This window comes from Saccostrea echinata, unplaced genomic scaffold, assembly GCF_033153115.1.
Source record: "Saccostrea echinata isolate AGI-Se365-2 ecotype Australia unplaced genomic scaffold, CSIRO_AGI_Sech_v1 ptg000054l, whole genome shotgun sequence".
Classification (NCBI taxonomy): domain Eukaryota; kingdom Metazoa; phylum Mollusca; class Bivalvia; order Ostreida; family Ostreidae; genus Saccostrea; species Saccostrea echinata.
Window position 1 is genome coordinate 27,526,000 of NW_026889803.1, and position 144,179 is coordinate 27,670,178.

Genomic DNA, 144,179 nt, shown 5'->3' on the forward strand with positions numbered 1-144,179 from the left:
CGGACCTGCTTGAATATATGTATTTGAACATAATTAAGATCATCTATTCATCTTTCTATGTGGCATCAGCTTACCTGACACCTAATCTTTTCATTTTTCGATGCGATGAAATGTACATAAAATTATATTCTTAAACAATAATTAAGTTATTGTTTCAAAAATAAAAATTTGTCAGAATCTTGAAATTAAAGAGCATGACTCTTATTTTTGCCTGTTACGTCGACACGACTGATATAGAAACTTTTTCTTTCTTTAAAATCAGAAAGATGTGTGTGCTTGTTTAATATTTTTCCTTCAGTATCCCTACATCAACGGAACTTTCAAAAAATGTCGAGATGAGCTGAGACTCGACGTTCAAGATTTCAACACGAAACGTGACTAATTTATTACGTACAGATGTACATGAATACATCAGTCCACAGGCACTTGACGTTTTTAACCTTTCTTTTCCTAAATAAAAAATTCTCCATACTATTATAGTATGGAGAATTTTTTATTTTTGAAAAGAAAGGTTAAAAAACGTCAAGTGCCTGTGCAACAGTCAGTCAAAAAAGCCTTTTAAAACATATTTTATGGTTATCAGAGTTTTGCCTTGACCTCCGTTTTTCCGCTCGAAACATCAGCAGTGTAAATTTTTTTTCATTATTATCAAAATATAGATTTCTTCACTGTCTTTGTTGTCTTACGACTGGTGTGGTTGATGTTTTTGAAAGTTTTCTTAACATTTAAATTTGACACCCATAACCACTTGTTGCTAGTTCTTATTCCCCTACCAGTGATTTATTCTCAAAAGCTTAAGATGTCGCCTTATCGAAATTTATAAGAAGTTTATAATTTCTTAACAACTTAATCTATTGTTTAACTTGTTGTTTCTTCTATTTCATAAATATTTTTAATCCTAATATCATCGTCGATGTAATTGTTATTTTCTTCAACATTGATCATAATGCTTTTGGAAAAAGTCCACTTTAGCTGTATCTATATCCTAAATGTACTGCAATTCAATTTCAAGTCAGCTTTTATTGGAACAATCTAAGAAAATTGATACAATAGTCATTTTTATCAGAAACTATTTTTTGTGTATTTATTTGATCATTTCAAAATGTTTTCATAATTTATTTTTTGCAAAATTTCCGTGTTTCCGTTTTTCCCCTTAGCATAATCTCTTGCAGTTAACTTAACAAAGAAATATCTATATCGTGGCCGTTTACCCCCCTGCCCCTCTCTCTCTCATTCGTTGCTGTAGTAGGAGGTTCGAATCTCCCATAATATCAGATACCAGTACTATACCCCCCCCCCCCCCAAAAAAAAAAAAAGAGAAAAAAAAGATAGGTTCTCTTTTTTAGACTGAACTTTTACATTAGGTGTTTTTTAGAACTAAATAGGTATAAATGTACGTGTATTGCTCTCCCTCTCTCTCTGAAAAAAAAATATACGTGTATGCAGAATACCATTTAATATTAAGACTTAGTCTACTTAATATGAGTCAAATTTAAACATTTGCAAATTGCTCAGAAAAACTTAAGCCATGCATCATATATACACATCGCTATAAATCGTCGTAATTGACAATGAGTTCAATGTCGCGCTTAGCGTAATTATATGATATCAATTAAATACCTTAACAGAATAATTAATAAATGCATGTACTAGTGTGTAATTATATTATTTATTAAAATGTCCGCATCAAATTTCATATGATTTAATGTTTTCTTGTAACACCTGGAAATCCAATTTTATTTTTTGTTCACAAAACGCAGTTGGCAAAAATTACTTCCGTGTTTACAATACCGCGACTTTGACGTCGTTTTCTGCGCATTGTGACGTCAAAAGATAAGGGCCCTTTTCTCATGACGACGATGATATTAGGATTAAAAATATTTATGAAATAGAAGAAACAACAAGTTAAACAATAGATTAAGTTGTTAAGAAATTATAAACTTCTTATAAATTTCGATAAGGCGACATCTTAAGCTTTTGAGAATAAATCACTGGTAGGGGAATAAGAACTAGCAACAAGTGGTTATGGGTGTCAAATTTAAATGTTAAGAAAACTTTCAAAAACATCAACCACACCAGTCGTAAGACAACAAAGACAGTGAAGAAATCTATATTTTGATAATAATGAAATGCAGTCGTCACTGAGAAATCAATTTACTTTTAAGTCCCAATCATTCTGTAGGCCTAAACCATATCACAGCAAAACAACCCAGTATTCCTGAGAAATTGCTATATATGAATTCTAAGAAATTCCGATTGGGATCAGTTTTATTTCAACCAAGATTGGTTCATATTTAAAAATTAGGAAAATATTCTTAAATTTTGATACATGTACTTAGAAGGCACATCATCTTGAATATAAGATGATCTACCTTGAAAAACATGAATCAAAAGTGTGAACAGCAACGTTTGGAATATACTTGTACATGTACTCATAAATCACAAGCTCATGATTATCAGTCACAAGTTTTTACAAATAAATTAAAAGTTGTAACATATACTATATACTATTTCTAAAGTATTGCAACGTTTAACAATCATACTGGAGCTTAATTTCTTTTTCTCTCTATCTCGTTGTTCAGAAATCCTCACTCTAGGATAATTTTTTGAAACAGTAGCTTTAATTTCATACAATACTACATGTAATATATTTTTCAAAACAAGGATTATTTAATATATATGTAAAACGGGTTCGTATTGAAATGTGCATAAATATGATCCTCATATCAAAAGTGTATAGATATCAAAAAGTGTCAAATAAATAATTTTGAAGTGAGGAAATTTAAACACGAACTGATTACTGTTTTTTCCCATGGAATCAGTGCCAGGGTTATTTTCCAAGAATTCTGACAATTTGCAAAATTGTCTCTCATTAAAATTGAAATGATTTGCATGTATTCTTTACTTTGCTACTCTACTTTTCACTGACCTCTAATTTTGCACACCCTTCCTATATCTACGGCAATTTGCCATATATATCTCAATGTAATGTTTTCTTGATTTGATCGTTTTGTATGATGTAATGTTTAATAAAATATCTTTGCTCCTTTTAGTTTTGGAAGGAGAAAAGTTTATTTTTCATGAATTCCAACAATTCGTGAAAATATTTAGGGTCTTCCGTCTTTAGCGGAAGACCCTTCTATTATTCTTCGGTTTCTTTTTTACCTTTATTATTATTAAGTCTTCCGTTCACAACGGAAGACTTATAGTGATTGTATTGTTTCTTTTTATTATTATTATTATTATTATTATTATTATTCCTCCCAAATTTTGTGAGCGCGATTACTCAGAGATGGTTGGATAGATTTTCACAATTTTTCACATGATAGTAGGCTGATATATGAAGTTTATATAAAATTCCGTTTTTTGAAAAATTCACTTCCGGTCCGAAGTTACGGCCGAATTTCCAATTTTTAAATAGACTTTTGTCCGGAATTTTTTTTCGGAAACGGTTTGAGATAAAGATGTGAAATTTACAGGGGTATTAGATCATGACATTCTCTTTGTTTCGAAGTTGTTTTCGTGTGTTTCCGGTACTTCCTGTCCGAACCGGAAGTGAACTTGTGTTTGGTCAATTTTCAACTTTTTTGTTTTTTAATATTTTTTCAAGATATTATTATGTATAACAGAGGTTATTCTACAAATACTAAATATATAATTTGTTTTGAAATCAGATTCCACATTTTGCAGATTTTCGGTACCCTCATTTTCCCTATTTACCTAGTGTGTAGACAATGGGCAAAGAAAGATAACTCTGACTTGTAAGTGAGAATAGAATTTTCGAGATAAAGGCGGAAATAGTATCGATGACGTTAGAGACATATACACTCTCCATATCAAAATATTTAGGCGTTCTATATTCACTCTTCAAAATTTAAGAGTACGTTGGTTACCGCTTCCAGTGCATGTAAAGTTTGAAGTTGCCAGTGTAGTGTAAGTCTGTATTGACAGTTAGTTAATTTACACATGAATATATCTAAAAAAAAATTAATATATATATATATGCTAGGTAGCTAATTCAAGTAAATATATTATAAGCACTGAATATACATTTATAGTGATGGACAGGCATGCAGTTTTATCTATCTCGTATAGTAAGTTCAGAATACGATAGTTATAAGCCTTCTATAATGCAGACGATTTATTATTCTCTATGATCTGAATGCGAAATTATCCCGATTTCCGAGTTTTACTTTCGATATTAAAAAATATTACATACACTCAAAAAAGGAATTAAGCGATAGAAAATTGTAATACAGTACTGTTTTAAAGCCTTTATAAATAAATTGATATCTGCCACTGAAAAGAAAGAAAATCAATCTATAGATTAGATTTGGTTATTACATATATATTTGATAAAAGGTTAAATTATTTATGACACATGATCTATACTCTATATACCCAAGGAATTATAAAAGATGTGAAAAGGCGATTCTTGGATTCTTGTGAAATACTCAAAGAGTTAAAGAGTGTGTGAAATAATGGTACGCTATATGTTTCTTTTGAAAAAAAAAACATGATAAAAAAATTGTACAGGTCTGTTGATATGTGGGATAAGTATATCTGAATGAACACAATTTTATGCAATGATATATAATCATGTACATGCAACTGACGTCCGTACTTTTCCTTGTAATTCATAAAATTATCTAATTCCTTTGAAGCCCCCCCCCCCCGTCTTGAATTTGAATTATATATTCGTTTTAGATTTAAATCTGGAACATGTGAATAACATTACCATTTACATGTATACAGAATTTCATATTTTATAATTATGAAATGTTCAATTTACATGTCTGAGAGAGAGAGAGAGAGAGAGAGAGAGAGGAGAGATTCCCTCTTAATCCCGATCCAGACCAAAAATTAGTTCTTTATCGGTCACACCCATTCTTTATTAAATGTTTTCTGATTTCATAGTCAGTCATGGTCACATCCTGTATTTTTTTCAGCTTAAAAAGTATCACACGAAGTGCTCGTGTGTTGACCTGTCAATCAAAATCACTTGACGCTGTATGCACCGCAGTTAAGTAGCCTGAGTTCGAAATGATCTTGAAGTATGATCTTTAAGTAAATCTGCTGCAACAAACTTGTGAAAAAAATAGAATAAAATAAAATATCTCGGTATTATGAACTTCGACTGTGGGACGTGGAGACCGGTCCTTTGGATGAGATCGTATAAATCGAGGTCCCTTGTCGCAGAAGATGCTGGCATAAAAAAGATTCCCCACTGCTCAATTGCGATAAATGCCAAAGTATAGGACAAAAATTTACAGTCTCCACCGGCGAGTGGTGGCGTCTCCATGTGAGTGAAAAATTCTGGAGAGGGACGTTAAACAACATACGTATAATCAATCAATCAATCAATCGATTGCTGAAGAATTACTGTAATTGAATAATTTGTCTTATAGGTATGTTGTCAAATCTTGATATTATAACTTTACAAACCTCAGTGACTTTACGTTTAATGTGATACTAAATTAATTCATTATATTTTTTTATAACACCATCACAATTATGCCAAAACATACACACAGTGAAGTTTATGATAGTACGGTGTTCGTTCGTCTGTTTGTTTGTCTTAGAAATGATTGCAAACATTTTTTTTTTTAAATTGCTAATGATATACGTATATCTCTTATAGGTGCCAAATGTATTATACAAGATTGATAATGAAAATCAAAGTACCTTAAGTACTGAAAGGACTTTTCTCCAGTTATTTTTTTCTTTCACAGTAAATATGATATGTATGTTTTTTACACAGAAAAAAGCAAATTCTTACAGATTTAGAAGAACGGAAGACTTTTTTGTTGCCATGGCAACAAGAGTCTAGTTTTTATTCTTTTTTCTTCTTACAAAATTTGTGCAGACGATTCCTCGGAGATGGCTCGTTCGATTTTATTCAAATTTTCGTGAAAGATGCGTTGATATCTGAAGTTAATTCTGGCAAGTCCGGTAAGGGATATTTTCTTCCGGTCGGAAGTAATCGCCCTTTTATAAAAATTCAGAGGACCTCCTTGTCTGCGATGGAACTCAAAAACGGCTTAAGCTAGAGCGCTGAAATTTTCAGTGATGATAGAGGACATGTTGCCATAATGCACCTGGGTTTAGATATTTTCCGGAAGTGCCTAGTATGGAAGCTCGGTAGGGGTCGAAATTTAGGACACGAATTATGAGTGAATTTTTGAGACATTTTGTATCATATCTTTTAAAGTATAATTATTTTGTTAAAACATACTGAACAATATTTGTGCAGAATGACAAGATCTTTAAAACGATATCAAGAAAAAAGGGCTGACTTATCATATTAGGGGCTGAGAGGGGCCAAAAGTATTAAATCAATAACTCTTTAACGATCAATATTTTGGTATACATTACTGAAGCAAACTTATTTATCTTAACAAACTACAACTATATATTATGATTTTTACGTTATATGTTACATAAATAAGGGCCACAAGGGGCCAGAATGCTTAATCTTTGAAGCTTTATATCTCAAAAAGGGGAAACATTTTGAAAAGCAATATTGAACAAAAGTTGTTTAGAATGATGATCTGAACAATGTACATCCTTTGAATTTTTCCTAAACAGCCCCTATAAGGACTTAAAGGGACGGCCCTTAAATATTTCAAGTCTACATATCTCGAAAACGAAACGAAACTTCTGAATAGTTGTTGAACAGAAAGTCTTCAAAATTACAAGACCTTTCATGTGATATCAAGAGAAAGGGGCTGACCCCTCAAATTAGGGGCTCAGAGGGGCCAAAAATCTTTCATCTATAACTCCTTAACGTTAAATATTTTGATATTAATTATTGAGGCAAAAATGTTCATCTTCACAATTTGCAACTATATATCTTAAAATTCTCTTCAAATATTACGTAATTAGGGGCCATAAGGGGCCAGAATGCTTAATCTTTGACGCTTTATATCTCGAAAAGGGGAAACATTTTGAAAAGCAATATTGAACAAAAGTTGTTTAGAATGATGATTTGAACAATGTGCATCCTTTGAATTTTTCCTAAACAGCCCCTATAAGGACTTAAAGGGACGGCCCTTAAATATTTCAAGTCTTCATATCTCGAAAATGAAACGAAACTTCTGAATAGTTGTTGAACAAAAAGTCTTCAGAATTACAAGACCTTTCATGTGATATCAAGAGAAAGGGGCTGACCCCTCAAATTAGGGGCTCAGAGGGGCCAAAAGTTTTTCATCTATAACTCCTTAACGTTAAATATTTTGATATTAAATATTGAAGCAAAAATGTTCATCTTCACAATCTGCAACTACATATCTTAAAATTTTCTTCAAATATTACGTAATTAGGGGCCATAAGGGGCCAGAATGCTTTATCTTTGAAGCTCTATATCTCAAAAAGGGGAAACATTTTGAAAAGCAATATTGAACAAAAGTTGTTTAGAATGATGATCTGAACAATGTACATCCTTTGAATTTTTCCTAAACAGCCCCTATAAGGACTTAAAGGGACGTCCCCTAAATATTTCAAGTCTACATATCTCGAAAATGAAACGAAACTTCTGAATAGTCGTTGAACAAAAAGTCTTCAGAATTACAAGACCTTTCAAGTGATATCAAGAAAAAGGGGCTGACCCCTCAAATTAGGGGCTCAGAGGGGCCAAAAGTCTTTCATCTATAACTCCTTAACGTTAAATATTTTGATATTAATTATTGAAGCAAAAATGTTCATCTTCCCAATCTGCATCTATATATCTTAAAATTTTATAAAAAATTTCTTAATTAGGGGCCATAAGGGGCCAGAATGCTAAATCTTTGACGCAAGCTCGTCTAGTAATTATTAATTTCTTTAACCTTTCTGAGCAGAAATCTCTTGAAATGACTCTGTTTATTGGATTTTTCCACCTATCTGTATGACCTTGACCTTTGACCTTGATATATGACCTTGACATTAAGGTCAGAATGTTTACTGAGGAAATGGAGAGTTGATTACAACTCCCAGTGTGTAACAGGCTAAGGATTATTATATAAACCCCCCCTTTTTTTCGTGGAAAAAAAATGACAGCAGTTGCAACATGCAATATCTCTCTAGAATTAAATTCACACATCGGATCGACACGAAACTTTAGAGAACTGTAGCTGAGACTCCAAAGTAACTTCCTGTAGAGTTTTATGGTCTTTCTCTGAAAAATGTAGAAATTACATTTTTTTTCCGGAAAAACTTCAAAGAAAAAAATCATCCCGAGAGCAATGTGAAATCTTTCTCTTAGTTTCAAATCCCACTTCAGATAGATATAAGATTTCAGGGAGTTGTAGCTAAGAACCTACTGGAACTTTCTTAAGTTTTATTGTCCTTCTCTCCCTCTCTCCAAAAAAAAAAAAAAAGAATAATGAAAATTATCGGCAAACATGACTTTGGGTTAAATTTGAAACTAAGGACATGCATCCAGCTACAGTAGCAGGTTAAAACATAGAACGTAAAGAATTTTTTTTTTAAATGACCTTGACCTTTGACCTTGACCCAAAGGTCACAATCAAGCTTAAGGATGTGGAAGTAGTTACAATTGTTAGTTAAAAAGAAACATAAAATAAATAACTCACCCCTCCCCCCCCCCTTTCTTAAAAAAAAAAATCACATCAACAACAACGTAGAATATTTCTGTAAAATTCAAACCAGACCTCGGATCGACACCAAATTTGGTACAAATGTAGTATAGACCTCGGAGAAACTTTCTGGAAAGTTTTACGGTGAGTCTTATAAGTATATAGAAGTCATGAAGTTTTACATCAAAAACTACAAGTTCTGTTGTGTTTGAAATTAAAGTGCAGGTGAACGAAGAAATGATCTTAACCTTTTATTGGCTATTTCTTCAGATGTCGTTAATAGCATTCGATTCTCCTGATATGATATGACATTTCAATAACGAGCATTCTCTCTTTCTTTTACATGTGGAATTTATTTGATTTTTATTTGGAATTAATCAGTTTCCAGAAATAGCGATTTTCGATATATTAAAAACAATTCTCGCTTTCATTGTCGTGTTTCCCTCATAAAAATGCATGTTGGGAGTTTAATTTGTGCTACATATATTTAATATAACCCAAAGAAATGCTTATTTAAATGTTTCATATTTATTTCAGGATATTCAGTCAGAAATGCTAAAATCCGAACCCGATCTTTAAAGCTTTCAACAAAGCTACATGTATTTACAAAAAAATAAGCATGCTCACAATATCGATGAATCGGGCCAGAGTCCACTAATACATTTTCATTAGGGAACAGTGTTAACGTTTTCTCACGCAGCCCGTCCCTTCTTATTTTATATACTGCTTGCAAGTTCAGGAACTATTTCCTTTTACGGAACTTCTTTCTTCCCCTACCGATTCTAAAAATACGCTTGCATCTATTCTATAGTCCTAAACATTTTAACTTACTACTGTTGTCGGAATGCGTGGCCTGATGGTTAGCGCACCTGCCTTTCAACCCAAGGGTTTTGAGTTCGATCCCTGCATGAAGAGCAATTTTTTTTTTAAATAGACTTTTACGGAAACATCCAACGGAAGACCTTATTGTTTTCGTTCGGTTTCTTTTTCCCTATTATTAAGGTCTTCAGTTTCCAACGGAAGACCTTATTGTTTTCGTTCTGTTTCTTTTTCCCTATTATTATTATTTTTCTTATTATTATTCTTACCGATTTTGTGCACGCGAGTTCTCGTAAACAACTTGGCCGATTTTCATGAAACTTTTAGATCTGATAGGTATTGATCTGAACCTTATTGGAAATTTTTTTCATTGATGACGTCACTTCCTATCTTGAGATATTAAGGATTTTCTGATTTTCAGAGGGTCGACTTGTCCTGGAAACTCCTCCTAAACGACTTAAGATATTGAGTTAAGATTTTCAGTGAAGATAGAGGAAAGATTATAGATGTGCCATTTGGCATCTGTATTTTTCCAGCTTAAAAGGCGTCGAAGCTCGCCTGGGCTCGAAAAATAAGCTCACAAGCATCTCGCAAAATTTGTCACTTTTTCCTTTATATCTTTTTACCTGCAAATATTTTGTGTAAACATGTATAACAAAAGACATGCAAAATAATAAGACCTTTCATTTGATATCAAGAGAAAGGGACTGACCCCTCAAATTAGGGGCTCAGAGGGGCCCAAAGTCTTTCAAATATAACTCTTGAACGATCAATATTTTGTTATAAGTTACTGAAACAAAAATGTTTATCTTAACGATTTGGAAATATATGTTATAAAATTTTGATCCTATATTGCATAATAAGGGGCCAAAAGGGGCCAGAATACCAAATCTTTGACGCTTTATATCTCAAAAAGGGGGAATATTTGGATAAGCGATACTGAACAAAAGATGTTAAGAAAAATGTTCTAAACAATATGCACCCTTTCAATTTTTGTCAAACGGCCCCATTAAGGACTTGGAAGGATGGCCCCTAAATGTTTCCATTCGGCATATCTCCACAACGAAAAGAAATCTCTGAACAGGTATTGAACAAAAAGTATTCAAAATTACAAGACCTTTCATTTGAAATCAAAAAAAAGGGGCTGACCCCTCAAATTAGGGAGTCAGAGGGGCCAAAAGTCTTTCAAGTATAACTCTTGAACGATCAATATTTTGTTATAAATTACTGAAACAAAAATGTTTATCTTAACGATTTGGAAACATATGTTATAAAATTTTGATCCTATATTGCATAATAAGAGGCCAAAAGGGGCCAGAATACCAAATCTTTGACGCTTTATATCTCAAAAAGGGGGAATATTTTGATAAGCAATACTGAACAAAAGATGTTTAGAAAAATGTTCTAAACAATATGCACCCTTTCAATTTTTGTCAAACGGCCCCATTAAGGACTTGGAGGGGTGGCCCCTAAATGTTTCCATTCGGCATATCTCCACAACGAAAAGAAATCTCTGAATAGGTATTGAACAAAAAGTCTTCAAAATCACAAGACCTTTCATTTGATATCAAGAAAAAGGGGCTGACCCTACAAATTAGGGAGTCAGAGGGGCCAAAAGTCTTTCATCTATAACTCGTTAACTATCAATATTTTATTATCAATTACTGAAGCAAAAATGCTCCTCTTAACGATTTGCCACTATATATTATACAATTAAGATCATATATTATGTGATAAGGGGCCAAAAGGGGCCAGAATGCTAAATCTTTGACGCTTTATACCTCAAAAAGGGGAGATATTTTGATAAGCAATATTGAACAAAAGATGTTCAGAATAATGTTCTGAACAATATATATCTTTTCAATATTTGCAAAACGGACCCATTAAGGACTTGAAGGGTTGGCCCCTAAATATTTCTATTCTACATATCTCGAAAACGAGAAGAAACTTCTGAATAGTTGTTGAAAAATGTTTAAAATCACAAGTCGTTTTATTTAATATCAAATAAAAGGGGCTAACCCTTCAAATTGGGGGCTCAGAGGGGCCAAAAGACTAATATGTAATTCTTCAATATGCAACAATATGTTGTAAAACTTTGATTCTCTATTGCGTAAGTAGGGGCCATAGCTGGTCAGAATGTTAAATCCTTTACGCTTCATATCTCGAAAAGGGGACCGTTCACGGTAGCTCAGTCGGTAGAGCGCTCGCTCCGTAATCGGGAGGTCGTGAGTTCGAATCTCGGCCGCGACAGACCTAAGTCGATAAAAAATAGGTAGCAACTGTTCCTTCGCCATGCGCTCGGCACTTTGAAGTGAAAGTTGCGGGTCCTTCGGATGAGACCTTAAAAACCGAGGCCCCGTGTGTCGGCAGGCGTTGGCACGATAAAGATCCCTCACTGCTCAATGGCCCTAAGTGCCGAGTAAAAGGTCAAAATTTGAAGCCCATCACCGGTATATGGTGACGTCTCTATATGAGTGAAAAATTCTCGAATGGGACGTAAAACAATATACAATCAATCAATCGAAAAGGGGAAACATTTTGAAAAGTAATATTGAACGAAAGATGTTGAAGATTATATTATATAAATCAAAAGAATGAAATCTAAGGAGGGAAATCTTTATATCATTATCTTTTAATGAAAACTTAATTAAAATCACATCTCATCGAAAAATCGAACGGAAGACCTACTCGTTGCTCGCAACGAGATCTCATCTAGTTATTATTCTTTTTTCTCTTTACAAAATTTGTGCAGAGGATTTCTCGGAGATGGCTCCTTCGATTTTTTTCAAATTTTCAAGGAAGATGCGTTGACATCTGAAGTTAATTCCGGCAATTCCGTTAAGCGATATTTACTTCCGGTCGGAAGTTATCGCCCTTTTATCAAAATTTAGAGGACCTCCTTGTCTGCGATGGAACTCAAAAACGGCTTAAGCTAGAGCGCTGAAATTTTCAGTGATGATAGAGGACATGTTGACATTTTGCACCTGGGTTTGGATATTTTCCGTAAGTGCCTAGTACGGAAGCTCGGTAGGGTCGAAATTTAGGACACGAATCATGAGTGAATTTTTGGGTCATTTTGTATAATATCTTTTAAAGTATAATTATTTTGTTAAAACATACTGAACAATATTTGTGCAGAATGACAAGATCTTTAATATGATATCAAGAAAAAAGGGCTGATTTATCATATTATGGGCCGAGAAGGGCCGAAACTATTAAATCAATAACTCTTTAACGATCAATATTTTGGTATACATTACTGAAGCAAAAATGTTTATCTTAACAATTTACAACTATATATTATAATATTTATGTCATATGTTACATAATTAGGGGCCATAAGGGACCAGAAGGCCAAATCTTTGGCACTCTATATCTTGAAAGTTTGAAATATTTTGATAAGCAATATTGAATAAAAGATGTTCAAAATAATGTTCTAAACAATATTTAACCTTTCAATTTTTGCTAAACGTCCCCATTAAGGAGTTGAAGGGCTGGCCCCTAAATATATCTTTTGCATATAGCTCGGAAACGAAAAAGAATTTCTGAATAGTTGTTGAATAAAAAGTGTTCAAAATTATAAGAGCTTTAAAGTGGTATGAAGAAAAAGGGGCTGGCCCCTCAAAATAGGGACCGAGAGGGGCCGAAAGTCTTTAATCATTAACTCTTTAACGATCAATATTTTGCAATTCATTACTGAAGCAAAAATGTTTATCTCAACAATTTCCAACTATATATTATGATATTCACACCACATGTTACATAATTAGGGGCCAGAAGGGGCCAGAAGGCCAAATCTTTGGCACTCTATATCTCGAAAGTGCGAAATGTTTTGGTAAGCAATATTGAATAAAAGATGTTTAAAATAATGTTCTACACAATATCTAACCTTTTGTTTTTTCCTAAACATCCCCATTAAGGAGTTGAAGGGCTGGCCCCTAAATATATCTTTTGCATATAGCTCGGAAACGAAAAAGAATTTCTGAATAGTTGTTGAACAAAAAGTGTTCAAAATCATAAGAGCTTTAAAGTGGAATGAAGAAAAAGGGGCTGGCCCCTCAAAATTGGGGCTGAGAGGGGCCAAAAGTCTTTAATCAATAACTCTCTAATGATCAATATACTGTAATACATTACTGAAGCAAAGCTGTTTGCCTTAACAATCCACAACTATATATTATGATATTGACGTCATATGTTAAGTAATTAGGGGCCATAAGGGGCCAGACTGCTCAATCTTTGACACTTTATATCTCGAAAGTGGAAAATGTTTTCATAAGCAATATTGAATAAAAGATGTTTAAAATAATGTGCTTCACAATATGCAACCTTTCAATTTTTGCTTAACGTCCCTATTAAGGAGTTGAAGGGCTGGCCCCTAAATATATCTTTTGCATATAGCTCGGAAACGAAAAAGAATTTCTGAATAGTTGTTGAACAAAAAGTATTCAAAATCCTGAGAGCTTTAAGATGATATCAAGAAAAAGGGGCTGATCACTCATATAAGGGGCGAAGACGGGCCGGAAGTGTTTAATCTATAACTTTTTAATGATCAATATTTTGTTACACATTACTGAAGGAAAATTGTTTGTCTTAACAATTTATTTAAATAACTATTTTTTAACGAAAATCTCAGTCAAATTCTTATCTCATCTTATCGAAAATCGGACGGAAGACCCACTCGTTGCTCGCAACGAGATCTCATCTAGTTTCTCACTACAATTGAAATCAAGAACATTCAATAGACGAACATAAACACTGTCTTTATCCACTATTGGTTTTGCTGATAAAAATAAATCATGAGTATTCCCTGAAAGGAATATGCAGAATGTAAATGTAATTTTAAGGACATATGATACTAAAAAAATATGTGAACACTAGCGTAAGAATGTGTTTGAAACTTTTTTTACAGCCTTTATTGTTGAAGCATACTTTTTAAAAATTGATATATTCATTACCTTTAAAACTATGGTAATTCTTGAATTCATTTTAAAATATATGCTTTCACCATATCTATATTGAAATTCAAAGCAAACATATGAAAAAAAAACCCCATGAAAACATTGAAATCTCACAAAATATCTTTATCGATTTTCAGTATTGATGTAATAACAAATTCATATTGTGATATTGGGATCGAATGATAGGAAAACCAGTTAAAAGTGAGAATTTTCCACTTCATTTGATTTTTCAAATATATTGGTATCTTCTACATATTTTTTTTTAATAGAATAAGGTTGACGTTAAAGGAAAAAATCTTGATAAATATGTTTTAGAAATAATAAAACCGTTTTGCATTTTCCCCTGATACAGTATAAATCTTTTTGCGCGTTGGTTTGATTTAAAGCTATGTACGCAGTCACAAATTTTCCTATGTAAAACACAGTGTACTTAAAGTGCATTGAAAACATAGAATACCATCAAAGATTGTATCCGTAGATTAAAGAGAAATTGTGATTACGAGGAAATAAGACTTCGTCGAAAGAAATACGTTTACAGTAGATTGCATGGTCAATTGTGAACAGAAATTGCGATTCCGCGGAAATAAGACCCCATCGTAAAAATACATTTACAGTATATGGTAAGATTTATTTCTTTCCTGCCGTATGTGTATTATCCAGTCTGATTAAAATCAAACCTTCCAACAGCTCCTTTATTTTGATGGTCGCGTGGAAGTCATTAAAATAAAGGAGCTAATGGAAGGTTTTATTTTAATCAGACTGTGTATTATATAATGTACAAAGCAAGTGTTTATAAATGTGACTTTTTGCCGTTTATTACATAATGTGTAAAGCAAGTGTTTATAAATGTGACTATTTTAGCAAGGTCAAACTCTGCTATTGTTATGTATGAAATTGTTGCATTGGGTATTATTTTACTTTGACAGAGAATTAAAAGTTCTATTAAAAAAAATGAAAGACATGAACATGAATACGATTTTGAGATAATTTACTATCAAAGAAGACTGGCGAACAAGGCGAGCGAAATGCCTATAGTGCAACATACACGAAGGTGAAAAATTATAACCCAATTTTATTTTATAGTTCATCTAACATTAAAGTATACTTTAATTGCTAGCTATTGCTAGGGTTCGAACTCCAAGATAACCACATTAGTTTTTAATATCCGAATAATTTTTGCCAAGAAAATTTTCCTCAGAAAAGTTTTGTTTATCATAATTTCATAAATATCAATAATGAGAACTTTGCTAAATTCACAGATTGTATACGAATTTTATATATCTGAAGCTATAGACAATCTGCGCGCCTTTGTCACCCATGTCATCTCCTTCCTATTTATTACTTTTCTAATAAGCAATAAATTTGTTCATTAGTGTTTACATAGTCTACAAAACACGTGTATATAAATGTGGATATTCTAACGAGAAAAATTTTGACACAGGACTGTTCAAATAGAGGTTATACTAGTAACAACTAATGAAATAATTTGTTACTTTATGGGGCAGAGGTATGAAGCAATATAAATTTTTTTTCCGAAAAAAAAAGATTTATGAGAAGTACAGATCCGAAAAGTTATTTGAAAATGATAGAGAAAAGGCCGAACAAAAAACCAATGCAAAATTGATATTTTAAGAATACTTTAAAAATATTCACATTAATGAAGTAATGAATTTATATAAATGTCCGGTAAGTATTAAGAAATAACTTTACATAAATAACAGAAATCAAACTTTAGGAAGTATTAAAAAGAACCGAAAAAAAATTCTTCAAAAGATGAGACAGGCTTAAAATTTATTCACCAGTTTTAAGAACTATTCTCTGCAATCACTTAAACTTTCTTGGCACGCATGGTCACCGATTTTGATAAAACTTTGCCCATTATTACATCATGACACCAAAAACATATAAATGTATGTATGATTTTTTTGTTGTTGAAATTTTGAAGAATAGAGATTTTCAGCTAATTTGAATCTTTAGTGAGCCCTAATAAAGAATATATATATAAAAAAATCAAACTACTCTAAAAAAAATTAAACATTGTTGCCACTTAAGCTTAAGCTCTGAAGAAACTATGTAAAATATATCTCTAAGTAAGTAGTAACTATAGGTGCATATGGAATTCATTTAAAATTCTGATAAATGCCGAAAAACGCTCAAAATTCACTTATGACATTAATTTATTCACCTGCAAGATTATTTGCTACATTGTAGTGTAACTATGGAAACAACATACCAGTGGTTTAAAGTGATAATTTTTTGCTCCTTTAGGAATTTGGTTACCATTTAATCAAGAAATAAAATTTGACCATCCTTGAATTTGTACTTCCCTGATGAAACTAAAGATGAATATTATATATTGATAAAGTTTGATGAAGAAAATAACACTGTTACTATGGTTACCGAGAAGGAAACATGTTTAATTTTGTAAACTCCATAGCAATATTAACGCTATGTGCTAACTTTTTGCATCCAGTTAGAAATTGTTTGCTAGTAAGAATTTATAATGTCGTGTAGGCTGTTTGTAAATATCAAAAAGTTTTGGGAATCTATGTATCTATGTAATAAAGCAACATATTCCTCAGAATAACATTTGAATTTTTTTTTGGAAGTGTTTAAACTGGGACAACACCATTGCTTTTAAAATTGATATAGAAATGTGCTATATGAAAAAAAATATATATATATAAGATTATAGCTTTCAGAGAATAAATTTGAAATCCCTCGCGGTGTTAAAACCATAGCAACCATTGTCAATCAGTAAAAAATATTATATTTCTTCGTTGGAATATGTTACAAGGGTCTTTCTCTTTTATTTGATTGTATTTTAACCTACAATTGTTTTTATTTTGCGGTGTTTTACTTTATAAATAGTCGCCCGCGTGGCGCAGTGGTTAAAGCGTTTGCTCTAGAGTCGCGGAGTAAGGAGTTGATTTGATCTTTACGTCACGGGTTCGAATCCCACTGCGAGACGTGGAAACCGGTCCTTCGGGTGAGACCGTATAAATCAAGGTATTGCTGGCACGAAAAAGATTCCTCACTGCTCAATGACCTCCAGTGCCGAGTATAGGTCAAAATTTGCAGCTCTCCGCCGGCAAGTGGTGGCATCTCCATATGAGTGAAAAATTCTCGAGAGGCACGTTAAACAAAAACAAAAAACACTTTATAGATATGAATGAACAAAATTTTAACTTTTGAATACTTTGTTTTCCTATTAACGTTAGTAATAGATGATTTTCCAAATATGTTTTATCATGTATTTAAGACATGAAGAATTCAACTTTTGAAAAAAAGTCATTGGACATCACTTTTCTGCATTGCTGCAAGCATTAACCATGGTGCTCTGAACATGCTCGAAAATGCCATTTTTCAAACACTAGGGCATGTTGCCATGGTAACCTTGACATATAGCAATGAATTTTTGTCTGATTTGAGTTTACCATATCCAAGACTTTAAACATAGAGAGTTTTGAGAAATTCTAAGACTATGCATGTCACAGCTCCTATACATAAAAGTTCAAGTCATTACAGAAAATGACTCTTAATTTTGGATGTCAATTTATTTAAGTAATCATACAGAAAGAAGTTTTAGCTAGATACGAACCTTAAAGCATAAGTTGGCAAATGAAACTGGAAAATAAAGTCGTAATGACAGAGGTAGTAAAATATGCGATGTGTAAATAATTATATTAGAGATGAACGATACCATACTTAATGCTGCAGTATGTTTGAAAAAGTATAAATAGATTTCTTAAATATCGTAAGATTAAATGGCCGAAACATGCTTAGTGAATTACTCAATTTTGATCCCATTTTCTCAGATTTTAAGTTATTTTTGATAAATATCCTGTCATATTCAATTTTTTTTTTAAATTCAAATTATTTGATTTGATTTGCTAAATTATGACTACCAAATTTTGTTTAATATAAAAAAGCTATGAAAAAAGTCTACGTCTATTTTGAATAACCCTCGTTATGTACTTCACGAAAATAGATTTATAAAACATTAATCCACTCTCCAAACCGTGACTATATTTTACTGTAATACCTGTAAACCAAATCAATTCATTATAATAAAGTTGCCTTGAAAATGCTATTCAATTTACCAAGGGACGCCTTTGTTCACATTGTTACATTTTAAAGTATTACAATATCAATATTCACATAAGATACCAATAATCCTGCCATAATGTACATTATTGCATACTTTATAAAAAATTAAAAGTGTCAAATAAACAGAGACAAACTAACAATAACATACAACAAAATAATTTCTGTTTCAAGAATTGCTAGATAGAATTAACACTACGGGGATACATAGACAAAAACGAGAAGCAAAACAGTTTCACTGTTATTATGAATTCTTTAATTAACATACAGGTATTTTTTGTTTAATTGTCCATTATACAACTGAACAGATAGATAATGATTGGAATGTCCACCTTCCCTCTAAATACAGACTCATAGGAACCACACTCAGTTTTTTTGGATCTCGAGGGGAAGGTCCGTACAAGCCAAAAAAAGACTATTATTACTGTGAATTGATTTCCTATTGTATCATTTAAACTTGCAAAATTATGCCCCCTCCTTATGATGTGCTAATTACTAACTAATACATAGATAATCTAAGTTACAATAAAGAAGAGTTAATGATGTCATTAGATAGTATTGACGCGCGACGTTTGACCAGTGAAGCTGATGGAGTTTCAGACAAAACAACTAAGTGTATTTTTAAAGTACTATTTAGCATCGAGTTATATAAAGAAAATGTACATTTTTTTTTAGGAACGTTTGCATTTAAAAATGATCACACCATATTCCGGTTCGTACGGATTTCCCATCTGTTAACACCGAAATAATGACGAGAGCAGACCTACATGTGTATGTGCCATCTTAAAGAAATTATAGCGGTTTTTATAGCAGTCCCAGAATCAATGCCTAAATCTCTTTAGAGTTAGGAGAGAGTAAAGTATATTCGCTAAAAAATTCACGAAATATTTTATCATTTCAATTAAAGGATATTTAATAGACAAATTTTAATACTCTGTGGATTCTTTTCTCATTAATATCTTCAATGAAATGAAGATTGTTGACCTTATCATTTAGATAATATACAAAAACTGTGCATATAAACGTGATAATTTTAACGACGACAAATTCTGTTATTTTTATCTTCCAGAATGGTCGAATAGGGGTTATTTTATTTTGACAGGGAATTTTTAAAAAAGCTGAATGACCAGAAAGCAACATAAGATTTTTTTATAATTTAATACCAATTTTGCTTTTTATTTCTTGGTTATGTTAGTATTTACGTAATGTACAACTCAGGTGTTTAAAATATGAATATTTTAGCAAGGTCATACTTTGCCATTGTTGTGTATCAAACTCTGCGTGGGTGGGGGGTGGGGGGGGGGTATTTTACTTTGATATAATTTAAAAAGAAAAATAATTCTAATTGATGCAGAAAAAAGACCAGTGAGGAACATAAATCAGATTCTAAGATAATTTAACATCAAATTGCACTTTTGTTCTACATTATTTTTTATATATGTAATGAATGTTGCCAATATAATTTATATAATCTACAAAACACGTGTAAATAAATGTGGATATAACGGGGAAATGTTTTTGCATAGAACTGTTCGAATGGAGTTTATATAAGTTGTTACTTCGTGTAAAGTAACTTGGTATGGGGGATGTTTGCTGACTTTTCATTTTACAACCCTGGGAATATTTGCAATCCTACTATATAAATAACAAATGTTGCAAGGGGACTTTCCGTTAGATTAATTCAACAACATAATTAACTTATTCACGACTTTTCAGGGAAATGATTATTAAAAAAAAGAAATAAATACCGATATACATGTACTTTAAAACATAAAATATTACATAATTTTTACAGATACCTTATTCTTTTTATTGAGTTTTACTCTTTCTTCTAAATATTTGACACTTTCAAAGGCACAATTAAACAATGTTTATAGTATCGAATGCCTCTTTTTGTAACCCGCTTTCACTAAAAGTGGAGGATACTAATTTGGGTCTGTCTGTCCGTCCGTCCGTTCATATTTCTGTCTGTGCTTAACACTTTCGTTACCGGTCGATATCTCGAGAAGACTTTGAACTTTTGCAATGAAAATTATATCACTACTTCCTATGGGCTAAAGATGATCCCTATTGATTTTGAGGTCAAAGGTAATGAATTCATACATTCTGTCTATGTGTAACACTTTCGTTTCTGGGCGTTATCTCGAGAAGTCTTTGAGCTTTTGCAATGAAATTTATATCACAATTCCCTATGGCCTAAAGAAGACCTATAGATTTTGAAGTCAAAAAGGTCAAGGTCATTAATTCATACATTCATGCAAATTAATTATCAAAAATTCATACAAATTCATGCATTCTGTCTGTGTGTAATATTTCGTTTCCGGACGATATCTTAAGAAGCTTTTGAGCAATGAAATTTAATACCAGAGCTTCCTAAAGCCCCGCCTGTCTCTTTCAAAGTGTCCCGCCCCGTTGTATTTTTCAAAAAATATTTTTGTGAAGTTTTTTTTCCCCAAAAGTCAATTGGAAGTTCGTTGGCACCGATCACTGTTTTAGAGTTACTTGTATTAAAAGTCGCTTGGCACTATTTTTAGCACAGGAGCATGAGCAAAGAGAGTTTATTACATAATAAAGATTGTCAGCGGACGTTACATGGTATATCTATGAGAACTGATTAGTAAAGGTTAAATTAGACACTATGTGTTGTGTAAAATGTAAAATTTTGACAATATCGAATGTGTCAAGAACGAAAATATAGTCGATCAGTTTTCAGACAAAGCACAAGTATTTGTTGGTCAAACAAAAAAAATATATTTAGAACAAGAGGCCCAAGGGCCTTAACGGTCACCTGAGTATGATACAACAATTTAAAGGATGCATAGAGTATAAAATGAACTGAAAGGTGAAACTTTGTTGCCAAAAAGCAAGAAATATAGGGTGATCAGGATCAACAAAATAATTGGTCTTAATATTCATTAACAGTTTATAAATTATGTTCTATAAATCTGATCCCCATTTATCACTATCACCATACAGTATATTAACAAATTATCAATGCTTCTGTACTATTTTAATCCTTTGTTGAAATTTCTTACATTGGCGTCTCTTGGTCCTTGATGAACATTTAATAAGACAAGTTATTTTTGTCTCATTTTTATATATCTACTACTTACAAGTCTATCTGATCATTAAAACTATGAAAGTACTTTTTGTATTTTACAATAAAAGTTTTTGCATAATTATCTTATTCTATTTACCTTTCAAGTACATTATTTACAGTGATAAATTATCAAAAGTAAATGGCAAAGGGGAATAACTCTTCTCAGTAGAAAACAAAATAATAGAGCCCTGGCCAGGACCAGAACACTTGACCAAATGGTACAGATGTTCAAAAATCTGGTAAAAATAATGTTCCTTATTAAAACTTTTACTCTTTTTGCCTCTGATATGCCCAGGTGCAGAGAAGATTTTTAAAGAAATAATGCATTTTTACTACAGATTCACTATATTATCAATAGAGCCCCCCCCCCCCAACACCAGAGTTTCTGACCCTGGGACCATAAGTTTGCTCATCATATCTAATCACTTTGTTTATCTGCTTAACACCAAGGAGCAAACAGGATTATTTAATAGAATTAATGCATTTTTACTATATTATCAAGAGCCCCACCCTCACACCAGCACATCTGACCCAGGGGTCATGAAATTCACTACTCTGGAAGAAGCACTCTTGCTCATCATAACTATACACTTAGCTTCATTGCTTTTTTAACCAGAAGCAGAAAGGAATATTTTCAAATAAATTTTGCTTTTTCACTTTATAATCAATAGAAGCCCCCCCCCCCCTCACCAGAACCCTTAAATCTGGGGTCATAAAATTCACAATTTTGGAAGAGGCATCCTTGCCTATCATAACAATGTACTTAGTTTGTTTAAACAATACCCAGGGGCAGAGAAGAAGTTTTTCAAAGAAATAATTCACCTTCACTACAGGATCTATATAGCCCCGCCCTAGCACCAGAACTCCTGTCCCCGGGGCCATGAATTTCACAATTTTGGAAGAGGCATCATTGCTTATCATAACAATGTACTTAGTTTGTTTGAATAATACCCAGGGGCAGAGAAAAAGATTCTTAAAGAATTAAAACATTTTCACATTAAATCAATAGAGCCCCGCTCTAACACCAGAACCCCTGATCCAGGAGCCACGAATTTCACAATTTTGGAAGAGGCATCCTTGCTTATCAAAACTATGTATTTAATTTGTTTCAATAATACCCAGGAGCAGAGAAGTAGATTTTCAAAGAAGTAATGCATTTTCACTATATAATCAATAGAGCCCCACCCTTACACCAGAACCCCTGCCCCTGGGGCCATGAAATTCACAATTCTGAAAGAGGCACTCTTCCTCATCATAACTATGTACTTAGTTACTGTATTTAATACCCAGGAGCAGAGAAGAAGATTTTCAAAGAACTAATGCATTTTCACTATATAATCAATAGAGCCCCGCCCTAACACCAGAACCCCTGACCCTCGGGCCATGAATTTCACAATTTTGGAAGAGGCACTCTTACTCATCATAACTATATACTTAGTTAGTTTATTTAATACCCAGGAGCAGAGAAGAAGATTTTCAAAGAAATAATGCACTTTCACTATATAATCTATATAACCCCTCCCTAGCACCAGAACCCCTGACCCTGGGGCCATGAATTTCACAATTTTGGTAGAGGGCTCAATGCTTATTACAATCATGCCAACAGTTTGACTGCTTGATGTCCAGGAGTAAAGAAGAAGATTTTTAAAGATTGCATTAATTTTGGTGGTTTTAGCCCCACCCCTCAGGCCCCAGGGGAGCAGGGATCATGGAATTCACAATTTTTGTTCCCCTTGACCCATAGATGCTATATGCCAAATTTGGTTGAAATTGGTTGAGAAGTTTCAGAGAAGAAGCTAAAAATGTTCAAATGTTAACGCACATCGCACGACGCACGTCGCACGACGCACGCCGACGGACAAAAACGGATAGCAATAGGTCACCTGAGTGACTCAGGTGACCTAAAAAGCCAACGAGAAGTGGGTCGCCCGCGTGGCGCAGTGGTTAGAGCATCCGCTCTAGAGTCGTGGAGGAAGGAGCTGATCCTTACGTCGCTGGTTCGAATCCACTGCGGGACGTGGAGGCCGATCCTTCGGATGAGACAGTATAAACCGGATCCCATGTCGCAGTAGGTGTTGGCACGAAAAAGTTCCCTCACTGCTCAATGGCCCTCAGTGCCGAACATAGGTATAAATTTGCAGCCCTCCACCGGCAAGTGATGGCGTCTCCATATGGGTGAAAAATTCTCGAGAGGGACGCTAAACAACAAACAAACGAGAAGTGTTGAATAACACGTAAAGGATCAAAAGCCGCGAAAAAATACGAAGATATTTTGAAACACTCCCAATTTCATACAAACGTTCTCATAAATCAATATTACAGTGTGATAAATATTTTATATAAATGAATTTTCTTTACATATTTTCAAGAATAAGCAATCAAATCTACATATGTATATATCCGTATTTGCATTTACAATGTAAAAATTGTGTATAAGAAGATCGTTATGTGGATGTTTACAGTAATAGAAAATAAAAAAAATAAAATCTGACCCAATTTTCAAGTAAGTTAGGATGAAAATCTTAACTCTGAATTTATGTAAAAATATGAAAGGTGAAAGCTACTTCTTTGACATTTCTTTCTCCATCTGCAAATTTTTTCCATTTCTTCCACCCCCTTCTTTTTTCCTATAGCGGGGGATGCAAATTCTCTGAATAAGCTATAGTTTGCTTTTATTGAATTGTTGTTTTTAAATAAATTGTATTTAACCTTAAAAATTATAATCATTATTATAATTCTTATTTACTGCATAATCCCCTTAATTTTCATAATACTGGGTTGAAAAATTGCCTATATTAAATCTGTAAATGAACCTTTACAACTAATTCTGAATTTGCGAGTGTTTTTGACAAAAGACTACAAATAGATAAATAAACACTTCATTGTGACACTGCTAAAGTAACTGAAGTTTCAATTTACATTCTTATGAAACTGTTCTTTATATATATATATATATATATATATATATATATATATATATATATATATATATATATATATATATATATATATATATATATATATATATATATATATATATATATGATAATTATTAGGGATGTCAATTTTGTCAATAATTCATATTCGAATATTCAATGAAAGTATTCGAATATATTCGAATATTCGATAAAATCTGGTTTATTTTAAATATGCATCATCCTACTTTCATGAAAGGTTTAGCGTAGGTATTCTAATATAGGAAGTAAAATTGTATGAAGACTTTTGTAGGTGTACAATAATGTAGAAATGTATAATTTAACAAATGATACATATACATGTGTATTTATAGTAGCTCCAACTGAGGAACCAGTCGTCCTACCAAAGGCAGGATAGTCGTATACTTTTTTCAGATTTCAATGCATGTAATTAATTACAATTATCAGCCTAATAAGAGATATGATTTAATGTTTGATACAATGTTTTTAAAATATAAACAATTTTTTTCATAGACAATTTTCCCAGGTAATTAACTAATTTCCCGATAATAAAATATAAAATTCAAGATTATGTACAACCCGAGATAATCAAGTAATTAACACATTTATTCTGAAATTGAGCCCTTTACAATATTAATTACAGACTAATTCTATCGGACATTCATTCAATGATCAATTAAATTTATTTTGATAAGTATACTCTTCACGTCTTTTAGACATTCTAAGAAGGTTTTCATTTTGTCCCCGATTTTAGATCCGATGGTATTTAACTAATAAAAACTAGGAAAGTACGTTTTGTATTATATATAAAGCATTAATGTACAGTGTATAATTCTTTTACACCTTACTCAAAACAAAATAATTTAGTAGATCTATAAGAAAGTAGTGAAGAAAGTCAGCCGATCGAAATTGATCGCGAGTAAATTAAACGGGGATGATTCCATCAATGTTCTAATCAAAATTTATTAATTACAGTACCTTTTTTATGAAATCTGAAAAAAACACCGAATATTCGAATCTTAAATTCATATTCGAATATCAGCTCATCGAATGAATATTCGAATATTCATTGACATCCCTAATATTTATTTAACAAATTAGCGAAATATAGGGATTTGGGTTTAGCATATACATATGCAAGTCACAAGTTTTTATCCACAGGCATTTGACGTCATATTTTTTACATATCACAAAAATACTACTCTAAAAGATTTATAATATAGATTTACAGAAGGAAAAATGTACGACGTCAAGTTCCTGCGAGTCAGTCGACTTACTTTCACAATGATTCTAAATATCTGGTTTAAAATGCTTAACTCTAGTACTGGTCAATGTTCTTGAATAATTCAGATGATTTCATTTTAGGAATTGTTAAAATACATTTTACCTTTCAGAACTTCTGTACATGTATATAGTTTAAAAGGGAAAAGGGAAGCTTTTGAAGAAAATGAATTCATATTTTTGTAATCAAAGTGTTTTTTTTCTGAAAAGATAATATTATTTAATTGAATGAGATTTCAAATATAAAGTATGACCTAGACGACCCAATTCTAGAGTATCTATCAAATGTTTTTGAATTACAAAATATAGATTTACTTATGAACAGAAACACCTAGATAATACCCCCCCCCCCCCCAAAGGAAACAATTTATTAAATTTTTAACAATGAAATATATAGAGATATGTTTTTCGTGAATGAAAGATATGACAAGACATGACGATGTTTTGATAAAATTCACCACAGGAAAATCAAATGCATTTGAGTTATGCATAGGTAGTGTTTAATTTGTGAAATCAGACATTATTTTTGTCTTTGCTAGATTTAAGTAAAGTATATCTCATAGACATATGCCCCATTTGTATAAATTATATGTGAGTATGGAATTTTAAATGACATTAATACTTGCAGTAATTTAGGTAAAAAAATAAAGATATATAATGAAAGAACAGTGATCGGACCCTTGAGAATTCCAGAGGTGGGATCAGGTGCCTAGGGGGAGTAAGCACCCTCTGTCGACCGACCACACCCACCGTGAGCCCTGTTTTGATCACCTAGCCGGATTAATCCGTAGTAAAATTTAGCATAAACATTTAATTCAGATAATTTGTGTCCCCTGCTTAAGGAAAAAAGAGCATGCACGGATCTAGAGCGGGGGGGGGGGGGGACCCCCCCCCCCAGAATTTTCAGATTTATTAAATGTATATATTGAAGCAAATAAAACCAGAAGTCTCTGATGAGACTGTAGCTCTACTGGTTGTACTTATAAAGGAAGATAAAAGTAGCACTTGGACTTGAAACTTTAATTTGCAACAGCAATAAATAGTATAATGATCCTTGGTTTAGTCTGTTGTTTTTTTTTGGCAAGATTTATTGCAATCAGAATAAAACTGTAGGAGGAGTAGCCCTTCAAAATAATTTTACAGAAATTTTGATTTAAGTATCCATGGTAACATCATTCAACAAAATCAAAAAGCAATAATGACAATTATGTATCTCAGTGTAGTCTACTTGCATGCCGTTATACTGAAATCAGACAAAACATGTAGGAGGAGTAGCGTTTTGAAAGTATTTCAAAAAATTCCTATTTTTAGTAATCATAACAACACCGTTCATCAAAATCCAAAACTGGTACAGAGAATTATGTATCTTAGTGTTGTCTACTTGTGTGTCAAAGTATACTAAAATCAGACCAAAACTGTAGGAGGAGTAGCATTTTGAAAGTATTTCAAGGAAATTTCTATTTTTAGTAACCATGGCAACACCGTTCGTCAAAATCCAAAACGGATAAACAGAATTATGTATCTTAGTGTAGTCTACTTGTGTGCCAAGTTATATTGAAAAGTGATCAAAACTGTAGGCGGAGTAGCGTTTTGAATGTATTTCACAGAAATTTCTATTTTTAGTAACCATGGCAACACCGTTCATTGAAATCAAAAACCAATAAACAGAATTATGTATCTTAGTATAGTCTACTTGTGTGCCAAGTTATAATGAAATCAGATCAAAACTGTAGGAAGAGTAGGGTTTTGAAAGTTTTTCACCGAAACTTCTATTTTTAGTAACCATGGTAACACTGTTCATTGAATTCAAAAACCGATACACAGAATTATGTATCCTAGTATAGTCTACTTTTGTGCCAAGTTATATTGAAATCAGACTAAAACTGTCGGAGAAGTAGCGTTTTGAAAAATTGTTTACAGACGGACAGACAGTCAGACAGCTAGACGGACGGACACCTAACTATCGCATAATCTCTTCAGGTCTCTGACCAGTACGGCTAAAAATGACTTAACCCCCCCCCCCCTTAGAAAACGTGGACCCCTGTTAAGAAATGTTGGGAAAAGAGGTGTTTTTTTTTGTTTTGTTTTGTTTTTTTGTAAAGAAATTTCCGAGTTGAAATTAGGAAATTATTTAGATTTGGTTGCTTGTTCTTTTAATTATGTACAGAAGACTCCTTTTATATACTAGTAAAATATTCATCACACTGTAATAATGATTTTATGAGAACGTTTGCATATGCCACACATAAATGCTTGAATGAAGTTGTATGTTATTCACCACTTCTCATTGGCCTTCTTCTAAATATATGTTTTTCGTTTTACCAACAAATACCTGTGCTTTGTTCTAAAATATCACAGATTTCCACTGTCCTTGTAACGTCCAATTTTTCGTTCTTGACACGTTCGATATTGTTAAAATTTTACACAACACACTGTGTCTAAATATTTAGCCTTTTCTAAACAGTTCTAACAAATTTACCATGTAAAGTCCGCCAACAACCTGTATTGTATGTAATAACTCTTTAACAATTTAAGAAGGTTTTATCCTCTCTGTTCATAAGGTTATTTATCGTTCACAGTTATGCTCGAGTAGTTACGATTGAACTCTCCACAGCCCCTTTGCTAAAAATAGTACCAAGCGACTTTTAATGCTCTAAACTTTGACCGTAATCGATGCCAAGAAATTTCCAATTGTCTTTTGAAAAAAAAAATACCCCTCCCATTGTCTTTACTGTGATTGTCTATAATATTCGAAGAAAATATTCATTATTTTTTTAAATCTGCTGATTTGTTTGTTCTTGGCGTTGGCTTAAAGATACATTAAGTTTGCATGGTCACTTTGTACCTGTTTGGATGATATGATCAATCTTAATATAACATTTCTTGAGTTTGCATTGTGGTAAGTTTCTCGATTATAAAACATATGACTTCACATACACATTATCTAAACCTGTCATCAAACAATTTAAGATATTTAATAATATGGTTCGAAAATCGTTGATTGGGAAACTGGTTACACTTGAAGACAAATCATCATCTGAATTACAGCAAAAATATGAAATATTCGTATAATTATTATTAATGATATCAATATATTATTATATTTATTAATAATTTGTTCTCAACTGAAAGCCCTTTCCCTTGATTTCATAGAAATTCTTTGAAATCATGAAAGAGTTTTTGCAAAGACATATAAACAGGTGTAAAAATAAATGCAAGTTTATTGGTTGTGTTGACAAGAACAATTGCTATCTGCGAAAGACACGTTTCATTCTGGATTGAAAAATGTCGATCACTCGCTGGAAACATTTCATATTTGTTCGAACTGAAGTTTCTTCAATTTGCACAAGGACTTCTTTACATAGTTCTTCTGTGTTGTGATTCATAGTTAACGATGTTTCAAAGAACAGGCACTTGTGAATGTCGGCAACTTTAATGGCATCTGAAAGAACAAAAAATGAAGGGATACAAATGAACTTAACACTGAAAGAAGGTTAAAAAATGATAATCAGGAAACAAACTTTAAAAATTATTCCAATGTGTTAAACTTACCATTCGTAGACACCTTCCGGTATCGAATTAAGTCAGATTTGTTTGCTACAAGAAATATAGGCACATCTTCTCGATGACTTCGACGAATATTTTGCACACAAAGTTTGGCAAACTGGAACGATGCTTTGTCGGACACAGAAAACATGACAACACATGCGTCCGCGTCATCTATGTCCTGTGAAATCTAAATGAAAAATAAAACTTATTATCAAAACTCTCATTTATTTCTGTAACTAAAGAAAATGTTTGCAAAATCAGGTAATACATGGTATATAACCACAAGGACTCTCACCGTTTCTGGACATATCTCCTTATTTTCGATTGTTAAGCACATGTCGGAGTTAGTATTTTCACACAAAACACTGCTGCTTTGCTGCCCTAAAAATATGTATGTGTTAAAATTTCAAATATATAAATGCCGAATAGTGAAAGTAAATGACTCATAATAGTTTGTAAAAAATATTTTGAACAAGTTCGTTAAAAAGAAAGATCTGTGATAAAAATCTTAAATAAAAAAAAAAAATATACCGAATTTTGAAAGTAAATTACTGATTAAAGTCTGCAAAATTACCTTGAACAAATTCTTTTAGCGATTTAAATAAATGCAAAAATGTCGTCTTTCCAACATTCTTCTTCCCATAAACTTCAATAAGTTTTGTTCTTTCTTTTCTCTCCTCGTAAGAAGTATCCCTCCATTTCAAGAATTTGTCTTCTTTGGGCAAGGTTGTTGTTTCCTTACTTTTACTAGGTCTTTTCTGTCTTCGAACTGCTATGCTGCTTTTGAGAAGAAGACCTCTCGATCTGTTATGGGTAAAACTTCTTTTATTGTGGGCATTTAATGCATCTGAACAGCTGAATCTCCGATTTTTAAGATTGGGCCTAATATCTCCAGCTTCAGGTATTTTGGAATTGTGCATAGATATTGATCGCGATTTGCTCTCATCCCCGTTGCATTTTTGTTGATGCACAAAACTACAAGACTTCAAATTGTCTCCATCTTCTAGCGTTAAATTGTCTATAGCTGAACATAACACACCTTTCCGTAAGGAAGAAATGCGTCTGTGATTCTTTGTGATCGGCATGTTGATGCAATACCATCTTGACTGTAACTTCTATCTTTTATAGGTAAGCTGATAACGTAGGCACGTCAGAAAAACAATTAAGGTGATTATATATTTGATGAGATATTTAAAAGACGATAGTAAACAATTACCATCACATTAGTTTATTCACTGGTGTAAATATACAATGCATGGCAATTGGATATAATTTGTTTTTCTTGTGTTTGTTTTCAAAATTTCAAACAAGAAACACACACAAGCAGAAAATATTATTATGGCGTAACTTTTGGCATTTTTACCAAAACAAATGAACCGTGAATAAAGCATGTATCAATATATGTTGTGTAGCTAGCTTTAAAACAAAGGGTGTGCAACAGATGTGTAACATAAAGATTAAAGTCGCTGACATAAATAAAAAGCTTGATTTAGTACACTAAAAATACTTCACACCCTTCTAATTCAATAAATGTAGTCATACAGAGATCATGATGCCACTTTACACATTTTGTATTGTATCACTTACATACCAAACATCATAATGATCATATGGATAACAGACAAAAAAAACTTTTACATGTACAATTATTCTGGTAAAAAAAAAGAAGAAACACTTAAACTCAAGGAATCAAAGGTCTCAGGGACATATGTGTATAATCACACATCATCCAATGATGAAACAGTCACAAGCAAAATATCATAATTCTAGACTGAAAACATTCTTTTTCTGACAGACGTACTTGTTCAAATTCATTATCAATTTGCATTATTTGGAGGTCGAAACACATTGTTGATTTATGATGTAGCAAATACCTCTGTATGCCAAATATTTTATAAAGCACTGCCAGAAAGAAAGAAAACCAGTTCTTTCTTGGACATGCTTTCTATCAAATCTACAAGCAATCTTTGAGTTCAAAGGCCAAGGTAATATGTAGGTCATGTTGGTACATAAGACATCCTTTTACAGCGACACACAGATTCCAAACACATGAAGCCTTGACTGAAAGACAACACAAACTTTCTGCTGAACATATTTTCATAGTGACAAATTGAGAAATTGAGAAAAAAAAGCGATAATTTTAATTTGGAGAAAATGGGCAGGGTCAAATGTAGTTTATTTTGCTTCGTCTTATCATAAACGTGCCAAAGAGTGCAACTGTTTTGCCATAAAGGTCAACCATCACTTTATATCAATGATTTAATTTAATAGTATTAATGGATTTAAAACATATGCTTCTTTTTAAATCTTTTTTACCGTACGATTTCAAAGAATTGAAGTAAAAGTAAGCTTACAGATAAAGATTGATCTGCTATGATGTCCGGGCATCCTGTCCATGCCTGATTTAGTCCGCCACAATCTCTGCCTGGTAACTTAGTCTTCAGATGGTCGCCCACCTTCCCCGCATGTTTCGACCCTAAACCCTGACATCCTCCAGTTGTTGGGTCGACAGCAGTGGCCAAACTACTTCTCGTTGGTTCCAGACATTCAGATCAGCTCCTATCGTCTGTGCCATACCCAGCACAACGATTCTTTTGCTGCATCTGCTAGTTGTTGCACAGCAATTCTCCACAATGATGACACCATCCAACACTGATTTAGAAAACTCCTAAACCCGACAGAATTGCCTTCCAACCCATAAAAGCCCCAGCTTATTGAGCTCTGCCGCCAGCATATTCTTCCGGCATATTCAACCTCTCTTCTCACCTCCCCTGAACCATCCTCCTTCTCTTGGTCTTGTTAGCATTTGATTGTGGAAATGGTAGTATGTGACACAACCAACCCTTTCTCTGCCTTTACATGTGTTGCCAATAACCTTTTGGTCTTTAATGAAGTTCGTGTAAAGTTTAATTGATAAATAGGATTAAACAATTTCAAGATTTTGTGTTGCTTATGGGGTTATAAAAAAAAACTTGGAAACATAGGAGAATATACATGAGGGGCTTTGACGATTTTTTTTTTTAACAATTAACACAACTTTTTAATATCTCCTTTTATCTTTATGTGTATATAATAAAGAAAAGAAACAAGTAAGTACTAGACGATGAAGCACATGTTGTATTTACAAAATGAATTATTGCGTATATTAAACCCGATAGCAAACAAAGGATAACTGCACTTAAGACTGGGTTTTGGGTCTTTTTCCGCCGCTTCTGCTGCTTTTATATCTTAACCTTCTTTCACTTTTGTATATTCACTATGGAATTCTATCAATTTGGCACCAAATTTAAATGTAAAAAATGATTTTAGACTGTGATACAATAGAATAATTCTCTGATTTTTGTCCCTACTCTTTGTCAAATATAGAGATTTTACACTTACCTGCCCTTGATTAAACATTAGGTATGCATGAGAGGTGGAGCTAACATTTTAAGAATGGCTCTAAAATTAGACTAGATAAATAACAATGACATGTGTTAAAATACGTGATCACTCTTTCCCATCTCTCTCTTTATCCTGTATGGCACAAGTACACTACTAAAGTATTTACAAATTTTCCAAAACGAAATTAACAATATGAGCACGTACATGTAAGTAAAGAATATTTTGAATCGATGCCTGACAATTCAACGTGTTCGAGAAGAGTGTCCTAGTTAGCACAAAACATGCTATCGTACAGGTCACGTGACGGAATTCAGTATTCACAGAGTTACCTAAGGTAGGACATCACGTGGTGAATTATAATATTCAACATGCATGCCGTAGCCCTTGGTTACAACAGTGAGAGCGAATGTAAGAAGAAGCAGTTTTTTCTCTTTTAAACCATGAGCGCATGTTTGTCTATTAATCTCCTTTTGACACAATATTATTAATGCAAATATACAACTACTGTTAAACGGAGAACAATAGACAAACATGCGCTGACTATGTACAAAGTCAGTGAATAAGTGGGCGTCCTCATTATCGTACGGAGATTCACGATATTGTGATGACCCCACCTTTGAAAATAGCTTCGTACTTCGTAAATACATACTTTTATTTAATGTAATTACGTAAAGTTTTAGATTACATGTTGACCATTCCTGCAATTAAAAGAAAAATGCTTGTTTTGAAAGTTTATTTTTTCGCAATTTTCGCATGTCCTTAAGTGCAGTCATCCTTGGTGATAATGATAACTGACAGTTAGTATGATGTATTGTGAGGTGCTTGGATGAACGAGGATTTTTTTCACATTGTTGCACAAAAAGGTCGCACAGTACTACATTCGTAATGGAGTGCCGCGCAATTCAGAAGTGAAATATCTATAGCAGTACGTGATATTCGCTTTTGGAATAAATAATTGATTAGTTTATTTGAATATCATTTATTTTAAATACTTAATGCTCCTGTTAATATTTACATATCCGACTGTTTTACCTTTCCATTGATAACTAAAGTAAGGTGTGATAATTTCTCGATATTAACAACTAAATGTAAATTTCGCCAAATATAAAAGGTCAAGTGCCTAATATGCATGTCAATCTCCCGGGGTGTCAATGTTTCTGAAGTCAGTTGGCAGGGACTATGGAAATTAACATGGAATGCACCGTGTATTTCTATTCTATTAGACAACATTTTTGAAAATTTATAATATTATTCATAATTAAAAATTACTTAAAATATATTGTACGATTTTTCCATTTGTATTGTATATTTCTATCTGGAAAATTATATAATACAATTGGAAAAAATGATACAAATTGAAAATTATATAATACAAATGGAAAATTTTAACATACAATTGGAAAATTATAGAATAGAAATAAAAAATAATGGAATACAAATGGAAATTTATATAATACAAATGAAAACTATACAATTCAAATGGACAATAATGGAATATAAAAAGAAAAGTATAGAATATAAATCAAAATTATACAATACAAATGAAAAACTGTACAAGTACAAGTGAAAAATTTTACTAATTCAAATAGAAATTTATGGAAAATAAATGGAAAATTATAGAATATATCAAAAGTATACAAAACAAATGAAAAATACAATTCGAACGGATATTTATGGAATATAAATGGAAAATTATAGAATACAAATAAAAATTATAGAAATGGAAATTATATAATGAAATTGGAAAATAGTACAATAACAAGAGGCCCATGGGCCACATCGCTCACCTGAGCACATTGGCTAGACACAAATCAGTTCAGTATTGAAAAGATTACGGGGGGGGGGGGGGGGGGTGAATTTTAAACTACCTGGTGATGCTTTCATGTCAATATAACAAATGGCTTTGTTGTACTTCAGAAGATTTTAAATTTTTTTTTCCCATACATTCCTTTGTAAAAATTTGATCCCGCATTGTGGCTCCTCCCTATCCCAGAGGTCATCATTTGAACAAACTTGAATCTACACTACCCGAGGATGCTTCCATGTCAATATGACTAAACATAGCTTTTCTGTTCTTGAGAAGAAATATTTTTTCTATGTGTTCCTATGTAAAACTTTCGATCCCCAATGGACCCCACCCTACCCCTGGGGGTTATCATTTGAACAAAAATTGAATTTACACTACTTAAGGATGCTTCCATATCAAAATGACTAAACATGATTTTCATTTCTTGAGAAGAAGATATTTTCCAATATGTTCCTATGTAAAATTTTTGATCCCCCATTGTGGCCCATCCCTATCCCCGGGGGTCATCATTTTAACAAACTTGAATCTACACTACCTGAGGATGCTTCCATATTAAAATGACTAATCATGGCTTCGCAGTTCTTCATCAGAAGATACCTTTCTATATATTTCTATTTCAGACATTGATCCTCCATTGTGGCCCCGCCCTACCCCAGGGGGTCATGATTTGAACAAACTTAAATCTACACTACCTGAGGATACTTCCATATAAATATGATCAATCAGGGCTTTGCTGTTCCTGAGAAGAGAATTTTTAAAGATTTTTCCTATATATTTCTATGTAAAACTTTGATCCTCCATTGTGGCCCCGCCCTACCCCCGGGGGTCATGATTTGAACAAACTTGAATCTACACTACCTGAGGATGCTTCCATATAAATATGACCAATTAGGGTTTTGTTGTTCTTGAGAAGATTTTTAAAGATTTTTTCTATATATTTCTATGTAAAACTTTGATCCTCCATTGTGGCCCCACCCTACCCCCGGGGGTCATGATTTGAACAAACTTGAATCTACACTATCTGAGGATGCTTCCATATAAACATGACTCATCATGGCTTTGCTGTTCTTAAGAAGAAGATTTTTAAAGGTTTTTCCTATATATTTCTATGTTAAACTTGTTAAACTTTGATCCTCCATTGTGGCCCCGCCCTACCCCCGGGGGTCATGATTTGAAGAAATTTGAATCTACACTACCTGAGGATGCTTCCACATGAGTTTCATCTTCCCTGGCTTTGTGGTTCTTGAGAAGAAAAGATTTTTGAAAGATGCTATTAATTTTTCACTAATTCTTTATTATCTCCCCTTGAAAGAGGGCGTGGCCCTTCATTTGAAGAAACTTGAATCCCCTTCACCCAAGGATACTTTGTGGCAAGTTTGGTTGAAATTGGCCCAGTGGTTCTTGAGAAGAAGTTGAAAATGTGAATAGTTTACAGACGGACGGACGGACGGACAGACAGACGGACTACAGACAAAATGTGATCAGAAAGCTCACTTGAGCCTTCGGATAAGGTGAGGTGAAAATGGAAAAGATCTAGTATTGCAATGGTTGACAAGCCATACATATAAAGCTTCAAGATACTGATGATAATCAGACGGCTAAGCTAAAATTGATTGGTCAAAAATATGTACGTGTATGTGAAGTATATATATTTATAGCAACTTTCAGTTATCGTTCTTGGCCCTCCTTATATGGAAATCGTCCAGACCTGTGAATGCTCTGGCATACCCTGGTCGTCATTAACTTCGTCTTTGCTTTCCTTGCTTTTTGTCAGTGAATTTTCGAGGTTATTTCACTCTGCTGGAGTTTCACACATGCAAGGTTCAACGTCCACACCCCAAAGAAAACCGTAAATGTCATAGTTTCCTCCATCCAAGAGCTGAAGAGGACTTATCGCATGTTTCTAAATTATTTGAAATTAAAAGTGTAAAACGTTCATTGTGACTACAGTTTATAAATTTTGTGTTTTTACTGCGGATAAACCGCGGTAATTAATCAATTATTGACTCAAATGAAAACCCCTGATTTAAAAATCTAAGTTAATTAGATAGCGATCACGTGACCCTGTGACGTCAAAGGCGACAATGGCTGATCAGCTCTTCACGTTAATCTTACGAAAATATACGCGATACAACCTGAATTTTCTTCGTTTTGGACGAGCAAATCACTTATTTTATCGATAAGAAGTTGAATATCCAACCTTATATGTTACAATTGTCAGCAAGAAAAAATCTGAAAAATCTGTTAACATTGTAAAAATAGCAGCGACGATAGCGAGGGAGACGCGGCGAAGACGAAGAAACTCGCCATCAGAATACGATTTGATTTGTCATCTTATCACATTAATTTACGTATTTGATTCACAAATTTAACATTATATAATTTGTTGTTCTTCGTTTTTAACATAATATTAATTTATGTAAGTCTTCATATGTATTTTAAAGGATGGCGATCTTGAAAAATAATTTCCCGATCACGAAACATTGCCGTAATCAGAGCTACAGATTCTAAATGTTTGGAATAAAAAAAGAAAATATCTCAAAAACCTTATACCTCAGAACTAGTTAATGTTTCTATAGTAATTGAAAAGCACGTTAGAAATTAATTTTTTCAGCATTTTTCGTAATTAAGCTGCATTTGTCGTTGATAACTCCGTAAATAGTGTGTATATTCTCATCTCTCTATCACTGAATTGTCGCCTATGACGTCAGAGCAGTATTTCGCCGAAATCCGACTGAAATATGCATATTGCCGTATTTGAATTTCAACTCCCAATATCTCTTAAAATATGCTTTCAACAAAGTTTATTGTATTCAGTATTTTAATAAACAAGGTTGTAGATAATATTTTTCATAAAATTACGATTTTTGAAAAATCATGCGATAAGTCCTTTAACGTCATAATCTTTTCGATCTATTTGTCCATACGATTAGCTATTCAAGAATTGACACCTTTATGATATCACAGTATCCCGCTTTTTAATTAGTGAAGAATTTTACTGACGTGGGGGATTTTATCACTTAACTACGACTGTTTTTGAATGAATTAAATAGTAAATATGTAAATAGCTTATAATTGCGTTTTATTTACAAGGGAGTAAGTAACGTGAAAAAAGACTGAGTTTGAGTTTTGGAAATATCAAGGAATTAAGAAAATCAAATTATATAATATTCTGTTAAAAAGAGACTATTTCAAAAACTTCTTTTAGAGACTGGGTGATCAAAAAATTACCCAACAGATCCATCTAAAAATATAAAATATGGAATTTTTTTCTATCCAGAAACTACATGTATAAGTATTTAAATAAAGAAAAAAAACATGTTGTAGCTATAATATTTAATGCAGTTTCCTATATTTTAACACAGAACTCTTCTTTTTCAGAGAGCTTTAAAAATAGTCGGAAATTTGCATTTAAGCACATTATTTTTCGATAAAAACACGTTGTCCAAAATAGTACCGGATATCCTCGTAAAAATATAGAATAGTGGAAAGAATAGAATAATATTCATTACAAAATCAGGGCCCAAATGGGTATTATACATATAACATACATAATTATAGATAAAGTATATATACATTGAAGAGTAATTCTTTCAGTTAGTACATTGGTGCTGTTTCATATGAAGACATATGTAGGTATAATTAATCTAAGATACATATGCATATTCAATCTATACCTAATGAATGTGTTGAACTACATGTGTAAATCAAATTTAACTGCAATGGACAGCAAGAGTCAGTGCTGAAGGATAGTACATGTATATTATTTTAGGAATGACTCTAATTTTTGGCCAAATTATTCGAGTATAACCTGGTTTGGGTCAGTTTACGCTTTATAATCCGCGAAGCGGATTATAAAACAGCGTAAACTGACCCAAACCAGGTTATACTCGAATAATTTGGCCAAGAATTAGTCATTCCTTATAATTTAATTTTAAAATCATTAAATAACTATGGGTGTAAAATTTCGTTGCTTTTTATTAGTTCAAATTTGTTGCTCAATAATAGTAACGGAAGTGATGGGAAGCGAGGGGAGGTAAAAACTGATACATAGGCCTAGCAGCCTTGTTGTTTGTTTACATGTGGTAAGATCGAATTATTGTTTGAAGTTAAAGGTACATTTATTAAATCTGGAATTTTCCATGAATCCCGAGGACTGGAAATGAGACTGAGGATTGTATGGACACGGATGATTCAGCTGGTTGTCAGGGGTGTGTGTCCCCATACCAAACCAGGTTATACAGATTTGTGTTCCTTTTTGGACATTAACCAATCAGAGGCTAGAATACAAATGAAATTAAATAATTAATTATATTAATTCATCCATTTCTGCCCAATGCAGAGTATATGTTACAGTAATATGATAAATTAATACAGCTGCTATAAATATAAAACATAAAACCATTTAATGGAAATTCAGAGGAACTTTCTACAAAGTCGTGCATAAATTTCAAAATATTTGACACTTCATTTTTCCTATGGTTATGAAGATGGAATATTTTAAGGACAATTCAGCGAAAAAAAGAGTGTTCAGATGGGTGTTTTTGCGTTTTAACTAATTTTAATCAGTTATCCATTATATTCTGTGGCAAAAACAAATCTTTTATGAATCAGAAGACTACCTCATAATTATTGCTGTTTTTTTTTTTTTTAGATTAATGCGATGATTTACATGTTGCAACTCGAGGAGATTATTCACCGAGCCCGAATAAAGGGATGAATATTGTTCTCCGAGGGTTGCTAAATCATCGTATGGACTAAAAAATAACCATCAATAATTGTTTCATTCTTATTCAGTGATAAAATCTTGCCATCTTTCTTGATTGTTAACAGTGTTTGAAGTCCTAGCAAGTGAAAGATCGGGTGCAGGTGAAATAACAACAGAACAATAATATAATTTAGAAGTTTGGTTCCGTGCAGAAAAAAAAGTTATGTTTACCTTTAAGGTCAGGTGCAGGTGAATATAACTTGGTGGTTTATGACTCATCCTTTTCATAAATTATCGTATCAATTTGCAAGTTCTCGATCTATTTTTTGTCCAATGTAGAAAAAAATTAGCTATATTCACCTGGATGGTCTTGTGCAGGTGAGCATATCTTAATATGATTAAAGTTTGCAAATGCAAATTGTTGGGGGGTGGGGGATCAGACATATACATGTATATACGTATATGGTAGAAATAACTAATGAGCACTGATATTAAAATGTGACATTTTTTCCGGAAAATTGTTTCGCCTTTAAGTCAATTCTTTTGAATTTTGCATTAGCGGTTACGTACTGCAGTGATGTACAGGATGTAGAACTGGCTCATATCAAGTATACGTTGGTGTTGTTGAGATTTTAAATTATGCATACATTTGTTGTTATCGAACATATTAATTAAATAACTGTTAAATAAATTGTAATATCAGTAAGTAAATATTGTTTACTACCTGTAGACAGTTCTTGCCTTATATGGTAAATAATTATAAACAAGATGTGTTGTTTATTACAGAATCGCATAGTTTTATTTTCCCTATTCTAGTGCCTGTTTTTGAAATAAAAACAAACTGCAAAAAACAATGCTACAATGTAATAAACCAACAACAACCGAATACATACGCAAAGTGATAATTATTTCCAACTCTGGTTTAGCATCTTTATACAATACCTCTTTCATTATTTTTTTGTCAAGCATTTTTAAGAGAAACAGGTCAAACCCGATAAACATGTGAGTGAAGAGTTGTTTTTTTTTTTTTAAAAATTAATTCAAATAAGAAAAAGCCCCGGTTATTCATCTGCAACTGTTATAGAGATAAAACCATCTGATAGATATAGGAACGGTAGAACGTTTAAATTATATCATGCAAAGATTTTCAAAACATCTGTCACTAAGGAATACTAAATTTTTATGTGATTAGGACATAAAGTATATTATGAATCAAAAGCCTTGTGCCTTTAGTTATGCATATCAAATGTAAAAGGTCAATGCATATATTTGTACAAAATGAAAGTTCAAATGTAAACAAAATTGAAAAAAAATATTTAGAAGATCTGTAGCACCTAGAATATTTTATACATTAGGGGGAGAACTTAATTTTTTTTTTTCAACTTGAAATGTATAAAGTGCCACTTTATAGAAATGTTAATCACGTATTTTCGTAGAGTCATTTTTTTCGCGGTTTGAGGAAATTCGTGGTTGAAAATATTTAATTGGAATAGTATAGCTCCATTTTAACATTTCTTGAGGGTCATGAATTCGTGGGTTTCTTCATTACTATAAAACAACGAAAATTACCCCCATCCCTGCAAAAATCAGTAATTCCAAAGTAAAACAATAGGTTTAATATAGTTCAATATTTAGGACTATTGGTATTTTACATTTTATAGCCATTTTTTTTTAAATAGAGAAAATACTTTTATTTAAATCAAAGTATTCCTATATCAAATTTGGATGTACATGGTCTATAAATGAACTATCATATAACCACTATTGATTAATAATACTGATAAAAAGTCCACGATTACACACAATATTACATTTATAGATATCAATTACTGAAATTGTATTTGGTATATGTAAACTCTTCCGCTAATGTTTAAAATGATACAAATATATCAATATGTGTAAAGTCAGCATTATATATGTATCATAATGGTTAAAATTGATACATAGACCTGGCTGATATCGTGCTTGTGTAAATGCCACTGACATTTTAAATAGTAAAACCCATGCATTTGCTATCCAACATTATTATAAAAATTTCTGTTAAAATGTATTCCAAGTAAATACATGTAAATATTGTTTACAACTTCATGAAGTAGACAGTTCTTGTCTTATATGGTAAATGATTATAAACAAGATGCATTGTTTCTCACAGAGTGCAATATTTCTATTTCCCATATCAAAGTGCCTGTTTTTCAACTGCATTTCATAAAATGTTTATTGCAGTATACGTACGTAGTGATTTGTACGATGAACTTTAACACAAATCAAATTGCAGCAACAACTAATAAATCTGCAGGCCAAGAGCAACAACCAACAAATATACCGTCACTGCATATATTGTTCAATTAACAGCACATATTGTCGTCGGCAAAAAAAATGCAATGTATGTGTAAATATTGTGTACGTGTAAACACAATGTGTGCCCACCCTCACTGCCCAGTATCGCCCCCCAGTTAGGGCTACTCATTTGTTTAGTTTTGTAAATGTTGTTGATGTGTAAATCAAATAGACAGGCATATTATATGAAACACTTTATATATCACAATAGTTCGCGTTTTACCGTTGTATAATTATGAATGTGTAGATTAATATTGTACAAGGAATCTGTAAAAATGCAAAGAGTGAAAATGACATGAAAAAATTGAATTAAATTTAAACGAGGACACGACTATCGTTCGACTAAAATCCCTATTCGACTAAGTTGTCCGAGTAAAATTGACACTCGTTTAAACTCCAACGAAGCAGCTGCAATAAAATGGTATATTTAAACAAGAGATGTTTGTGAAACACTGTCTTATCCACCCCCCCCCAAAAAAAAATCCAAATCCAAGGGGCATAACTCGTCAAAAATTGCTCGATCGTACCCAAAACAGAACTTGACCTAGATATTATGATAAAACTGTATACCAAATTTCATTTCAGTATGTTCAACCTCTGTGAAGAAAATGACAGACAGCAGCAAAGCAATATACCCTCCCTTCTCCGAAGGGGGCACAATTACGAGTTCTTTCTCCTTGTGACGGCACATTTTGTCGTTCTATACATACTGTCGCCGGCGATAATTTGAATCGATCCTCAGTGTACAAACTGTCGTCCATCCATACATTGACGCCGGCGACAATATGTGCCGAGACGAGCCTTTTCCCCATGTACCTCATGAAATATGAAGATAACGAACAATATTCAAACTCAGAGTCCATTAAAACAATACAAATCGGGAGCAGAGCAAACACGGACCTCCAAAAACATCAGAGATGGGATCATGTGCCATGGAGGAATGAGCATCCCCTACCGACCGATCACACCCGCCGTGTGCTCCTTGTCATGGTCGGTAAATAACGGAAAAATCCGTCGACAATTCTATGTGTAGATAATGACCTAACAATTAGTATGAAAAACGTCTGTTAGCATATGTCTTAGTGATAGATTGTATTTGCTGACAAGGTCATTGTATTGACCATAGAACTTACGAAATTATGATTTAAACGAGACGGTTGATATTCTTGTTTCATCAACTTGTTTATCAATAACTTACCTCGTTTTAGAAATTGTTCACACGTAGAGCATGTTCTTGGGTATCGAATCGACCGAGAGATGTACACCCCGTATGCAATTGATAAGGGTATATTCTGCAAACGTCAGGGAAGTTGACAATTGAAAAGTTAAAGTCATCACGTTTATCATAAAGCTTTGTTGTTAGATTACCATTAACGTCTTTTTCTAGTAAAATATCCAAATATAAAACAGTTGTGTCAGACTCTGTGGTATCTTTTATTTCAAGCTCACTGGGATTTATCATGTCGACATATGAATGGAAATAACTATTGTTAATTGATAATTATTATCAATTAACAATAGTTGTGCCGTCGATATATTTAAATGTCAAGTTGAAGGCCACAGCAAGAGATTTCTTTTTCTCATGTATAAGATTTTGAATGAATTCTGCTTAATATGAATACAAAATAGCTCTGCTAACAACGGGGCACAATTTGTAGCTATGGGAATTCCAACAGATTGTTAGAAGACCTGGTCTCCGAAAACCACATAGATATTGTCAGTAAGAAACCCAAGCATCTTTTTTAATATCAACTTCAGAGTACTTGTGTGTACAATCAGAATGTTTTTCAACAAAATAATTTTGCAAATGACCATTGACAAGGTAAGTAAATTAACGAGTTCCATATACCTTATACATCCTTATACATCGATTCACATTGTCGTCTAAGACGCTTTGGATTGAGAACATTCGCACACTTCATCGCCATTTCTAATTATTGCAAAGAATAATTTACTGGGGTCACGTAGAGAGAGTGGGGGTCTCAGAGAGAGAGAGAGAGAGAGTTTCGGTTAGATGTATATGAAATATAAAATTTCATGGAGTTTCTTTTGAGTTTAAAATGACAATTGTATATACAGAGAAGCATTTGATTTTTCTTTTCGTGAACATGCCATCTCACAAATACTGTAGATATGATTTTTTGATATCATCGTCTTCATCGCCCTGAAGGTGAGGATACAATATGTGCATTGAGTGGAGCCACACATTGTCGCCGGCTACAATTGTATAATTTTGCAGCGGATGACAATATGTGCCGATAGACGACAATATGTGCAGTAAGGATAGGTGCATATTGTTGCCGACATATGTACATAATGACAAACTATACCGCCACACCCCCTTACCCCAGTAACACATTCTGAAAACGGTACTTTTGCCCACAAAATGCGCTCACAATGCATATTGTCGTTGACGGTATGTAAGGTGCATTTTGTCGCTCGTTCTGCAGAGACGAAAAAAAAGGTTCATCTCGACCCATACTGTCGCTAGTTTCAACTCCAAAAATTTGAAAAGAACTTGAACATGAAAAATTTAGTCATGACGTGAAAAAAAGAAAAGCATACATTACAAATGCCATCTCTTTAGAAATAAAAATTCTGAAGGGGTTTGATGGGGTGTTCCGGGCATCTCGAAACTTCCCCCTCGGCTAATGTTTTTCTACCATAGTGTTTATTCTTCTCAAATTTGAAGCATATGCTATAATTAAAAAAAAACATATTATCTAAAAGGAAGGGGAGGGAATTTGGTTAAGTTTCATTTGTTCTATTTTTCCAGCAAAACATATTTGTTAATGCAAATAATGAAACAAAACACATTACTACACAAATAGAGGATTGCCATTTAGTTGTTTGCGATCTTCAGAAACCAATTGGTTAATAGCTCCCCTGCTTCCCTGACGTCATTTAGAATAATTATTTGCCATTTATTGATTATTATTTCTTATCTTAGAGGACTTAATCTTTCATGTCCACTTTAATTTGACACTTTTTTTCTCAAAATTTCAGGGTTTTCCGCTCTTCGTAAAGCACAGGAGTTAAATTTCCATAAAAATTTGTAAAAACAAAGCAGAAAGTTTAATAAATTAAAATACAATGAATAAAAAGAAACTAAATTAAGGCACGATATATGCCATTGGGATTTTTTCAGTGTTACATGCCAGTTTTCCAGGGGAAAGGCTACTATACAACAAAATTTAATTTTATTCTTTCATATTTTATAACTTAGGACATCTGCATTGTCACCCTCCAGCGTTTATAAGCTTTGAATTTGTTTAACTAAGTCTAATTCCACAATTAGGAGTTAATATGCAATGTTCGAGTACTATAATTTCAAAAACAATCGATGTTTAAAAATGTAAAAGCATTTTGTCTACTACTTATTATAACCGTTCACGGTAGATCAGTCGGTAGAACGCTCGCTCCGTGATCGGGAGGTCATGAGTTCGAATCTCGGCCGCGACTGACCTAAGTCGATAAACCAGAAGTCTCTGATGAGACTGTGCCTCTACTAGTCTGTTCATATAAGAAAGTAGCACTTGGATTTGAAACTTTGCAACATGCAACAACTAATGCTCTAAATTATTCATCGAAATCTAAAAAAAAAAAACACGATGCACTAAATTATTTATCAAATTGAAGTCCACTTGTGTGCCAAGTTATATTGAAATCAGACCAAAACTGTAGGAGGAGTAGCGTTTTAAAGGAATTTCACAGAAATTTCTATTTTTAGTTACCATGGCAACACTGTTCATCGAAATCAAAAACCGATGCACTAAATTATGTATGCTAGTGAAGTCTACTTGTGTGCCAACTTATATTGAAATCAGACCAAAACTGTAGGAAGAGTGGCGTTTTAAAGGAATTTCACAGAAATTTCTATTTTTAGTAACCAAGGCAACACCTTTCATTGAAATAAAAAACCAAGCACTAAATTATGTACCTTTGTGTAGTCTACTTGTGTGCCAAGTTATATTGAAATCAGACCAAAACTGTAGGAGGAGGAGAGTTTTAAAGGAATTTCACAGAAATTTCTATTTTTAGAAACCATGGCAACACCGTTCATCGAAATCAAAAACCGATGCACTAAATTATGTATCTTAGTGTAGTCTACTTGTGTGCCAAGTTATATTGAAATCAGATCAAAACTGTAGGAGGAGTAGCGTTTTGAAAAAAATTGTTTACAGACAGACGGACAGCTAGACAGACGGACGGACACCATACTTCCGCATAAGCTCTTCTGCTCTCTGACCAGTAGAGCTAAAAATGGGTAGCAACTGTCCCTTCGCCATGCGCTCGGCTATTTGAAGTGAAAGTTGTGGGTCCTTCGGATGAGACCTTAAAAACCGAGGCCCCGTATCACGGCAGGCGTTGGCACGGAAAATATCCCTCCCTGCTTAATGGCCCTGAGTGCCGAGTAAAGATCAAAATTTGAAGCCCTTTACGGGTATATGGTGACCTCTCTATATGAGTGAAAGATTCTCGAATGGGACGATAAATGACATACAATCAATCTACTACTTATTAATGAATTGATTTTGTGGAGCTCAACTGTAAATACGTCAAAACTCAGAAATTCATTGTTCGTATTAAGTAGAAGCACAGTTGTAAAGATTCAAAATTACATGGCAATTGCATGCATGTTTACAAAGCTATCTTAGGATTAAGAAACGTCCTAAGATATACTTAGGCTTCATTTCACTTCTTAGCGCGGTTTTAGGCATCTTTGTCTAGGACGACCCTAAGTCAGCTTTGACTTACCTACCTACGTTTGTCTTATGATCATTCTAAAATTTTCCTATGATTATTCTTAAGAACTTATGACAATTCTTAGGAAAGTTTCATAAACATGCGTGCAGAACCCTTGAATTTCAGAAGCCTCTCTGTCCTGCTAGGGACCTTCAGGTGGCCAGACCACAGGGACCTGTTTCTGTAATATCTTTTAACTAGTATAATAAAAACACAAAGTATTTAACTCCGAATTACATTGAGTACCCCCTCCCAAGAATCGCACTTATTTACACTTTCAGAGAAAATGCACTGGCAAACTGTTTATTATCTACGATAATTTATCTTCACAACCATATATGGCATGCTCATCTTTAATTCCTTTTATCTCCATACTCTGCTCGCCCACGGGAAAATTTGTCTCAACCACAATAGATACCTTGTGTATACTAGGGTTTAAAAGATTATTACAGAAATAAGTGTCTGTGGGCCGGACCTCTAGCTAGCTCGTTAGTATTTTGAAAATTCTGCTATCTTCTCTACTGAAAGTTAGTAATTAAATGTTATATTTTGTTAGTTTTCAATACGTTTCTGGATCATCTTTCCTTCGGAATACCTTTTACTTTTCACATTTCATTGTTCTCAATATGTATCATTATAATTGGTGGTCCCTTTACCAATAAATTTCATAAGTTCTTTTCTGAGAAAAAATTAATAATTAAGGAAATGCTCATTCAAGATTCAAGGTTATCTGAGCTCAAATGCATAGTTTCTACACAACCTAAATGAGGTTACCATAATTAAAGACAAATAATGCAACAATATACTCATCATTTATTTAAATGCATTTTGAAAATTTTTGGGAAAAAATCTACCAAACAAAAACAAAATAGTTGGCATCTAGTATATATTTGTCTTTTTTTTTTTCAACATGCTCTTATCATATTGGGATAGGATGAGGCATGGATCTGTAAAATAAACTCATTTCATAAATGCATGTACATTGAAAACTTATCTACATCAGATCATGACAACATTGTTAAAAGACTGATAAGGTCTTTTCAACAAATTAAATTTTCATCTCCCAAAGATGTTTTGGTCCAGTGGTTCTAGAGAACAAATCAAAATTTTGAACTGGACAAAAAGCACATTGCAGTACATCACTTGAGTGACCCAGGTGACTTAAAAATATTTACCATCATGCACTAAGCTAGCTGTCTTAATGCATATATTTAAATCAAAATTTTAAAGATAGAAGTTGACTGTACAATATTAGCATTTGTGACCTCAACCTTGTCTAAATGATTTTGACTCTGGGTAATGTGATGATTTACACCAGTACTTGTAAACTAACAAGATATTATACTTCAAGAGCCTATAACCTTGACTTTTAATTTGCAATATAGCCTTCAATTAAACCATCAAGATAAAAAGCTATCAGTAACAGTAGCAACATTTCTGGGCATGAAATTTACTTAGTAAAAATATCACAAAGTACATTTTTTTTAATTACAAAGTAACATTTCTGAAAAGAAATTTACAATTTACATGGTTCCTCTAAAACAAATCTTGGAAGGCAGGATTACAGTAGAAGCACAAATTTTCGTGTGGATAAAATTTCACTGAATTGTCATCTATAAAGGTTTTCGTGGGCATTAAATTTCGTTGTTTTGAGTGTAACTCTATTCATTACATATAGTCATATAAAATTTTCATGAGGGATTTAATTTCGTTGATAACTGTTAACAACGACATAAACGAAATTTAATCCCAAACGAATATTTCTGCTTTTACAGTATATAAACAGCATTTTTACCTGTGTGCTTTCAGCTGAGCTGGTGGTGAAACCAGTTTTTCTGGAAAAGAAAAATTAAATAGATGTGTAGGTGATCTATGGGGTACATGTACATCACTCACATAAGAGCAAGAAAGGGAATTTGTGATTTTAAGGATAATAAACACAGAACCTGGGAAAATAAGGCATGAGTGTCTATGATTTTGATATAAATAAAATAATGATTCTTTCCCTGGTTTAGTGTCTTTCTAAGTCAAGTTTAATTGCAATTGGATGAAACTGTAGCAGGAGTTGCATTTTGAAGAATTTCACAGAATTTTTTATTTTTAGTAACCATGGTAACACTGTTATGTACCTGATTGTAGTTTTCTTGTGTATCAAGTTATATTGTGATCGGACTAAAACTGTAGTACTAGTGTTTTGAAAGAATTTCACAGAAATTTTTATGTTTAGTAACCATGGCAACAAAGTTCACCAGAATCAAAAACTGATAAAAAAAAAAGTTATGTATCTTAGTGTAGTCAACTGTGCCCAGTTATATCGATTGATTGTATGTTGTTTTACTTCCTGTTCGAGAATTTTTCACTCAAATAGAGATGTCACCATATATCAGTGAAGCCAAAGGGACTTGAGACAATTTTAGCAATATCGGGTATACAGTATAATATATTATTATATACTATTATATGATATACCTGATTTTGCTAAGATTGTCTCAAGTCCCTATGAGTGAAGCTAGGGCTTCAAATTCAGACCTTTACTCAACACTCAGGGCCATTGAGAAGTGAGGGTTCTTTATCTTGCCAACGCCTACCGTGAGATGGGGCCTCGGTTTTAGGGTCTCATCCGAGGGTCATGATTGGAACAAACTTGAATCTACCTAAACTTCCTGAGGATGCTTCCATATCAATATGACACATCAAAGCTTTAAGAAGAAGATTTTTCCTATATATTCCTATGTAAAACTTTGATCCCCCATTGTGGCCCCAACCTACCCCCAGGGTCATGATTTGAAAAAATTGAAGCTACACTATGTAATGAAAGTTTCACATAAGTTTCAACTTTCCTGGCTTAATGGTTCTTGAGAAGAAGATTTTTGAAAGATGACACCAAATTTTCACTATTTCTTAATTATCTCCCTTTAAAAGAGGGTGTGGCTCTTCATTTGAACAAAATCGAATCCCCCTTAAACCAAGCATGTTTTGTGGCAAGTTTGGTTGAAATAAGTACAGTAGTTCTTGGGATGAAATAGAAAATGTGAAAAGTTTACGAACAGACAGACAGACAGATGAATGCCAGACAAAATGTGATCAGAAAAGCTTTCATTAATAGAGTTAATTGGGAGCAGAGCGGAAAGAAAACCCTTAGCTAGCGAAGTTGGTCAAAATTTGACATAGTACAAAGGAAAAATGTCAGAAAAGCTCACTTCACCACACGGCTCCAGTTAACTAATAGTTCTTTCTGCAATTTTCAAAAAAATTTAACACAGTTTTTGCATCATCTAACATTTATGGTATAAAATAAGTTATTGTATAGAAATGCTATCAAAACAAATTGTAAAACCCATCCACACTCATGTATTATCTTAAATTATTTTTCAAATTATATAAGGGCTTTTCACATTAATCATACTAAATAACAAACATTTTACCTTGAATGTCCTTATAAGGTGATGTTTGTGCCTAAAATGTATGATATATTCATTAATCAAGCTCTTCCAATGTCTCTTATTTTAAAGTAGATTTTGTTAAAATATTTTTTATTCGAAAGAAAATGCAACATGTTTTCCAATGTTTGACAACACCTCTGTATTTTCCACTTTTGTTTTACACACATGTACCTGATTCCTTGGATAACTTTGGTTTTCCGAATGTTCCATTGGAGAATGTCTAAAAATGAAAATCACAGAAAATACACCTTTAATAACTTATATACAATGATTTCTAATCCATTGAAAAGAAAATCAATAAGGATTTAGCCAGACACATGCATCAAACACCTGTTGTTTTGTGGACATGAGAATACAAGTACATGTATTTAGAAAATTCTCAAAGATGAAAAAAATTACTTCGATCATTTTTTGTCCCCCGCTTTTACTGAAAGTTGGGGATATTAATTTGGGTCTGTCTGTCCGTCCGTCTGTCTGTCCGTCTGTATTTCTGTCTGTAACACTTTTGTTTCCACGCGATATCTCGAGAACCCTTTGAGCTTTTGCAATGAAATTTTACATAACAACTCCCTGTGGCCTAAGGAAGACTCCTATTGATTCTGAGGTCAAAAGGTCAAAGTTCAAGGTCGAAAATTTATAAATTCCGTCTGTGTGTAACACTTTCGTTTCCAGGCGATATCTCAAGAAGCTTTTGAGCTTTTGTAATGAAATTTTATACCATATCTCCCTATGGCCTCTCTTGCCCCTCGCCAAGTGTCCCGCCCCGTTTTTTTTCATTTATTTATTTATTGTATTAAAAGTCGCTTGGCACTACTTTTAGCACAGGGGCATGTCGAGATTTATTATGTATAATATAGGTTGTCAGCGGACTTTATATTCTAATTACATCTATTAGAACTGTTTAGTAAAGACTAAATTAAACAACATTTATTGTGTAAAATTTTGACAATATCAAATGTGAACATAAACATTATATGTGACTTAATGTTTGCATTTAATTCCCTGTATAATCAAGTGCCTCCGTGGTCTAGTGGTATGTTGCTCGCTTTGCAAGCGAAAGGTCCTGGTTCAAACCTGGATGATTCTTTTTTTAAATGTTTTTTTTTTGATTTACTAAATGATACTATTCAACATGTGGAATGAAAAAAGTTATGATGTCTGGCGTGTACAAACTCATAAAATCATTATTACAGTGTGATAAATATTCTGTATATAGTATATTTAAAAAGAATCTTCTATACACATATTAAAGAATAAGCAATCAAATCTTTATATCCATACTGGCTTTTTTTTGCTTCAATATACATGTATACATTTAATAATTCTACAAATACAGGGGGGCAGTGTGACCCCTCCTCCCCCGAACTGCGCATGCTCTTCTTTTTTCCCTAAGCAGGGGACACCAATTCTCTGAATTAGCTTGTTCTGGAAATGTTTTGCTGAAATGTATAACTATTTATGTGAAACCTATAGTCCCCTCGGATTTCACCGGTAGGGGACTGATAAATAAATATTTTGAATAACATAAAATATCTGATGAAAATTACAATTTAAATAAACTTCATACATAATAAAGATCCGAGGTACTCGAAATGAAAAGTACAGAGATGTTCCGGAAAGGTGAAATAAAGGATGTGATAAAAGGTGAAACATTTACACAAAAAATGAACTGAAAAAATTCAGTTAAACCTTTCAACTGGAGTTTAGTATCAGAAATGTTTTAATGTGTTAAGAAAGTAGATGTGGATTTTGTATTTCTAGAAATGATAAACTGCATAATTTGCATTATTATATATTTGTTACATAATACATGATTTATGCATCCCTGATATGAACACGGGCACGCGCTCTGCAGTACACTCCCTGTATCAGCATCCTTTATTTCACCCTTTATCACATCCTTTATTTCACCTTTCCGGAACATCTCTGTACTTTTCATTTCGAGTACCTCGGATCTTTATTATGTATGAAGTTTATTTAAATTGTAATTTTCATCAGATATTTTATGTTATTCAAAATATTTATTTATCAGTCCCCTACCGGTGAAACCCGAGGGGACTATAGGTTTCCTCCGAGTCTGTCCATCAGTCTGTCTAGCTGTCTGTTTGTCAATCTGTCTGTCCCTCTGTCTGTCTGTCCCACTTGGTTTTCCAAACTTTTTTTCTAAATGCTTGCAGATATTGAGCTGACGTTTGGTATATGAGTGTATCTTGATGAGTAACAGATCAAGTTTGCATTTCGTTCCGCTTTTATGATTTTTGAAATTTTACGACCTTTTCAATTTTTCAGGGTTTACTGCAATTTTTTTCTAAACGCTTGCAGATATTGAGCTGATTTTTGGTATGTGACTTAACCTTGATGAGTTATAGATCAAGTTTGCATTTCATCCTGCTTCACTGATTTTTGACGGAATTATGGCATTTTCAATTTTTAGCGGGAACCAGATTACACTTGCCCGTAGGGGACTAGTATTGCTAATGCAATACTCTTAGAATGTTTAATTTTTAATTATTTCATTTCTTATCGCTGAATGCATTGCCTTTGAAAAAAAATACCGGTAATATTAGAAACGGAAATTCAACAAAAAACAGAGGGCATTCAGTCATTTTAAAAAAAAATTCCGGGATAAATTTACAATTTTACATATGATTTTTCAAATATATAATAAAAACAACAATACATGACAAAACCTGTATCACACCCCATATCAACCCTTGACCAATATCAGCCCTCTGGCCTTTGGCCCTCAGGCTGATATTGGAGTCTCGGGTTGATATGAGGTCTGATACAGATTTTGCCATGTATTAATTTCTCTATTTTTTGTTTTCACTGACCCTTCAACTTCAGTTAGGATATCAAAAAATTGAAGAGGTGACTAACAGACTGTACAGGTACCTATAGGGAGGGAAATTAATACAGCATAATGTGTTTATTCCCATTCAGATCCAAGTCCTGTTATATAGATCAATAGATAGTTTTCCATCGAAGCAATGTAAGCAAAAGTTATTTCCCCATGACCACCATATTCCATAGGTCAACATGCTCAGATTCCAGCCTTCATTATTCAACCAAAGTGAATGTGTTATTTAGGGCACTGAGATGAAGATAACTGTTTTTCCTATGAAGATACATTTGTTAAAGTATCTTTTAATTCCTGATTTTAATATTGTAAAATTTTTTCCCATATATTTCTGCCATACATGTTTAAAACTGGATGCTCAAAGAGGAAAATTCACTATTTTGACCTACTAAATGAGGACCAAGGGGATTAACTCCGAGGCAGAATACATCATAGGAAAACCATCTTTATATTGAAATAAACTTGAATCTGAATAGAAAACACCTTAATTGTGCTGTGTCAATTTTCCCTCCTAAGACAAAAAGCCTATTAAATGTTAAAAGAAGAACACTGATGTCCATATTGCATATTTTAAAACATATTTGAACTTGCCACCTGAGTATTTCTTTTTGTTTGAATAATGGAATAACTTTTGAATAACAATTTACGCTATTGAAAGATTGAAAACAATTAACTCTGTGTTTGTTTAGGCATTGGTGGTTTTATTAGACCAGGCAAATGACTTAAATTGATTTTAAATAGCTGTCCAGACAGTCTGGGATAAATTATGTCATTATCATCAAATATAAATCAAAAGTTAATTAATAATAGAAAATTGAAAAAAAATAAAAATAAAAATATCTTATAACAATACAAAAGATATTTAAAGAAAAGAAGCCCATGGGCCTTGACAGTCACCTGAGTATCATGAGTTTCTCAGGCAATATGACAACTTTGGGCCCTCCTGGAACTGGTCTTACGTGACAAAAATTTTACCATTTAGTGAGGACTAAAGACTCCATTATTATTATCACATTTATGCAGCTTATCTGCTAGAAGTCCAGGAGTAAAAAGATAAGGAACACTGTATAATACATTCCAATACCAAAGATTCCTTTTTTATGCAAGTACTTCATATTTACTCAGTGAAATTTATGCAGCTTATCTGCTAGAAGTCCAGGAGTAAAAAGATAATTTTTGCCCTCTTTGCCAAATCTAAAATGGGATGAATTTAAAGAAAACAGTACTATCACTTACACACAACTGTTTCTGGACAAATTTAAATTGGGGCAAAATTGCAATTGTGAAAGGGTAAAATAATATGGGGCAAAAATAACCCTGTATACAGTATTTTCAATACATAACCAACTATGCCAAACCCTAAGCCCTAAACCAAAGACCCTGGGGCCAGGAGTTTCACAATTTTGATACAAGATTGTGTACTCATTACAATTATGTAAACGGTTTGCCTGAAAGATTCCATGAGAAAAGAGGTTTTAGAGGACATAATGAATTTTTAATATAAGAGCAGTTTAGCCTCATCCTGGAGCCTGAGCCCTTACCCCAGGGACCATGAATATCAAAATTCTGGTAAAGGGCTTATTGCTTATTATAGTCCTGCCAATATTTTGACTGCTTGATGTCCAGGAGAAGACTATTTTTGAAGACAGCTAGTACATCTATTAATTTTGATGGTTTTAATGCCATCCTTTGGGCCTTAGGGAGGCAGAGACCAAGAAATTCATAATTTTTATTCCCAAAATTGGTTGCAATTGGGTCAGTCATTCCAAAAAAGCTGAAAATGTTCAAATGTTAAAATACAAAAACAGCAATACATTACCTAGAACCCACCAAAATGGTATCTGATTACATACATAAAATTTCTGGCTTAAGAAGGGGTTCTCTCCTACATCTTTCCTCTACTTTGCCCTTATCTAAACAATGAAGTTCATGCTTTTCCCCTCCAATGACCACAAAACACCATTATTTTTGCCATTCCAATAAACACATATTGCTGTAACAATTTTTTTTTGCAAAATTATTGCTGCCCCCTGCTTTGATGCCCTTGAGGTGTGGGTTTTGACTTTGTTTAATATTTATTGACCTTTAAAATGTCAAGGAAGATTATTTTTGAAAATCATAAAACAATTTTAAAAAGTAATCAGAAAATAATGATGATTAAAGTAAAAATTTAGTTACAGCTGATTACCACATGTTTGATGATCCAAAGTCTCACAGTGTGAAAGATGTATATGATGCACTCACACTGACACAAAAAAGCTATCAGACCAGCAGACATTATTATGAATGGACAGGAAAGTTAACATAGTCCATGATACACTGGCTCAAAAAATGGGCATATAAAACCTGACATATCAAATTGTGTATCTTTGTTTAATCTAGTTGTACACCATATTTTCATTGAAATTTGTCCAAAACTTTAAGAGTGGTAGCATTTTGAAAAGAAAAAATACAGACACACAGACAAATGGATGCACCACCTCATAAGCTCTTCTGGTCTTTGACCAATGACCAGTGCAAAATAAAAATAAAAGTATAGTTCATTTTTTCTCAAAAAAATTATCCCTTAAATTTTGACATTTTTATCAAAATCATTCAATATACAAGCCTGTTGTTACACAATATTATTTTGTCATCAAAAGACCTTGAATATCCACACATGACACTATTTACAAGAATGGGTGACCCCTGCTAGCTATAGGTGACCACCCTTTCGTGTGACATGGATCCTGTTTTTAGCCCTATTCATACCAGTATTTTTATGTAAATGGTGTTTTTCTGATGCTCACCATTGTTTTGCTTCCATTCATGGTTACAACTGTCAAGGTCACTAAACTGCATTTCAACTAACCCTATTTGCTTTTTATTTAATTTCATTTTTAGCAATGATACCTGAGTATCAGATTTTTGTTTTCAGAATAGTCATAACCTAGCTTGACTTAGAAGAAAAAATATACTTGTATGTCAAATATTTTACTCTCACAAAGAACATGTACATGTATTTGCAGTAAAGGGACCATATCACTTTAATAAATAAAATATTATTAACCAAAAAAATGGGGGGGGGGAGGGGGGGATGTATGCCATGAAATTGTGAGACAGCTAAATCAAAATAATATTAAAGCAAGACATTAAAAGAATTTAGTATACCTTTAGCTTGTACAGTATACAAGAATCAAATTATCAAGTTAACCCACCTGATTGACTCCACTCTCACTTGGCCAGAACTTTATGAAACCAAAAAATATCAAAAATACATAATAGCTAAAAGAGATAGAATTATCAAAATGAAACATTACCAAATAGACAAACTTCATAACTATACATAAGTATAAAAATAAATTTTATCATTGACTAGGATTAAAAAAATCAGAATGTTGATGTTTGCATTGAGTGTTAATTACCTTCTTTGCAACTCTGTTGCACTTCTGCTTTGAGATGGTGGAGTTCTGGACGCTTCTGTGATAACAAGTGTTTTTATTTGAAATTCTCTCAACACAGATAAATGGGAATTTGGATTACTTGGGAATACAAAATATTCATGAACTTAGGAAAGATATGAATATTAAGTACCTCTGGGGTCCATTGAGGGTGAAATCCTGCTTGCTCCACGGCCCTGCCTAACACCAACCTACACAGCATTGCAATTTTAAAGTAAACCTGCATGTGTACAATAACTAGTATTTAACAACAAATGCTCAAAATTTACAAGAAAAACCCTTAGGCTATCTGAGAATTAAGAAACTGAGGTTAAAAACTTAAAAAATACATTGTTGTTCAAGATATGGAAGTTCAATTATATATATAACAATACAAGCATCACGGAAACCTAAGCTCCGGCCTTTACAATAAGTTAATATATTTTCCTATCAGAAAATTGGTTCAAAAATATTAAATATTTAAAGTTTAAATCCAGATGCATTAACCTTGGATGTACACTTTATGTCCAAGCAGGCATGATATGGTCATTCTTGGCCAATCTTGGAAAGAAAGCATGAGTGGTGCAAAATATGTTCCACAGGACATCACATCATTAAAAGGACTTACCTGTGCATAACTCTCAAAGCAGTCCTGTACCTTTGGGGAGTCTCTGAAAGTGGACAGTATAAATAAAACATTTGTTAAAATAGAAAAAAAAAACAAAAACAAAAAAAAAATCAAGATGAAAAAGCATCAAGAAGAAAAAAATATGCTAGTAAATATGCCAAAATTAACATATATCATAGACATATAAATATAAATAACTTTTTTTTATATTAGGCTTGCATAGCTATATATATGTATACTTAACTGCATAAAATCCTTAATTTTATAAATTAGATATTTGTGAAATATGCTGAATTTATGTGCTTTCTTGAAAACATCAAATTGGTAATGTATAAGAAAACTGCATCTTGTCTTTGAAATAATCATACCAGTGAAATTTCATATGTAATTTTGCCAACTTCTTGCAGTGACCTGCACATGTACATTTGTATAATCTTTCTAATACAGCAAACAGTTTTTATACCTTTTAGCATAAGGGGTTTGTGCTAAGGATATTGGATGAGGAACACTTCTACAACAAAAAATATTTGATTATATTATGATTATATAGCAAAAAATCAACATACCTGGTAATTCTTTTATACATGCAATACAAGTTGAAACTGAAATATCCAAAAACAAGGTAGAAAGCTAGCTATGAAAACTTCCTGATTAAAATTCTGACCTTGGTGACACCCTCTTTAATTCCTGACTTGGTGGTGTCTTACTCTTGACACCAAATGGTGGTGTGTTGCCTACTAGTAAAAGAAAAAAGGTACTTGTTGATTTAGATTTGTATTGAAATAATGCAACTCTGAAATATTTAAAAACTTTAGCACAATGGGTGGGGGGAGGGGAAGGGGGATGTATGTTACAAAAAAAATGATAAGTTGGTTTGAACATATTTTATTGTAATTTATGAATACAATGGGATTGGGCACAAGTTCTGAAAACTTATTAAGCCCTCTCCCTAAGTTCATTGATTTATGCAGTTCTATGCTATATAAGAGTAACTTTTATGCCAGATCAAAAGACAGTTGTGATTTTCTTACATTTTTGACGGTCAAGGTAGGGTGGGGTGGTTCTCATTCCATACTTTGGATTTACCTGTTTAATAAAGAAAGAACATGAATATATAATAATTTGTTGGTGTATTGAGACATTTTTAGACAAAAAATTAAAAGTGTATGTTCTCTTAAACTTACATAATTGGGACCAATAACTGCTGTACCATTTCTTGGAGCTGTTTGAGGGGAATTTCTGCAAAAAGCCTTTCAGAGTGTAAATCTTGTACTTCCATCAAAGCACGATCATTAATTATTTCATTTTTTTCAAAGAGCAATTTTTTGGTCAATTTAAGAAATGCACACTTTACAGTAAATTAAATATTTCAGACACAAATTAATACAGATAACATTTTATATACGGTAATAATATTCTATTTCTTCAGCTGGATTGAATTGAGTGCTACTGTCTACAAAAACATTAATTAATATTTTATAACAAAAAGCAATAATCAAAAAATAAGTTAAAAAAATACAACAATACAACTGGGAAAAAAAAAGAAAACAATATACATAATTGAAAACAATTCAAAAAACATGTACAGTACGTATGTCTTACTTGTTTGAGTTGACCTCCACGGGGTTATAATGTTGCTGAGAATTCTTTTAATAAATGGAATCATTTAAAAGCAAAGAAATTGGAAAAGAAGGAATTAAAAACTATACTCTGAAAAATGCTGGTACTTTTAGGCACCTAATGCACATTACCTAATGGGCTTTTTAATTTAATAGTATATTCTTTTACTGATTTTGTTATCAACATGGTATGTACTTCATAAGATGTGTTAGATAATTCAGACGTTTAGGACAATTTTATTTGTTGAATGGTTCCACTATTGTAAAAAGTGTAGAACAGGTAATTTGATCAATTCCCATGCATTACTCCAGACATTGGCACAAGTTATCATGAAAAGGAGGTCAAAATTGGTGTCATTTAAAAAATTAAAATCATCAGACTGCCTTTATTACTCAGTCGGCTCTTGGGATTTTTCCCTCTATACAACTATAAAGTCTACTTCCTGTCTTTGGTGTATCCATGGTAACAATAGCTGTTAACAAATCTGCCCTTGTGATACAGTGTTATAACCCTTACTTACTAGTTCTTTCAGAGCTCTCTTTAAGTAAGCAATTTCTTCTTTTGAATTTGTAAGTTCTCTAAAAAAAAATATGAAACAAAATAAAACAATTAATACATGTTTAGATATGGTGAAGAATAAACAGCTTTGGATTTTCTTAAATGATACAAATTTGGCTATCTGGTACATTAGTTAGCTTAATAGTTGGCTAGTTAAGCATGTTTCTCTTCCCTTTTTCAGAGACTTGGGGATCATATTTGCTATAGGACTTGGCAAGCCTCATCCTAGAAAGTGTATAAATATATACACACACATGTACTTACACCCACCCCTTATAGGTACATCAAAATGTACAAGTAGTGGATCTAATACCCCCCCCCCCCCTTTTTTTTCTTATTGTTCCAAGTACCACTGGTGCTTGTTGGAAAACCCAAACTTGGTTTATAGTGTTCTGAAACCTTTTTACTTTTGAAAATTACTTTAGAGGTTTGGCATTATGAAGTTGTATTTTTTTTAAAAAGATACTGAATTAAAAAGCATTATTTTAATAAAATTAATTCATCTCTACTTTGATTTTATTACTCCTGAAATCAATTCTTACTTTTCAAGTTCTTGGGTGTATTTGTACATTTTCTGAGCTTTCTCCATAAATTCTTTCTGCTTACTCATCTAAAGGAAACATTTTATGTAAAATTTTAGTTATGATTCAGACTTTTACAAATGATTTCTAAATGTATGCCAGAAATTTATTATCACATAATTTTGCTAGAAGCATCAATTGCAAAATAAAATTACTTACTTTTATCACATGTATACTCCTTTATACAGTGGATATAGCTCATAGGATATTGTTTTCCTATTTACAGTTGTGACATCACAATTATGGTTTTTTTGCATGAATTTTGTGAAGTCAAATATTGTTGATTTACTTACATAAAACAGTGTAAAACATATCAAGTCTTTTTTGAAGTCATCATTTTGCAAGTTTTATGACCTTGTCAACAAATACAACCTATCATTAAGTCAAATGCTGACTGACATTTTTCATACTAATTGTTAGGCAATTATTTACATGCTGAATTGTCTATGGATTTTTCATTTTTCCCAGATCATGACAAGGAACACACGGCTGGTGTGAATGGTCGGCAGGGGATGCTCACTCCTCCATGGCACCTGATCCAACCCCTGATGTTTTTGGGGGTCCGTGTTTGCTCTGCTCCCAATTTGTATTGTTTAAATGGACTTTGAGCTTGAAAACTGTTCATTATCTCCATATTTCATGAAATAGCTATGTGTAAAACATGTGATGTGATAAAAAGAATCTCCCATGGTTTTTGGTAGATAGGATTTTTTTATCCAACTCTTTGTGTGTTTTTATCCCCTCACCAAGGCTTGGTGTCGTTGGATAAAAAATCATATCCAACCACAAACCATGGGAGATCCTACATTTATTTAGTGTTGCTGATACACATGCTAAACTCTTCAATTCAACAGTCCACTTTCTAATTTTCTTGCAACTTGCGATGCCTAAGAGTCATTTTGCAAAACAAAGTACTTGCGTGAAGGAACTAGTCAATCTACAGTACCTATAAGATCTAATCACATACATATGCACTAATGAAATCAAATGAAGATGGGTAGATATTTCCTTTGTATATAATTATTGATGAATCACCTGAGCAGCAAGATATGAAAGGTATCTTCTTCTGTGACTGTGTTGAAATTCCATCACCTAAAATCATTTTGTATGGGAAAATCTACAATGTGTTTTATGTGGTATGTTCATCAACCAACTCATGAATTGCAAAATTTACTCACTCCTGTTGTAATATTCTTCATGGATGATCCCTTATACATTATTATTTTATTCATTGTATTTTCAGATGTCTCATAAGTGTGAACAACATCAAAAGATATTACCGCAAGTTTTTAAAAGTAACAATTTTTTTCATGACAAGAACACCTACTAATTGTCACCTAGAACATTAATAATAATTTACCTGAATCAGTTGCTGGGTGTTTTTCTTTGCTAGTTCTACAACATTGGTAAAAAAGATCTGAACATCTGGTCCCATCTGTGAGAATTGTAATATATAATGTAAAAGAACCCTCATTTTGCAGGAAAGCATTGTAACAATCATTTTAAAAATATAATTGAAAATCACCTTTGCTGACAGAGGAATGGCATTGACATTGGTTGAGCCACACATTTGACATTTTGGTTTTGTTGCTGCAATATTAAAATTTCCTTATTTCATTAATTTGTTCACCAAACTATACTAAATTTAAAATTAAACCTACATGAAAATATTGTTTCAACACATTCAACAAATATTTGTAAACATGGTAAAGGACATTGTATCCAAAATGAATACTTCTGCAATGGATGTACATAAACATTTTTTTTTACCATTGTTTATACAGTTGTCACAGTAAATATGCCCACATGTAGTCAGTCTAAACTGAAGGAGTGCATTCACTGGTCGAAGAAAACAATTGTTGCAATGGATCCAATCTCCCATCTTTTAAAAAGACAAACAAAAATTATTCATCAGTATATTATATTTAGAATACTTGTAGGCCAATAAATAGTATATCGTGGACACTCAAGCCACCACCAGTAAGTATATATAATCTATATAGGATAAACACATCTAATTACTAATATTTTATAACTTAATGTTACGATTTATAATCGTAATAATGGTTTACTTATTACCGAATAAAAGAAAAAACAGCTTACCTTTAAAATTTTGGTTTATAGATTTGTAGGCTACATCATCTTTTTCGAAACTTCCCGCGCCTGCGCTTTTGTGAGGATAAGTTGAGTTTCGTAGGACTATTATATAAATTTTTATTCTCTTAAATTCTCATGAAAGTTTTGAAATAAATGTATATTTCCGAAAAATAAACCAGGGAAAGAAGACTTCAAATATCGTGATAGTAATGTAAAACAAATATTCCCGGAATTTTCCTTTTTGCACAAAAAGTTTAAAATTACCGTTCGTTCTTTATTTCCTACATGTATTATTTACAATAGCTTTTTAGAATATTCATTTTATAGGGTACGTATTGTTTTGTATTAAACTGTTCTTGTTGTACTAATCTTTTTGTTAAGAACATGTAAAAATAGATATATAAACACGCATTATGATATGCATTCACTCTCAAGATATCTGTTAATTACTCCAAATTTGCAATTAACTACGTTGGGGTCGTTTTTTGGCACAGCATAGAGGACAGTATTCAGGACAGTTATAACCAGCAGACATCAGGTGCATGATATTCATTACTTTTAAATAAGCAGATCAATTTATTTTGTGAAAAAGTTTGGAGTTAAATTGAAATATTAGCTTTGCGCACATTGTGTTAATCTGTATACCAGAAATATGCTGTCATTTCCTCTTAAATTGTGTTCGTGGCAACGTTCTCTGCAACTCATGTTTGATTGTAGGCAATTTAAATATGGTGTACTTTCAAATTATTAATATGGTTTTTCCCTTTGCTCAGAGAATGTATTTCTGCAAACCTTATTTGGTTTCTGGCCATAAATTTATTAATATCCTTTTCTATGTATTTTTAATGACAGAAAGGCAGTTCATTATTTATACACTTATGCACTGCATATGGTTGAGATTAAGAAAATTCATAATGAATTTTGTTTGTTTGTTTGTTTTTCAGGTACAATGACAGGAAAATTCCAGTTTGCAATAGACAGAGGAGGAACATTTACGGACATCTGGGCCAGGTGCCCAGGAGGTGAAATTAAAGTAATGAAACTTCTGTCCGAGGATCCACAGAATTACAAAGATGCTCCAAGGGAAGGAATAAGAAGACTTTTAGAACAGGTACTATACATCATATAAATTCTTAATTGATTTTAAATGTACAAATGTAGTATGTATAGCAAGTTTAAATTTTAATCCTGTAGTTTAAATCTTCCTTTCTTTAAATTTCAACAATTTGACCCTGTGCTACTAAAACTCTCATTTCTTCACATACAGAAGACAGGTATCAAAATGAGTGCAGATAAACCAATCGATACATCTTACATTGATTGGATACGAATGGGCACCACTGTAGCCACCAATGCACTGCTAGAGCGAAAAGGTGAACCTATGGCACTGGCTATCACCAAGGGCTTCAAGGATTTGTTGTACATAGGAAACCAAGCTAGACCTCAGATATTTGATCTTGTATGTACATGTATATACTTGACTTAGAACTGTAAACCAGCTATTATTGGCGACAACTTTTATTTGCAATTTGTCAGTTTGAAATCAATCCACAATGGTTAATTTTCATGAATGAGGAAACACATAAAACTTAATGGAATCAATGGTTTGCAGGGAGAAATATTCGCGAGTAAAAGAAGGTCACAAATCTCACGGAAATTTCTTGCACAAGAATAGAAGTTGGTTTACAATATCTGCTTGCTTTCCGTTTCTTTCTTAGTTAATTTGAGAAAAATGACAAGTGCATGAATTCTATATTATACAAAACATTAAACAATTATCATCTTTGATATACATGATATAAAATATTTTTCAAAGGAAATATCTGCTCCTGATCAGCTATACAGTGACATTATAGAAGTGGAAGAGAGAGCAGTATTCCAGCAAGATAAATGCCAAATCAATAAGTCATGTGACAGGGTTACAGGGGTCACAGGGGAAAAGGTAAAGCCTTAGTAATTTAGAAGAAGCTCAAAAATATTGAAACAGATGTATAATTTTATTTTGGTTACTATAATTTATAAGAAAAATGTATAAAAACCTTTTTTTAGTTGGAGATATGGCAGAAAGTGGACACAGAGAAACTAAAAAGAGATTTGCAGGCCCTACTGGACAAGGGAATTCGAAGTCTTGCTGTGGTTTTACTTCACTCATACACGTAAAGATTTCCTTAACTTAAACACAATATTACACTTAGAAATCTTAAAACATGAAAGATTTTTGAAAAATAACAAAACAAATGCCTGTTTTATCTTTGTCAGAAGCAGAGCTTCTATAAATTATCTCATAATATATGTCAAAAGCAGAGCTTCTAAAAAATCATCTCAAAAATTTTGTTGAAGGCAAAAAAGTTCTTCTTAAGTGATGCATATAATTTTATCATAGGTGTCAAATTGTTTCAGGTTCACGGAGCATGAGAAGGAAGTGGGCAGAATTGCACAAGAAATGGGGTTCCACCAGGTGTCTCTGTCCTCTGATGTTATGTCCATGGTGAGAGTGGTTCCAAGAGGTTACACAGGTAAATATCTTTAAATTCCCAAACATACATAATGAACAGTAAATACTAATTGAATACTGTGGAATCATTAGATTTCGTGGTGGCTCATTTTTCGAGGAATTTGTGGGTTCCTCTCATCCACAAATTAACATCCTCCTTGAATGAATAAACTATGGTTACAAAGTCATATTTCCTTTTGTAGGTATAGGAGAGTACAGAAAATTACATCCCCAAGAACCTGTAAAATTTAAGAAATCCACAAAATTTGCCCCTGCTCCATCCTGCACCCCCACAAATTTTAATGATTCCACAGTATTTGGGAGTAGATAGTAGTTGAGGCATTTAATTTGATCATATTTATGAAATGAACCAAGGTTTTTTATTTACATTCCAGCCTGTGCAGATGCCTATTTGACACCTCATATTAAGAAATATGTAGCAGGATTTGCATCTGGTTTTAAAGACAACATTCAGGTTTGACTTAAGATAAGAGTTCTGATAGAAATTATATTTTAATTATGTTTACTTGTAGTTAGGTTTGGAATCTGTTTTTGTTGCATTGGATGTTTATATTCTTTTTAGAACACATCAGTTCTTTTCATGCAGTCAGATGGAGGTCTAACTCCAGTTGATAAGTATGAAATAATTTGAAGACTGTAATATTTTGTTCATTTCAGACTCTCTCTCTCTCTCTCTCTCTCTAGTCACAAAGTCATCTTTGTTCCAGATTTAATGGATCCAGAGCAATATTGTCTGGCCCAGCTGGGGGAGTTGTTGGTTATGCCTTAACAACTTACAACCAAGAAACTAAACAAGCTGTCATAGGCTTTGACATGGGAGGTATGTTATTTTGACAAGGGAGGTATGTTATTTTGACATGGGAGGTAGGTTATTTTGACATGGGAAGTATATTATTTTGACTTAAGAGGTATGTTATTTCGAAGTGTGAGAGGTACATATATGTTAATTTGACATGGGGGGTAAGTTGATTTGACATGGAAGGGAAGTTGTTTTGATATAGAAGGTATATTACAACATGAGCTACATGTACGTAACATGGAGGTTTCTTACTTACACATAGAAATTTGTTACTTTGACATGGAAAATTTTTATACGTGTATAAAAATGTACATGACTTTAATATAGGATATGTTTTAATTTCTTACTTAAATATATAAGGTGTGGTACTTGTGATAATATGATGATATACATTGATGATGTTGTAGGGACCTCAACAGATGTCAGCAGGTATGCTGGTCAGTATGAACATGTGTTTGAAACCACAACGGCTGGAGTCACCATTCAGGCCCCTCAGGTTTACATTAACACTGAACTAGTGTTCATTTTATTATCAGCTCTATTTTATCTGAAATATGATTAAGATTCAAAGCATTATTTTTTGTTTTGAGTTTACCATATATATTTGAAAACAATTTGAAGAGTTAAATTTAATATTGTTCATACATGTACTGTAATCTATTACACAGAATGTAAGTGTTTTTACTCTTTTCTCTATAGCCCTCAGTGGCCTTCATTGATGAATTTAAAATTTGAGAGTAGCAAAATAAGATTTCTTTATATTTACAAGTGATCAAAATCTTTTTATTTATTTATTTTTTTTTTTGTTGTTGTGGGGGGGGGGGGGGGAGGGGATAACACTACTGGTCAGTATGACAAGAAAACAGTTTGAATACTACTGTACATGTACATAAATTGGCACATTCAAAATTTAGCGCAATCACTGGGTATGGAGTTGTTGGTGAAATCATGAATTAGCGCTATACATTTCCATGCCGTATGTTGTATTTATAAATGATTTCTTAGCGGTATTTATGAATTAGCACATTGTTGTCTGCACCAAAGCCGCTAAAATATGAAGCCCACTTTTTGAAGTACACATCCAGTATTTCATCTGATTCAGATCCAAACATGTTAATGAAATCTGAAAGGAACTTGAATAGAAATTAGGATCATCACTGTTACATTTCAGCTGGATATAAACACGGTGGCAGCAGGTGGTGGATCCATGCTTTTCTTCCGAGCGGGAATGTTTGTTGTTGGACCTGAGTCAGCGGGAGCAGATCCAGGCCCAGCATGCTACAAGAAGGGTAAACTTGAAAAATCTTACACAAACAAAATTTTACAATAAAATATACCAAGGTTATGTACAGTTGAATTTTGTTTTCAGAACTTTGATATCTCAAATACCATGCTATGTTGATGAAACCACTTTTTAGCTCACCTGAGCCAAAGGCTCAAGTGAGCTTTTCTGATTGAAATTTGTCCGTTGTCTGTCGTCGTTGTCGTAGTTGTCGTCAGGGCTCGAGCTGTGATTCGCCATTTGCGCCAATTGCGAATTTTTTCCAAAAGTGGCAAAAAGAAATTCAAAAGTGGCGAAAATGAATTTTTTTTTAGATATACCACACAAAAGTGTGTGTACTCCTGGTTATCTCCTTTGTTTATTCAATGTATACAGATTAGCCCTTTTGTTTATTTAATGCAAGCAGATGTGTGAATTCTGGGTGTGAAAACTCTATGAAACTTACAAAACAATGTACATGTAGGAAATCACGTCTCGCTTGAACGCACACAGCTGACTAGGTAACTTTAGCTAAGAGCAGTGAGGGGATACAAAATTACTTGAAATTATATAAGATGGATTAAACAAGGAAAGACAGAGTGTTTTGGGGAGATGAAGTTAGTTACTAAAAGATTTTAATCAATAAAATCTGGATCTATGTAGATTGTTTTTTAAAACCGAAAGTAGGAAAATATGACGAAAATTGCAGAGCATGGTTGCTAATTTTACCTGATTAAAGTCAAAATAGTATGTTCATTATACCATAAACTGATGAAGAGTGAAAAAGATACTGGCTTGGAAACAAAACAATACTTTGTCAATTACACTGAATTATTTTCAATTATATGAATTTATATGCATACACCCAGTGTCCAAGTTGTTAAATTAAGCCAAGTTTTAAACCTGACTTCTTTTCACAATAAATTGTTGATAAGATTAAAATTTTCACTTATTATATTATTTTTTTCATTTTTAAAAAAATGTCATATATCTTTACTAAGTCTGTAACCCCTCTTCCAGGGCTAAAAAAAATCTTATGAACAGGAGGATCGACATATACTGTCAAGAGTTAAATTGAGTATCAAATTAATTGTAAATGTATAAATAATTCCTATATTAGTTTTGTAAGTGGATATAACTTTAGATTTTACAATTTTAAAACAATGCCTGTGATATAAACAAATTGAAATAGTGCTATTAGTGTAGTGTTAAGCATATACACTTGTCGAGACGAGATGTAAGAATGCGATTCCTTTCATCGCGAAAAGTGGCGAAAAATATTTTTGCTCCAGTGGGAGCGCTGGTTGTCGTCGTCGTTGTCTTAAACTTTTCACATTTTCATCTTCTTCTAAGAACCACTGGGCCAATTTCAACCAAACTTGCCACAAAGTATCCTTGGGTAAAGGGGAATCAAGTTTGTTCAAATGAAGGGCCACGCCTTCTTCCAAGGGGAGATAATTATGAATTCATGAAAAATTAATGGCATCATTTAAAAATCTTCTTCTCAAAAACCACTGTGCTTGAAAATATAAAACTTATATGGAAGCATCCTCAGGTAATGTAGATTCAAATTTGTTCAAATCATGACCCCCGGGGGTAGGGTGAGGCCACAATGGGGGATCAAAGTTTTACACAGGAATACATAGGAAAAATCTTTAAAAATCTTCTTCTCAAGAACAGCAAAGCCATGATGGGTCATATTTATATGGAAGCATCCTCAGGTAGTGTAGATTCAAGTTTGTTCCAGTCATGACCCCCGGGGGTAGGGTGGGGCCACAATGGGGGATGAAAGTTTTACATAAGAAAACATAGGACAAATCTTTAAAAATCTTCTTCTCAAGAACAGCAAAGCCATGATTGGTCATATTTATATGGAAGCATCCTCAGGTAGTGTAGATTCAAGTTTGTTCAAATCATGATCCCCGGGTGAAGGGTGGGGCCACAATTAGCGATCAAAGTTTTACATAGGAATACATAGGAAAAATCTTTAAAAATCTTCTTCTCAAGAACAGCAAAGCCATGATGGGTCATATTTATATGGAAGCATCCTCAGGTAGTGTAGATTTAAGTTTGTTCCAGTCATGACCCCCGGGGGTAGGGTGGGGCCACAATGGGGGATGAAAGTTTTACATAAGAAAACATAGGACAAATCTTTAAAAATCTTCTTCTCAAGAACAGCAAAGCCATGATTGGTCATATTTATATGGAAGCATCCTCAGGTAGTGTAGATTCAAGTTTGTTCAAATCAGGACCCCCGGGTGAAGGGTGGGGCCACAATTAGCGATCAAAGTTTTACATAGGAATACATAGGAAAAATCTTTAAAAATCTTCTTCTCAAGAACAGCAAAGCCATGATGGGTCATATTTTTATGTGGAAGCATCCTCAGGTAGTGTAGATTCAAGTTTGTTCAAATCATGACCCCCGGGTGAAGGGTGGGGCCACAATTAGCGATCAAAGTTTTACATAGGAATACATAGGAAAAATCTTTAAAAATCTTCTTCTCAAGAACAGCAAAGCCATGATGGGTCATATTTATATGGAAGCATCCTCAGGTAGTGTAGATTTAAGTTTGTTCCAGTCATGACCCCCGGGGGTAGGGTGGGGCCACAATGGGGGATGAAAGTTTTACATAGGAATACATAGGAAAAATCTTTAAAAATCTTCTTCTCAAGAACAGCAAAGCCATGATGGGTCATATTTTTATGTGGAAGCATCCTCAGGTAGTGTAGATTCAAGTTTGTTCAAATCAGGACCCCCGGGTGAAGGGTGGGGCCACAATTAGCGATCAAAGTTTTACATAGGAATACATAGGAAAAATCTTTAAAAATCTTCTTCTCAAGAACAGCAAAGCCATGATGGGTCATATTTTTATGTGGAAGCATCCTCAGGTAGTGTAGATTTAAGTTTGTTCCAGTCATGACCCCCGGGGGTAGGGTGGGGCCACAATGGGGGATGAAAGTTTTACATAAGAAAACATAGGACAAATCTTTAAAAATCTTCTTCTCAAGAACAGCAAAGCCATGATTGGTATATTTATATGGAAGCATCCTCAGGTAATGTAGATTCAAGTTTGTTCAAATCATGACCCACGGGTGAAGGGTGGGGCCATAATTAGCGATCAAAGTTTTACATAGGTATACATAGGAAAAATCTTTAAAAATCTTCTTCTCAAGAACAGCAAAGCCATAATGGGTCATATTTATATGGAAGCATCCTCAGGTAGTGTAGATTCAAGTTTGTTCAAATCATGACCTCTGGGGGTAGGGTGGGGCCACAATGGGTGATCAAAGTTTTACATAGGAATATATAGGGAACATCTTTAAAAATCTTCTTCTCAGGAACAGCAAAACCATTAGTCATATTCAAATGGAAGCATCATCAGGTGATGTAGATTCAAACTTGTACTAATCATGATCCCCTGGAGAATAGAGGGGCCATAACAGGGGATTATACAAAGGAATATAAAGGATATATCAACCAAAATTTTCTTCTTAAGAACAGCAAAGCCATTATTTGTCATATTAATTCAAAAATCCCTATGAAGTTTAGATTCAAGTTAGTTAAATACCCCCCCCCCCCCCCAAACCAGTTTTATATTTAAACTTTTCAAGACTGAACTGATTACTGCTTTTTCCTAGCCAGAGTGCTCAGGTGAGTGATGTGGCCCCTGGGCCTCTTGTTCTTAATGTATTTTAACCCCAATATCTCGAATCATCAGATATCTTGGAATTATTTCTCAGTTTCATTAGGTTCAAGATAATGAGGTTACTGTATATTTCTTTTAAAAATTGTATCTTGTATATGCAGGAGAAATCGTCCATTTCTGGTCCTTTTGGAGTATAACCATTAGAAATAGTAGTTATCAGTATTAATTATACACAAGTTAAAATAAACAGCTTATTTAAAAACTAAGGAACATAATCAAAACTGAAAGAGGAACTATTTATTACATTTATGTAACAAGTGTCATTAAATTTATCAATTCATTGTATATATATGGCAGAACATTTTTTTATTTGAAATTTTAACTCCATTTACAGGAGGCCCTTTGACTATAACCGATGCTAACCTATGTCTTGGACGACTTCTGCCAGAATACTTTCCTAAAATATTTGGTAAAAATCAGAAATGTCCCCTAGACAAGGCAGCTACTGACAGGGCATTTAAGAAACTTACAAAAGAGGTAGGCACAATTGTGTGGGCAACATTTCATTTTAATTGCCAGTCTGTGTTTTAATATACAATGGTAGGTTTCTATCAAATGATTATGAAATTCTAGCGTGGTTGTCACTAATTGGACAAGGCAATTTTCTGCATCATTTCAGTCTATAAAGCTCTAAATGGGTAAAGGTGTAAGCTAGCTTAATCTGCATAAACTTGGAAGGGGGGTTGTTTATGACTTTCACCTCTTAAGCACTACAGAAAACTACATGTAAGTCTCATGGAGTGGTTTTTTTTTATTTTAACTGGTAGGGATGGTTTTAAAATTGATGACCTTATCCACACCCACAAACGTTCCTGTACAAGCAAGAAGTACAGTAAAATAAAGTGAACATGCTTAGAGTAAATTCATACTTACAGCGAAGTGATTTTCAGTCACTGTGGTTTCAAAATGTATTGTAATCTTAACGAATTATGTTATTAATGAATTCAAATTGCTTGTTCCTGGGCACTTCACTATAGAAATGTTTTACTGTATTTGTGAAAGTGAGTAAATTTTGTTTATTCCAATGGAAAGTGTGTGAGTATATTGATTGACACTAATTGCAGGTTAATGAATTCCTGTCTACACAAGATGACTCACCTAAAAAGAAGATGACCACTGAAGAGGTAGCAATGGGATTCATCCAAGTAGCTAATGAGACCATGTGTCGACCAATCAGAGCTCTTACGCAGGTCAAATTCTATTCTATAAATACCAATTACTGACGTAAAATAGAAATACTACTTTCAAAATAAAAATTCCATTTCTACTACAACATCATTACTTTGAAATCATTGCAACTTCTGTATCTACATATATTTAGAAGGGAAAAAAAAATCTTTTATTCAGGCAAAAGGATATGACACATCTAAACATGTGCTGGCATGCTTTGGTGGAGCGGGGGGACAACATGCATGTGCTATAGCACGGTCTTTAGGAATGTCTCAAGTCTTTGTGCATAGGTAATTTTTATGGATATCAAGAAACAGGATTTCAAATAGCTTTCCAATTTTAATAACTAAATAAGACGTACTGTAAACCAACTTTTATTGATGAGCCCGAAATTTCCACAAGTTTTTCAAGCTTCTTTTACATGCACATATTTCTTGTCACACACCATTTATTGAATTTCGAAATGTAGAATGTTTCCTTAGTCCACTCGTCCATCAGCCAAGTTCAAACAAATGTTACTTGTCCGACTCTGAACAGTTATAAAGAAATTTGTAGAACTTTATTTTTAAAAAATGAAGTATGTTTAGATAACATTATCTGATAGAGGTTTGTAAATTGTAAAGATAAAATACAGTAACTCTATCTGTAACCTAATCTCAGTCACCCTCAGCAGCTAACAATATCCCGTGAAATGAGACTGTACCCTAAGGATTGCAACTTATGTGATTTTAAAACAATGCAAACAATTTAAAACAACAAAAACAAAAAATAACACGCTTCATGAAAAATGCCAGTGTGAAGCATTGTAGTTCATGTCCTCATGAATTATCAAAAATTAAATTCATTTCTTAAATGAACTGATATCAAACACATACATGTTTATTGCACATGGGGATGTCAGTTCATGGGAAAGTGCCACCCATGTAATCTGTGATCATTGGTACTCCACGAACAATAATTATTATAAATTAATTTTAATGTATTCCCTGTAATTTTGTAGGTATGCAGGTATCCTGTCGGCCTATGGTATGGCTCTGGCTGATGTGGTGTATGAGGCTCAGGAACCTTGTGCCAAGGAATACAAGCCTGGTAAGGGCAACTACTCTGTAATGGCTTTTTGTTTTTGCTTTAAATATAATTTCAGCCCATCTTAACAATTCTCTAAAAGCCATTAAGCTGCTTGAGAACTGTTTGTTTCTTAAATTAACCCATTTTAAAATTATTAAAAAAAAACAATGGATAAGAATTTTTTTATGTGTGTTTTAGAATATTTATATATAGACTTTCTATTTGGAAGTATCAATAGAATGCTATGATAAAGTTAAATTAACCAGTTATCTTACTCTGTCATTGACATACATGTATTATGTATTTTGAATTTATTTTTTAGAGTTCTTTCATTATTTTGAGCAACATATTTCTGAGTTGCAAGATAAATGTTGCAAAGAGCTTCTGGATCAAGGATTTAAAAGGTATAGTGTTGTACAATTTGGATTATTTGCAAGGAAAAGATTTATTATTGTTTATTGATCTGTAAATGTTTAAAATCAAGATGAATTTTTACTGCACTATTTCATCATAAAGCATTTCAATTTCTGATGAAAAAAATTGTATTCAAAATTAAATTTGGTTGTGATAATAGAGAAGAGATAGATACGCAGCCATTCCTACACATGAGATACGACAGAACTGACTGTGCATTAATGATTTCTGCAGACAACTTCCCAGCCAATCAGAACTCCTGTAAAGCTGGTGATTTCAAATCAGCATTTCAAGAGAGGTAATTTTAGCAAGAAAGGTTATTTTTAATGTAATATTTTGAGTCGGTAAAAAAAAAATGCTCCCTAGAAAGTTTTCTTCACAGAACAGTTTACCAGTTTAAATTTGATTTGAAAAGTTGAGTTGAAGGGTTTTTACATGCATGTAGATGAACTGTTTTTAGATACCAGACAGAGTTTGGATTCACCATTCCTGATCGTCCAATCATTGTAGATGACATCAGAGTTCGAGGAGTGGGGAAGGCTCTGACCTGTGATGAAAAGGATAATCCTTCTGTTACTTCCACCCCTGTAGAAGACACGGTAGGTAGACAATGGAAATATTGTTATAAATTTCTGTTATAGGAATATTTTAAAAAGCATTTTGATTCAAAGGAAACTAAAGGAGTTGGAGGCTTGGGGTGGGGGAGGGGGATTTCAGATGTATGAAAACCATTTGAACAAGTATCTGGAAAATCCCTTTTGTGAATATCCATGCATACCAAAGGGGTTTGGGTAAAAAGAGATACATGTAATTTTCTTTGACAAAAAGTTAAACTTTTTTTCTTATCCATTACAGACAACCAAGTGCTATTTTGAACATGGATACCAGGAAACAAAAGTCTACATTTTGGAGAATTTGTCATATGGTCATTCCATTGAAGGTCCAGCAATTATCATGAATGGCAACAGGTAAAATACTGGTAAAATTCAAACTCTGGAAACATTCTTAACGAGGTTGGATCCGCCTGATATTTAAAGTCTTAAACTTTTTTTGCGAAGTATATTTTTAGTTTCTACACACATAGCTTTATTAAAAATCAAAACAAAAAATGAGGGTCAATATGCTTCTTTTGGCGCTACAGTACATTTAATATGACCTTTTTGCACTGAAATTTGTGTCTAAATCAAAAATCACATCTTCGACATTTTCCCTCCAAAGTTTTTATCCAAATAAATCATGGGACAAAATAAAATATAAGTCTATTTAAAAAAAGACACATTAAAGTTGTGACTAAGAAAAAGTTTCAAATTGCTTCGCAAAATCAATTATTTGACCTTTCTGCACTCAGAAAATGTGATTTTTCTGGCATTAAAAATTTAACCAGCAAGAACATTATTTAAAAGTCTTAAACTTTTGCTGAATTTAAGCAGATTGATCAAAGTTATCTTATATATTCAGAAAAGAAAAACAAAAGTGGGGGTCTATGATCTAAATTTTTAGATATTACTAAAAATGTTAATTTTACGTTAAAATTGGCTCAATTTTTTCCTGGACTTTCAGAATATATTTACTATATTTGTCACAATATAATGAAAGAATTCATAAGAAATAATGTAATAGATATTTAAGAACCAGCATAAAACATTTCACTGCAAAAAACAGCTCTGTTTGCAACCAGCATGGAAAAATAGGAATCTAAACTTAACAGTACTGTATATATTTCAATAGGGAAAAATTGATCATTTTCTTCTAAAAAACCTTCCGCCACAAAATATAGTTCCTGGCTTAATCATATTTGAATGAAATTTAAACGCGGTTTTTTCTTTGGATATAGTTTAATTTACATTGTAGAATCCAGATTTAATGTTATAACTTATAAATGATGCAGAATTTTAGAAATAAAGGTCAAGACCAAAATCTGTTCAAAAGCTCAGGATCGAACCTCCTTAAACATAGATACATGTACACTTCATCAGACCATACCAACCATGCAGCAGTTTCCTCCAAGCACATAATGTATTTACATGTCAAAGAGTTCATTAACCTCACTACTCTCTTAACTGGCCATGAATTGTGTATTCATTTTTATGTTTCATGTTGTTGTTTGTTTAGTTTGTTTGTTTGGTTGTGTGTTCTTTGTTTATTTGTTTTTTATTCTGGTTTGCAAAACTCAAGTTTTCAGTTACTTGTAACTTTTGGTTCATTATGAAGAAGTCCAGGGAATATCATTATATCTCATAGAATGTACTTGAATCTACTGATTTTCTAAATTTTGACATGCATCAGTAACTTCTTTGAGATCTATATCAGGTCTGTAGGACATCTATACTTAAATATATTTTGATTATTTATATTTATCGTAATGTTTTGTTTTATTTGTTTTAGTACAATTTTGATTGAGCTAAACTGCACAGCAGCAATAACAAAGCAAGGAGATGTTAAAATAAAGGTATTAATAACTGAACATTACAAATTGTGCAAATTGTGATCTTTATTATTCACCTTTGAAAATTTTTAATATTTGTACTCTAAAAAGTTTGACCTTAATTCGTTAAATAAATTTGATTATGATGTCACTATAATTTGCTGAATGTAGTATACAGGTTCATATATTAATGCTATTGACACAACATTTCATCAACTGTGTCTCATCTAATTAAGGAAAATGAGTTGCATCAATGATCTCTGATTTCTGAAAACAGAACAAGGGAAAAGTCCATAGATCTAAACTGGGTAAATACATGTACCTAGAATCAAAATTAAGTCATGTGGATATAAAACATCACAACATGATTGACCATTGACCATTAAAGTTTTGCACTCGCATACACTTGAAAGTAGGTAAAAGCCTTGTTCTGCAACTTGACTAACATTTAAGTCAGCTGTTGTTGATGAAAGAAATATGTTGGTTACATGAATACAGGTTGCTGATGCTACATTCAGTAGATCATAAAATGGCTACAACATTAGTTATACCTTAGTGTGGTTGTATTATGAATTTAAAAACAAAGGAATGGGCACAAAATGTGCTACAATTGACTTCTGAATGCCATTACATGTAACATATATGTCATTTATATTTTAAGAATGAATTGATATGTCTACTAATGTGGAACAGTGCTATTTTCTGTGTCTACAGTGTACGATATCGGCCAATACTGTAAACCAACAATTATTCGCATCATCTTTTATTTGTGATTTGTCAGAAATCAACCCGCAATGATCACTTTTCGCAATTGAGGAAACATTCTGTACAAATACCGGGTACAATGCAAGTATCCTATTTTGATATCCCAAAATAAGTGGTATGCGATGATTAATATTTGTGAGTTAAAGTAGGTCCCGAAACTTGTGGATATTTCTCACATGCAAATAAAAGTTGGTTTACAGTGTATATACATGTACTGTCAAGCTTCAATAATCTTGATGCTGATGCTATAAATGTAAATTCTTTTTCCAGAAGGTGAAGCATCAGGATTTACAAGGATCAACTGTATAGGCCTATATATTGTGTATGTATTACAGGTAGGGAGTGGTGTGGTGCAGCGAGTAGGACCAGATCTGGATGCCATCCAGCTGTCCATATTCTCCAACAGGTTTATGAGTATTGCTGAGCAGATGGGAAGGTAGGGAATAAGATGAAACCATTCTATTCAAGAGGTTACTGGGGTGCAACATACATGTATGTACTGTTCATCTCCAGTATCTCAAACATTGATATCTTGAATACCATGGATATACTGTATAAAAGTGAGTTTGAAGTCCCAACCACATTTTCTTTATGTTTTTACTGAAAATCTTCTCCATCGAGTTTGAGATAGCAAAGTTTGATTGTACATGTATATATATAAAATATATAATTAAGCTAAGTTTTGTATGAGCATGCCTTTTTCACGTCTTTGCTCAGAAATGATTCAATGAATTACATATATTTTGCAACTGCCTTTCTTTTTTTATTTTTATTTTTTCTTTGAAAATGATATGACTTTTTTGTAGAGTGCTACAAAGAACAGCTATTTCAACAAACATCAAAGTAAGGAATTTTATTCTTAAAAAAATTGACAAATAGGAGTGAAAAATATTAAAACCTTATCAAAGCTTCTCCATTATTAATGATATTTAATTATTATTTACATTAGAGGAGAAAATAGTCATAAAAAGTGGGTGAAGATTTTTTTGAGAATTCTGCACACATTTATCAGCTTAAAATTGCTTGATTATTTTCATAATATGAAATTAATTTTTTTTTTTTAGGAACGTCTAGATTTTTCTTGTGCAATGTTTGGTCCTGATGGAGGATTAGTAGCCAATGCTCCTCACATCCCTGTACACCTGGGAGCCATGCAAGAAACTGTCCAATACCAGGTATAGTCAAAATAAGGGTAATTAATCTCTGACAAGGAAATCCTCACACATGATCAGAATTGATAAAAATTATGATGATTTTGTAGATGAAACACTGCGGGGACAACCTGAAGGAAGGAGATGTTATTTTAGCTAACCACCCCCAGGCTGGAGGGAGTCACCTCCCGGACCTTACAGCAATTACCCCGGTCAGGATAATTCTTCTTGTTTTATGCATATTCTCCATAATGCTTTATGATTATTGCAATACATTCAAAATTGTGCTGTGTAATTTGATTATAAAAATGGATTCAAAATAGCATACAGTGTAGTTTCAAGTTTAAGCAAGAATCATCTCTCAGAGCAGAATGAATACATGTAAATGTGTACACATGATCAAATAAACATTTCTTACCTAACATAACAAAAAAAATTGTAACTGATTAATTAGTTACTCAGTTGGAAAGATGGTAATCAGTTAGAAAATCTGTAATTATAGTAAAAAAAAAAAAAAGAAATATGTGTAAATTTGAATGTAATTTCCTTGAAATTCAATTTGAAAAATACAAAATGTTCCTGAGTTGGCTGTTATCTATATAAGCTGATTTCGAGGTAATTCTCTGGATTGACATAATGGGGGTAACTGGTCAGTTTACTGTTTAAATATGTACATGTAACCATATCATTAACCAGCCTGCCTTGTATTCATTCTTTAATAATATTAATTCACTGTTTTGCACTATGAATTGAATATAATGTGTATCCTACCCCGTCTATCCTTTGCAGTTATATGTCAAGTTATATTATTAAACAAACATGGTAAATTAAGCGATAGGTCAGACTAATATCTATGATATCTTCAGCAGATTTTATGATTTTTTAAATTTATTCTTGTACATTGAAATTTAAGTACATGTATAGTGTTCTGATCAAACAGAATAATACTTGCATCTTTTTAGTCTGAGTATATTAATAGAGCTTACTTGTAATAATGTAATGTTATGGTACGGAAATGTGTATTTTGATATGATAATCTGGATAATTGGTCTGAACATCTTTTCGGTAACTGATTAGCAATTGTTTATTTGATTGCCATCCCTAAGCTAAATCAAATATTTGATTAATAAGATGAAACTTACGTGAAAGCTTTCTGAGATAGTATAGATTTAAAATTATTTAAATCAAAGTCTCTTTACCTAAAACTTTTGTCTATTTTTAGGTTTTCTGGCCTGGGGAGCAAAAACCTGTATTTTTTGTAGCCAGTAGGGGTCACCATGCTGATATAGGGGGAATAACTCCTGGTTCCATGCCACCTCATTCCAAGTGCATCCAAGAAGAAGGGGCTGTATTTAAATCGTTTAAGTTAGTGGATCAAGGAAAATTTCAAGAGGAAGGTAGAGACATTCCAATATTAAGAAGGAATTAATTCCTTGAATCAAGAAAACTAATGATAAAGTGATTTAATTAGATAGTTTGCCAATTATGAAAATGTACATAAATATAAAAAAACCCACAGGATTTTCATTAACACCATGTAGAAAGTCCAAATAGATGGAAAAACCCATCAGCGACTGAAGATGTGTTACTATAAATAACATGTATTTGGCATTTATTCTATTTTCATCAATTAATTCAATTCACGTAAGAGACATTCACACCTAATTGACATTTTGTTGTCATCAGTGGCATTTATTCTAAATTTGATTCAAGCTGTTACTAAAGCTCTCATGGAACCTGGAAATTACCCAGGAAGTAGTGGAACTCGTAACCTTGGAGATAACCTCAGTGACCTTAAAGCTCAGGTTGCAGCCAATCAAAAAGTAGGCCACTTGAAATATCACACTGGCAAATCATGTTGGTACTGAGTGATTTTAGGAAATATACTTATTCATGTACTTGTATGTATTTTTCTACCATAAAATGTATCACCCAACAGGGCATTAAGCTGATCAAGGAGCTGATAGAGGAATATGGACTAGATGTCGTCATAGCATACATGGCTCATATTCAGGTATACTTTTAAGAAAAAATCAAAATTTAAAATGCTTTTACCATGGGAAGTTTAAAATCATATGCATCCTCAGCAATTAGTGGGGGGATGTTGTGGTGCAATGGGATGCAATTGCACCCCCTGTTTGAAAAAAGAGAATTGAAAAATCTCATACTGAAACAAAATAAATTCATTATTTATGTGTTTAAAGTAATGCTATTAGATTTTGTTTATTTAATATATGTACCGGTATGTGAAAGAATGACTTCAAGAATGCACAAGATCCCAACAATATACACATGTAGTACCCAATTATAAAAAAAATTCTAGCAAGGGGGAGGGAGTATCTCTCCCAGACCCTCTTCCACTTTTCAGAAACCAGGTGACAGCCCTGATTTGCATGCTGTTAACTATAGGATATAAGTAATGTTCTTCCTGAACCAAAATCAGAAAAATCAGGACATGATAAATGTCTTGAAATTCAAGAACAACTGATCATGAAATGAGCAACCAATCACTGGGCTTCTGTGAAAGGTCTAGATTGTATTGAAACAATTAATTGTAAACTTTTGATACTGCACTTGACCTTTGGCATTTTGACCCTGAAATCAATAGGCTTCTTCTGGTGGCTATGCATCTCTCTGTTTCAAACTGAAAGGCCAGGTTGTGATCTGTTTATTCTGTCCACAACACTGAGAAGCATTAATACTCAGAATCATATAAATATATACAAGCAAGTTACTATAAAAATGTGAGGAAATTTGACATTTTCTTGTAATATATTCTGTTGTGATCAATAGAACAATGCAGAGATAGCTGTACAAGAAATGTTAAAAGAACTCGCCAGACGAACAAGGGAGAGAACTGGTACCACGAAACTGTCTGCCGAGGATTACATGGATGACGGCGCCAAACTCTGTCTGAGTGTAGATATTAATGAAGAAAAGGTGAGGCTTCAGACAGACACTGGTACAGTAAAACCTGTCTAATCAGACATGCACTGGTAGACAAATTTTGTGTTGGAATAGACAGGGTGTCGGATTGCAAAGTGTAAATAACATAGAAAACAGTAAATAGACAGGGTGTTGGATTGCCAGCATAGAGAACATAGAAAACTGTAAAATGGGAATTTAAAAAGGGTCAGAATTCACAGTGAAATGGATTGCACAGGTGTCAGATTAGACAGTTTTCACTGTACTTGCATTTATCACATGTTTACTTCTTTATACAGTGGATATTGGTCATAAGATATTGTTTTTATATCCTCAGTTGTGAGGTTGTAAAACGTGAAAGTTATGAAGTCATATGAAGTGGATTCATTCATAAAACAGTGTACAACATATGATAGCTATGTTTAAAAATATGTGATAAAAAATCTTCCAGGGTTTGTAGCTGGATATAATTTTTATTAAACTTGTGTTTTTTTTTTTATCCCCTTGGCAAGACTTGAGGATAAGAAAACACATAACTTATGGGATAAAAATCATACTCAACTACAAACCATGGGAGATCCTATGTTTATACACTGCATAGAACTGGTTGCATTGTTAAGTATGAAACTTTGTCTAATTTACTTAAAAGGGTACTGCAGTGGTAGATTTTACTGGATCTACTTGTGAAGTTTATGGAAACTGTAATGCACCAAGGGCAGTAACTCTGTCAGCACTGATCTACTGTCTGCGATGTATGGTTGGACATGATGTTCCACTGAACCAGGTAAATATAGAAAATGGTAAGATAAATAATATGTTGCTAGAATTAATGAATGTTTGGATGCAAAGTAAAGGTCATTAAACTATGGTTTATAATTATAATGGTCATTATTTACTTAGATTTAGGTTAAAACTTTGAAACCCTTGACTTGAAGAAATTCAGATCTAGTATTTTATGCTTTTGACCAAGAGATGTGTCATAGTTTTGATTATAAAGTTCCTGATGGATCAGATGAGAAGAACTGTCATATGTATTTAAGAAGCACAGGAATATAACAGAAAATTCTTATATTGAAAGGATGTTAAGGGGAAAATGATAATTCACAAGAGCCCAGTGTGGATTCATGATTTTTCTTAGTAATGTTGAAAACTAGGATTTATATGGGGGATGAATAGCTTTTAATTCAAATTAAGAATTTATTCATCTGGATACAGTATTTATCTTGGTGCAAGTTATGTCCATAAGGCCCAGATCATAGAACTCTGAGTAATTAAAATCATGTCATACTAAGTAAATCTATTCTTAGCAACTTTGTGTGTAGAATTTTTGCATGTGTTGAAATTGACATTAATTTTGCCATGGTCTGGATTTGTGTTGTGTTTTGAAGGGTTAGTCATCTATTTTTGTGTTAAGAAAATGACAATAGCATATAATTATAAAAAGCCTTTTAACTGTCAATTTTTGCAGTTTCAAAATTTGTTGGGAATTTTGTTTTCATTCAAAATTACAAAAGTATTTATTCACCACATCAAGACTCAGAAGTTTCAAACCAGAGAAATCATATATTTTTGCTTTGTTATGTTAATACCTTGATCATAACTTTACTGTTATATAGGGATGTTTGAAGCCTGTGACTGCCATTATACCAAAGGGAAGTATGCTCGACCCCTCAGAAAATGCAGCGGTGGTAGGTGGAAATGTCCTGACCTCCCAGAGAATTGTGGACGTAATCCTAAAGGCCTTCCAAGTCTGTGCAGCTTCTCAGGTATCTAAATATCAGGCAATATGTTACAGATTGAATATTCAGCTTATAAATATAGTCTTTGATTTTCATCAAGAAAGCTGAAAAAAATACACACTGCTGAGCAGTAAGCTAGACCAGCTTGTTAAATAGCTCTGCATTTAGTAATGATACTGTATTAGAGGGATTTTTTTTTATTGGGGTGCTAAATTTGGCTTATTTTAGCTTTTTCATACTAGCCCACTAAATGCAAGAAAGATAACTTTGATCAGTTTCAAAAACTTACCAGTATATGAATCTGCATTGAACTCATTACGAATATAATTCATGTTTTGATTTATTTTTATATTAAATTATTGTTTTTAGTGTTCATTTACATATCTAAGGTACCTGAGATAACATACCTCTCCCTTCAAGTGGCACTGGTTTGCAACATTCTGACCACCAAAGGAAGTTCCACCAAAATTATTAGCATATTTTTGAGCAAGCAAAATGCCAAATTTTACCGTTCAAGAAACCTGTTTTACAGTGTATGCACATGTGTAACATTATTAATAGAATGTAATCATCATCATCTTCTTTAGTTAGTTTCTTTTCTTTTCTTTTAATATTTGCATGTTGCTGCTATCAATTTTGAATTTCTTCTTGTGTATATTACTCTTTACTTGTATGCCCTGAGGAGCCCCAAATTGGTATCAATAAATCTTATCTTAAAAAAAAATCTTATCTTATCTTATATCAAATAAATTGTCTGCACACATACTTGTCATAATAGTACTCATTTAATGAAAATGTCGATTATCGACATTGAAGCTGCTTAGGAAGTCCATAAATAAAAAACATGAAAAAAATGTGGAAAATGTGTGTCTGCAAGTTTTATTAAAGTAGGGGGTGAATATCAGAATTTTTCTTTCTATAATGATAAATATATATTTGTTAAATCCTGATTTCCAAATACAAGTACTTTAAATAAAAACACAAACTTTTGAGCACTTTGATTGAGGACTAGCTTAGGATGACTTTTTCTATGAGCTCTCTTTTATATGGATGCACTATTGCCACACCTTGTTTTACTATCCCTAAAAATTTGAATATGTTCAAATCATACAATGTTTTTCCACTATTCTTCAAAATGTAGGAAAAAACGTTTGAAACTCATTGTGTAATACAACATCTGAGAAAGTTCAAGGTCATATGCAAAGTCACTGCCTGTGATAAATATTATTTGAACACTTTGGTTGTTGTAATCTTAAATTGTTATTAAATGTATTCTGTAAAGCTATTTTTTTTCCTTGGGGGCATAATTCCATGGAATCACAATTTTGGTTGAATCTGCGAGTAGAAAATTACATGGACTTCTTGGATTGGCATTAAATGTCCATAATGAATTTTAAGTACGCTGTGACAAATTAATCCCACTCTACAGTATTCATATTATTATTTTTTTTCCCAGGGCTGTATGAACAACATCACATTTGGGGACGATGCCTTCGGACATTATGAGACAGTAGCTGGAGGAGCGGGAGCTGTGAGTACTGGAGATTCCTAAATATACGCGAGGAATTTTGTTAGAAATATCACTCAAAAAAATAAAAATACTCGCTTTTAAAGTCAAACCTTGTTAAGTCAAACCCTGAGGGGACCAAGAAAGATCTTTGAGATATCCAATGATTCGAGATATCAAGGTTAAAATACATATAGAAAAAGTCGTTGGGACTTTTAACTCACTTTGAGATATTCATGGTATTTCAGATATCGAAGTTCAAGATAATGAAGTTCAACTGTATTTTTATATTGCTGAAATACATATAAAATCTCAACAGTCCACTCATGAATTCATGTTCTCACAATTTGATGTCTACAAGTCATTTTACAATATTATGTACTTGCATTAAATAAGAAATCTGAAATATATGTACCTATAGCATGGCTGATCATATTTTGGTTGTCTGAAATTCTTTTAATACTAAGTAACCACACTTACCACAGACTGGGGAAATACTGTATTGTTTAACAGTGCTATTACATTGACAGGGACCAACATGGAATGGAAGAAGTGGAGTGCACAGTCACATGACCAACACTCGTATCACAGACCCTGAAATCTTAGAAAGAAGGTCATAACAATTTAGTTTTATTTTTGATTTATTTAATTTTCTTCTTAAGATAAATGTATGACAATTTACCTAATTTCATTAATTATTTCATTTATTCCTTTATTATATTGATCTTGTATTTCTTGAATCTTAAAAAAAAGGAGATTTTAAAAAAAAAATTAAATTTAGGTATCCAATTATTCTGAAGCAGTTTCACCTTAACCCTGGAACAGGGGGCCAAGGTCAACACAAAGGAGGAGATGGCATCATAAGGGAGTATCTGTTTCGCAAAGATCTCACCCTCTCTATTCTCACAGAAAGAAGAGTCTTCTCCCCTTATGGATTAAATGGTCAGCATCAATTTCTTAAATTCAGTCATAGAATATATAAGTTTTCATACCCATCAATAATAGTCCCATATGGAAGGTTCTAGTTCTGGTCACTATGAAATTATATTGACTGGTCAATATGAAATTATATTGACAACTGTTCAAGTAGAGGATTCTTTTTAAGTTATTTTTGTGCCCTGTCATATACTTATTAATCTCAAACATCGCCATCTCGAATACCATGAATATGTCCAAGTGAGTTAGATGTACCAATTGAAAAATTTGTCTTTATGTAATTTAATCTGGATATCTGGAATCCTCAGATATAGCAGGTTTCTCTCAGTCCCATTGAGGTCAAGAAACTGTATATGGCAGGAACATATAGTGTTTGACATGTTCATCTTCCATCTTTCCAACCTTCTGTCTGTTGGTTCATCACACTTTGCATTTAGCTCAGTTTCAAAGAAACTTGTTTTTATCAAGCTTCATACAAAGATACATACAAGCATTGGCAAGAGCAATTCAACAGTGTCATTATTTTTTCCTATGACCAAGACCTCACAACTTCTCATTCTGAGTTTACCTTAGCTTGAAAGAAATTTTCAAAGAAATTTCCATGAAACTTCATACACTGATAAAAAGCATTCTGACTTTGACCTTCCCTATAATGTTTAACTTCACTTCTTCCTCATTTTGCTCCTAGTTCATCTTTGTTTGTCAACATTTCAAATTTAAATGTGCCTGTGTTTCCCAAGTATTATTAACTTTGAAAAACTTGTCTGTGAAGATGATACGTACCTAAGAGATCATAAATAAATTTGCTATGTATAGAGAGAATGGACTTGAAACAATGAGTCTTCATTAGTTAAATAGATAGAATGAATTAACACTATTAAAACTATTTTTTCTTTCATCTTATTTTACATGTTCTATTAGCACAGACCAAAAAAATAAGATACAATTCTTTTCAAAATGCAATACTAATGTACTTTTTGGTGGGGCAAGTACAATCATGTATTTATAGATCTCAGTTACTAAAAATGCTTTTTAGGTTGTAACTTATATATGCAGGCAAACAATTGTGCTATGAGTTACAGATGTCAGCAGATAGCTTATATATCTCTTAATCTTCAATGCTTTTTATGTGGAACTTGTGGAGCTAATGGAGTTAATCTAATCTTGAATGCTTTTTAGGTGGATCTTGTGGAGCAAAGGGAGTAAATCTAATCTTGAATGCATTGTAGGTGGAGATTGTGGAGCTAAGGGAGTTAATCTTATTTACTACAAAGATGGAAGAATTGTGTATTTGGGATCAAAAACTTCTATCAAATGTCAGGCAGGGGTATGTTTCTGTACTTATTAGTAAAAATACACTGGACAAAATAAGTTAAGGATCATGATTTATAAATTATTTATTTTACAACAAATAACAATATATTCCATTATAACTATATAATATAAATCTTTAACAAGTAAACAAACAATTTTTATTGTGTTTATCACAAATCAATGAAGCGTTAACGTGCATTGGGATTAATTGTCACACAACCCCCAAAAACAGAATGAAAAACAGCCTTGTTAAAGGATGGAAAATTCAGACGTAACCGTTTGCGCAGTGATTTGATGTGTTCAATATGCTGTATGACCACCCCGTGCCTGAATAACCGTGCGACAACGCCTCTGCATACTGCGGATAAGTCTCCGGAAGAAGATTTGCGGCAATCTAGCCCATTCCTCGATGAGTGCTGCAGAAAGCTCCTCACGGTTCCTAGGGAGTACTGGGCACGCTGAAATGGCTTGCTGTAGTTTGTCCCAAGCATGTTCTATGGGATTCAAATCAGGCGAAAGACTCGGCCAGTCCATTCGCTCAATGGTTTCATTTTCCAGGTAGTCTGTTACGACGCGAGCCCTGTGAGGTCTAGCATTATCGTCCATTAAAATAAAATCATCACCGATAGCACCTGCATACAGCCTGACAATAGGGTGCAGTATCTCATCTCGGTATCTTATCCCTGTAAGATTTCCTGCGATAACGTGCAAGTCAGTCTTTCCGGTTATACTGATACCACCCCAAACCATCACAGAACCACCTCCGAAACGATCATGCTCAGCAACACAGCAATCTGCATAACGTTCACCGGTCGTATGCCAAACTTGTCTACGACCGTCATGAAAGTCTACACAAAAGCGCGACTCATCTGTAAAAAGAACAGGGGTCCAGTGACGCAGTTGCCAATTGACATGGTATCTTGCCCATTGGAGTCTGGCTGTTCTGTGTCTTGGGGTCAGTTTGGGCCGGACTGCTGGTCGGAATGCTCGGATATTAGCTGCATGGAATCTGTTTCGAACTGTCTGTGGTGTTACTCGCACTCTTGTTGCTGTTTGAAAGTCTGTATTTAGCCTAACAGCACTCTGGAACCTCTGCCGTTTTGCCATATTGACCAGATAGCGGTCCTGACGAGCCATGGTTGACCTCGGATGAGCAGAACGTGGTCTCTCAGCAACGGTACCAGTATGTTGGAATCGATTCCATAATCGTGAAATGACACTTTGGGACACATTAAAGTGTGCAGCAACAGTTCTTTGAGTATTGCCAGATTGAAGCATACCTATAGCTTGGGCTGCCTCAAACCCGGTTAAGTGACGTCTCATGGCTTGAAATGTCACAGGGTCATCAAAAAATATCCACAACTTCAAACACGTATTCAAATAAACAATTTCGTTAACTTTGTGTATACCCTGAATCACTTTGTTTTTCACCCTGTGTCGGCATTCAGTAAAGCATGAATTGGGCATGAATTGCACGACCCTACAGGTAGCATTTTCTTATCAATAACATGTTAAAGAAAGTATGGTTGAACCATAATGTAAAAAATATATTATAATGGTTTTGGGAAAACAATTCAAAATCATGATCCCTAACTTTTTTTGTCCAGTATATTAGAAATACATGTATAAGGTATTATTATGAGTTTTGAATATAAGCTACATTTACTAGAAGACATTAAAATCATTGTTACTGTTCATGTAAAAGTTAATCTCAATCAACATATAATTTTTTCCCAGGATGTATTTTATCTCCAGACTCCAGGTGGAGGAGGTTATGGATCTGAACAGGAACAGGAAACAGACACCAGAAAAAGGAAGCGGAAGTCAAGTGACGAAGGGTCAAAGGCCAAAAAAGGTCACTCCCTGGTTGGCAGAGGAAGTGTATTTGAGTACAAAAAAGCTCAGGAATCAGCATAGATTTTTTAAATAAAATTCTGTGTTAGGCAACAAAATAATCTTAGTTTCTTAGGCACTACCGATCTTGATACAAGTTTTAATAAAACCGTTTTTATTACAAAAAGGTTTTTGAAAAACTTTATTCAGGTATAAAGTTTATCGAGTCTCAAATGTAATTATTAGTAATTGCAGGCAGGCCACATTTCATTTTGAAATTTTGGCTTGAAAAACTACCGGTTAATTTTTTTTCCTTAGTTATGTTGGAATGATATGCTAAGTACTCGTATATCCTATATCCCAAGACATCTAGATAAGTCATTAATAATTGTTCTCTTTCAATTAAATTTATACCAATAAACACGTGCTCGTGATAACTCATCATAACTATGATTGCACCAGAAATATTTATTTTTTTAAAACACTATTGTCTAAGGAAAATTATCCAGTGCTTTGCATGAGTAATGTTTTTGTGATAAAACAGTATTATTATCATCAGTATTTTATTGAAAAAAAAAAATCCATATTTTTTTGTTTCATATTGCACACAATCACTTATGTCTTAGTCACATTTAAATCAATGGTTGTGTGACTAGATTTTTTATTTTGTCTGCCGAAATACACTCGGTCGACAAAAAAATCGAGCTACATTAATTTTCTATAGCACCTAGAACCTCTGGCAAAGTTTAACGTTTGCAAGTCAGCTGATCGTTGTCCAAAATTAATTATTTTTTAAACCCCCCCCCCCCCTTTAAACAACAAAACTGCGTGCCTGATTCCTTCACCACTTGCGTTTGTTTTCTCGATGGTTCCACTCGGAGGAAGCTCAAGAAAAAGAAGAGATGATGTGAATAAGGTACATAACAAGAAGAACCATCCCAGCAGGAAGTTAGGGACAAACCTTCCACTTCCTCTTGTAAAATGGACGGAAAGGAAAAATCTGGAGGCGTTCCTGCAAATGCCATCATTAGAATGTTTTCAAGAAAAAATGTTGTTGTCGATTTTTCGGGAGCTCCAATCATTTAAAACTCTGTGATGTTTATCGATTGTCGTGCAATGTTCGATTGTCAGACGACATGCTATACATGTATAACGAATGTCACAGCTAAGAAATGCAAACACCTACGGAAGAAAATTTAACTTGCCTCGATCAGTCTAGACGAACTCCAAAAACAGCGTTTCCAGAAGTAAGAAATTGAGACTGAAAAAGACTCCAAAAATAAAGTCCGCGCATGCGCACACACACAAAAAATGGCGATTTTTCGGCAAAAATGATGGGTCTACAAAAACTGTCCGTGCAAAGTTTTGGAAAGTATGGCAATTATACCAGTACTCAGAAATGCTAAATAAAAAACTTTGGAAGAGATCGTATTTGTCAGATTTTTGATTTTATTTGCAAAAAAGGAGGTATTTACTTTCAAAGTTAACGTTTCAAGTCAGATCAATTACAGAGAAAATGATACGTATGCATAATAGAAGGGATATATATGCAAAATGTGACAATTATATATTGTAACTGTTAAAACCTTGACTGAATTTTAACATAAATTAGCAATCCGGTTTTTTATTTGTGTACGACATCTGAATTGAACTCGTAAGTTTTTACCAGCGTTATTTACCGATTTTTTATCAATACGAACAGATATTATTATGAAAACATTTTTAAAACTATTATCTATCAATATGAAAACTTTAAAAACCAATCTTCTAGATATTAAGGACACAACATGTCCTCTAAAAATTAACCCGTTAATATCTCTCCTCCGTGGTGAAAAATGCGCATTTTCTGATTAAAATAAATACAAGTTGGGTGTCTTCAAAAACAAATAAAAGCACATTTATTGTAGGAACGACATAAAATTTAAATCAAGGAGACAATAAATTAAATAAGAAAATATTTCTTACCGGTGGTATTAAATTCGATGTCGTATATCCAATTCACTATATATGCAAGAGTTTGAAGCGATAAATAAGTCAATATCCATAAAATAATTTAATAAATGCAATTATCCATTCAACAAAAAATAAAATGAAGTATTAATGCACTAAATACAGCCATTATGCAGCCGTATATTTGGAGACAGCGAACGACAATCCATCGTTTGTTTACATCGGACGCCATTTTGCCGCAATGCATGATGGAGCCAAAGACTTCGTTTTCGGAGTTCACGCCGTTTTTGGAGTTCGTCTAGACTGTCGATGGACCAGGAGAAAAAAAATAAAATAATCAGTCGAACGAGAACAAAAAACCCAGCCAATATCGACATTGCCGTCAGCCATTAATGTGACAGAGGCATTAATAGAGTTGTGTTTCTTTGTCCTATATTGTTTCTGACTTTCAGACAATGTAGAAGGGAAAAGGGAATTAATCCAAAGAAAAGCAGTAGCCTAGTACATGTATTTAAAAAACAAAACAAACAAACAAAACAAAACAAAAACAAACAAACAAGACACGTTGATAGCAGATTTTAATAAAATTCCATTCATAAGGAGACCCAGATATATGTACATTTTGTTCAAGAGCACGAAAGTTCAACTAGCGCATGTTTTAGGGGTATATTTTCCTTTTAGCTACACATGTATACTATTGACAAGTATCATTTGACATTGAAGATGATACGTATCTTATAAAATGGGACTCTGTAATTTTGTCTTAATTGGTGTCGTAACAAAATGTCACTACATTCATTGCAGAGACATAAATTGAAATAACAGGGATTCGCAACTCCGTCTTTAAGAGGTTTTACTAGTCCTACTGTTTCCTAAATGAGTGACGGTCTCAGTATTATTCTTGAAATAACTCTTGGTTTTATTTATGTGATATTATGTTATTTTTATATAACTTTTGTATTTATTTATGTCTCTGATTCTTTGCTATGGAGAAATAAAACCGTAAAAAATTTAATTGTGTAATTCCTTATATTAGCGATAATCAATGTACAAATTAATTTTAAGAAAGAAATAAATGTTTTACGAAATAGGATAATTTTGCACGTAATTTTGACTCCCTCTGTCGGCCATTTTAGCCCCATCCTTATACATATTCATGATGGAAAATAACTAGGGCTGGGATGATATATAGACTCTATGTGAGGGCGATACGCATATCGATACGTATGTAGAAATATCTCCACCCCCCCCCCCCCAAAAAAAAAAAGATTCCGACTTATTTTTCTTTGTTTACTTAAAATTTTGGTTTATTATATAAAATAAATATGTTAAATATAAATATGAAATTCATAATAATTGAAATAATTTTTTTTACAACAGATATACAGCTTCTACGAATAAATTATACTTATTTGATTTGTGAAGAAATGTTTTGTTCATTTCATAACAAAAAGAAAGTTTTATAACTAATTCAAAATATCGTGATTTATATCGTGTCGTGGCTCGAATATCGTGATATAGAAAAAGATATATCGTCCCAGCCCAAAAAATAACAGAGGAACACTTCGTTATAAATGTAGCGCCGACCTATAGGGCGGGGATTGGTTTCAGTCTTTACAAAAAGCTTTTCGATTACCGTTCTGGTCAATGACTTTATGCTTCATACATTTACTAATTCGTTGCTCATACATCATTTTATTTCTAGTCGATGCATGTTGTATCTAGAGATAGGAAGAAGCCTTTCATATATATTAGCTACATATATAGCATGATATCGTCAACGCAATTTGAGTTTGTTATCTCGAAATATACAATAAACAAAGCTGCAGATGGGCATTTGTTAAGCTCTAACAGATACTGGCGTTAAATGGTAAGAATATTTACCCAGATTAAGACTTTTTTAATATTCTGACACTCGAAAGTCCAGAGGTGGCTGATGAAAGAGATAAAGTTAACAGGAAAAATTCGTGAAATTTTAAGTAAAAACCTTTTTCTCGTTCATAGTAATAAGAGAAAAACCAGAAGTCTCTGACGAGACTGTAGTTCTACTGGTTTTTACTTATAACGAGGGAAGAGAAAAGTACCACTTGGACTTGAAATTTTGCAACAACCATAAAAAGAATAATAATCCTTGGTTTAGTCTCTTTTTGTTTCAAGATTTATTGCAATCAGATTAAAACTGTAGGAGGAGTATCCTTTTAAAGGGATTTTACAGAAATTTCTTTATTTAAGTAACCATTGCAACATCATTCATCAAAATGTATCTCAGTGCAGTCTACTTGCACGCCAAGTTATATTAAAATCAGACCAAAACTGTAGAAAGAGTAATGTTTTGAAAGTATTTCACAGAAATTCTATTTTTAGTAACCATAGCAACATCATTCATCAAAATCAGACGAAAAAAAGGGTGAAACTTTGTTCAATCTACTTGTGTGCCAAGTTATATTGAAATCAGACCAAAACTGTAGAAGGAGTAGCATTTTGAAAGTATTTCACAGAAATGTCTTTTTAGTAACCATGGTAACACTGTTCATCAAAATCAAAAAAAGATAAAGAGAATAATGAAGCTTAGTGTACTCTACTTGTGTGCCAAGTAATATTAAAATCAAATCAAATTTGTAGAAGGAGTAAAATTTTTAAATTATTTCACAAAAAATTTTATTTTATGTAACCATGGCAACACCGTTCATCGAAATCATAAATCGATATCTTGGTGTTCTACTTGTGTGCCAAGCTATATTGAAATCAGACTAAACTCTTGAAAGAGTAGCCTTTTGAAAGTATTTCAAAGAAAATTCATTTTTAATAACCAAGGCAAAACCATTCATCGATATTTATAAAGTGCCCCGCCACAGCATGATACGCCCGTCAAATATTGTTCAATTATCATATACATACCATTCTTTATAATGTTTGATGTACATACATCTCCTGTGGTGTAGGTATTAATTATAACAAATAACACATCATATATTTCTCAACTGGTTGTGTTCAAGATGCAACATAACTATGTTGGTATTCGACTTATTGAAGCCAACAAGCAAGATAATTATATGAAGACATGGGATTTATTTAAGTCAACATGTATTAGATATTTATGTAGACATGCGACTTATTTATGTCCACGTGCGACTTATTTATGTCAACATGCGAAATAATTGTCAACATGCGAGATTATTATGTTGAGATGTGAATTTATGTCAACTCGCTAGATATTTATGTTGACGTGCAACTTACTATCTTGCATGTTGACATGAATAAGTTGCATATCACCATAAGTATTTTGCATGTTGACATAAATATCTTGCATGTTTATATATAACTTGCATGTTGACATAAATAAGTCACTTGTCAACATAAGTATGTTGCATGTCGATTTAATAAACTCGCATGTCGACATAAGTTGCATGTCGACATAATTAACGAGCATGTCGACATAAATATAGTCACATGTAAACATTTTATCTGCATGTTGACATAAATATGTCCCGTGTCTACATAATTATGTTGCATCTTGCATCTATGATGTCCGATATTGGCGTTAGTGAATTTACCAACATTAAAATCAGATTCTCTAAAATGATTGGAAACTTGCATGTTATCTCGCACATAGACATAATTATCTTGCATGTTGACCTACCTTTCTCGCATGTTGACATAATTTATCTTGCATGTAGGGGGCAGAAATTTGCCACCATATAATTACCTACCTCAAATGCTTTAGATGCAGCTTCTGACCTTAATTTCTAGATGTGACTAAATGTAGATTGCTGATTATTTACGGCTTCAATGTGGATTATGCAGGGCCAAATACGCATGGGTGGTGTACCTCTGTTATCATGCGTTTCCATACGAAGGAGATGGGCGAACATAGCGTGCAGAAAGCCTACAACTTCAGATACATAAAAATCTTGTTCAATTTGTGAATTTAGTATTTAGAGTAAAGTTCTCATTATTGAAATTTATGAAATTATGATAAACAAAACTTTTCTGAGGAAAATTTTCTCGGCAAAATTTATTCTTTTATAAAATAATAATTTGGTTTTCGTGGGGTTCGAACCCAAAGCAATAAAAATCCTGAGTATCATTTTCTTTCGAGACTAGCACGCTAACCACTAGACTACACAAGTCCTGATGAAGGGTGGCATTTAAATCATGTTTGTGATATGACCATTGACTAATTGGACTTCAAGTATTTCTCGAAAAGATGCGAATGTTGTGTCAAAAAAGTATATTTTTAAGGTATAGTGGGTCTTTGCTCCATATTTTTGGTAACCAAAAAATGTATATTTTCATGCAAACTTTAAGGATTAACTTTCAAAAAAATGGAGCGAAGACCCACTCATATCGAAAAATAGTGTTATAGTATGAGAAAATGACTCTTTTTGCCCTTTTTAGTGTGTATATAATATTTCATAGGCAAATAATTTCAATCTTTGAGGGATTTTTGCAAATTGTAGAAATTCTACATAAAGTATATTTTAAGTGAAATATCAAGGAAAATTTTAATATAATTGAGATTTAATTTTTCACCTTCATGTTTGTCACACTATAGGCTTTTCGCTCGTCATGTTCACCCATCTTCTTTCATGATTTAATTTTTAAGGGTTAGATTTTACCGTAAAGAAAAAAAACACTGCCTACTCCAAACTATTTTCTTTGTGATGAAATGATGTGATACTATTTCATGCCTCATAATTATTTGAATGTACGATTGAGCTACATGTTTGTCATTTTTAGCTCACCTCAACGAAGTTGAAGGAGCTTATTTAATACCCTCGGCGTCGGTGTCGGCGTCCCAGGTTAAAGTTTTTGGTGCAGTTTTCTTTTCAAGTACTTTTGTGGCCTATATAAATCAGAGATGCATGTAGGATGCTTCTAGCATGTTTCATTGTACCAGTTAAGGTTTCAGATGCTGCAATTTCAGCAGAAGAATGACCAAGTTAATGTTTTGGGAGCAGGTTAAAGTTCTAAGGGCAGGTTAAAGTTTTTGGACAGGTCTCATTTCCAAGTAACTATAAGCCCTAAATTGACCAAACTTGCATGGATGATACATCTAAGGATGCACACTACCACGCTTGCTTCGGGTGTTGAATCTGACCTACATTTTCTGGATGAGTGACCAGGTTAAAGTTTTTAGAGAAGGTCTCATTTCCATTAGTAACAAAAAGCCCTATATTGACCAAACTTGCATGGATGATACATCTAAGGATGCACACTTCCACGCTTTCTTCGGATGCTGGATCTGACCTACATTTTCCGAATGAGTGACCAGGTTAAAGTTTTTAGAGCAGGTCTCATTTCCAAGTAACTATAAACCCTATATTGACCAAACTTGCATGGCTGATACATCTAAGGACGCACACTACTGGACTTGCTTCGAATGCTGGTTCTGACCTATATTTTCCGAATGAGTGACCAGGTTAAAGTTTTTGGAGCAGGTCTCATCTCCAAGTAACTTTAAGCCCTATGTTGACCAAACTTGCATGGATGATACATCTAAAGATGCACACTACCAGGCTTGCTTCGGATGCTGTATCTGACTGACATTTTCCAGATGAGTGACCAGGTTAAAGTAAACTATAAGGGCTATTTGAACAAAAACTTGCATGGATGATGCATCACAGGATGAACACTCTCAAACTTGCTTCAGATGCTGGATATGACTTACATTTTCTGGATGAGTGACTTGTTTAAAGTTTTTAGGTAAGTTCATACCCAAGTAACTGCAAGCCCTATCGGACTTAAATTGCATAAAAGTTACATCTAGAGATGCACACTTCTAGATTATTAGTTTGGGACTTTGCCTTACTTAAAGACAACATTCTTTGAGGTGAGCTCTGTAATCTCTGATTACCTATGTTTAAATACATGTACAATCTTTACAACTTAGATGAGAATCTTGCAAGCATCAACAGTACGTCTTACACGTGTACGTATACTGTAAGATTAACAGCCGATTCTTACATGTAAACGAAAATAAATAAATGTGCAGAACAGCAAATGTGTTAAGTTTGCAAACTTTTGTGTGAAATCTAACTAAGTTTGGTTTATCTGTAGACCGATTTATCGAAAGTGCAGGGCTCTATTTCTACAAAAAATAAAAGTACATTACAATGAAACACAACCAGATGATGTTTTAAGTAATCAAGAAAAACTGTTTGAACACGAATTAAGTTTGTTAGAGCTTGTCTTTGCTTGTCGACACCTGTTGTTAGGCCCGTCCTAACACTCAGCCCTAGTGAAGTTTTCACGATAAATTTATATTGAATTTCCATCAAACGCCAAGTTCTGAGATATTTTTCTTTCTAATTAATATAATTTTGCTAAGTTTCTTGGAACTCTATCGGGCCTATATCTTGTGAAATTAGGATAAAACTTTTGGGCAAACACCTAAGAAAACAGAACCCAGCGGTGGTAGTGGTTAGTTTTTGACGGCGTTTTTATGTCAAACAGGGGTTTCTTGACGCACTTACACGTGTTCTCACCAGAGTTATTTTCAAAGCATGTTTTTCTCCAGATCTCGCGATATTTCACTTTATTGTCGGGATAAATATTCCGAGTGTTTCTCTGACAAAAAATACTCAAGAAGCATCTGAAAAGCAGAGCTTCAAAGAGCTGACCAAGATTCACAAATCAGCGAAGTGTATTTATCCATCTAAAAGGTTTATGTATTTTAGAAAGCATCTTTTTGATAGTTTGTTATTTATTGTAATAAAAGAGATGGAAGGTCTTAACACGTGTACAAACTTTGGAATTAGTTCCATGCATTTGGTGTATATTGTAACCAAACTGGATATTCAAGTAAAGACGGGATTTGGGTGCACATCTGAAATAGAATTTGTTGGAATAAATTAGTTCCATGCCTGTCTTGTATATTGTTATCAAACTGGAAACTTTTAAAAAGACGAAGAAAAAATGCTTGAATAGAAATTGATATTGTTGAAATCGTTTTAAAATCAATCTATGGTTAAAAAATTGAAATTTTCTTCCCTTTCATACCTAGCATAAATTTTTAAAAAAATATTCAAGTATTTCTTCCAATTTGTTGGTTGAAAAATAAGTTTACTTTCTAAGTTTTTAATGATAAAAATTATATATCATTTGCATTAATTTTATTGAATTGTAATTTTGACCTTCTGGAACACTGATTTACCAGTATGTATATCAAATTAAAGTTAATGCACGACGTTTTAAAGACATTAAGATTTTTCCCCCATCTATTAAGTAAATGTAAGGATACAAAATAAACAACAATAAAGGCGATTTAATCGTTTATAAATATAAATTATATCATTCTTAATTATTTTCATCGGAAGAACGCGTCTTTTTACCCATTTAATTATCGCAGTATTATCAATTTTACAATAATGTATTATAATTCATGCAAACATTTCTTGCATTCTGTTGTCAAATTAGGGAAAAAAATAGCATTGAATTTGTTGTTCAAGTATACACGATATAAAAATATCGGTGCCAAAATGCACCAGCTTTGGCCATTCAACTCTCATTTTCACTCTCGGAAATGACCAGTAGTACTTTAAAAAGTTGATTTATAGCCGTAAAGGAGCCACATAGATGGATAAATTTGCACATTAAACAACATCTTATTCATTTCTATGTGAGATCCCGAGTAAATAAATAACATAAGATGTCAGAACAAACATTTCATTAAAATTTAAATACATTATACAAGAAATCATGCACATTATGTAAATTCATTATAAAAAAAACATTGTCAACTTCTATAATTATTATTAAGTCCCATGCACATTAAATTATCAATGATGTGTTAAACAGTTTGTAACACGAGTAAATGAAAATATAGCATATCATAATTTTCAATTTTAGAAGTCATATCAGATTTATCAATCATTTTTAAGGAAAACCTAAAAAGAAATTTGCATTGTCAATGCAAGTGAAAAACATGATATATGAGTTGCATGAGCAAAAAGAGAGCGATATACGAAGTCATAAAGAATTTCCTTTCCAATCGTCACCTTTTAAATTATTGTCTTGATATACACAATGTTACAGTGCATATTTCTATTCTACATTTTCTGGAAACCGTATTGATGGACAATTTACACTTTGATGTATGGCTGTATTGATGTCAATGTTGCGATCCCGGGCAGCGCCAGGCGGGTCTTTCTCAGCAGACGACAATGCAAGGGCGTATCGAGTGACGACCTCACTGCGTCACAAATAGAACAGACGACAAGGAATTGGTGCAGACGTTCGATTTCGCCATCAAGATGTGGTTTATGCTTTTGACGTTTTTTTTCGTTACGTAACAAAGAGTTATTGACAATTATTGCGATAAAATTAGTATTTTTAATTTGTTGCATACATGCAATTGTAAAATATATGTCATTGCTTGATTTAGATGCAGAGTGTACTATTAAAATGTTAATGTCCTCCAACGAATTTTTCGAGTGAGTTAAGTTTGTGTGGTGATTATGATTTATTTTATCTTATTTTACAGATTGTAAATTTTGAAAAAGAATGAAACTAAAACAGAATTGCACGTATTCTACAGTTTTGAAAAGATTTCTTATGGGTTTTTTTTTTTGTCTTTTCTTTTCTATGCTTCATTAGCTTTTTAAGGACAGATAGTATACAAACTAAAATAAAATAAAAAAATAAATAAAAGCAAGCAAAGAAACCACAAAAACTGGATCGATATATATTGAGTTGTAAATGACCAAAATATAAAATTTCTAAAATATTTTAAAAGTTGTAAACTTTTTTCTTTTGGGATGTTCAAGATTCTACCTTCTTGCTGCCACCCCTTTTTTCACTTTTGCAGGACATTAAATGTGAGAATTTGAATAAAAATTATAATTTATGCGGCTAAACGTATTCATTTTCCTTATATAAACATTGCTTTAGTTGTAATTTTCATGATTTTTGACATTTTGTATCATCTGTCCTTAAAAATATGAAGCCATGTATATATAAACAACTCTTATTCTCATAAGGAAAGGATGAAGTAAGAAAATTTCAAAACAGACATTCATATAGAAAAATGTAGGCCCACTAACGATATGAATTTAATTATGAATGCCTCAATGCTTCTGTTCCGAAGTTTATGGATGCTGGGTTTGCTCAGGCACGCGAAAAAGGATTGGTGCATCTTCTTATCGTGATGATAACATTTTTTTAAAATGATTTTTTAGGGATCGATGTCAAGACTTTAAGTCGCAAACTTGATCACAAATATAGTTCGCTCAATCATTTTCTATTTGAATATATTGATTGAGACGTTTTTCAATTTTTTTAAAAACCCATATTTTGCCGTACTTCAACTATTTCAAGACAAACTTCAATTTAAAATATGATTTTAGGTTCATGTTAAGTTAATTTAACATACCTTTCAGTCGATTGATTCTTGTTTGAAATGTACACGAGTACTCTGTTAGTAATAGTCAAATAAATCTACCAGAGTCCCCAATAACTTTTTGTACCATTGAAGAAAAAAAAATATTTGTTGGTATCAACATTTAGTGCTTCGTCTCAATACAGAAGTAAGCGACAGTTAATAATAGTAAATTATAAAAGGTCTCTAAATCCTCCCTAGCATGATGATATTTGTTGCAAACAAAGAACAAATGCTTTATCACATGAACAATTGAAACTTTCAGTATTTTTTTCTTTTAAAGAGGTCATAATTCAAAATACAGTTGTGTCTTAGTTAAGAATTTATGATATTTAATCGTCTGTTTCCATGCGTACATAACATAGGTAGTGATTGTTCCTTCGCCAAGCGCCCGGCACTAGGAATGAAAGTCGCAGGTCTTTCGGGTGAGACCTTTTAAAAAACCATGGTCCCGTGTCACGGTAGGAGTTGGCATAATAAAGAACCCTCACTTCTGAATGTTCCTGAGTGCCAAGTATAGGTCTAAATTAAAAGCCCTTCACCGGTATATGGTGACGTCTCTATGAATGAGAAATTCTCGAATGGGACGTAAAACAACATGCAATCAATCAATCCAAATATAAGGATGGGGTTTGATTTGTTTGTTTGTTTTTGTGTGTGTGTGTGTTGTTTTTAAAACTACTTCAAGATGTTATGTTTCTTGTGATTAAACTTAGATTCTTCCACTGATATATGTATTATGTAACAATTGAGGTAAATAAAAGAACTAAAATACTGTATAAGTATAAAAAAAAAAAAAGATGCAATTTTCTCCAAATGCCTGGATGCCTATATTTTTCTATGCTAAATTAACTATATTTGTTGATAAATTTTTAATTAGAAAACACATAGGTAGTGTTTTTATTCGCATTTCCATTTGAAATTTTATAACTTTCCCTATATAATATATTAACTATAAAAATGAATTTTGAAGAAATACCAATAGTAAATTCACGTTACTATGTGAAATCAGAGACAATTTTGTGAGCATTTTCAATTACTTAAAAGCTGATTTTTAGAAGCCGACTACCTTAAAACATAGATTGCGCAATTAAGGAGAAAGAGCAAAACTCATGCATAAACTTTTCTGAAACTGACACTTGGTACAGAGCTTAAGGGAGGTTAGTGTCCACATTGTACTGTGGAATCATCATTGTTCGCGGGGGATAATTGTTCGTGGATTTCGTGGGTCATCCTTACCCACGAAGTTACATCCCCACGAACAATCTTTTTGACAACGTACTGATTAATTAAATCTACCAAATAAACGAGCTGCCCACGAAATTACATCCCCACGAACCCTTAAAATTTTGCTTGCCCACGAACATCGACCCCCACGAATTTAAATGATTCCACAGTATGTATTTTTACACTCAAATAGAGGAAATCCGAGCTTATCGTACACGTGTGATGCAAGTGTGATGCAATTTTTGATAAGGAACGCTTAAAACCGAGGCAAATTATCATTAAATCATATGATGATGCACACATTGCAGTAGGTTACAGACATAAAATTGTAAGAAAACCAAATACTATAATATAGAAGTTCGAATTTACTCAGACTTCATTCAAGCAACAAGTATGAGGAAATAGCAATGTTGATTAACACAATACATACCAGGAATACCTCCCTTTAACTTAAACAAACGTAAAAGAAAGTAAAATCCACAGGAAATACTACACATTTTTGGTTTTAATACATCTCTAAAATCACACTTTTTCTCAATGCTTTTATATTCATATAAATTATACCTGTATCCTTCTTCTTCTTTTTTTTTTTTTTTTTGTTTTGTTTGCAAAATATCAAGACATTCAACCAGAAAGAAGGACGTTAAGTAACAAAAGTAAATACTATGTTTACAGTATATCACAATTTGATACTTATTTATTTATTGCTTAAGACATACATCTTATCACATTACATAATAACATTGTATGACGATTTTTATAGATTACACATATAATACAATATAATAATAATAATAATTTCATGGAGAATTACCATATGAGAGAAAACATTCTCTCAACTTAGAAAGCATATTAAATGAATACATTTCCCTAAATTACAGAAATCATGGACGTTTTGAGCACTTAACAATTGTACAAATTTAAAAAACAGATGGCTTCTGCCAGTATTACTTCTTGATGTATTTTTTCGATTCTTTTCAAAATGCGAACAAATTAAAACAAAATGGTTTAATTCATCCTCTTCTTCACTTTTACACATTCTACTCTCCCTAGGTATTTTATTATGTTGTCCTGTCTCAATTTCCAGATTATGAGATGAAAGCCTAATTGACTAATTTGCTTTTTGTACATAGAAGGTATAGGCTTACAAAGATAATATTGTAAAGAAAAATTGTCTATTTTATATACTTGAATTAAAAAAATAAGTTTTTTTACAAGGAGTATATACACGCAATCCGGAGGACAACGCTGTTCCTATATAAACGTTAAATCGAACTATTATAACATATTTAGTTCCTGATACAGATAATACATGTAGTGTAAGAAGTTTGTGCTATCATTGCTAGACATCACAGATCACGTCTAATTTCATAGATTCATGCTAATAAGCATTGGTATTTTATGCTAAATTAAAAGAAATTCAATTTCTCTAAAAATGAATTCTTTTTTTTTCTTTTAAGGGGTACAAATGTCAACTTTTTACGAGACCGTTTCTAAGACTTTAAAGAACCATGAATCATATTGAGATGCATAAAATGAAAATTGTTGTCAAAAAATCTCATTTTCAAGCTTCATTTTGAGACTTTTTAAACAAAATAATAAAATTAAGAGTAAGTCTTCCTGGCTGAGGATCGGATATCCTTAATTTAAGTTAATAAGCTTTAAATCTTTAATTTATTTTTTTTCAAACCGAGTAACGTTGCATCTATGCTAAAAATAATGCTGACCTACCCTCGTGCTTATTATTAAAATTATGCGTAACACTGTTTTTAAGAATGCTAAAATGCGTTCATAAAATCGTGTTTGAGTACACACATTCTACCTCATCATTTTTGAAAACTTCATGCAAACTCTCTAAACAATAAGACAAAGCAATAATACTTAAACGGTGGTTCAGCAAACCCAACAATTGTCTCCGTAGAGTACACGGAACAAAACTGATCTAGTTTAAAGAGAGTTAAAAAACGTTAAATTTAAAATGCATAAATAAGCGGCTATTTAGCCTTGATACATGCATCACTCAATGGTATATCATTTAACGCCCTAATGAAGTACTTCATTGTCAATTGATCATCATCATCAAAGACAATTCAGCATTGGATTTTTTATCTAAGTGCACAAAGGATTAAATCTTCTTTGTGTTGCTTAATACATTACATGCATGTATGTTTCTCTTCCAGCGATGGATAGTCCACATATTATTTTGCATTGAATTTTAAGTAGTCTTTCTTAAAGGACTGAGACATTTGGTTTTGGCATAATAGTCTACATGTCTGTCTGTTTGCGTGTCCACGAACCCTTGGTTGCAGTGGATTTAAATTTTGTTGTGTATGTTGTTGTCCATGACTGACAATGCCAACAAACTAGAAAACTGACTCTGATATCAAAAGTCAATTTCATACAGTGGTTATGAATCATGATGGATCAAAAGAGAAATATGATACCCACATGCTCACATGCTAAAAATATCTGATGCCAAGGTCAAGGCATAAATAGTTATGGTACGGACACGATTTCTCCAATTCATCAATTAAACCATAACTATATTACGTTAACAACACGCAATTAATTTAAAAAAAACCCAATACAATTATAATCAACAACAAGATGTGTTTGTGAAACACTGATGCCCCCCTATGGCAACTCATATCAAAGGTTAAACTTTCTCAAATGCAAATCAAATATGTTGGTACCCAAAGTAAGGTCTTGTACCGAGGAATATACCTGTGAAATATGAAAGCCTTAACAGCAACCATTGAAAAGATATGGAAAAGGTTAAAGTTTTTTAAAAGTAAGTCAAACATCAAGGTCAGGGTCAAAATAAATGGTGTCCAAGGAAAGGCCTTCTCACAAGAAATACACATGTGAAATATGAAAGCCCTATCACCAATCGTCAAAAGATATGGTCAAGGTTAATTTTTTTCAAAAGTAGGTCTAACTCCAAAGTCACGGTCAAAGGGTCAAAGTTGTTGGTATCCTAAGTAAGGTCTTGTCACAAGGTTTGCATATGTGAAGTAGGAAAGCCCTAGAACCAACTGTTCAAAAGAAATGGCCAAGGTTAAAGTTTTACAAAAGTAGGTCAAACTTCAAGGTCAAGGTCAATTGGCTATAATTGTTGGTATCTACAGGAAGGGCTTGTTACAAGGATAACACATGTGTTGAATGAAAGCCCTAGCACCAACTGTTCAAAAGTTATGGCCAAGGTTAAAGTTTTCCAAAAGCGGGTCAAACTCCAAGGTCAAGATCAAAGGGTCGAAGTTGTTGCTATTCAAAGGAAGGCCTTGTCACAGGGATTACATAATTATGTGAAATATGAAAGCCCTAGCGTCAACCGTTCAAAAGTTATAGCCAATGTTAAAGTTTTTCAAAAGTAACTCAAACTCCAAGGTCAAGGTCAAAGGGTCAAAGTTGTTGGTAACCACAGGAAGGTCTTGTCACAAGGATTATACAATGTCAAGAGAAGTATGAAAGCCCTAGCATGAAATGTTCAAAAGTTATAGCCAATGTTAAAGTTTTTCAAAAGTAGGTCAAACTCCAAGGTCAAGATCAAAGGGTTAAAGTTGTTGGTATCCAACGAAAGGTCTTGTCACAAGAATTGCTTATGTGAAATATGAAAACCCTAGCGTCAACCGTTCAAAAGTGATGGCCAAGGTTATAGTTGGGAAAATTTGTTGTAAACCTGGGTCGAACTCCAAGGTCAAGGTCAAAAGGTCAAATATGATTGTACCCAAAGAAAGGTTTTGTCACAAGGAGTACACGTGTTAAATATGAAAGCCATAGCTCCAACCAATCAAAAGTTATGAGCAATGTTAAAGTTTTTGCGGACAAACAGACTAACAGACAGCTAGACAGAGGGTTAGGACAGGGCAAAAACTAAATACCCCCGAATCTTCGATACGGTGGCATAAAAAATGGATTGAAATGTTGATTAACAGAGATTTGTTTCATCATTTCAATTTCTACTTGCCCAGTGTCATTGGCCTTTGAAATATGATACTGAGTCAAAGTCGAAACACAACATTCGGCAAACAGCAAAAAATATTCAAGTTTGAATTTATTTGATAAGATTGAAGTATTCACGAAACCATTTCGCTATATTGTATTGACATGCGACCTTGATATTTTTGAGATAGGAGATTCCAAGTGTCAGTATCATATTAGAGAAAGGTTTTGCTTGGTCATAATCTTTATCTTGTTGGTTTACCTTGAAAAAAAGTGTCATTTTTCTCGAATGACCTTGTTCTTTGCCCATGAGGTGAAAAAAAGTGTTTTAGTGTCTGTTATGAAAATGAATTTTTAATATTAAACTTCTGATTTTGAAATTCTGCATGTGGTGTACAACCACATAGGAGATATGACCTTGATCTTTGACTTTCAAGTCATATAAGCACATATTTAACTTTGAAGTCAAGGTCATATGTGGGTTATACACTACATTCAGATTTTCAATGATCCGAAATTTAAATATAAAATGGTCATTTTTTTCTACCAGACATTAAAACTTTACAGATATTGACATCATTGGAAAGATCATGGTCATTCGAGAATATTAGAACTGCAATTTTATATATCTGAGTGTTCGAACAGTTAAACAAATGCAGATGGTCGCATTATCGAGAAAATATTATTTTCTGAACTTTTAACTGGACAAGTCAGGTGTGGTATTTTGTGTTAAAAAAATCCAGTATTTTCTTTGAAGAAAAAAAAAAACAAGAATAATTTTAAACTGCAATCAACTTAAGCTTATCTCAGTTTTTCACAAGAATGAACTCAACTGAATTATTGCACCCGGACATTGTTATATTCTTTGAAGAAAAAAAATAATTCAACATTATGATTATATTATGTACTCTGTATAATACATGAGAAATGAATGAAAATCAATACGGAATTTTTGAATGAATCTAAAATGTATAAACTATTTCTTTATAAAAAATGGATAAGAATTTCTAAAAAAAAAAAAAAAAATTGATATCGTTAAAAATGAAGTTTATCCATTGCCCATTGGCATCGTCCTTAAAAAAATATATATAGGCCTTTACTATGATCATTAAGGAGATTTGAGCCCAACAAAAAAGTTGCGATGAAAAGTAAATTTAATTTTCTATCTCACATCGTGATAATCTATAATTTTATTAATGTAATAATTTGTAAACAAAAATATCTTTATGTGTCCCATAAAAAGTGAATAAGTCCAATAAGCTTGCCACCACCCACTCTTTTTTATTTCCTTACCTACTACAATCTTAAATCAGGTCATTACCGGGGGACTTGCCGATTACGTGGTTGATAATGTGGTTGTATTCATGCAGCTCATGATTAAATACAATTTTTTCCTCATTAGCATAGGAGGACAAAACAACATATACCTCAGCATGTCGTCTGCTAATCAAAGTCACTTGTCTGTTTTACAAAGTGTTGGAGGGGTAAGAGGAGGTCAACGCTTGTCAAACACCGTGATGGCTTTAACGCCTTGCAAAGCATTATACGAATAATTAAAAAGAATTTTAATTAAGGACTTTTAATATTTTCCTTTTTTCTATTTTTGTGCTGAATGAATATTCCATGATTCTTTTTCAAGCTCAAAGTGGAGACAAAGTACAAAGGAATTAACTTACGAAAAACAACTTTTAGATCTTTATGCAATAATCTGCAAATTTTTTTGTAAATGTGTCAAAAAAATAAAATAAATTTCATAACTGTTTTTGAAATGCTTACGTAGTTTGCTCTTCCAAACATTTTTAACGATTTTTAGCACAATAAATAAATGAATAATTAAAGTGTAAATGATATTTGGAAAAAGTAAACAATCGTGTAATCAAATGACAAACACTAATCGATTTCCTTATGTCACTCTTGTGTTTCACAATGACTATGTCACATATACATGCAAATCGTTTTAATAGTCTCAAATCCAATTCCAGTCATTTTACCTTTTGCCATACCAATACTTCTTCAACACTTACTGTCTGTGACCATATATTTTCAGACAACCACCATATATTCTCAGACAAAGATATATTTTATATATATAAATAGTCTGTAATTTTTTAAAGCATATATTAGATTACTGGAATGTGCATTACATTTGAGCCCTACATTTCAAAACGAGACACAAATTTACTTCCGGTATCTTTCTATTTCGAAAGACCGAGCACAGACTCTTGTCTTTTTAAATTCTTTGGACGAAATTGTTTCGAAACGATCAAGAGATTTTTTTTTTGTAACAAAACAGACACATCAATTTCATTACTTTCAAAACAAACCTCTGGACGCCTGTAATGTTATTTATTTAATATTTTAAGAATGAATACATTCATTACTATCACGAATATTCCGTGTGAAGTTGAAAGATAATTGGTATTGCCGTCCAGTTTTTCCCGCAATATTATACAGAAGTATGCCATAAGCATTATCTTTAGAATATCAGTCAGTTGTTTGGACTATGCTAAGAAAACACGATTGACAGAACAAAGAAATATGGAATGCAAACACAGCTGTGTGGACTAAATTGTCTGTAACACAACTTCCACATCTATTGTAAAATATATAAATTTCGTTAATACAATGCGAAAGTTTTCATCCTTTTTATCTGGAAAATGGATCCCGTCAATTTACAGTTTGTTTTAAAAAAAATTTTAAAGTATAATTTCAAAAATTGAAAGCTCCCATATATAGCTGTCATTAGTATCTCTTATACTATCTAAGTGGACCTACTTATCGGTTAGATTCTTCTTATTAATATTCGGAGAGTATGAATTTACGGCTTGTCGTTTAAAATGCAAAATCCTTCTAATAATAACAAATGATTATCTTCAAAATTTGTCGTCAATATTTAAGGCTCGGAATAGAACAGACAGTGCATATTAATTCTTTCTTGGCAGGGACACATATATCTACACTTTATGCATGTTGTGTATTTGACATTTGTTGTGTGAATGTTTGACTCTTGGATAAGCTTAACACATATTAGCAGAAAATCAGAGGGATTAGGGAAATATCAAAGCGATTATCCATGACTACCACACGGCTTTTTGTCAATAATGTTCTGAGCGGGTGTTCGCCTGACAGGAGAAGCATGTTCACGCGCCGGAAACAGTTGTCTCAACCGGAAGCAGTAAAAGTCGGTATGTTTGATGGTAGTTTCGCAGATAACATCAATTTTCAATAACGACTTAGCTATTTATTTCCTTTCTCTTAATTCCTGTCATATGAAATATTGCCCTTTTTTCTCACTTAAACTGTTTTACCTGATTTCATGTGTATGACCAACATGTTCTCAGCTGTATTCACCCTCCTCAAGCCTTTTCCTTCTTGGTTAATTTATATGATTTATTGGCTGACTCATAGTTTTAAATGTTTTGAGGAACTTAAAAGAATCAGTAAGAGGATAATGTTCAGACATATCATATGAACATGTTCAACCAAAATGAACTTTAAATAAAAATCACAAATGTCATAAATATTTGACTTGAGCTTCATGTTGTTAGATATAGCCTAGAACCAACAAATTATCCAAGAAGGTGTTCTTTGTTGAAGTTATCAAATGCATAGCATAATTTATAGCGTAGCAAAGTACTTTATAAATGCAAAATATTGAAATTATGAACAGCGATTATCAATTTTTTTGTCGAGATCAACACATTTGACTCTCTCTCTCTCTCTCTCTACTTCTACATGAATTTATTTTCTACCTAAAAAAAAAATATCATTTCATTTTACTTATTACATCCTCTGTTGATCTTGACAAGATTACTTAAGTTCATTTAAAGTGTTTTTATATTTTGTTTAGGAACGGAATGAACAAATGAACATTCCCCATTTTACAAATATTATACCATAGCTTATAATATAAGATTAAACTTATTTCATAACAACACAGAGCAGTTATAAAAAAAGATCTGATTATATGTATTAATATCATTTTCCCCTCTTATCCTTTTCTTGAATTAAATTAAAAATTCAGTGAATTTTATTTAGAGACCTACATGTAGGAGTTTGCCAAAACAAAAAACAAAAAAACAAAAAAAAACAAAAACAAAAACAAAAAAAACAAAACAAACAAAAATAAAAAAGAAATTAAAAAATTAAAAAAAAATTAAAACAACACCAAGCAAACATGCAAAACAAAACAAACAAATAAAACTAAAAATCGATCACAATGGCATTGCATATATATATATTTTTTAAAAAATTATTTCAATACATGTAAACAAACAAACAAAACAAAACAAACAAACAAAATAAAAATCGATCACAATAACATACTTTTTAAAATTATTTCATTACATGTATATTATCATTATTGATGTTTGCCAATCAAAGAGCATGAAATTGTAAGTCTTAAATCATTATAAGAAACAGTATTTTAAATGCCAATTCAAGGAAGTGAAATCTTAGATATAAATGAATTGGTTTAACAATGCTTACATTTCAACAACGACCTTTTAAGAGGCTCCATTTAACACTTTTTTTCCAAGGTTGATGATAAAATGAACAATTAAAGAGGCAAACAGACGATTAATCATGTTTTGGCCAAGTTCTGGGTATTGTTTTACATGTGTCATATGCCACATAAATTTAAGACTACACAGAAATGACGTTTACTTATTACTTTCAAAGACAAGATATTTTGCTCGTAGGAAACTTGAGCGAGCAACATTTAGATTTTAATGTCATGATAATAAATTCACAAACTTGCAGCGAACTTTACAAGCGGAAGAGGTTAGCCACACAAGAGTGGTAGCTGATAACCAAACATTTACCTTAATTATTGGATTTTGTTAATATCCTTGAACTGTTAGTATTTCCAATGACTTTTATTAAAATAACATTTGTACGAAGTACTGCCAAGTCAACGTGTCTTCTGCTGCCTATGCCCCATTTATCTTTAAATTCCTGGAAACCAACATGCAGTTACATCATTTGGCAGTGATAATTAATTTGAGGACGTGCTAATTGTATTATAGTAGACTACAGTATATGTAGTGTATAATATATAAAAGAACCATTATTATTTCTTAGATAAGTTTAATTGGCAATGTTACATATTTTTTTTCGATATCCCTATGGATTTTCTTACTTTGAATATGGTACTTTTTGTAGCTTTAAAAATCTCGAGTAAAAGTCACATTCCATGCAGTTAAATCATAAAATGATTATTGCAATCGTCTGCAATAGAAGAGATGACGATTTTTGGTAACTTTTATTCCCTTTACAAAATCCAATCTTTGAATTCTTATTGCAGCTACAAAGTGTCCAAGTTTAAACTCTTTGTCTTTACTAAAATAACCCTCACAAAATCAGTCGGAGAATTTCAGAACTGATTACTCCAGAAGCCGTCTTGATAGCATTAATAACATGATGAAATTAAAATTCCAAGTGATGGGATAAAAGGAACCAAATATGTGAAAATAGATATATTTTGTTGTAAAATATATATGCGAATTTCCAAATTTTGATAGACTTAAAAATAACATTTGAAATGTTTTTCTGCTTTTCTCTGTTCTTTTAAAAGATGAAGTTCATTGAAAAAAGTACATACACCATGTGTCTTGTCTCAGCATCAGTATTATTATATAAAATGACAAACATTGACGCAAACCAAAACATGTCTTCACTTTTAATTCTTGATAAATCCTAGCAATTCTGTGATAAATCGTCACAAGCGCATCTGTCACAAAGAGGAAAATGATAGACAAAGCGTTTCACAAACAGAGATACCACTTCCGGTAACATTTGTTGGTTCGCGCGTAAATTACATCGGAGTAAAAGCAAGATGATGTTAAAATCTGATGCTTCCACGAAAATGACACAAGGATAATTAGTTGAATGATACAAAAAGCATGCCAGGCTAACAGGATTTGCTATTAAAGCTGAAGCATTCATGATAAGAGCTCGAAACATAAACCATCGTTATTGTATGGTAAAATGTTTAAATTGATCATTATTACAAGCTGACATCTGCATCTATCAACATTTCTGATGCAAAAAATGATTCATTTGAATATCATTATAATCCCTTTCCAGTTATTTCGGCTACTTTAAATACAGTCTTCATGAGTCACATTGCAAAGTGGACCCAGAAGATTCAGAAGAAAAAAGTCTAAGAAAGAAGAATTGCTCAATAGTAAGCATGTTAAAAAGGTATACATGTTTTTTTTTTAAATTCACAAAGAAATATTCAGTATTTAACACTTATATAAGTCAATATTTTTGTCAGTTGTTTCACTGTTCATCAAAACGTGCAAGTGTTACTTTCAACCTTCCCTCAGTATCATACCGACAATTGATGTTGTATATCTTTTATGACACTTGGGACTTCATTTGATGTTGTTTATAATAAAAATTGGATACAACAAAGCACATAGCCAAGTATGTGTGATATGATTGTTGTGGACAACAATGTAAGGTATGTCAGATGATATGCCGACAAGCAGTCTGTGGTTAGTACAAAAAGTAGGTGAAATGATACTATACATGTGGCGGGAACATAGAGGTTTGGACTTCATACAAGTCACCGGACGTTAGTCGTATGTGGCATACCTTTTAGAGCGTCTGCATGTGTAATTGTAGATGTCAGTAGCATTAGTTTTGTCTCAGTGGTTGTTTTTATGATATGTAGCAATGTCGAATGCAATAATGAACAAAGTTGGGGAAGGGGGGCAAACACGAATGTCTCTCTTCCTTTTTCCCAGTTTCTTACTTTTAAATTTATTTCTCAATCAAGCGGTCAAGAATTATAACCCGGACACTGTTTCAATATATCATTTGTAAGTGACTTTCACTTTTAAGGCACGCCTATGGGTCACTCGTAACAATATAAAGTTTGGCCATTTATTGCAATCCAAGCCGTAAGAATTACTTAATATAGTCCGGTACTATTACATGATACAGTGATCTTGACCTTTTATATATGACCTTGAGTCAAGCTCATGTATTGATAATTATTGTCCAAAAGTAAGTTTCTGACATGTAAACAGAAAACCACACTCGAGGAGACATGATGATTACCAAGGAAATTTCAAATCTAGTATATTTACTTAAATGTAGTATCACGAGTAAATCAGAAAACCAGTTCCTCGGTTTTCAACCTATCCATACATAAAAAAATAAATAGTAACACGAAGGGTGAGTTAAGTATTATAGTTGAGTGTTATAGGAGTAGACTTGAGAAGGAGATTAACATGACATCCCAGCTTCCCCCTCCATGTCGGAACATAGCAAGTTATTTGGCCGTTTGACAAGTTGTTCAGAAATGTGTGCAAACACATCCCAAAGTACAATATCAATACCAAATATCTTGTCTAGAGGACATGTTCACAGTGTTTCGGAGCTTGTTTTCGTGATAGAGATTAAGGTTATGTGGAGGAGAAGGTCGCGAAAAGAAGAGCATGTCATTTCGGATTATAACGGAAACACCATGGCGTAGTAAAATAGCTACAGTGTCAGTCTTGGAACACGTGTTTGGGGATAACAAATGTCTACATTGAGATGTCTGTGGCAGATATTACCCTCATTCTCTAAGATACAGATATGTTCACGAAAGCATTTTTTCTTGTAACATATTTTATTCCCTTGGATAACATGGATAGGCAAAGATATTGTACACGATAAAGAATTTCGGCCCAAAAATTACACAAAAGTCGATAAAATCATGAAAACCATTTAATCTGTATAAAAGATAATGTCGCCTAAAACTTTACACAATCTCATGTTTTGGCCGATATTTTTCCACTCTAAACTCCTCTGGATACCTTAATGTGGGTAACGATGGAGACATAAGATGTCTTTGCTGTATATGAAGAAAATACGAATTTTTACAGAGGATTTTGTTGACGATCTTTGGTTCAATCATTTCTTTTATTTAATTCTCATTAAATCATTCATTCATTTAGACAAGAAAATTCTTTAGAATGAAATAAGTGAAAATAACGAACAGTGATCAATCTTAAAATCTGTGAAAAGGGCATAAAACATGGACCTGTGGAAATTCCAGAGTTGGGATCAGGTGGCTAGGAGGAGTAAGCATCCCCTGTTGACCGGTCACACCCGCCATGAACCCAATGTACTGATCAGGTAGACTGAATAATTCGAAGTCAATTTAGTATAACAACAAAGGACTAGCAATTGGTATGAAATAGGTCAGTCAAAATACGACCCAATGATAGGTTGTAATAGCAAACAAGGTCATTATAACGGCCATAGAATTTACAAAAAGCTGAAGTCTACTTTAAACCAGGTTGTTGAAATCCATATAACATCAACTTAATTGTCAGGTGCCTGACTACTTTAAAAATTGCCTTGTTTAAAAATCATCGTATTCAGAGCATGCGCATGAGTATCGAATAAGTTGGGAGACATGAACACAATACGCATGTGATAGTTAGATAAGGGAAATTGACGTTCGAAAAGCTGAAGTATCTCGTTTGCCATATCCGGACAGTTTAATTGTTAGTTGGCCCTTATCATCTATAGTCAGTAAAACTTCTAAATATGACAGAGATGTGGCAACCCTGAGAAGTCTTTAATTTCGATTCACTGGGATATATGGATGGAAGTACCTAATGTTAAATGATGAAACATCGTCGATATATCTGAATAGTTGAAGTCTACAGTAAGTGTTTTCTTCTTCTTATGCAGAAGTTTTTTGAATAAAGTCTGCTTCATATGAGTATAAAAACAGGTTGGCTAATAAAGGAGCACAATAAGTTCCCATAGAAATTCCAACAGCTTATTGGAAGTCCTGGTTTCCAAAGACTACATAGATGTTAAAAATAAGTTTTGCATGCATTATGGCAGCCACTCAGCCTCACAGAAAAGAATAATTATCTAAAGGAATTTATAAATGTGTAAGAAAACTTAGACATTCACGACCGACCTCTAGTAAAATACAAGTACGCAATTAAGTAAAGATATTTGTCTTACAATTACATATTACACATATAAAAGCACCAGCAAGTAAATCAAAAGATGGAAATACACAGCATTTGAAGAATTTGTTTTTCTATTGTTGCTCGTAATTACTTAGATATGCTAGTAATGTTCAAAGCGTAGGAGGAATTTATTTTGATTAATATAGGATCATTCTGGCATTTGATTGTCGCCAATTTCTATTATGATATAATTACAGCGTTTCCTAATGAATTCAAGACGTATCTTAATTAGCCTTGATCCTGATATTATTTTGCAATGTCTGATTTGTTTCTTAAAAATCATTTCCAAGATGTAAGATTCTGGTTATCAAAGTAGTTATAATTAGTATTTCTTTTATTTGCATCTGAACATTTTATTTATTTTATGTGGATAGGGAGATAATATATGTATACTTTTGACCAATAATACAAAAACTAAAGTAAGTAGAATTTAGAAGACATGACATGTAGACAAAATTTATTGAATGTTAAAGTTAATTATGATATGCCTTCACCATTACATTACAAAAAGTATGTCCTGGTTTTATAAGTTATCATAATTAACTAAGGCTCATTCTACAACATTAATATAATATTAATACTGCTAGTCATAAATTTATTTATGATTAATGAAAATTATTTTGCATAGTTCAAGAGAGTCATACTTTGAGCTTAATGTACAATAAGTTAGTCAACAGTATTTCTTCCATGAAATATACAGTGATGGCAAAGTCGCACAACATTCAGCATAAATTAACATCATAAAATAACTTTAATAATTTTATTTATTAGAGCTTAGAAACAGTTGGAATCACAGGTTTGATGCATGGATAAATTTCCTGCTTTATGCCAGAACATTATACCTTAAACATCACTCTGTATATATACTTTACATAGAGATGACAGTATCATGGAGAAACATTGTCACCATAACTAGATGAATTTTTTTTTAAAATCCACATTGAAATACAACTAAAAAAAAGAAAGATTTTAAAAATTCTGAAATAATTATTGAACAAAGAGGAATGAAAAGATTGGGAAAAAGTTGTCCTCAAACGTCATTGCTTTTACAAAAGTTACACTATACATACCACAAAGTTTCTTTGATCATCAAGTATCTAGAATTATGTACTGATATATAAGCAACCTATGTATTGAGAATAATTGAATCGACTGCTTAATTACTTCTTCATGCAGAAAGTGTGGATTTGCAAGATGTATTGTATTGGGATTACATATATACAATGTATATTATGCATTTTGCTAACGTCCCAAGACAGTGTAACTTGACAATCTATCATCTATATTGCTATATCCCCTTATCTAACAAGGAAAAGCATGTGAAAAAGCGTGTACAAATTAACATCAAAATCAAAAATAAGATTTACTAGGCTTCTGAACAACAATAAATGAAACATAATTTTTGAGTTATTATATTGAATCCCGATCCCTTAAATATAGATCTTATTTATAAAGTTTAATGTCATTACCTGCATAACAAATGAATTTAGCTTTTACCGATTTATATCTATGACATTAAATACAAGAAAACATTGATGTAACCATCAATTGTCGCCCGGGAAATAAATAAAGTAAACAATGGAAATGAGTCTTTATCATCAAACCGCTTCGATATGTGTGAAAAAGGCATGCGTCTAAATGATGGAGACGATAGTCGAGAATATTTTGAAAACTTACAGTCGGATGAAAATCGAACAAAAACGATACCCTTTTAAACTTTATCAATTCCTCAAGTAAATGTTGGCTGCATAAAATATAATTTGAAACCAGGCACATGCATCACCTATTTTCAAAAATATCTTTCACTTTAAGAATATAAAACACGAACTGTGTAAAGTACATTTTTACGTTTTTATGCGATAAGTAAAATTCGATGTTCTAAAAAAAAGGGACCTGTCGTTTTTTCGATAGTAAATGATAAGCAACTTTATATATTGAGTATGAAAAACATATATATTTTTACAGATTCACTTTATGGAAGTAAATATATTGTGTGTCTCGTAATTTATAAAGGGAAAGAACATTCTGATTAACAATCTTTTTAATGTTTAGAAAACCTTTAATTCTGAATAACTTCTCCCACCTCAATCCCCATATACCAACACTTAAACTTATATGTATAGAGCAGCCCGGTCCTCCGGGCTGCAATAATTTAGCATTCATCTGTATTTAACCGCATTTTCTCGACCTGATTAAAATTTAAACAATTATAGCCGAAACGTGAACATTCTTAAAATATTCCTATCTCCTATTTTCATATATGATATAAAGAATGTCAAACAATTATAGTTGTGTGTGTAATGTTTGTTCCTTATTTGTTTTTATGTAACTCAATAATCATGTGTTTACACGTGTTTGTCTTCATCAAAAACACGTTCATCTCCGTGTGGTCCCTTAAAAGACAAGCATACAAATCACATCTATGGTAAATTGTTTCTAAAATTACTGTTCTCTTTGTATATATTATTTTTTTTATGGTAAGGTCAACCTCAAACTGTACTTTTGATTTGCATTATACTACGTAAAAAACATTACAACACGAAAAAAGTAAAGAGGTCAAAGGACTGTTTTATTTTTGAACAGTGCATCAATTTGTTTCCCTCCTGTCTTTTTGAAATCAAATTTTTCAACAATAAATTCTCTATTTGCTGCAACTACATATTCTGCTCTTTATTTGTTAGTTATATGTTAGGTATGTTAAAGCGGCTTTCTGAGAGTGAAATAGGGAAGTACGATTGAAAATTTATTTGCCAATTTTTTTCTTAAATTAATATTCAGTTTGGTTAAAACTTTAATATTTTATTCTCAGATACAAAATCTCTCCATGTAGAATATGAAAGAAATTCAACCACTCAAATTTTGGCCACATAGTTTGATATATTAACTGTAAGACCCCTTTAAGAAGAGAGTAGAATCTGAAATTAAACATTGAAATGTGCATTGTTTAAAATTTACCATTTGATATATTACAAATATGTGTGATGCTGTATATAAAGGTGACCTTTTTGTTACTACATAGTCTATGTTTGTAAGGCTCATTATCTGAATTGTATTTTACAGGAACTAGGATTTAATTCTGCAGGTGGAAATCCAACTTACACCCATAGCTCCCTTTCTAAAGAGGAGTTCTTCAAAATCATATGTCCGTTTTAGATATTTTTAATATTCCCAACAATCAAAATGAATTTGAATTACCATGCCTTTACTGGATTCCTAAACTTCATAAAAATCCTTACAAACAAAGTGGGTTCAAGTAAATATTCTACCAAGGCTGTTTCTTCTCACTAAAATATTTACTGTATTGAAGGAGAAACTTCAAGAGTACTGTATAAGGGTATATCCGAGAAGTGGTGTAAATTAAATGTGGATACCTAAAAACTCCAAAGAACTTTTAGAAAAATTGAAATCACAAAATTTTACAAAAGTCAGTAATGTCCAATTGTAATTTTTGAATTTACCGGGTGGTAGTCAATACAAAAATTACTGTAATTTTTGTATTGACTACCACCCAGTAAATTCAAAAAATACAACATGACAATAACATCAAAACGTACGACTTTTCAACACTTTATACAACCATTCCGCACGATTAATTAAGTCAGGTTTTTTTGACATCATAGACAGCTGTTTTTCAATAAAAATGGAACTCGTAAATATACTTATATTGTCATTGGTCATTTGCAAAATTATTTTGTTAGAAAGCATTCTGATTGTACTCACAAGTTCTCTGAAGTTGATATTAAAAAGATGCTTGAGTTTCTGATTGACAATATCTATGTAGCTTTTGGAGATCAGGTCCTCCAACAATCTTTTGGAATTTTCATGGGTACCACTTATTAGCAGACCTATTTTTGTATTCATATGAAGCAGAAATTATTCAAAAACTTATACATGAGAAGAAGAAAAGACTTGCTATGGCCTTCAACTCGACATTTAGATATTTCGACGACGTTTTATCACTTAACAATAGTTACTTCCATTCATATGTCACGTCGCGGGTTCGAATCTCACTGTGGGACGTGGAGACCGGTCCTTCGGATGAAACCGTATAAACCGAGGTCCCGTATCGCAGTAGGTGTTGGCACGAAAAAGATCCCTCACTGCTCAATGGCCCTGAGTGCCGAGTATAGGTCAAAATTTGCAGCTCTCCACCGGCAAGTGGTGGCGTCTCTATATGAGTGAAAAATTCTCGAGAGAGACGTTAAACAACAAACAAACAAAAACCGTTCATATATCGTCTCGATATATCCTACTGAACTTGAAATAAAAGATACCACAGAGTCTGACACATCTGTTTCATATTTGGATTTTTTTTACTAGAAAAAGATGTTAATGGTAACCTAACAACACAACTTTATGATAAACTTAATAACTTCAACTTTTCTATCGTCTACTTCCCTTACTTATGTAGCAATATTCCTTTATCACCTGCAGATGAGGGTTCTGTTTCCCAGTTGACTCAATACACAAGAGCACGCTCTACGTTCGAACGAATTTTTGAAATGTATTGACACACGAGTTGATGAAGCAGGGATATCAACAGTCTCGTTTAAAGCCATCATTTCGCGCGTTCTATGGTCGATACAATGATCTTGTCAGCAAATACAATTCATCATTAAGTCGAATGCTGATTGATGTTTTTCATGAGATTTGTTAGGCCATATTTACACACTGAATTGTATACGGACTTTTCCGTTTCCTCGATCATGACCAAAGGTACATGGCAGGTATGACTGGTCGACAGGGGATGCTTACTCCTTAATGGCACCTGATCCTACTTCTGCTGTTTCTAGAGGTCCGTGTTTGCTCTGCTCCCGATTTGTACTGTATCAATGACATTTTAACTTGATTACTGTTCGTTATCTCCATATTTCATTTCATTCTCTTATCACAGCATGTAGAATATCGGAAGGGGACGGGACCCTCATTATGTTTCCGAAAATAGTCTCATACTGTTATATAAGTATGGAAATATTTATGAAAAGACATGTACCCCCACTTTCTGATGAAGTATGGACGACCCCCCCCCCCCCCCCCCCCTCACCACCACCAAAGACAATGGACCATATGTGAACAGAAATTACTGTTGTTTACTTACATTGGGAAAGTTAATGGAAATAATGAATTCATTTACTTATTCTTGGTCTAATACAATGCTAAGAATATTTTAATCTATTATAAATTGTGTAATTAACAGTAAACAACCATTTTTGCTATCTTACTTCTAAGGACAGATCTCTCTTACTGCATAAAAACTACCCAACAAGTAGAACTCTATAGTGTGCAGTGTTTAGAGCCTCCTTAAGACTAATGCATTTCTTAAAACGTTCTTGGAACACATCATAGTCCTAAGATAGCTTTGTGAACATGCTTGTAGTCTCTACTATAAGGAAACCAATTTAATAACAAATGGTAAAATCGCATGTAGATGACATAAACATATTCTAAATGTAGGCTCAATAATGTCCTATTTATGGGACGTCTCAAATTTTTAACAGATTAGGGTACATGTCAAGAGTTCACATTTTTTCTTACAAAGATAATTGATTATTGACATTAGAGTGATTTTTGTCTTTTTTCTGTTGTGTTTTAGAAGAAATGAGTAAAAACCGATTTCAAAGGTGTTTTGAACTATAACGTAAGTAGACTAGAAATGCAATTAATAATAGACAACCTAAATGTACTTGTGAATTTTTCCAGCCACTTTCAGAAAAGAATAATATGATACTCTTTTTTGATTTAAACAAGGACGCCAGAATATGCTATGAATTGCTTAAATGAAATAAATGCATTTATAAGTGTTTTGATCCGAATCTATCTGCATTTTCATCAAGGACACCTAAATTTGAAACAAATCAGCAAATTTACAATTAAATTAATGTCAGCATACCTCTTGTTCTTTTTCTACAATCTGAATCTATCTGCATTTTTTAAGCGAAACATTGACTTTGTTTCAGTGAGAATGAAGTATATATATTTTTTTATTTTCTGAAAAAGAAATCCCTAAAATCTGAGATGATTTATTTTGATGCAGGGGACAGTATGTCATTTTCCTCGTGTTTACTATGAGACTTTGTCATTCTTGTGTAGTATTTTTTCATAATTAATTAAAGTAATCTTTCATTTGTGTCTTATAGGCATGGTTTTTATGATTTGGATCATGTTTTTCTCTTAATTTCAAATTAAAATTTATAATTATATAGAATTAGTATTAACTAAATTATGTTTAGAGGATACAGAAAAATATTTCTTCAGAAGTGAAGTTCAAAAATGTTATAAAATTTGAATATAAGGAGTACACATGAACATATTTTGTTTTTAAAAAAGAAAGAAATACTAAGTATTCAATTTCAAAAGATGTCTTTAGTCCAATATTGTAAGTAACAAAAAATTGTTACTTTTAAGCATTGACTTGTTCCCAGTTTCTTATTTCTATGTTTTCTTTTTGCAAAGCATTATTTTTCATCTTTTTTGTATTGTTTAAAAACAGATACACTATTATAATTTTATTACAATAATTATTACATCTACTGTGCATATATATATGTATAAAAAAATGAAGATAACGAACAGTGACAAATCTCATAAATCATGTAAATAATATGAATCATGAACAAGACAAAAACACAGACCCTCTGAAGCACCAAGGATGTGATCAGGTGCCAAAGTTAAGAAAGCATCCTCTGTCGATCGATCATAACCGTTAGTGACCGTCTGTTTTGATTGGTTAAAGGAAATGATCCGTAGTCAGAATTAGTATTAACACAACGACCAAATAAATAATATGAATTATGTCAGTAAAAATACGACCGACAATTACGTTTCATTTGCAAACAAAATCATTATAACGACCATGGAATTTGCGAAGTGTTGACTTTGTAAGTAGCGTACTGACATAAACACAATATGCAGATGATTATGAAAAAGGGGGAGTTCATGGAAAAGGTGAAGTTATCCTGTTTGTCATACCCGGTATAATTTAGTTATTAGTTGGCCGTTAACGTTTATAGTAAGTAAAACATCCAAATTTTAAATAGATAAGGCAAACACCTTGGTTTCTTTTATTTCGAGTTCATTGGAATATATCGAGTCGACATATGAATGAATGTCGTCTATATAACAAAATGTCGAATTGAAGATTTGAAGAATAGTTTTCTTCATCTCATGTAGAAGTTTTTTTTTTAAAGAATATTTTAAAAAGAAAGAAAAAATAGGTTGACAAATAAAGGAGCACAATTAGTGCTCATCTTTCTTCCATCAAATTGTTTGAGGACCTGGCCTTCGGATCATAAATCAGACTAAGACCCAAGTTGAAAATTCAATCATCTGAAAGATGTTTATTTTTATCATCGTGAGCTGAAACTAATTTTTCAGCAGATTGGTATTGCAATGTTGAATGTCATCTTTTAATTTTGGATTTTTAAAAAAAAAATTCAGTCTGATTCCAGCCCAATACATATAGATTTTGACTTGTTTAAGTTGTTTCAAGACTTGATGCCTGATCTGCAAAAACTACATATTAAATATTGTCAATAAGGAACTCAAGCACCTTTTTAATATCAACCTTAGAGTATTTGTATGTAAAATCAGAATGGATATCCACAAGTGATTTAGAATATATATCGTCAGTAATTTCGAATTCATTCATGTATATAACATCTAGATGCAGAAATTTCCAAATTATATCTTTTTCTCTCCTCTTTTGATGTATGTGTTTTTGTTTTGTTAGGTGTATGTGTGTATATATATATGTGTGTGTGTGTGTAAAACCAAAGTATCGGTGATGCCAATCTGCATTTTCAATGCAAAGATTCATTCCAGCGGTAGTTGAAAAGATATTTTGGTATATATATTAGTACAAGTGTGTTTTAAAATGATTTGGTTGTTATATTTCATTAAAGAGAGATACTTAACATTTAAATTTCCTTCATTGCCAAAAATTCAAAGGGATTCTGAAAATTTTGCATAATTGAAATCATAAGAATCATAAGAATTTAAAAAAATAAATAGTTTGGCCACTCAGTAGGGCTAGTCATATATGGAAATAAAACGGACGATGACTACATTTTTCAGACTTACTTCCAGGTATAAATCATCTTCGCTAGCCAAGGTTTTCGATCCACTTGGCTCTCCTTTGGTTTATCGGTCCACTCCGCTACCCTTCACTTTATGGGGAGTGATCTTTGGCTAGCGATTATAGGTATAAATAGGATTAAAACCTGGTACTAGGCAAGATTGGTCGTCCAACAAATTTCACCTATTCGTCACAGTAGTGCCACTAATCAAGGTCTTTGGATAAGAAATATTTACCATAAAGATGATGTAATGCAAATTACTCAGCATAGTCCGCATACACGTCGAAAATAGGGGTAATTTTCTTGAAGAAGTATTTGTTTCAATGGCCGAAAAGCATATTTTTATTAAGATAACATTGTAAAAATCTACACTTAATAACAATAACAAGATTGTTATTTTTAATACCGTGATTAATGATTAAGATTCCAAATTATTAAGATATACATTCCATAACATTACTTAAAAATCTAAGTGCCGAAGAAAATGATTAATATTCCTAGAAAAATAAAGAATTAAGTCATTTTAGAGCAAAAAACTCCAAATGGTGTCGATGACTTTTCTTGGAGAAAAAACCTGATTTACCTTGAATAGAAAGGACATATATCAAACCCGACAGTAAAAGGTAAAACTTACATTAATGTCTTGTTCTCTTTCATCTTTATTCTTTATTCAGATACATACACTATAATTTGAATCTCATTTGTGTGTTTATGTAAGTTGTGAAATGAACATAATAATTTTTTTTTTAAATGTTTAATTACCATAACTATATTTTTAGTGCAAAGATACATTGTTTAATGTTCAAGATTACAAAACTATCTGAGCAAATGATTAAATATATAGCATTTAAATTTGTTTGAATGTTTTAAAGAGAAAATGAAAGAAATTAAAGAATTCTAGAAAGTGATTGTGAATTGATTAAAAGGAGTTCCATGTATTTTTTTTTATGTATCAAAGTACTTTATAGAACTTGGTAAAAGATTTTCGATCCTGGTTTTAGTGAACAGAACTTTTAATCTTATGAATATATAAATATAACTGATTTGTTATTTAAAAAGTTCACAGATCAGTAAATACTTGTAGATATTCGAAAAACTAACGACTGAAATCTGATGCAGAGATAAGCTTATCAACAAAATATGAATTTTTCCAGTACTTGATGAATTGCCAAAATTAAAAGTCTTGCAAAAATGTTGTTGTTTATATAAACCTACATTTATTTTCTACTTGCTTACGACTTCGCAGCGTGAAGGAACTTGATGATTAAAAAGAATAATTATAAGGAGCCTTTTCATTTTTCATCATTTTTTTGCAAATTCAATTTCCCATCAGGTATGCCCGTATTTTTATTGCAAATGAAATTTGTTCCTTTGTCGTCTAACGTGGGTCAGTTACCAGTTGACCAGTTCCTTGGTCAGTTACAGTAGAAACGGGGGGCGGGGGTCAGTAACTTTAACGCTCTGAGAAAACAAGGATCACGAGAGGGGAGTTTCCCAATAATTTTTTCAGTATATTCTTCACTGTAGAATACAGAGCTAGTTTCCAATTATGCCTCCTTAACTTAACTTGGCCCGTATATTTACTATACAATAGAAAAACGAATCCAATTTTAAGTTCTGCCCCTGCGAAAACTTGGGTAACCCTTTTTTTTTTTAGCTTGTCAAGAATTACCTGTTATCTGTTAGTTGCAACCCTATCCCCATCTGGAATTGTTTCTACAGGCCTGAATAAAAATCATCAGTATCTGAATTATTATTACTTTTTCCTGGTTTCTTTGTGAAAATTGATAGTATACAAAAGCTTGATATAAATGTTTATAAACCATCTTATCAGAAAATGTCTCTAATATCTTAAAAGATTATCATTTTAAAATATCAACAAAAAGAAATCATTGTATATTTCAAATACTATCTTTCCATCAAATTACTTCCATGTGGCATGAAAAGCTGCCATTTGACATGCTGTTCATTAAGATATAGTTTATGAAGACTATCCCAATATTATTGGTGGAAAGGTCATTCAGGGTCAAAACCCTGTCATGTCCAATCAAGAAATTAATTCAGCGTTCGTAAAGAGTTAATACTTCAAAGACCAACTGCTGCTGAGCACGTGCTGAATGTGAATATCACAGCTCGATCAAACATATCGGTAAGAGATAAAAAAGCAATATCTCTTCAGCTCAGCAATATATGGTATAGAGTGTGCAGAATCAATCTATAGAATTTTTTTTACTGAATTTTATTGAGAATATATGTAGATGGTAAACATTTACAAAATTGCTGATGATGAAACCATTAGCATGAGTCTTTGCTAAACTAATTTTACATGTCAGAAAAGAAACTATAAATTAAAAAAAGATTACAGTATTTCCAGATTTACAGACATTTCAACTCAATATTATGTAAATTTGAAATCAAAATCCCAAAAGCAAGCTTAAGCCTTAACATGAAAAAAGTTTCTACTTAAATTATATCAAAATTGAATTTCTCGGTTTCCTCATTTGGTCGATTTACATCTCCTAACATTATCCAGTTGTATAATTGGGCTTTTTCATTGGAATTTTGATCCGTTTGTCCAAATTGTCTTTTCTAGCTAATCACGGTGGTTCGATGGCGACATGTACACTTTCTGCTTAATTAGATTTGGACTTCTTTGAGCGGCCGCGTCATTGTGTGATTACATTTACCGGCACGTGTAGTACGCATTTGTCATCCATAGCACGAGGGCAGGAACAAGAGTTTACAGAAATAGAATTTAGATGGTATTAATTCTAGCACTAATCAACAAATTGAACATTTGCAAGACAAAGCCGACCGGCTTGGCATGAAACTCATATCCTTTTCAGTAAAACCTTGATGCCAACGAAAATCTTAAGTAAATCAAATAACGGAGTCTGATTATCGTGAAAGTGTCGTCTGCTCGCAATAACTACTTTCTGATTACTTTCTGTCGCTAATCATCGATATCACATGAAAACAGATGATGTCCATTTCTTGCAATATTTGCTTATCGAAATTTGCTGCACCAAATAAGCAATAATGTACTGTTAAAGAAAGACCAAGAAAATGCAATACAAAGAGAAATTTCTACACGGATGGCTTTGATTTTTTGTAAATCTCTCCTTATTTTCTTGTTTAATTCTCTGCATTCTAGAAGATAACGAATTAAAAATTTTTTAAGCTAGAATTTCGGTAAAACATTCTATGCAAACAATGTAAAAAAAGAAAAGAAATGGAAATTTTAAACAAATTTCCCTAACACAGCAGAACCACAGAAAGATATATCTATACGTACATGTACAATAATTAATTCAAAGAAATACAGAAATCAAGCAGACGATTTGACAGTTCATTGAAAACTCCCCCTCAACATGTCTGTAATCTTCTTATGCATTCAAAAAGAAAGATTTATAGTTCGTAAATCATTTTGATCAGACAAGATTGATTGAAAAATCATGCAAAACATTTGTTAGACTTCCTGGAACATTAGACAGTCCTCTAAGGTTGGTCGCCGGATGTTTTAGCTATTGGAGAGTTTAGCTGATTTCCGTGAGGTGGACATACATACCCGACCCTACACACCCTTTAGAGGCGGTTGCATATATTCCAATTAGCCTTGTTATTTTACGTTTGATTTGCATTTGATAAAGATAAAGATTGATAATTATTTTCTTTAGAATAAATTCTTACATTTTATTTTATTTATTATTTTTTTGTTTCACAGAGAACAGATTTGCCGTACTTTTTCGTCTTTAAATCAATCAAAACACCCCAAACCAAAACATAGCAAAACTAAATCATACAATTCATTTGAATGAGGCAACTTAAAAAGCAACGTGAATTTATATATGACATCATATGAACATGAAAATCAGAAAATAAACCCTGCCAAACCACCACCCGTCGGTTGATATGATTTCTCGTCAGCTCTTTGCGTACCTTGTAAAAGTGGTACGCACATTACAAATTTCTGCAATAGGTTTAGTCTTTATGTAGTAAAAAACTGACAAATAAAAATATTAAAATATTTACATTTTCCCAAATAATCTTGCTTTTATATTATATTTTATTGGATTTTTAGATACTTTCATGCATAGCAAACAAAAATCTAATTTGACCAGGTCTTGAGTGAAGTCAATATAAAAGATTAAATATTCCTATATACATCATTTTAATTTTTTATGGCTGTCTTTTATTGGAATTAGCCTTTTAAGAAGTAAAATATATTTTTAAAAAAGTCTTTTTGATAAATATTTTATATAATATTTTATTTTATAATATTTTATAAAAGTTTTTGCATTGTATAAAGTATTATCTTAAAAGCATTTTTGTTTTTACCTATATACCGTCTAATATAAAAGTACTGCGAAATACTATAGAAGATGAATAATTCATCTACTAGATATGATAAATGTGATAAGACATCTTGTTTTCTTGTCATACATTCATATCATATGGAAAGGTTGAGTTCAATAGCCATGACCTCTTGGAATAAGTTACTTCTAATACCGATTTAATTCGCTAGCTATATTAAGACAAATCTAATAGCCTATACCATTAAGTTATGTATTAATGTTTGCAATGATCCAATCATACCGAACGCCTTCAAGTGACGATTTCTTAACTTAATGATTGTAATTCAACACAAGTTGTGACTTTTTGATACAGTTTGGCCAATCAGCCAATGACATTTTTGTTAAAAAATGTATCTACAATTGTACCAATAATTCAGCTATTTATTGTTATGTCAGATATAATGAGGTATAACTTCGTTTTTTTCTTTTAAATTATGAATGATCATAAAAATAGTAAAAGGAGAATTAAAAAATGCTAAAGTGAAGAAAAAAAACCGAGAGAGGAACATATTTAATGAATATACATATTGCTGATAATTTTGCAATTATTTGTAATCATTTTGTGCATTATCTTGCAGTATCAAAGTGCCTGTCTTATACGTATTTTTGATCCTTGTTTGTCAGTGCTTAACATCTCACCGGACTTACTTCCTGTCTATCGATGGAAACAACAGAGAACATAAGGATAATGTTAGCAGTAGTAGTAAGTTTCAATACGTCCATTTAACGGGGGGGGGGGGGGGGGGATTTTGCTATACTTTACCACTTGATGTCTTTATATATATATATATATATATATATATATATATATATATATATATATATATATATATATATATATATATATATATATATATATATAAACTATTTAATCTGCAAAGATTAAAATAAAAGTGCCTATATCCTTTAAACTACGAAATATTTTGCAAAACTTGTATCTTGAAATCTGTAATGTAGGAACTGAACTAGATGATCTTTTATGGGTTTTTTAGTGAAACGCAGTGTTGTATTTTGTATCAAAAGGAAATATTTGATAACATCACCCATTTATGAAACGTCCCAAATCGTTTCATTATTATTGTATATAGAAGTTTCAGGAGAGATCTGTTACGACTTGAGTGTAAATCTCCTAAAAATCATACCCAGTAATATTCTTTCCCAAATTCAGATTATCATGTAAGACTACTACATATATTTTATATTGCATGTTAACATTATCAAGCGAGTTCCCCCCGTCTTAAAATAGTTTGTTTATTTGTTTATATGCATATGATTCTGTGTTCACCGCAATATTTCGCCTGTGTTTTTTTTGTTTGTTACAATGTCATTTTTCTTATATCCATATTTCCTTGATATTTTGTAAAGAAAGAAAATTAAATAAATAAAGAAAAAATGATTGAGTTCTATTCATCATACCTAAATAATGTCAAGTTTATAATTTTGAATTTACAGGGTGGCAGTAAATACAAAATTTACTGCTTCCTGGTCGTAAATTCAAAATTTACAAAATGACAACTCTGTTAAAAGATACAAAATCTAAGCATTGCAAGTTTAGTTATGTGCTATATTGTATCCTGAACAATAAAATATTTTTCCCTTTTTATGTTCAATTGAATAACATTACTAAGTATAAAAACAAGACATGCATTTCACTACTTATACTAGACACTTCGTGTCCACTGTAGATGAACATGCACCACAGCTTACTTGTCTGTTCTTATACGGATCCACGGTTTTTTGTCATTGATTTTCTCATTCTCATTCTCAAAGATTACAAGAATTAAGATTCAATGAAAGTCCGTATCTAATGAATAGAATAGATAAAATTTTTATCTAATTTTATCATTAACTAAATTTTTTGCAGCTTTATTAGCTTAACATTTTGTTGTCTTTCTTCCATAACATTCAGCTATAAAAGTGCTTTAACGATGCATCTTAAGTTATTGTAGCAAGGCAGATCAAGGTCCACAAAGACCAAAAGGGGCTCAAAATAATTTCCTAATTAAAACTAACGAAATTAAAATTTCTTAATTTAAAAGCAGAGAAATTGACCTTTATTTTCTACAGACATAAATTTCAATACCTAAAACACATTTTGTCTGTTTCCTTTCACATCAACGCCAAAAGACATAACATCATTTGCCTTTGATACATGAATGACGTTATGTTAAAATATTTGTACAGTAACTAATAAAAGGTGCATTTATCATTTTAAGCAGCTAAAAAACCATGTTAAATTTTCTATTTTAATTTATATTTAATGAAAATGCACGAGTTTTGAATAATTAGTAAACTGAAATACCAATCATGTAGTAAAAAGTAAATTTATCTTTGTTGTAATTATATTTGAAAATGACATTTTACATAATTTTACTATTCCAGGTTAGATGTAAATGTCACACTATCCATTGGTTTCGGAATTGCTCCCCCCCTCTCTCTCTTTTTCTTTCTCTCTCTCTCTCTCTCTCTCTCTCTCTATGAAGTAAATGGAAGCTACTTATCCTCATAGAGGATTTGTGAGAAGACATGAAAAATAAAAAAACGAGAACTGCGACATTTAAAAAACGATGAAAATTAACTTTTCAATATTGGTTTCTTGAAAGAAAGAAAGTAATGAGCACTGTTGTACACCGTGAATACATTTTCTTTTCATGTATCTTTGTTGAGCTTTCTTTGTTTTTTAAAATTGTTTTATTAAAGCTAGTTCAATACTTATTCACTGGCATGTTCACTGATAATCAAGTATATATAGTTCAGTAATCAAAATCCTTTTAAAATGAATTACTTAATTATAAACATTAAACAAACTGATTAAAGTCACGTTAGATAATATGGAATTACAAGTTAATCTGAAGGTGTGGTACTCATATTAAATGCATTTTATTGTCGAATTGAAAGAAAGAAGAAAAAAACACCAAATAGCCAGATAAACTTATTATTAAAAACGTCTCTAGAAATAGAAGTAATAATTTTTTTTAATTCACTCATAATTGTCAATCACACTTGCTTTTTTATGCATGAATAAGCAGTTAAAAAGAGTGTACATTTAAAATCTAATTAGAACATAGAATGATCAGAATAATTATTCCACCATATATGTCAAATTTGTAATTAACATTGCATAAAGGAATTGTTGGAATAAAGTTGATTATTAATCTAATTAGAACATGAGAGTTATCAGAGTTATCTATTCTTTTAACATATCAAACCTATAATTAACTATCGTAGACAAGATTTGTTGTATGTTTTTGTCACATAAGAATAAACGTCGACATCAGACGAGAATAAATTGAAAGTACAAGGAAACAGAAGAAAAGGTGAGAAATTACCAGTAATTACCAAGCAATTAATACTGATGCAGTATTTTAGTATCCAAGCACAACTTTTAAAAATGCAAGGCAGATCCGGTATACAGTTCTTTATTAACCTTGAGCTTTACAGCTTATCACTACAAATAAATACTTAACAAATTTACATGTACAAGTAAGCTAACAGGAGAATGTAATGACTATGTACATTTGATGTGATGTAGACAATAAATAATTTGCCATAACTTTTCAAGTGTGTATGCTCAAGTAGACAAATTTACTTTATACAATGTATATTTAATGCACAATTTACGGGATTCAACACTTGCAAATTAAAATTTAACATACAAAAGGGTTTTTTCAGAAATGATATATTTTTGCGATTGATTTAAGCAGTACAAAATAAGATAAAATAACATAAATTGAATACGAAAAATTAAGAATTTAAACAATACAAATTATGAGCAGAACCAACATGAACCCCAGAAACAGAGGTAGGACAAGGTGCCATGGTTGTTATCTTTCCTTGCTGACCGGGTCACGCCCACCGTGTGCCCCTTGTCATGATCGGATAAACGTAAAAAATATCAGTAGAAAATTCATTGTGAAAATAATGGCCTAACAATTTTTAATGAAAAACGTCAGTCAACATTCGACCCAACGACAGGTTGTATTTGCATTGCATTGACCTTAGAATTTGCAAAATATTGACTTTAAGCAAGATCGTTCATACCCTTGTATCATCAACTTATTTGTTAATAGTCTGCTTCGTTTTATAAATTGTTCCTACGTAGAACATGCTCTTGCGTATCTAAAAAACTTGGAGACATAAACTCTATATGCAGGTAATGACGGTATATTGCTACAGAAATAAGGGAAGTAAATGATAGGAAAAAAGTCATCATGTTTACCATAAAATTTAGTTGTCAGTTTATCATCAATGCCTTTCTCTAGTAAAACATCCAAATATGAAACAAATATGCCAGGCTATGTGGTGTCTTTTATTTCGAGTTCAAAGGGATAAAGCGAATCAATGTAGGAATGAAACTGAATATTATTCATTAATAAAATATCGTCTATATATCTATATGTTAAAATAAAGGCCACGGCAAGAGATTTCTTCTTTTCATGTACAAGTTTTAAATAAATTCTGCTTCATATATAAAAACAAAAAAGGTCTGCTTATAACGGGGCACAATTAGTACCCGTGGGAATTCCAACAGATTGCTGGAAGACCTGGTCTCCGAACCACATAGATATTATCAATAAGAAACATTTTTTTAACATCAACTTCGAAGTAGTGTGTAGAATCAGAATATTTTTAACAAAATAATTTTGCAAATGACCAATGGCAAAGTAAGTAAATTTACGAGTTCCTTTTTTATTGAAGAAGCAGTCAGTCGGCTATGATTTCAAAAAGTCCCGTCTTTAATTCATTGTGGGGAATGGTTGTGCAAAATGTTGAAAAGTATTACGTTTTAATGCTATTGATTTTGGTAAAACTTTCGTGATTTCAAATTTCCTAAAAGTCCTTTGGAGATTTGAGTATCCACGTCTTCTCGAATATATTGTTTTACAGTACTCCTGAAGTATCTATGTTGTAAACAGACCGTACCAAATTACAATCGTTTACTTCGTTTTGCTTCAAAGCAATGCCCCAGCTTTACGAACATATTTACTAAGTGTTGAAGTAAATTACTTACAGAAATAGCGTATTGTAAAACAGGTCTTTTTTAAAGATTTCTACGGATCAATTACACAATTTTTCATTCTCTACTATCTTTTTACCATCAATTCATTATGATTCTGCAAACATATATAATAAAGAATAATAATGAAAGAAGTATGTTTATTGGAAAAGTTTATGTAACTAAATATCACTTTGAAGTCAGCTATGCAAAGGTACATATGTATGCTGTGATGTTATTACAAAATTAATTTTTGAAAACAATGGTTATGCCAGAAGAAACAAAAGACTTGTTACCAGCAACATAAAAAATAGTAATGTAAAGCAAAAACAAAAGAACGAAAAACAAACAAACAGCCAAAACAAACCCAACAAAAAATTATAAAGAAAAATATAACGAACAGTAAATAATTAAGTTAACCAAAATAAATAAATAAATAAATAAATAAATAAATAATCAGTAAACTTTAACTGTCTACTTTCCCTGAACAATTTCTTCTGAGATATTCAAGCATTGTATAAGAAAGAAGGAAAAGAAAAGAAAAACAGGAAACTGGAGAAGCTGATGAAGTTAAAAATGAGACTTGCTTGAAATATTGTATTCGACATTAACCTGATTTATGATGGTTGAGATAGTAACATGGCATGGATGCCACAAACCGATAAAACCAAGATGAGGAAACTTTTTTGTTTCCTGTATAATTAATGTCACAAACAAATACTGAAAATATTTTCCTCACTCTCTGGATTGTCTGAAAATAATGTTGTGTTCTTTTTTAAAATTTTTACATGGGCGATTTCTTTTACCAGCATTTCCTCATATGTTTCATTCTCGATGTTCGTGATAGGAAATTTTACTATGGCAGATAGCGGCCGTCATATTACAATCTAAGAAACTTTCTTTTGTACATATACAAATTGACAAAATGTATATGTACAAAATACAGTAAAACCTTTGCTAATCATGTTTAAACTGGTTTATATCTTATACAGTAACTTGATTTACATTTACTTACTGTCTTTACATATTTGTTTCAGCATGCTTAGACTAGAGTTGGTCTTACTAAACTCATTCTGTCTTGAAGTGGTCAATGGGTGAATTTTATCTATGATCAGATAAGAACTAAATCAATCTTCACATCAAATTTAGCTTAAAGACGAAGGTATGTTTCACTTCGAATATTTTTCATGACCTCGTCCTTAACAAGAAAAGTAGTATTCAAATGAAATTTAGAATTTGGAAATGAAAAACAAACAAGAGGCACACGATTTCGCATCCTTCGTCATAGATGGAAAAAATATCAAAGAATATAATTTAAAAACAGATTCGAAACATATTTGGTGATTTTTTTTATTACAAGTACAAATACGGAAGGATATACATGCTTCATAGAGTTGAATAATGAACATTAATTAATTACAATTTTAAAAATGTTCAAGTACTTTTTACTAGTTAAGTTTTTAAAAGAAGGCAATAATTTCTAGAAAGCGAAATTTTAAGTACATCGTCAAAAGAATAAATCGTGTCTAACATGACTTACAGTTCAATATATAACAAGGAAACATCATAAGAAAAAAAGTTTTTGATGTTTATCGATGGGACTTAATTTAGATGAAAATATCCAATTTTCAGAAATTGCTACCTGCATAGAAACAAAAAGAAGAGATTTTTTCAATCCTTTGTACACATGCGCGTACCAGGCTCTGCAAAACAAGAAAAATAAGAATTTGTTAGTTTTAGCAGAAAATTATGCATTTATATTAGAAATTCTGACAGTGTACTAATCATTATTGCTTATCTTAATAAATTAGGTTAATTGGGTAAGACGAGGCCATTGAGACGAAATAAAAACTAATAGTTTATTAATAAGCAACGAGACGAGATCTCCATTGTACAACATTCCAAGAATTATTTTTAAAATATATAAAACAAGAATATTTTAATTAAGCACCCTTGCGATTACGGAAAATTTGCAACAATTTTATATAATATGTATTAATAATAGACATAATATAAGACATAAAAAATTTTCCAGAAAAAATTATCTTTACATATTCTGACTTGTAAGGATGTATGCATGTCTTAAAAACTGTTCATAAAAAATTCTGAAATTATGACATCAAACATCATGAAGCTCAGCCTCTCTTTTTTTTAAGTTTGGAATTTTTTCAACACCAAACAAAACTATGAGAATTTCTTCCCCCATTACTCTGCTTCAGTGACCAAGAAATTGTTAACATTTTGACATAGAACCAAACGCGACTGGAGATTAAAAAATACAGTAAACAATACACCCATTAATTTTCCTTCTGTAGCACTTATTTTTTCCCCTTTTGTGTTTGCTATCAATATGGCCATATTTAGAGAACTCATGAATTTTTCATCTATTTCATTAGCTTTTAATAATCCACATTTCTCTTGACAATTAAACTCTCAGAGCGGGAGGAACAGTTTAAGTTTTTTCAATATTAGTTTTCAATAAGGTCTGACAAGTTTGACAAATTGTGGTTTTACAATTTTTCTAATTGTCCGACATCATGTCCTTATTGCTGACGCGCTGAAACAATCTAGGGATATTTTCAAGACGAAATTCCCAAAAGATAAAATACCGTGTTTCTTAATCCAATTCAGTGAGTAGAACTGGAATAGCTATGCTAATTAGACGTGAATACGATCTGAAGTTTTAACACCTTTCATTAGATTTACGCAAGTTCCTTATATTACTGCTTTAGAATGCAGTCCCAGAAGACGAGTTTGGATGTTACACCCAATCTAGAAATTGGCAAGTCTATAGACCCCTCGACAGAATGCATAAATAAAAACAAACGACCTTTTATAGTTAGGCATTTCATTTGGGACATCGTATTCCTTTGTCACTAATCAACAAGATCTCCTTGTGGTAATGGTGCATTAAAATTGTCGTTTTGCCCGGAACTTTCAAAATGTCTGCACCAAAAATTATAAGCTCTTTTTAATTTTTAAAAAAAAAAAAAAAGAATGATGTGGAGAGAAAATTACACATACAAAGCACATTCAATTATGAAAGTTTGAATCAAATGTATCAAAAAAGCCTACTGAATTTGAGAAGGTTACAGATCTTGTTGCTAACGTGAAATATCCAAAGAACATAAAAAATAAAGCAGAGATTTTTGAAGTTTAACTGCCTATTTATCACACACAAACAATGAATACAACAATAGCCAGGAGGTAAAAAAGCTATAAGTTTGTCATCATTGTGGTATACACTTAGTTGTCTATTGCAGAACTCTATTGTTTATTGGGCCCATATTTGACAACTATCAACGATTTCACAATTTTTTTTTTGCTAACGATCAAACATTACAGCGGCTTCAACTAAGACTCTAAGGGAACGTGATGGGGACCTGACTTGAAGGTTTGGTCCGGTAAGGATATAATAACGACTTTCTGTTTATATTGCGGTCTCAGTCATTTGACCTTGGCCTGCCGTTCAAATTGAAGTTCAAGTAAATGGCACAAATACAGAACAAAATTTGTGTAGAAATGTCAGTTTGGAAAAATGAATAAGGTTTATTTCAAAATTTGTTCACCAGTTTACAATTTCCTTTTGGTTATGTATTTCGAAGTTATGCTGAAAAGTCCATTGAAACAATACAAATTTGGAGCAGAGCAAACAGGACCTCTAAAAACATCAGAGGTGGGATCAGGTGCCATTGAGGGGTAAGCATCCCCTGTCGACCGGTCACACCCGCCGTGTGCTCATCCGTTCAAAATTTTCTCTAATTACTTGTATAAGTTTGTTATGCAACAGTTTTATAAATTGTGACTATCATAATGTCTTTTTGGTAGTTTGAAATATGATCCGAAGTTACTCAGATGTTATAAATGATGACCTATTGGTTTGGATCAATTTAATATAAAACCCAGAGAATTATATTTTTGGAAAAGTAGAAGATTCCCTTTGAAGAAAACTGGAATGATACATATAAATGAGTGTATGGTGTACTAAAGTTGTGTATAATCTACATAATTCTATCAGATAGATATATCTGCCAGAATAACCCAGAATAGAAAAAGCCATAAAGCTAAAAGGTCATGAGGTGACTGTATTTCTTGTCGGACAAAATGGAGATTGCAGTGGTAATTAGCACACTGGACAAATAGAACAGAATTTTTGTCAAGTTTAACGTCACTTGACGACACAAACTTGATATGTTAATTGTCTTCACAAGAATAAATCGAAAACCTTACACCTTCAACTGTCCAGGCAAACACCCTGGGATCTGGAAATGCGTATTAAGTTTTCAATCAGGGGCAGATAATCGCCTGTCGATTCTCCTGATTGACGACACTCCAGCGCGAATAAATCGATGTCTAGTATTTGGCTTTGATTTGTTGTCTTTTTTGTGCCATGCGACCAGATAGACGCTTCTTGTAGCTGAAATCCCTCCGACAATGTTTACACAGTACTTGCTAAATTATCCACTAATGATAGTATGGCGGTATAGGGGTATTATTAACGTGCATTAAATCGCCATATTGACGCGAAATCCGCTTAAATGCATATTGTTGAGGTATCGTTTTTGATAAATGAAACATGATGAAAAGGTCATATCATACATTTACACTGCATGAGATCTTCCTTTATTGTCCATGGATACATTCTGATTAAAAAATGTGATATAACTTTATCATTTAATTATTTAGGAAAAATAATTAAGAAAACAAAACAAACAAACAAACAAAAACAAAACAAAGCAAAAAGGCAAACAAAACAAAATGATACAAATTAAAAGAAAAGGAAAAGAAAATATTTAATAAAAGGTGACTTGAAAGGTTTTGATGGTAAACAGGAAAACAAGAAAATAAATAACGTGACTCAGCGTTGTCTTTGGGTAAATAAAGTTGTCTGGCTTTTATAAAGACTATGAAGCATCACTTTCATTCATTTTATGGTAATACTAAACAATCATTTTTGCATTTTGAATACAAACTGAATTTAAACAATGAGAAAAAATGAAAAGGCATTTAAAATGATAGCTATTCATAAAACGATACATGTAATAATTTTTTTTTCTATTTTGTCAATTACACTTTATTTCTAATTTGTAGAACCAATACTTTCTGGTAAGATCTGATTGATATCATGTCAATAAAACATTGATACAACAAATCACATGAATTTGCAAAATCTTACAAGATTGATGGCCTTCGCCTCTGCATGAAGGAAATAATCAAATATGCGCTCCAAGTTAAAATATGTGAAAATTCTTTAATCAAAACGACGAAAATTGTACATTCTATTAATAAGTCAATAAATTATTATACAATTTATTCCTGCACTTTATCAAATAGCTTCATCTATAAAGGAAAACTTGAGCTAATCGTAAATCAGTGAAAGTAATTTATTACATTTCATTTTAGTCTCACTTCATACCGACGAGTTTCGTATCGTGTGCATCCATTGGTGATCTCGGTGATTTCGTTACTTCCATCGACAACTATATTTGGAATTTTCTGGATGAATGGAATAGTTTTGCTTTACTATGTATCAATTCTTTAATTGCCAGCCTTAAAGTACTTTATCAAGGCCATACATTGCAAATAAAGGTGATGTCTACATCTTCATTATAATATTTAATTGCAACATCATCTAAGGCGTTAGTATGATTTTTACTCTGCATTTCCGTAAGGAGAAAATATTTTAGATATGAGCAATTTAATTTTCAAAAATTTATTTGAATATGAATTGGAGTTTCATTAACATATCCCAATATTACAGTGTTCATTTATAAAATATTTGTAATAAAATTTTCATAATCTTGTGTTTTCTCCTTTTCTCTTATATTCACTAACTTTTGCTCATTATTTTGAATCTTTCGGTAGATGAGATGTCATTTGCTTTCTGTTCACTAACTCTTACATTTTGCATAATTCATCCATGTATACTGATGTTTTTTTTTAGTAGTTTAATTATTGTTTTTGGATACTTGCATGACAAGATGAAAAACTCATAACTGAAGAGATATGTTTCCATTATATTTTTTTTAACTGTTTTCTCTTAGCTCTTAGGGCTATAATATTATAGATGTACTGCATACTTACAAAGTATACTTTTAGTAGTTGGAAATATGATTATCGTTTGTCGATATCTCGACTGCCAAAAAATCTTACATTTTCAAATTACTTTAAGAGAAGGCACTACTCATTCATTTTACAATTGCAGCTTAGAATAATTCAAAAACCATTTTGTGTGAAAAAAAATCTTTTCCCCTCGAAAAACTCTACACCTGTCGAAGGATTTTAATGAAAAAGCTGAATTTTCAATTGTCATATTCATGACACACTTGTCAAAAGAAGGCATTTGTAAATCAATAAAGAATGAGGTTTGACATGTCATATTTTTTCTTTCGATTTGTTTCCGTCAATATTAAACAGGCATCAAATATGATTTGATTGAATAGGATCATGTACATACATCGGGACTTTGTCACTTAAGCTAGGCCGCGTGAGAAAAAACAGATTCGGCTGTAGGCATGTGCAAGCCTAATATTTGATCAATTTAGTGTGTCAAAAATTAATTAATTCGTCATTAAAAGGCGAGAAAAATATGTATCTAATGCCAAGTAAACAGATGCGAATCGCCCAAACTTTGAATCTCCATTCAAGTGACTAAGAGCTCATTTATATTTTTTGGCATTGCAAATCATATTGACAACTTTTTTGTTAGGCATAGTAGTATTCTTCTGACCAGAGCACAAATCTGAAGTTTGAATGTCGAGGGAAAAAAACGAAACAAAGAAAATGGCAGTTATTGCAGATTAAACCGTATGTTGTACATGTATGTATTTAACATTCAAAATAATAAGGCAAGCTTGAATCATTTTCTAAAGACTACAGAATATGCATAAACGCATCAAAAACTATCAAATCTCTTTAAGTATCCTCTCACTCGTCGATATGGTATCTATTACCCATCCCTGAAAACATACGTTCTCGCTTTAACAGAATTTATGGGAAATAAACTTTTGATTAGGTTTTACCGGAAATTGACTTTGACTTAGAAATAGCCTTATGACGCCTGTTTAGAGATTCTGACACTTTTTTGCAGAGTATTATTGTCTTTCTGCTCACGTAGCATCATGTTGCTTCCGTTTTACAAGCTTTTGCCGCACAAGACGACAATTTTGATTACGTCATCGTTTTCTGTTTAGTATCACTTAGTCAAGAGCATTAAAATGTTTCCGGATCACTTTCTTATCCCCCCCTTTAATTTGTTGGTGATTATATTCAATTTAAATGTTCAAATATCAAGATATATAAATAAATTTTCTTATCAAGCCTACTGATATATTGGTTAATTAATTTATATATGTTTATACAAACAAAAGAAAACGATCTCAAAATTCATAAGTTTGAAAGAATTTAGTATCAAAAAGAAAAAATATACCACATCGCTTTCAATTTTACTCTAGAAGTTAATTCTTAGAATAGAATAGACGACCAAAGACGAATTATTCTGAGTAGCATATACTTGAACTTTAAAATTATTCCTGAACTTTGAAAAAAGTATCGAAATGTTACGACGTTCAGAGAAATACCTTTTTAAATGACAATGCAGCATTCATGAATTCCCTATTTTGATTTCTGTGTGATAATTAATAATAATATCAACTAGGTATTCATTAAAAGTATTTAATCTGGTCATATTATAAGGTAGACCTTTTTCAAAATATAATTTTTTTTTAATTAAAAAAAAATTCCATAAAGAATTTCAATTCCACACATGAACATGTCATATTACTGTTGACGGATTTAACTTTCATAATGCGCATTGTCTCCTTGTTTTAACAACAGTCAATAACTGCAGTTCTTGTAACATATTATTAATTAGTTAATAATTAGCATAAAATCATTAATCTTTATTTGTTAATGTAATACTCTCTTTCTGCAAAGTAATTCCACCCACTAACATTCTTTGTAAATCCATTTACCACAACACCGAGGTTTTTCTTTCTGTCAATAAGACTGAATAAACAGATGATGGAAAGATTTTTTTTGAATAAATAAAACTATAGAGCTGAACTTTCGATATAATTGGTACATTCTTTGATAAGGAAATTTCGTTAAATGTGATACATTGAAAAAAGTTTACAAATCATCCTCTTTTTTGTTTTATTCAAAGGTCATATAAGGAAATCTTTTTTTTTTATAATACTTTTGAGTGTATGCGATAAAAGCGTGTTTTTAAGTTTTGTAAATATTTAAAAAATTATACATATTTTATTCCATACCAAGCACCTTGTTTATATATATATATAAATATAAATATATATATATATATATATATATATATATATATATATATATATATATATATATATATATATATATATCCACAGTGGTCGGTAAGTTAGAGATAAAATTAAAAAGAAAGAAACACGAAAACGTTAAGCATTTTCATTTTAAATCTTCAGAAGTTTTACGTGATACTCGTTGTAAAGCTTCTAATATTGGAATTGAAAGTGCTTAAGCTTTACTTAACGTTTTCATATGCCTTCTTCTTTTTTTAAATATATATATATATATATATAGAGAGAGAGAGAGAGAGAGAGAGAGAGAGAGAGAGAGAGATGAAACATCAAATAATTTTACGTATGTTCGGTCTGAAAAACAAATACTGGCATCATTATTTCAGGGAAGTAGCGGTTGGAGTTAATTAGAGGGGAACACCGCAACTGAACTGACAATGACGAGCTGAAATTTCGACCTTTCATGAATACGGTTCTGTAATGATAATTGTCATACAGAAGATCTTCTTTATCACCGAATCACACCTGTGAATATTTTTCAGGGTTAATAAGAATCAATTAAGTATTAAGTTGTATATTTCACCCCAAGTTAAAAATATTATGATAAATAAATCGTTGTATTTAATCTTCCGTAAACTGATATTTAAATACAATCTTTATTCATGAAAAGAATCACAAATGTGAGTGAAATACTGTTACAGTTCATAAAGAGAATGTCAATGAATTATTCTCAGATATACAGTATTACTAGTAAATAACACGTATAATAAAAACTTTAAAAATTTTTCAAAGCATAATGATAGCACAAACTTATTTTTAAATATTTTACAACAAAATAACGTATTTTTATACAGTTATTGTAAAAAAGCAATCGAGATCTACAATAGCATTCTACAATTTATTCACAAGATTAATTAAATAGCATTTCAAATAGCTTCATTTCATAAACTAACAATTACGTCTATCAATGTTTACTTAATAAGATATTATGTATACATGTGTGTACATTTGTAATAAATTACAACACAAAAATATTTTTGATATTAAAAAAAAACATGACAAGTAAGTATCAATATCTACACAACTGTTCTTTTCAATTGAGGCTGATTAGCTTGTCTTCTTTCCTCGTTGCCCTCCACCGAAAGTACAGCGTGTTGATAGAAATCTTGTCAAGTTTTTTTTTTTTTAATTTTTATTTATCCTGGAATAACTTATAATCCATGTTATTAAGAGATATACACATCTCCTTAGTATAATTGTTACTATTTTAAAATGAAAAGAAAGATTATTTGAGTGCAATTTGAAATAATTTTATGTTAATTATAGATTTTAACGTTTTTAAGATGATGATTTCACGGTGCTTCTATATCTTAAAACCACTAAACGAAGCACCGCACCATGGAACCATCATCAACCGACAAGCATTCTTAATAGATTCACATACCTGACAAAGCTGGTTGTACTTTTACTGTGGTATTTATGACTTTTTTATTTTGTCATGTAATTATATAATTACATATTCAATGTGTCTCTTCTCATTTGTTCAGAATGGCTTAATGACATGCAAGTATCTAAATATGGCGCGTCGAAATCTCGAGACGTATCTTGAATGAAATACGACGAATCCTTTTGATTCACTTCATCAATGTTATTTTTTCACACAATAAGTTTTCAAAAGTTTTTAAAAAGTATTTATTATATTTAATTAAAGACTGTTCGTATTTTTTTATTTTGAATATTGAAACATATTTGTCAATGAAAATTATTTTCAAACTTCAGATTTAAAAAGTAACCAAAAATCATATTGTATATTATTTTAAATTCAAAGATCAATTCATAACTACAGGTAGCCATGAATAATGTCTAAAATCTAGAAAATAATAAGAATTCAAAACGTTACAAGGATGAAGAGAAGTGTGAAAATGCTTATCGATACTAACGACGTGGGCGGAGAATCGCTACGCCCGTCTTTCACAACTCTAGAAAGAGGCGGAGCTCAGTATTAAAATTAGGTAAAGGGATGATGCTATGTGAAACAAAGACCAATCACGGTTCAAATTTCTTCAAAAGTATAGTCAAATGAGACGGAAGTTAGCAGGTTTACAAAGTGTTTATGGGTCAAAAACTTTTACAGCAAAAAACCCATAAAGGCTTATGTCCAACTTTATCACTTGCATATATGACAAGTCGGTGCGGATGTAAATATGTGTTAGTTTGTAGTTGGAGTTCAGTGCAGAGTGGGAATACAAATTCTATTTTGTGTGAAATCCTGAGTTAAGCATTAATCAGCTAACTACCAGTGGACACTGGTGTTAAATACGATATGTCTATTTCCCAAGTTGTTCCTTTTCCTATTCCAACTGGGACTTCAGCACAGGTAAATACTTTTTTCCATTAAAAACTCTACATCCTTAACTTTACTTTCATTTCATTTTTACTAACCTTTTACCAGAGATAGTTTCTTTAAAGATACATGTTTCCATGTTAAAGCATCAGTGCTGAGACCTCATCTAGTTTCTTTTTTCTCTTTTTGTTATTTTTTTAAACCTGCAATATGAAAACAATATTGAAGTAAGATTGTACCTTTATGATATTTTTCTTTTGAAGTTTCAGCATATCTTTTTTTTATTTTCAAACTTTCCTATATTTTTAAATTAAACATGTCTTTTCCTTTCAGATGACCAAAACCCCAAGTCCAACCTCTACCAGAAGCTGCTGTGAGAATGGCCGTCCAATCATGGCTGACCCTCACACTGGTCAAACTATCTGCTCCTGCCAGTATAACCCAGCCCTCTTGGGCTACTCTCGCCTTGCAGGGCTTCCTGAGGGCGTGTATGGGAGCCCGGCTTACACTGCACAAGGACTAGTCCCATTTGCATCCGAAGGATCTGCATTTTATTCGCCTCTTGTAAGTGTACATATTTTAATATGATTCTGTAAAAAAAGAAAGACATTTTCAGTGACTTTTTATCATTAATAATTTTTACTCCAAATATAACATTTCTAAAATATATAACAGTAACTTACCTTATGTGAAAGCTAAGAGAAATTTTCAGATTTTTTTTTCAAAAATAAAAATTAATGTAGAGTACTATTGATATATAATAGTTAAAAAAATTGCATTTCTCTTTCACATAAATTATTTTAAAATTTTAGAGATTGTTTGAAAAAAAAATTCTGGCTCACTTTATTAAAATATAAAAACAGAATCAAAATATTTACATAATTTGTAAAACAAAACACCTCTCAGATATTCGTCTTATTTCAAAGACATTTCAAGAGTCAAAAGGTGAAGAAACAAAATGTCGAAATAATTTAGTTAACCATTTCCTTCAAAGGGACATTAAATTTTAATAAAATTTATTAACATATTTGTTTTTCGTCTAATTAATATTGTAATTTCTTTTTTTATAGACAAATGGTCCCTATGATATCAAAGAAGCAACAGAAGCATGGAGGAGCCTTGCTGCTGCCCAACCCGGGGCTTGCTTTCCGTACGATCCAGCCATGTCTGTTTATCCTTATGGAGCCGGGTATGCATCACATATCAACACAATCACTGAATTTTAATGTAACAATAGACAAATAGGGGACTGCACACCTGTATATCGGTCAAGATAAGATTTCTCTCAATGTGCGGTCATGATAACTGAGACGCAATTGTCAAAATGTGTGCCTTCACTTGTATTTCATCGGGTGATACGGCGTTAAAAAACCCAGAATTTCAAGTATTTACTTTTCAGCGGATGCCATTTCTCAAGTATTTCGCATATTTTCTTCACCATCAATCTTTATAAAATAATGATATTTTTATGTATCATATTCAATTATCGTTTTTGGGGAGTTTAATCGTGAAGATAAATCAAGTGATTAAGACTGGGTGATTGCTATTCTTTATTCATAAAGACCAAGTTTGTATGCTTCATTGAAGCTTCCCATTTAGTTTTACACGGCAGTTGATGTCTTCATAACCACAATGTTAAACCGGGCGTTAACACCGATAATCTCTATCTAAAAGCTTAGAATAGCCGACGTTCGCTTGATTAAATTTTATTTATCAACCTTTTATTGTTATGATTTTGATGAAAATGACAATCGGGGAATATCAATTTCGAACGAAATCACAGGAGTAAAGAAATCTGAAATGTGCAGGTTGTAAAGGCCCTTTTGTATCATTACATAGTAATTATTAAGCAAGACAATTTTATATTTAGTCAGAATTAGATATGAGAAATAACAAAATGGAAAATTTTACAAAAAAAATATTTATAATTTTCAGATACGGGGGAATTGACTTAAATGCACGACGCAAAAACGCAACCCGTGAAACCACAAACACGTTGAAAGCTTGGTTATATGAACATAGGAAAAACCCCTACCCCACAAAAGGCGAAAAAATTATGTTAGCCATCATCACAAAAATGACTCTCACACAAGTCTCAACCTGGTTCGCAAACGCTAGGAGAAGACTTAAAAAAGAAAACAAGATGACCTGGTCCCCAAGAAATAGATCTGAGGATGATAACGACGATGATTTAGACAATGAGGATGATGATGATTTGATGAGGAAAAATGAAAATCTTGTCGACAAAAAGGAATGTACAAATAAGATAGAAGAACCTGCAAAAGGTAAATTAAAATTTTACTTACTTAGAATTATTTATTTTAATTTGAATAATATTTTACAACTGTACTTGTATTAATTTGAATTGCTTTTATATGCGACTTTTGAATATTCAAAATTCATGGGTACTTAACATTTTATAGCTTATGTTAATGAAGATAAAAATGAAATGAGAAGCATTGAAATTGTATCCCAAAAACTAGATATGCTGCATATAAAATGATTGCACAAAAAACTCTCCTTTAGGTGTTATGCAACTTAATTAACATTAAACAAATGCATTTATAAATAAAGAGTCATATACCGAAAACCGCAGTAATAATCTTAATACAGAGGCTAATTAACTAAAACTCTTATCAAAAAAAGTTTCTTTTCCCGAAAAGGAATAATTTAGATTAAAGTTGATGACTTGTTTAACGACCTAATAATGTCATTTTGAATAAATGAGAAGTTGATTAATCAAAATAAAAATTTAAAAATTAGAAAGAAAAAAAGAAGAAAGAAACCGATGATGAGCCTTTGTTTATTTTTCCCGTAACGATTCAACTCGATAATAAAGATTTATCATGATGGCTATTTCAGCTTCGAGTCGGTTTATGAAGTTCACCTGCATTATGAATAATGTAGGGTTCTTTTGAACAGACGGTTTCATGGTCTCGCTGTCAAAAAATACATAATTCATAAAGTGTCTCCGTTGAAACAATAAAAGCCGATAAGACCTAAATAGAGACCAAACTTCAGATTTATAAAATAGATATTTCTCCTCCAAAGGAAACTTTTTGAATATCATTAGTTGAGATTTTAAGCGATAATTATGACGTTTTACGCTTATTTACTGGCAGATTTAAATCAATTATATGCCTCGAGGATTTTCGGATTATTGCTATCGATGCTAATGAATACAGAGTACATACCATTCGAATTTATTCCCCAAGGATAGAAATTGATATCTTTGTTTAAACAATTATAGCAATTCTAATACCCAAGGGAAAACAGATTAAATAATGAATATCGCATATTGAAAATTTCATTTTTTAAATGAATTTACTGTATTTTAATATTTATTTATTATATAACATTTTCTTGTTAATCATTTTACTAAAAAAATATTTTGGTTCCAGTATTTAAATAAAAATTCCCAATAGTTATTATAACAGCGTAAAACATTTTTTTAAATAAAGAAGGTTATTCTATTTTTATTCTTCACTGTATTAAACAACTTAACCGCATTATGCTAATGGATGTTGTAAAACATGTATAATTATATCTTGAATAAATTTGACTTCAAATTTATTCCATGATTA

The 144,179-nt window shown here is 32.3% G+C and overlaps 4 protein-coding genes and 1 long non-coding RNA gene across 7 annotated transcripts in view; 2 read left to right on the forward strand and 3 right to left on the reverse strand.

The window, feature by feature from the left end:
- Positions 1-29,025: 29,025 nt before the first annotated feature.
- Positions 29,026-30,411, reverse strand: LOC133204752 (ras-like protein family member 11B). The gene is made up of 4 exons (XM_061340493.1): positions 29,901-30,411; positions 29,622-29,707; positions 29,330-29,513; positions 29,026-29,219 (listed from the first exon to the last, which is right to left on the reverse strand). Exons 1-4 carry the CDS (start codon positions 30,409-30,411, stop codon positions 29,026-29,028), a joined length of 975 nt encoding a protein of 324 aa, XP_061196477.1.
- Positions 30,412-30,533: 122 nt separating this feature from the next.
- Positions 30,534-32,045, reverse strand: LOC133171477 (uncharacterized). Its single transcript, XR_009718809.1, has 2 exons — positions 31,681-32,045; positions 30,534-31,387 (listed from the first exon to the last, which is right to left on the reverse strand). It is a non-coding gene; the product is annotated as an uncharacterized LOC133171477 (long non-coding RNA).
- A 15,080-nt stretch (positions 32,046-47,125) lies between these two features.
- LOC133206244 (probable E3 SUMO-protein ligase RNF212) lies at positions 47,126-61,565 on the reverse strand. 2 transcript variants are annotated; one of them, XM_061342194.1, is made up of 20 exons: positions 61,521-61,565; positions 61,188-61,299; positions 60,943-61,007; positions 60,778-60,852; positions 60,453-60,509; positions 59,379-59,446; positions 58,799-58,856; positions 58,261-58,304; positions 57,843-57,897; positions 57,690-57,744; positions 57,323-57,392; positions 57,122-57,169; positions 56,659-56,701; positions 56,185-56,242; positions 56,016-56,070; positions 55,809-55,838; positions 49,923-49,971; positions 49,734-49,764; positions 48,104-48,143; positions 47,126-47,255 (listed from the first exon to the last, which is right to left on the reverse strand). In XM_061342194.1, exons 2-20 carry the CDS (start codon positions 61,297-61,299, stop codon positions 47,228-47,230), a joined length of 1,041 nt encoding a protein of 346 aa, XP_061198178.1. In that variant the 5' UTR covers positions 61,521-61,565; the 3' UTR covers positions 47,126-47,227. The 2 variants fall into 2 exon arrangements, with proteins under 2 accessions (XP_061198178.1, XP_061198177.1); XM_061342193.1 differs by having other exon boundaries at positions 57,323-57,395.
- An 891-nt stretch (positions 61,566-62,456) lies between these two features.
- LOC133205522 (5-oxoprolinase-like) lies at positions 62,457-87,540 on the forward strand. 2 transcript variants are annotated; one of them, XM_061341353.1, is made up of 34 exons: positions 62,457-62,625; positions 62,782-62,973; positions 63,331-63,456; positions 63,564-63,670; positions 63,915-64,030; positions 64,404-64,483; positions 64,592-64,644; positions 64,737-64,849; positions 65,236-65,324; positions 66,000-66,117; positions 70,131-70,273; positions 70,861-70,986; positions 71,144-71,256; positions 71,967-72,055; positions 72,357-72,438; positions 72,609-72,746; positions 72,909-73,047; positions 73,304-73,416; positions 74,834-74,897; positions 75,974-76,074; positions 76,445-76,481; positions 76,703-76,813; positions 76,900-77,001; positions 78,012-78,186; positions 78,503-78,612; positions 78,729-78,803; positions 79,583-79,729; positions 80,364-80,498; positions 81,331-81,480; positions 82,910-82,984; positions 83,491-83,573; positions 83,742-83,902; positions 85,126-85,223; positions 86,948-87,540. In XM_061341353.1, exons 1-34 carry the CDS (start codon positions 62,464-62,466, stop codon positions 87,125-87,127), a joined length of 3,903 nt encoding a protein of 1,300 aa, XP_061197337.1. In that variant the 5' UTR covers positions 62,457-62,463; the 3' UTR covers positions 87,128-87,540. The 2 variants fall into 2 exon arrangements, with proteins under 2 accessions (XP_061197337.1, XP_061197338.1); XM_061341354.1 differs by having other exon boundaries at positions 86,966-87,540.
- A 52,789-nt stretch (positions 87,541-140,329) lies between these two features.
- The window catches only part of LOC133206228 (homeobox protein caupolican-like), a 4,958-nt gene continuing 1,108 nt past the window's right edge, over positions 140,330-144,179 (forward strand). The window contains exons 1-4 of the mRNA XM_061342176.1: positions 140,330-140,628; positions 140,929-141,159; positions 141,666-141,784; positions 142,531-142,880. Of these exons, the coding sequence (XP_061198160.1) occupies positions 140,575-140,628; positions 140,929-141,159; positions 141,666-141,784; positions 142,531-142,880 (754 nt within the window). The 5' untranslated portion in view covers positions 140,330-140,574. The remainder of the gene's footprint in view (positions 140,629-140,928; positions 141,160-141,665; positions 141,785-142,530; positions 142,881-144,179) is intronic.

Excerpts from the sequence above, each read along its gene's own strand:
- LOC133205522 (XM_061341353.1), top strand. The coding sequence starts at position 62,464 with ATGACAGGAAAATTCCAGTTTGCAATAGACAGAGGAGGAACATTTACG. Across the intron at positions 65,325-65,999 it reads TCACCATTCAGGCCCCTCAG|CTGGATATAAACACGGTGGC; the intron begins GTTTACATTAAC and ends GTTACATTTCAG. Across the intron at positions 82,985-83,490 it reads TAGCTGGAGGAGCGGGAGCT|GGACCAACATGGAATGGAAG; the intron begins GTGAGTACTGGA and ends TTACATTGACAG.
- LOC133204752 (XM_061340493.1), bottom strand. The coding sequence starts at position 30,411 with ATGCCGATCACAAAGAATCACAGACGCATTTCTTCCTTACGGAAAGGT. Across the intron at positions 29,708-29,900 it reads GCTAAAAGAATTTGTTCAAG|GGCAGCAAAGCAGCAGTGTT; the intron begins GTAATTTTGCAG and ends ACATATTTTTAG. Across the intron at positions 29,220-29,329 it reads CCGGAAGGTGTCTACGAATG|ATGCCATTAAAGTTGCCGAC; the intron begins GTAAGTTTAACA and ends TTGTTCTTTCAG.
- LOC133206244 (XM_061342193.1), bottom strand. The coding sequence starts at position 61,299 with ATGGGAGATTGGATCCATTGCAACAATTGTTTTCTTCGACCAGTGAAT. Across the intron at positions 61,008-61,187 it reads TGACAACTGTATAAACAATG|CAACAAAACCAAAATGTCAA; the intron begins GTAAAAAAAAAT and ends TTAATATTGCAG. Across the intron at positions 57,170-57,322 it reads TTAAAGAGGGTGTCACCAAG|AAGTGTTCCTCATCCAATAT; the intron begins GTCAGAATTTTA and ends TTTTTGTTGTAG.